The sequence below is a fragment of the Anomaloglossus baeobatrachus genome, chromosome 5 (assembly GCF_048569485.1).
Source record: "Anomaloglossus baeobatrachus isolate aAnoBae1 chromosome 5, aAnoBae1.hap1, whole genome shotgun sequence".
Classification (NCBI taxonomy): Eukaryota; Metazoa; Chordata; class Amphibia; order Anura; family Aromobatidae; genus Anomaloglossus; species Anomaloglossus baeobatrachus.
Window position 1 is genome coordinate 247,628,507 of NC_134357.1, and position 144,179 is coordinate 247,772,685.

The 144,179-nt window shown below is 47.6% G+C and overlaps 2 protein-coding genes and 1 long non-coding RNA gene across 5 annotated transcripts; 2 read left to right on the forward strand and 1 right to left on the reverse strand.

Annotated features, from left to right (window-relative positions):
• Nucleotides 1–18,289: 18,289 nt before the first annotated feature.
• Nucleotides 18,290–77,440, reverse strand: LOC142311151 (uncharacterized). Of its 2 annotated transcripts, none has more exons than XM_075349319.1 (7): nt 77,390–77,440; nt 70,551–70,692; nt 64,138–64,278; nt 63,930–64,050; nt 63,647–63,846; nt 55,596–55,695; nt 18,290–21,456 (listed from the first exon to the last, which is right to left on the reverse strand). In XM_075349319.1, the coding sequence occupies exons 2-7, from the start codon at nt 70,626–70,628 to the stop codon at nt 20,570–20,572; spliced, it is 1,527 nt and encodes a 508-aa protein (XP_075205434.1). In that variant the 5' UTR covers nt 70,629–70,692; nt 77,390–77,440; the 3' UTR covers nt 18,290–20,569. The 2 variants fall into 2 exon arrangements, with proteins under 2 accessions (XP_075205434.1, XP_075205433.1); XM_075349318.1 differs by lacking the exon at nt 77,390–77,440 and adding an exon at nt 76,993–77,109.
• A 165-nt stretch (nt 77,441–77,605) lies between these two features.
• Nucleotides 77,606–108,756, forward strand: LOC142311154 (uncharacterized). Of its 2 annotated transcripts, none has more exons than XM_075349327.1 (8): nt 77,606–77,670; nt 88,355–88,451; nt 88,545–88,605; nt 92,494–92,591; nt 98,876–98,984; nt 102,138–102,226; nt 103,052–103,516; nt 108,075–108,756. In XM_075349327.1, the coding sequence occupies exons 2-8, from the start codon at nt 88,395–88,397 to the stop codon at nt 108,411–108,413; spliced, it is 1,218 nt and encodes a 405-aa protein (XP_075205442.1). In that variant the 5' UTR covers nt 77,606–77,670; nt 88,355–88,394; the 3' UTR covers nt 108,414–108,756. The 2 variants fall into 2 exon arrangements, with proteins under 2 accessions (XP_075205442.1, XP_075205443.1); XM_075349328.1 differs by having other exon boundaries at nt 103,103–103,516.
• Nucleotides 108,757–116,347: 7,591 nt separating this feature from the next.
• Nucleotides 116,348–125,063, forward strand: LOC142311157 (uncharacterized). The gene is made up of 2 exons (XR_012754246.1): nt 116,348–123,896; nt 123,954–125,063. It is a non-coding gene; the product is annotated as an uncharacterized LOC142311157 (long non-coding RNA).
• Nucleotides 125,064–144,179: the final 19,116 nt, after the last annotated feature.

Below are 144,179 nucleotides of genomic sequence, written 5' to 3' on the forward strand. Positions count from 1 at the left end.
AAATCGCCATAATAATACAATGCAGCGAGGCGGCCTGATGTGAGCACGCAGGAGCAGCTACAGAAATGACCAACGTGGGCACCGAAGGGTGTTATTGAGAGGGTTAACCCCTCGCCACCGGGCAAATTTACATTTTCTGTTTTTTTCTCCCCTTCTTCCAAGAGCCATAATTTTTCCATCAATATAGCCATAAGAGGGTTTGTTTAATGCAGGAGGAGTTGTACTTTTGAATGATACCATTCATTATACCATTATACACCACTCATGATACCATGGTTAATGCAGGAGGAGTTGCACTTTTGAATGACACCATTCATTATACCATTATACACCACTCATGATACCATGGTTAATGCAGGAGGAGTTGCACTTTTGAATGACACCATTCATTATACACCATTCATGATACCATGGTTAATGCAGGAGGAGTTGTACTTTTGAATGATACCATTCATTATACCATTATACACCACTCATGATACCATGGTTAATGCAGGAGGAGTTGCACTTTTGAATGACACCATTCATTATACACCATTCATGATACCATGGTTAATGCAGGAGGAGTTGCACTTTTGAATGACACCATTCATTATACATCATTCATGATACCATGGTTAATGCAGGAGGAGTTGTACTTTTGAATGATACCATTCATTATACCATTATACACCACTCATGATACCATGGTTAATGCAGGAGGAGTTGCACTTTTGAATGACACCATTCATTATACACCATTCATGATACCATGGTTAATGCAGGAGGAGTTGCACTTTTGAATGACACCATTCATTATACCATTATACACTATTCATGATACCATGGTTAATGCAGGAGGAGTTGCACTTTTGAATGATACCATTCATTATACACCATTCATGATACCATGGTTAATGCAGGAGGAGTTGTACTTTTGAATAATACCATTCATTATACCATTATACACTATTCATGATACCATGGTTAATGCAGGAGCAGTTGCACTTTTGAATGATACCATTCATTATACCATTATACACTATTCATGATACCATGGTTAATGCAGGAGGAGTTGCACTTTTGAATGACACCACTCATTATACCATTATACACCATTCATGATACCATGGTTAATGCAGGAGGAGTTGCACTTTTGAATGACACCATTCATTATACACCATTCATGATATCATGGTTAATGCAGGAGGAGTTGTACTTTTGAATGATACCATTCATTATACCATTATACACTATTCATGATACCATGGTTAATGCAGGAGCAGTTGCACTTTTGAATGATACCATTCATTATACCATTATACACTATTCATGATACCATGGTTAATGCAGGAGGAGTTGCACTTTTGAATGACACCACTCATTATACCATTATACACCATTCATGATACCATGGTTAATGCAGGAGGAGTTGCACTTTTGAATGACACCATTCATTATACACCATTCATGATACCATAGTTAATGCAGGAGGAGTTGTACTTTTGAATGATACCATTCATTATACCATTATACACCACTCATGATACCATGGTTAATGCAGGAGCAGTTGCACTTTTGAATGACACCATTCATTATACATCATTCATGATACCATGGTTAATGCAGGAGGAGTTGTACTTTTGAATGATACCATTCATTATACCATTATACACTATTCATGATACCATGGTTAATGCAGGAGCAGTTGCACTTTTGAATGACACCATTCATTATACACCATTCATGATACCATGTTTAATGCAGGAGGAGTTGTACTTTTGAATGATACCATTCATTATACCATTATACACTATTCATGATACCATGGTTAATGCAGGAGGAGTTGCACTTTTGAATGATACCATTCATTATACACCATTCATGATACCATGGTTAATGCAGGAGGAGTTGCACTTTTGAATGACACCATTCATTATACACCATTCATGATACCATGGTTAATGCAGGAGGAGTTGCACTTTTGAATGACACCATTCATTATACCATTATACACTATTCATGATACCATGGTTAATGCAGGAGGAGTTGCACTTTTGAATGATACCATTCATTATACACCATTCATGATACCATGGTTAATGCAGGAGGAGTTGCACTTTTGAATGACACCATTCATTATACCATTATACACTATTCATGATACCATGGTTAATGCAGGAGGAGTTGCACTTTTGAATGACACCATTCATTATACCATTATACACTATTCATGATACCATGGTTAATGCAGGAGGAGTTGCACTTTTGAATGACACCATTCATTATACACCATTCATGATACCATGGTTAATGCAGGAGGAGTTGCACTTTTGAATGACACCATTCATTATACCATTATACACTATTCATGATACCATGGTTAATGCAGGAGGAGTTGCACTTTTGAATGATACCATTCATTATACACCATTCATGATACCATGGTTAATGCAGGAGGAGTTGAACTTTTGAATAATACCATTCATTATACCATTATACACTATTCATGATACCATGGTTAATGCAGGAGCAGTTGCACTTTTGAATGATACCATTCATTATACCATTATACACTATTCATGATACCATGGTTAATGCAGGAGGAGTTGCACTTTTGAATGACACCACTCATTATACCATTATACACCATTCATGATACCATGGTTAATGCAGGAGGAGTTGCACTTTTGAATGACACCATTCATTATACACCATTCATGATACCATGGTTAATGCAGGAGGAGTTGCACTTTTGAATGACACCATTCATTATACACCATTCATGATATCATGGTTAATGCAGGAGGAGTTGTACTTTTGAATGATACCATTCATTATACCATTATACACTATTCATGATACCATGGTTAATGCAGGAGCAGTTGCACTTTTGAATGATACCATTCATTATACCATTATACACTATTCATGATACCATGGTTAATGCAGGAGGAGTTGCACTTTTGAATGACACCATTCATTATACACCATTCATGATACCATAGTTAATGCAGGAGGAGTTGTACTTTTGAATGATACCATTCATTATACCATTATACACTATTCATGATACCATGGTTAATGCAGGAGGAGTTGTACTTTTGAATGATACCATTCATTATACCATTATACACTATTCATGATACCATGGTTAATGCAGGAGGAGTTGCACTTTTGAATGACACCACTCATTATACCATTATACACCATTCATGATACCATGGTTAATGCAGGAGGAGTTGCACTTTTGAATGACACCATTCATTATACACCATTCATGATATCATGGTTAATGCAGGAGGAGTTGTACTTTTGAATGATACCATTCATTATACCATTATACACTATTCATGATACCATGGTTAATGCAGGAGCAGTTGCACTTTTGAATGATACCATTCATTATACCATTATACACTATTCATGATACCATGGTTAATGCAGGAGGAGTTGCACTTTTGAATGACACCACTCATTATACCATTATACACCATTCATGATACCATGGTTAATGCAGGAGGAGTTGCACTTTTGAATTACACCATTCATTATACACCATTCATGATACCATGGTTAATGCAGGAGGAGTTGTACTTTTGAATGACACCATTCATTATACACCATTCATGATACCATGGTTAATGCAGGAGCAGTTGCACTTTTGAATGATACCATTCATTATACCATTATACACTATTCATGATACCATGGTTAATGCAGGAGGAGTTGCACTTTTGAATGACACCAGTCATTATACATCATTCATGATATCATGGTTAATGCAGGAGGAGTTGTACTTTTGAATGATACCATTCATTATACCATTATACACTATTCATGATACCATGGTTAATGCAGGAGCAGTTGCACTTTTGAATGATACCATTCATTATACCATTATACACTATTCATGATACCATGGTTAATGCAGGAGGAGTTGCACTTTTGAATGACACCATTCATTATACACCATTCATGATACCATAGTTAATGCAGGAGGAGTTGTACTTTTGAATGATACCATTCATTATACCATTATACACTATTCATGATACCATGGTTAATGCAGGAGGAGTTGTACTTTTGAATGATACCATTCATTATACCATTATACACTATTCATGATACCATGGTTAATGCAGGAGGAGTTGCACTTTTGAATGACACCACTCATTATACCATTATACACCATTCATGATACCATGGTTAATGCAGGAGGAGTTGCACTTTTGAATGACACCATTCATTATACACCATTCATGATATCATGGTTAATGCAGGAGGAGTTGTACTTTTGAATGATACCATTCATTATACCATTATACACTATTCATGATACCATGGTTAATGCAGGAGCAGTTGCACTTTTGAATGATACCATTCATTATACCATTATACACTATTCATGATACCATGGTTAATGCAGGAGGAGTTGCACTTTTGAATGACACCACTCATTATACCATTATACACCATTCATGATACCATGGTTAATGCAGGAGGAGTTGCACTTTTGAATTACACCATTCATTATACACCATTCATGATACCATGGTTAATGCAGGAGGAGTTGTACTTTTGAATGACACCATTCATTATACACCATTCATGATACCATGGTTAATGCAGGAGCAGTTGCACTTTTGAATGATACCATTCATTATACCATTATACACTATTCATGATACCATGGTTAATGCAGGAGGAGTTGCACTTTTGAATGACACCATTCATTATACATCATTCATGATACCATGGTTAATGCAGGAGGAGTTGTACTTTTGAATGATACCATTCATTATACCATTATACACTATTCATGATACCATGGTTAATGCAGGAGCAGTTGCACTTTTGAATGATACCATTCATTATACCATTATACACTATTCATGATACCATGGTTAATGCAGGAGGAGTTGCACTTTTGAATGACACCATTCATTATACCATTATACACTATTCATGATACCATGTTTAATGCAGGAGGAGTTGTACTTTTGAATGATACCATTCATTATACACCATTCGTGATACCATAGTTAATGCAGGAGGAGTTGTACTTTTGAATGATACCATTCATTATACCATTATACACTATTCATGATACCATGGTTAATGCAGGAGGAGTTGTACTTTTGAATGATACCATTCATTATACCATTATACACTATTCATGATACCATGGTTAATGCAGGAGGAGTTGCACTTTTGAATGACACCACTCATTATACCATTATACACCATTCATGATACCATGGTTAATGCAGGAGGAGTTGCACTTTTGAATGACACCATTCATTATACACCATTCATGATACCATGTTTAATGCAGGAGGAGTTGTACTTTTGAATGATACCATTCATTATACCATTATACACTATTCATGATACCATGGTTAATGCAGGAGGAGTTGCACTTTTGAATGACACCACTCATTATACCATTATACACCATTCATGATACCATGGTTAATGCAGGAGGAGTTGCACTTTTGAATGACACCATTCATTATACACCATTCATGATACCATGTTTAATGCAGGAGGAGTTGTACTTTTGAATGATACCATTCATTATACCATTATACACTATTCATGATACCATGGTTAATGCAGGAGGAGTTGCACTTTTGAATGACACCATTCATTATACACCATTCATGATACCATGGTTAATGCAGGAGCAGTTGCATTTTTGAATGACACCATTCATTATACCATTATACACCATTCATGATACCATGGTTAATGCGGGAGGAGTTGCACTTTTGAATGACACCATTCATTCTTCCCCATATAGTACTGGAATATAGGGAAAAATTCCCAGTGCGGTGAAATTGCAAAAAAAAGGTGCAATGCAGAATTGTTTTTTGGGTTTTTTATTCACCATGTTATCTAGATGGTAAAACTGACATAACATTCTGATAATAATAATTAAATAATTGTATTCATTTATATAGCGCTATTAATTCCACAGCGCTTTACATACAATGGTAACGCTGTCCCCATTGGGGCTCACACTCTAGAGTCCCTATCTGTATGTCTTTTGAGTGTGGGAGGAAACCGGAGTACCCGGAGGAAACCCACACCGTGCCGCCCAGATCTGATTCCCCAGATCAGTGCGAGTTCTCAGATACCAAACATGTAGTTTTACTTTTATCTAAGTGGTGAGAAAAAAAATCAGACATTTGTAAAATAAATAAATAGCGCTTTTGTTGCCATTTTCCGAGCCCCGTAGCGTTCTCCTTGGGCTGAGTGACGGCTTATTTTTTGTATCTTGAGCTGGGGATTGTAATTATACCATTTTTGCATAGGTGTAATGTTTTGATCATCTGTTATTACATTTCAATGTTATGTTGTGGCGGCAAAAAAACATAATTCTGGAGTTTTGGTTTTTTTTACTTGTTACGTCGTGTACCAATCAGATTAATTTTTTTAATATTTTGATAGATAGGGCATTTATGAAAGCAAGGATACCATATATGTCTATTTTTATGTTTTTACTGTTTATTTTCAGTTGGGTAAAAGAGAGGTGATTTAAACTTTTAGGGGGTATTCATATTTTTTAAAACTTTTTTTACATTTTTTATTGATTTTACTAGTCCCCCTAGGAAACTTTATGCCTGCAATGTCCAATCACTTCTGATCAGAGCAATGATTCAGCATAGCTATGATCAGGAGAAATGCTGACCTCCTGTGCGTGCCGACGCACCATTCACAGGAAGCATGGTAACACTTTAGCGTCCTGTGATTACATCGCGGGGCCGCCCATGGTGGCAGGCAACAGCATAAACCCCGCCAGAGATAGAGATCATGACAGAGTTTGACAGCACGATCTAATTGGTTAACAGGCACAGGTGGATCAGAGATCCACCCACACCTGTTTGCTGTTCTGATCACTAGACATGCAGCTGACATGTGAGAAGAATAATGCAGGCTGGCCGCGTGAGCCCACATTAAAGGGACAGACATGGCCAAGGACATACAGTTAGGTCCAGAAATATTTGGACAGTGACACAATTTTCGCGAGTTGGGCTCTGCATGCCACCACATTGGATTTGAAATGAAACCTCTACAACAGAATTCAAGTGCAGATTGTAACGTTTAATTTGAAGGTTTGAACAAAAATATTTGATAGAAATTGTAGGAATTGTACACATTTCTTTACAAACACTCCACATTTTAGGAGGTCAAAAGTAATTGGACAAATAAACCAAACCCAAACAAAATATTTTTATTTTCAATATTTTGTTGCGAATCCTTTGGAGGCAATCACTGCCTTAAGTCTGGAACCCATGGACATCACCAAACGCTGGGTTTCCTCCTTCTTAATGCTTTGCCAGGCCTTTACAGCCACAGCCTTCAGGTCTTGCTTGTTTGTGGGTCTTTCCGTCTTAAGTCTGGATTTGAGCAAGTGAAATGCATGCTCAATTGGGTTAAGATCTGGTGATTGACTTGGCCATTGCAGAATGTTCCACTTTTTTGCACTCATGAACTCCTGGGTAACTTTGGCTGTATGCTTGGGGTCATTGTCCATCTGTACTATGATGCGCCGTCCGATCAACTTTGCGGCATTTGGCTGAATCTGGGCTGAAAGTATATCCCGGTACACTTCAGAATTCATCCGGCTACTCTTGTCTGCTGTTATGTCATCAATAAACACAAGTGACCCAGTGCCATTGAAAGCCATGCATGCCCATGCCATCACGTTGCCTCCACCATGTTTTACAGAGGATGTGGTGTGCCCTGGATCATGTGCCGTTCCCTTTCTTCTCCAAACTTTTTTCTTCCCATCATTCTGGTACAGGTTGATCTTTGTCTCATCTGTCCATAGAATACTTTTCCAGAACTGAGCTGGCTTCATGAGGTGTTTTTCAGCAAATTTAACTCTGGCCTGTCTATTTTTGGAATTGATGAATGGTTTGCATCTAGATGTGAACCCTTTGTATTTACTTTCATGGAGTCTTCTCTTTACTGTTGACTTAGAGACAGATACACCTACTTCACTGAGAGTGTTCTGGACTTCAGTTGATGTTGTGAACGGGTTCTTCTTCACCAAAGAAAGTATGCGGCGATCATCCACCACTGTTGTCATCCGTGGACGCCCAGGCCTTTTTGAGTTCCCAAGCTCACCAGTCAATTCCTTTTTTCTCAGAATGTACCCGACTGTTGATTCTGCTACTCCAAGCATGTCTGCTATCTCTCTGATGGATGTTTTCTTTTTTTTCAGCCTCAGGATGTTCTGCTTCACCTCAATTGAGAGTTCCTTAGACCGCATGTTGTCTGGTCACAGCAACAGCTTCCAAATGCAAAACCACACACCTGTAATCAACCCCAGACCTTTTAACTACTTCATTGATAACAGGTTAACGAGGGAGACGCCTTCAGAGTTAATTGCAGCCCTTAGAGTCCCTTGTCCAATTACTTTTGGTCCCTTTAAAAAGAGGAGGCTATGCATTACAGAGCTATGATTCCTAAACCCTTTCTCTGATTTAGATGTGAAAACTCTCATATTGCAGCTGGGAGTGTGCACTTTCAGCCCATATTATATATATAATTGTATTTCTGAACATGTTTTTGTAAACAGCTAAAATAACAAAACTTGTGTCACTGTCCAAATATTTCTGGACCTAACTGTATGTATACATCTTTGGACGTGAAGGGGTTAAATGATTTTGGGTCACTGATCTCACAGGACCATTACAATGACAGTGATGCCCCACATCAAATTTAGGTCACTCCAGCCTGGTCCAAATTGGCTTTGAGCATCAGAACTGGCATCAAAGTGGTCAAACAGCTATTTTTATTCCAGATTTGAATATGTAACTGGTATCTTTAGGGGTTAAATTACTTTGATTACTGATCTCACATAACCATCACAAAAATAGTGATGCCACTCATCAACGTCACATCACTCCAGCCTGGCACAATTGAGCTTTGGGCATCAGAACTGACATCAAAGTGGGTAAATAGCTTATTTTTATCACACTATTGGGTGTGAATCCACTGCACCATGGACCGGGCTTACCATTGAGTGGAGTGAATAAGTTTACCTAATGGGTCTTCACCAGAGCCTCTGATGGTGAGAATGGGCTGGGCTGCCGGTAGACATTAGGTATCACTCCAGGGAAGTCCCTGGTATTGAAGCAGCTGACCCAAAGGTCAGCTATGCAGGTATGGAGATCAGGCAAGACGGAGTGAATAGGGGAGACTGCATGGACGGAGTATGTACAGGAGACAAGCTGTATGTGCAGGTATTGGAAACAAGCAGATCGGGTTGGGGTATAAGGACACACGGAGGCCCTGGGGGCTGGCTACATGACACATGGAGGCCCTGGGGGGACTGGCTGCATGATACATGGAGGCCCTGGGGGGGCTGGCTGCATGATACATGGAGGCCCTGGGGGGGGGCTGGCTGCATGATACATGGAGGCCCTGGGGGGGCTCGCTGCATGACACATGGAGGCCCTGGGGGGGATGGCTGCATGATACAGGGAGGCCCTAGGGGGGCTGGCTGCATGACACATGGAGGCCCTGGGGGGGTGGCTGCATGACACACGGAGGCCCTAGGGCGGCTGGCTGCATGACACATGGAGGCCTTGGGGGGTGGCTGCATGACACACGGAGGCCCTAGGGGGGCTGGCTGCATGACACATGGAGGCCCGGGGGGGGGGGGGCTGTTTGCATGACAAATGGAGGCCCTGGGTGGGTTGGCTGCATGATACATGGAGGCCCTGGGGGGGCTGGCTGCATGATACATGGAGGCACTGGTGGGGGCTGGCTGCATGATACATGGAGGCACTGTGGGGGCTGGCTGCATGACACATGGAGGCCCGGGGGGGGGGGGCTGTTTGCATGACAAATGGAGGCCCTGGGTGGGTTGGCTGCATGATACATGGAGGCCCTGGGGGGGCTGGCTGCATGATACATGGAGGCACTGGTGGGGGCTGGCTGCATGATACATGGAGGCACTGTGGGGGCTGGCTGCATGATACATGGAAGCCTATGGGGCTGCATGATACATGGAGGCCTTGGAGGGGGCTGGCTACATGACACATGGAGGCCTTGGGGGGGGCTGGCTGCATGACACACGGAGGCCTTTTGGGGTGCTGGCTGCATGAAACATGGAGGCCTTGGGGGGGCTAGCTGCATGACACGTGGAGGCCTTGGGGGGGGCTGGCTGCATGACACACGGGGGGCTGGCTGCATGACACACGGAGGCCCTGGGGGGGCTGGCTGCATGACAAATGGAGGCCCTGGGGGGGCTGGCTGTATGACACATGGAGGCCTTGGGGGGGGGCTGGCTGCATGACACATGGAGGCCCTGGGGGGGCTGGCTCCATGATACATGGAGGCCCTGAGGGGGCTGGCTCCTTGACACATGGAGGCCCTGGGGGGGCTGGCTGCATGATGCATGGAGGCCCTGGGGGGGCTGGCTGCATGATACATGGAGGCACTGGGGGTGCTGGCTGCATGATACATGGAGGCACTGGGGGGGCTGGCTGCATAATACATGGAGGCCTATGGGGCTGCATGATACATGGAGGTCTATGGGACTGCATTATACATGGAGGTCTATGGGGCTGCATAATAAACATGAAGGACACCTTATACATGCACTGTAGGGGTGCAATATACATGGAGAAGTATGGGGCTGGATAATACAAAATGAAGATTTATGGGGCTGCATTATAATACATATAGGACTATGGGGGCTACATTATAATATATGAAGGACGATGGAGATGGAGCCTACCTTATACATGGACTATGAGGGTGCGCGATAAAACATGGAGGACTATGTGGTGCAGTATAATATATGTAGGACTATGTGGTGCAGTATAATATATGGAGAACTATGAGGTGAATTATAATACATGGAGAACTATGGTAAACTCATTATAATTGGAGGGCTATGAGGGCTACTTTATACATGGAAGACTATGTGGGTGCATTATAATATGTGGAGGACTATGTGGCGCAGTATAATATATGGAGGACAGTGGTGCATTATAATATATGGTGAACTATGTGGTGAATTATAATATATGAAGGACTATGGGAAATGCATTATAATACATGGAGAACTATGGGAAATGCATTATAATACATGGAGGACTATGGAGGTGCATTCGAATATATGAAGGGTTATGTGGGACCCATTATACTACTGGAAGGCTATGTGGGGGCCATTATTCTATTTGGAGAACTATATACGAGGGGGGACAAAGATACAAGCATGGGATGGGAACGTTTTGTGCTGAGGGGAAAAAAGGCTCTTTCCCTCAGCACCCAGCTTTCCCATGCTCTGCTGTAGATCTCTCAGCACCCAGCTTTCCCATGCTCGGATATGGGAAAGCTGGGTGCTGAGGGAAAGATGTATAGCATGGCATGGGGTAGCTGGGTGCCGAGGACAAGATGGATATCAGAACATGGGAAAGCTGGGTGCTGATAGAGGGATTTCAGATCATGGGAAACCTGGGTGCTGTGGGTAAGAGCCAAGTGTCAGCGTCATTATCCTGCGCCCAGAGAGTCAGTGTCATTATCCCGTACCCTAAGTGTCGGTGTACATGGAGGGGGGGCCCAGGTCCGAGCTTTGCACCAGGGCCCATCAAACTCTAGTTACGCCCCTGCACAGAGGTACAGCATGTGCCTGCTGACTACTCCCCACCAGATCAGCTAAGTCCTTCTCCTATGCATACCTTTACCGGGTTCAGACGCCATGTTTCATGCTTACCTTCTTTGCTACTCATTTATGGTTTTGTCCAGCCAGCTGTACAGAAAAAGGCCTAGAAACTCCCACCTAATATTAGATGGCCATGTCACCTGGCTTCATAGAAAGAATCCATATTGATATTATTGCCTAACCCCCTTTTGCTCATCATCGAAAAAAAAAGAATGGATGGATATTAGTGCAAAATTTACAAAGAAGCTATCCATTTAATTTCTTAAAGAAAAAGATAGCAAAGGCATTGACTGTTCCTAGAGATTCAGATGGGAGCATAGTTAACTGGATACTCTACATGCACTTGGAAGAAATAAGAAGTTATCACCAGATGTCACCTGATTTCCGAGGAGCCGATGGTTACTATCCCTCGAGTGACTGATAGAGATATGCAGCACTATTTGGTGGCAGGAGGCATTGAGGTTTCAGTTTGTACAGTAAGGCAACTTCTTACAAACGCTAAAAGCCTCCATGTCCAAACTGTAAGATGTATACCTCTACTAACCGAAAAACACAATAAAAAGTAATCTGCCGAAAAACAACATAAATAATCCATAAAGCATGGGGGGTTCTGTTCTTTGGAGAGATGAAAGAAAACATGAACTTTTCTGAGTCATAGATCAACAGTAGTATGGGAGGAGAAAGTGAAGCCACACTGAGAAGTAATCCTTGCCTATAGTGAAGTTTGGCGGTGCTTGGTGATGGGGCTGCTTCTTCCTCTGTCACATCTCCACCAGAGTCCGCTCCTGCGACTTCTGCTTCAGTCACCAAGCGCTGCCATATTACCACCGTGGGCAATGCTGGTGATAGGAGTCAGTACCAGTAGCTCTGGTGGGTGCAGGCTCTGCCCATCCACTAAGCTGGGATTCACTAGGACCTGCAGTACCACTGGCTGACTATGGTAGCAGGTGCCTTCCAGCTGAAGTACCACCTTTCAGCCTCAGTTAGTGGGAAGACACCACACCCTTCTAATTCCCTCTCCTGTTTGCTGGTCCCTGCCAGTGTAGTATTGTATTCCTGCTTGTGTCTAGTTCTCCCTGCTCTGTATATTGATTCCTGTGTTTTGACCCCTGCCTGCTCTCTGACTAGTCTCCTGTCTGCCGTTTTTGTACCTCGCTGTCATCTCTGGTTTTGACCTTAGCCTGATTTCCTGACTACGCTCTTGTCTGCTGATTTTGTCCCTTTTCTGTATCTCCTGGTTTGACCCTGCCTGGCGACTACTCTGCTTGGGATTGCAGCCTTCCACAACTAGCAATCTCCAGGGTCCTGTAGTAATTCCAACCCCTTGTATAGGGGTTAAAGGATTTCGGGGTTCTCGGGATCCTGCTTAGCGGGTGGCTAGCCTCTAGCCTGTCCATGACAGCCATCCTGAGAATGTGGTTCCAGGCAGACATTAGTTTGGCAGAGGAAACTTGCAGTATGAGGGCAATATAGATTCAATCGTGTATCAGGAAATCCAAGGAGAAAACATCATGACTTCTGTGAGGAAGCTGAAGCTTGGCTGTTATTGCTCCCTCCAATTGAACAATGATCTCAAGGATACTTCAACATGTATCCAAAATTGTGTTCTGCAAGAATCTGGAATAACAGTCACAATTGCCAGACTCAAACTCAAAGAAATTATTTTGTAGGAATTGAAAAAGACCGTTGCAGCGTGCAAATAAAAAAATATTTGTCAACCATTGCCCACAAGGAATGGGCTAAACTTAAGAGTCGATGAAAAGTGCTTCAGACAACTTGGTCCATTGGCCACTATAGCAATCGCTGGCTGCTGGAGCCATTAGAACTGCCTATCCTGATGACATCTACGGCTCTTATGATGAGCTGGTTTGGTGCAACTTCATTGTAGCAGCAGGGCACACAACATGTGACTTCTCCCAGTGCTGGTTAATTAAAAAAGAGCTGTAAATCTCATCAACTTACCAGGCAGTTCTCATGGCTCCTGTCCAGCAGCAAGAGATTACGCTTTTGGTCGATGGAATGGTTTGTGCAAATCGTTTCGCACCAACTCTTGCTACAGATTCCTCAGGAACGCTACCACAAGCTGATTTTCAGCAGGTTATATCAGCCAAAGGGGCTATACTAAATAAGGGGATGAATAATTCGGAGACTGCAGTAGTCAGTAAAAATGTCATTTTGTGCTGAAATTGGAAAAAAAAAAACACTTGTAATATTAGTTGTGTTTCTGCCATTTAGATTGCCATAAACCCATGAAACAAGAATATGTAAATGTTCTATATAAGAGAGAAAAAAAAACCCTTTAGGCTATGTTCACACACTGCGTTTTTTACCTGCGTTTTTGGTCCGTTTTTGCTGCAGAAATTTCTTGAGAAATTCTTGTAACCTTTCTGCAGACATTCCCCAGCAAAACCTATGGGAAAAAAATTAGCTGTGCACACACTGCGTTTTTTTCTTAAGAAAATTCTTTCAGTAGATCTTCTTAAGAAAAAGAATGAGCATGTCACTTCTTTTCTGCAGCTAGCTGCGTTAGTTACCATAGATAATGGCACAATAACGCAGGGAGCAACCAGCGGTAAAAACGCACCAAAAACGCACCGAAAACGCACCAAAAACGCGGCAAAAACGCAGGTGCGTTTTTGGTGCGTTTATTAACGCGGGTGCACTAATCCTTCACTCTTAAGAAATTTCTTAAGAGTTTGCATTTGGGGTGGTGGGAATAATTTTGATTATTACTGTTGTGAGGATACAATACATTTTGTTCTAATAGAAACCATCTTGTCTTTATAGCTGAATGATGTCATGGGGCTCAGCTACCGCTGATGGGCGGGGAGCTATCACATTTCTACACACCCCTGTGGCTCTTATTGGCACATAAGTTCTGAGAAGTTGTTTCTTTGTTTGAGATACTATATAAACTGGTCACATGATATAATAAAGCAGAAACTTTCAGTACACCACAGAGTATGTGCTGCAATGATTTCCCAAGCGCTTGTAAAACAAATCTTATTAATTTGGAGTTCTAATGGCATAGGAGTGTATTTTGCTCACACTGTAAATACATGTATGTGTATTTAATTTCTTGAGAAAGGCTTTCAATGAGTCCAATTAGACAATTGTAAGACAATGAACAATACCTGCTGAAATTAATAAGATTGCTGTTGTCATCTGATACAACCACATTTTTGCTTGGGTGACAGTGCTGCCCTACATTTTCTTCTGTGATTGAAACTTCATGTCTCCACTTACAATCCATAGAACCATTTTTTACATACTATACAAGTCATTTTGAAATAGGTCTTCTTGTAAGATTGCCTTACATAATTTGCATGCATTTGATACAGTTGTGATTCAAATAATAAAAGACAAGAAAAAAAGAAGTAAAAAATGTTTATTATGTGTTATGGAAAATATAAAAAATACACGTAGGTTAAAACATGTATGGGGGAAAAAAAAGGATATTTGAGAAATAACCCTCTCTGTTATGCATACATAGGCTGCCTAATACAATTTTCACAACCGAATATTTATAAACTGGTATGGTTGAAAACAACAAGAAAGATTAACCATTAAGTGTTAAAAAGTGCATAAACAATACTAATAAAACATAATTGTGTAGTAAAAAATTCACAGCAACATAAGGTTTATAAATATAATAAATAAAGATTTTGCCATCTTAGGTGTTTTCCCTCATTAACCAGCTTACTCCAAAATACTGTTGCTTGCAAGAGTACACAACCTCCAAAAAGCCCTCGTACTCACTAGACTAATGTCGCTGAAGCCACCGATATAAACCGATTCGGCCAATGGGCTAATATGTATGGTAGCACGGCCCAGCTGATGGGTTGGGGAGATATCAATTGTGCATATCCAATTTCAGGCTGCTGATCGCATTGTTCTCCGAGAAATGAGCCACAGCCCGGACTAGGCAGTTATCAGCTTTCTCAGAGAACACAGAACTCAGTAGAGCAAGCAATCCTGTGTATGGGAGAGTCAGCGGAGATGGCTGTAGGAAGAACAATTGGCCAAAGTATCGTTTGACTGACCGCCATCTAAATCAGTGTGGATGGCTTAGGGAGAACCTCTCATGTAAAAAAATGCTATTAACTTGGAGATCTGCAGGTTAATAACGTTCTGACTGCGTGCGTCCGCCACACATAGCTCTGGTGCCAGGAGGAAATTCACTTAAATCCTCCTGCCAGCCTCAGGCTTTCAGTCATAGGGGCATGGCTTCAGTCACCACTTTGTGCAGTGATCAGTGGCTGTAACCATGCCATCAGCACTGACTGACAGTCAGCTCAGCATTGCATCAGTACAGACCTGGCTGTCAGTCAGTGCTGAGGGCACTGTTACAGCCTCCGCTCACTATGTACAGAGCAGAGAATGAAGCCACTCCCTTATGACGGACAGCCGGTTCAACATTGCATCTGTACAAAGCAGGCTGTCAGTCAGTGGTGAGGGCGTGGTTACAGCCGCCTTTCACTATGTACAGAACAATGAATGAAGCTGTGCCCGTATGACTGACAGCCAGCTGTGTATTGCATCAGTACAGACCCAGCTGTCAGTGCTGAGGATGTAGTTATAGCCTCTGCTCACTAAGTACCGAGCAGCGACTGAAGCAGTGTCCCTATGATTGACAGCTGACTCAGCATTGCTTCAGTACAAACCCAGCTGTCACAGTCAGTGCTGAGAGCGTGGTTACAGCCACAGCTCACAATCTACAGAGCAATGAATGAAGCCGCGCCCATGACAGCTGGCTCAGCAATGCATTAGTACACAGCAGGCTGTCAGTCAGTGCTCAGGACGTGGTTACAGCCGCCACTCACTATGCACAGAGATGTGACTGAAGCCACATCCCTATGACTGAAAGCCTGAGGCTGCCAGGAGGGATAAAGTCCATTTCCTCTTGACAACAGGGCTCCAAGTGTGGTGGCCGCATGATCTGCATAACCTGAAGAGTAACAGTGTTATTTTACATGACAGGTTTCCTATAAAACCTCGACAGATATGTTTGGATTGCAAATTAAATCTATTGTTAGGAGAATTTTTGCTATAAACCAGTTCTACTAAAAGTGGCGAAATTGCCGTTTTCCATTTAAAAAAAAACAAAAAAAAACAAAACAAAAAAAAAACTGGGCTGTTTTATTCTTTTATAATCAATTTTGGCAACAAATAACCAAATTGACAACTGCTTATTAGATTTTCTCATCGATAGGAGCGTGTGCAATCAGTCCAGAGTGTCTTGACCCTACAGTGACACATATGTAAAAGGATTGGTAACACCCAGTTGTCAGTTCCAGTCAATTTTCTACATTTTCAAAACAATTTCTGAAAAAAAAACTAAGTGAAAAATTCGCTATTATAGGTATTCTTATGCATGTTGTAGAAACTCCAAGTTTGCACAGATGAGGTATTGCCCTAAAACTTAGGTTGCATTTGTCTGGTGGATCATTAAAAATATACTGCAGTGGAAGGAAAACTGTGAAAATGAAGACTAAAAAGAACACTAATGTAAAAATAATTAGGGAAAGGCATCTAAAGCTTTGAAAGAAGAAAAGCATTACCCATGGAAGCCCCTGCTGCTCATAATATATATATATATATATATATACACATACACACATATATATATACATATACATATATATATACATATATATATATACATATATATATACATATATATATACATATATATATACATATATATATACATATATATATACATACATGTGTGTGTGTATGTATATATATATATATATACATACACACACACACACACCTACATACATACATATATACACACACAGTGCTGGCCAAAAGTATTGGCACCCCTGCAATTCTGTCAGATAATACTCAGTTTCTTCCTGAGAATGATTGCAATCACAATTTCTTTGGTATTATTATCTTCATGTATACGTCGCTGTGATGGCGAACGTCCCTCCCCCTTGAGGGAGGGATTGTTCGGCAGTCACAGCGATGCCGCCGACCAGTTAAGTGCGTGTGACGCTGCCGTAGCGATAATGTTCTATACGGCAGCGAACACACGATATTGCACACACGACGGGGGCGGGTGCTTACACGCTCGATATTGCTAGCAATTGCTAGCGATGTCGTAGCGTGTAAAGGCCGCTTTAGCCTTGAGATTGCTCATGCTTCCTCACAATTTGCATTCTCAAGTCCTCTGACAGTTCTTTGGTCTTCTTTCTTTTCTCCATGCTCAATGTGGTACACGCAAGGACACAGGACAGAGGTTGAGTCAACTTTAATGCATGTCAACTGGCTGCAAGTGTGATTTAGTTATTGCCAACACCTGTTAGGTGCCACAGGTAAGTTACAGGTGCTGTTAATTACATAAATTAGAAAAGCATCATATGATTTTTCAAACAGTGCCAATACTTTTGTCCACTCCCTTTTTTATGTTTGGTGTGGAATTATATCCAATTTGGCTTTATGACAATTTTATTTTTTTTTCATTGAAGACAAATTAGAGGAAGATAATAATACCAAAGCATTTGTGATTGCAATCATTTTCAGGAACAAACTGAGTATTATCTGCCAGAATTGCAGGGGTGCCAATACTTTTGGCCAACACTGTATGTATGTATGTATATATACTGTATATATCTATCTCTCTATACATATATATATATATATATATATATATATATATATATATATATATATATATATATATATATATTTATTTGTATAAACATATACAAAGCCTGATTCCTCCATATGCTGTAGTCCTCATTCGGACGTCCATTGTATCTTTACAATGTGTTATAGCCTAGTTTCACACTTGCGTTGGACGGCTTCCGTAGCATTGCGTTGTGTGACGGATGTAACGGATGCTACGAATCGTACAAAACAACGGAAAGCTTTTTTTTTTTCTTCTTTACAGTTTTACCGGCAGCAAACTATTGTGAACGATCAGGTGAACGATCAGCTGAGAGCTCTCACATGGCGGCGGTCGGGCGATCAGCTGAGAGCTCTCACATGCCGGTGGCCAGGCGCTCAGCTGAGCGCTCTCACATGCCGGTGGCCAGGCGCTCAGCTGAGAGTTCTCACATGCCGGCGGCCAGGCGCTCAGCTGAACGTTCGGCCACCGAAAAACAAAATAAAGTTTCTGTGATTTAAAGAAAAGAAAAAACACAAAAACGCATGCGCAGTGAAAAATAAAGGTTTCCGTCGCTCAAAAAAACGTTACATGTAGCGTTCCTTCCGCCCGACGCAGCGTCAAAATAACGACGCTGCGTCGTCCAGCAGATGCAACGCTGACACTTGCGTTACAGTGCGTTGTCCATACAAGTCTATGGAGAATAGCGCAGTGCGTTAACGGACTGCGCTATTCTCCATAGTGACGGACTGCGCTGAACGCAAGTGTGAAAGTACTCTTATCCATGATTTTTTTCATGGACAGAACACATACCAATTACTGTCTGGGGAGCTGTTTTTGTATTTACTGTGGATCAAGCATTCACAAAACACAAATGGAGATATGTTTGTTTTTGACCTGAGTCGTGGCTCAAACTTGTGCATTGAAACTAATGGTACTGTGAAAGAACAGACAGCAGACACAAGGAGGACATCTGGGGGCTGGCCACGTTTTTTTGTTTAATGTGTAAAGTTTGGATTTTTTTTTTATATGAGAAAAAAGTAGATTTTGGGTACTCACCGTAAAAGCTCTTTCTTCTGTGTCCCCCAATGAAGCGATAAAGAAACAGATATCACGCAAATGTTAAAAATGGGGACAATGACCAACAGTGGATGATAATCAGGGCACCAGTGAAAAATCAGTCCATTTTTTTCTTGTATGCAAAAGAAAAAAGGTGCAAATGAGGCCTTAGATAGTTTGTGGAAGGCCAAAAGCTATGCCTACTATAGCCCCACAAATGCACACTCAGCCAAGGGTAAACCACTGCCCGACACCTCTAGCGGGGCTTATCTCAGGTGAGCTTGAAAGCCCAAAATGCATCCGCCAACAGCAGAGAGTTGGGCAGCCTCATATTAATATGGCTGGCTATTTCACCCAAAGCGTATGAAGTGCATGCCAAGAAGTCAATGACAGTAGAGTCTGACTTGGTAGATGAATACATAAAAGTGTATAGATCCAAATCTAGAACCTGTGATGCAGTACTTCTCAAATTGTGTAGAAGGCCATCAAGTAACAGGGTAGCTTAGCTCTGTAGCAACCAAACACAGGCAGCTGCTGCCAAGGTAAAAAGGATGATAGGATGCATTAAAGAGGCATAACAGCACAACATGAGAACACAGACGTATAAATACGGCAAGAGAAAAGACCACTTCTTCACCAAAAGAGAAGGATTCTTTTCAGTAAGAGCACTGAGAGTATGGATACCCGCTACTAATGGAATCTGTCATAGTGAACGCTCTAAAATACTAACAAGGGGTGATAATATTGCAGATAATGTTTACTAGATTGCAAGAGATGGGATTCATTTGGATTGCCTCATCGAGTCAGCACAGAACTTTCATTGCTAGACATAAGGATATTTGGCATCACTGATGATGCTGCCTTCTACAGGATGAACATTGCAGGATATTAGGTAGAATTACTTCGCTGTTGGTGAAGCACAAACGGAAGGAAAGTTTAGACCGAAGCTTATACATCGTACACCGGCCTCATCGCTGGTTTAGCAACAAAACTGAAACTTCACAATGTGAACAGAAATTGTTGTCATATTTAAATGTGTTGTCTGGGATAAATTTCTAACCGTCCCAGATCCATTGCTGCTAACATCTTTGTTCACATGAAGTGAACAGCGCACATGACCGCTGCAGCCAATCACTAGGCTCAACAGCTCTCACTGGTAGGGTTGCCAAGTCCAGTTATTAGATTCCAATTGTTTAAAAAAAAGATTTTCTCTTTGTAGATCATGGTCCCTTCTCTGACCTGTGCACTTTGTGATGTTGGACGAGATAAGCCTTACAAAGGAACTGTTTCCCACATGTCAAACATGAATATGGTTTATCTCCTATGTGGATTTTCCCATGACGAACCAGGTCTGATTTTTGGGTAAACTTCTTTCCACATTCTGAACAGGAAAACGGTTTCTCTCCTGTGTGGATTCTTTGGTGTATCACAAGATGCGAGTTGCTAATAAAACACTTCCCACATTCAGGGCATACAAATGGTTTGTCTCCCGTATGAACCACTTGGTGTTTCACCAGATGAGACTTCTGCGTGAAGCGTTTGTCGCATAGAGAACAACCGAAAGGCTTTTCTCCCGTGTGGACCCGTATATGAGCAACTAGCCTGGCATTATTGCTGAAGCACTTTCCACACTCTGGACAGTTGAACCTTTTTTCCCCGGTGTGGATGATCTGGTGGATAGCAAGATGCGATTTTTGGGTGAAGCATTTCCCACAAAATGAGCACATAAATGGTTTATCACCAGTGTGAGTTTTCTGGTGCTTGAAGAGGTTAGAACTTTGATTAAAACACTTTCCGCACTCAGAGCAGGAAAACGGCTTCTCCCCTGTGTGGCTCCTTTGGTGTTTAACCAAATAGGAGTTGCAAGAAAAGCTCTTTCCGCATTCTGAGCATACGCATGGCTTCTCCCCTGTGTGGATTCTCCGATGAATGGTGAAGTGTGATTGGCGAGAAAAATATTTTCCACAGTCTGGACAAATATAATGTTTCAGGTTCTGCATATCTGGATCTGACTGACCGCTGGAGAGTTCTGAATGGTCAGCCTGACTTATACTCTCAGAAATTTCTTGGAAACTCAGATCTGGATTATTGTATATTACTTCACTGTCTAAAAGAAAAAGAAAAATCACATTTATCAGAAAGGGATCAACATATCTAAAGCCAAACATTACAGTATTTATTGGAATTTTAGAGTAGGATATTTTCCACTATTCTATAAATGTCCTGTATGGAATAGTCAGTGAATTGGAGCTATACGTATATAGACTTTGATCTTGGGAGCTGTCAGTGAGGGCTACTGCAGATGAGTCCGAGTGCTATCCGACAAAAAAAAATCAGATTGCACTCAGACCAATATTATTCAATCTTTTCTCGGAACAGCATGCATGACTTGCCTCTGAGAATCGGATGGCACTCGGCCTTTCAAGTTTATGGGTCCATTAAAAACAATATTAAATAAACAAATTAAATAAATCAGACAGCACTCGGATGACCTCACGGACTGACAGAATGGAGAAGGTGGAGAACCTTTTTTTCTCTCCCAACTCTGAGAAAAACGGATCCCACAAGGATCAGAATCTGCAAATTTTTCTCAGATAGAAAAAAATACTCTTATGTGAACTTAGCCTCACGTTACGTTCCTACAATGATCTCTTGGTGACTTTTATGTTGTAGAATTTCTCCACCTACTATATAAATGTAGCTACCGTATTTTTCGGGTTATAAGATGCACTTTTCATCCAAATTTTTGAGGGGGTGCGTCTTAAAATCCAAATATAGCTTACTGGGAGGTGGAGAATTGGCGGGGGGGGCTGCCTGGGCGGGCGGCCAGGTGGCTGTCAGTGTGTGGAGGTGGCTGACTGTGTGCTGGTGGCCTGCTGGCTATGCGGGCTGCGGTGGCTGTGCAGCGGGTGTCCCAGATGCTCTGTCTGCGATCCAGGCTTCAAATGTTGGCGCCCGGAGTCAGCGTGTGCGCAGATGGAGCTCTTGGATGAGAGCTCCATCTGCGCATGCGCCACTCCGGGCGCCATTTCTTTGAAGCCCGGACCGCCGACAGAGCATTTGTGACACTCACCGTACTGGCCTGCTCCACCACACAACCACGGCAGCTTCCGCTGCCAGCACTGACCCAACACCAGCACTAACCTGCCACCGCCAGCACTGACCCTCCGCTGCTGCGAACACAGCATACCACCGCTGCTGCCCCCCTACGGTAAGACAACACCAGAGTATAAGACGGACCCCATTTTTTTTTCTCTCTAAATTTGGGGTGTGTCTTATAATCCAGTGTGTCTTATAAAACGAAAAATATGGTACTTGTTTTATTTTTTGTACATGCGTTTTTGAAACTGCAGTTTTTTAATCTCTTCTTAGAAGGTCATATTTTAAACCCCCCCCCTTCTTTGGTTTGATATTTCCTGGTATTTGGCTTTAACAAAACTTTATTGATACACTTAGGTGTGGATTACCTGTGTTTTTGATTTGTTTCCATAGTGGAAATGCACTAAAAAGTTTTGTCCCTTTGAATTTTCTGCATCTAATGAAGTATATGAGACAAATCTGCACAAAAGCTTAGTGTACCCACAAGAGAAATTGACATATTGTGGATGTGACACACGCACCACAGGACAGTTTATGCTGAGTAAAAACAATGCACAGAGGGCAGGAGATTTCTATACATCCCATCCATTTTTTAGGAACCTTAAGACGTTGTGTTGTTGCCAGAGTGAAAACATACAGCAAAAACTAATGATGGACACACTGCCTCACAGTAACATGCCATTAGTGGCCTGGAAATCCTGAATTACTACATGCTACTTCATAAGTTGTAGATGGCTATGGATGGATAATACAAAGCCATGTTTAATCTGCTAAAGCAATATTATTCTGTGCTTAGCAAGATATTGTTCTGAAAAGCATTCATGGGTTATTGTTCTGAGATTAACAGTAATATTAGTAAATACCTCCAATTAGAAATGTAGTATTGTTCTCGTGATATAGAAGTGTCTGTTACCTCATGTGCAGGGCATTGCAGCTTAGCTACACAGGGTTATGACCACTAGCAACTAACTGTCACTATATGAGTGGAAGTAACCATGGATACCTAAGCTGCAATGCCCTGCACATGAGGTAAGAGACATGGATATATCAGGAGAACTATCCTACATTTCTAATTGGAGGTATTTGCTATTATTATTACACATACTACACTTGAAACCAGACGTTTCCCTCCACACTCTATAAAGACACATCTGCATGTTTTTCTCACTATCTGACATGAAGTCAGAATAATCCTTTCCAGTTTTAGGTCAATTAGGAACCAAAATTATTTATATTTTGGGGGCGGGGCGATGTAGCCGACCAGAGAGGACGCATGGGAAGCGAGCTCCTATAATCCTGATCTTATCCTGGCCATTTACACCCGGTTACCTGACCCATTTACTCACTGACCTGCTGCTGTGACAGGAGACACCATCTGGAGGCTGGTGATTCCCACTGGAGCTATTCCCTGACTCCTGCACGGCGTTGCTGGATCTCCTGAGGCTGGAGAGTGTGGAGCAGCAGCCATCTTCCCTACAGCATGCATTTTCACAGGGACCAGCAGAGCATGACTCCGGAGAGCAGTGAGGAGTGACAGATTTATGGCCAGAGGTGAAGACCCGGAGCGGTGAGCACAGGGAAGTTAATTCTCCCTTAGCTGTGTAACTGGCAGTCAGTGTGCAGCACATTAAGGGGCCGGCGGCAGTGTGGGAGACTTTAACCCATAGAGTGCTGGAGGGTCTGGAGTGTGTGCCTTGAAACACAGGCCCTGCAGATTCTCCGACACATGAAAACAAATAAGTGGCACATATTGAAGTCCCCATGCTGCGCAGGCCTGCATCATCCTGATAAATACACCCTGAGTGCTGTGCTGCCCTGGGACTCCCTTCATTCTTATTATCCATCATATAAGTGGCGGTTTTCCGGCTCTCTGGACGTGGTGAGGAAGTGGAGACAGACATATTACTAAATATACATTATAAAGGCACAGATTCAGACGCACGGGGGCACGATAAGAGAGGGGTGCAGAATCAGCAAATCCCCAGTGTATCAATATGAGTCCCCCTAAACAAAGTGGAGCTATTGACAAACTTAAGGAGTTTGCAAGGGGTGGTCAAGCTGATGCCCCTAAAGCCAAGAGAAATGCCACCCCAAAAGGTCAGGCACTATTGGATGACGGGTCAGAGGATCAAGATGATTTAACCCTGAGGCAGGTGTATGAACAGCTTGTGCAAGCAATTTCTACAAGCAACAGCTCCCTCACAGGGAAGATTGAGCAGGTACATTCAGAAGTGGGCCTCCTGCGTCAGGACATGCAATCCCTGAGGGCCCTAACAGCGGAAGTCGAGACACGAGTGTCTGAACTGGAGGATCAAACTGTAACACTCAAAACAAAAATGACCACAATGGCCGGATCGGCAAATGCATGGCGCCAGAAAGCAGACGATCTGGAGAACCGCATGTGTCGAAACAATATACGGATCATAGGACTGCCAGAGCACTCGGAAGGTCAGCATCCAGAAATATTCCTGGAGGAGTGGCTGAAATGTAATCTCAAAGATGAGTTCTCCTCGACATTTGCGGTGGAGAGGGCGCACAGAGTTCCAACGAGGCCTCCTATTCGAGGCATGCCACCACGTCCCTTTTTAGCAAGGATGCTCAACTACAGAGATAGAGACACAGAACTCCGTCTGGCCCGACAGAAGAGCCCACTCAAGTTCAATAATGCTGCGCTCTCGATCTTTCCGGACTTTTCGGTGGACCTCCAGAAACAGAGGGCCCACTTCATGGAGGTGAAGAAGAAATTAAGGGAGCGGAACATAATCTACTCTATGCTGTACTCTGCCCGGCTCCGCATAGTGCATGAAGGGTCGCCTCTGTTTTTTACTACACCTGCTGAGGCTGAGGACTGGCTACAGGTACACCCGAAACCTAAGGGGCAGAAGCAATGAGATTACTTTCCTAGGTGACATTTTCTGTGCCCCCTGGCGACCCTCTTCTTCCATGGTTGCTTGAAGCCCCCTTTGGAGACAGATGGGACTTCCCCGTGCCTCGAGTGATGGAGGAATTGGCCAGGAATTGGTTCTTGTGAAATGGGAGCCCTATCTTGTGCACCCTTATACCACCTATACCAGGACACTGTATTCAGTGGTGGTATCCCCATTGATGTTTGAAATGTTTTACAGGACTTATCGGAAAGGTCCTGAAGTTCGATATTGGTTCTTTATGTTTACAGCTGCAATTGCATTAACTTTATTTCTTTGCAGGGACAGGATTATTACTGTTGGAGGGTTAACCACACTTAATTGCAGGGCAGAAAGCGTCTTATACCTGGGATCCTGGTTCTATAAAAAGATCTATGTGATATGGGGTCAGAGCTAATATTTATGACCTGGAATGTCAGAGGCCTTAAATCGCCCAAAAAACGTATTAAGGTATTCTCCCAAATTAAGCAAGTCAAGGCCCAACTGGTGGTACTGGTAGAGGCTCACCTCACACGGGACACAGCCAGACTAGTAAACAAACAATGGGTACAATGGTCGGCACATTCGTTCCACACCAGCTACTCCAGGGGTGTCTCTCTATTGGTCCATAGACATATCCGTTGGCAAGTGAAGGTGGTGAGGCGTGACCCGGAGGGGCGATTTGTGTTTATATATGCGTCTATAAACTCTAGAGAGCAACACAACACTTCAAATACAATATTGGGTATACGGAGGATGGATGGCTCATTAGCTACATCCCCTGAAGATATTTTAGAGTGCTTTTGTGAATACTATAAAACCCTATACACTTCTAGAAATCCTCATGGAGTTCAAAGTTGCATGATATATTTGTCGGATTTGGAGTTTCCCACTTTGAGTGGATCACAACGGGAGTCTCTGGAGGCGGACATCACACTGGATGAAGTGATTACTGCTATCTCGGATATGGCTAGGGGGAAATCTCCGGGTCCAGATGGCCTTCCCATAGAATTCTATAGTAAATATTGTGACGTATTGGCCCCGATTCTTTTAGAGGTTTTCTCACATTTTTCAGCCAGCGACTCTCTACCTGCCTCCTTATACGAAGCACATATAGTCGTGCTGAGGAAGGAGGGTAAAGACCCACTAGACTGCGGTTCATACCGTCCTACATCCCTAGTTCATCTGGATTACAAGATCTTTACCAAAATACTGGCGTCCAGGCTTAATTCAGTCATGTTGAGTATTGTTCACCCAGATCAAACCGGATTTATGCCTGGGAAAAACACCTCTATAAATATAAGACGGGTCCAGTCCATAGTGCAATATAGCACACTGGTCCAGGAGAACGAGTGGGCCTTGGTCTCGCTGGACGTGGCAAAGGCATATGACTCGGTAGAATGGCCATTTTTATTTGCCTGCCTCCAGAGATTCGCCTTTGGGCCTAAATTCAGTAATTGGATTCATATGTTGTATGGGTCCCCAACAGCCAGGATACTAGTCAATGGTGCTATGTCTACACCCTTCTCATTGAATTGGGGCACAAGACAGGGATGCCCCCTGTCTCCAGCATTGTTTGCACTAGTTATTGAAGCTTTGGCAATTAGAATCCGCTCTCATCCACAGATCACTGGAATCACTATAGCAGACCGCACAGATCAAATAGGATTGTATGCGGATGACATGGTTGTCTTCTTAGATCGAGTGCAAGAGACTCTACCGGTGGTTATAGACACTATAGATAAATTTGGGGAGTTTTCAGGACTACGCATCAACTGGGATAAGTCGGCTTTGATGCCATTAATGCATGGGTCTGGATTTCAATGGAGGGTAGGTCACCTTTGCAAGTGGTAACTAGCTTTAAATACCTGGGAATACACATACAGAAAGACCATACACTAGACCTGCAGACGAGTATAACACCACTTCTGGAGCACGTTAAACTTAAATATAACTCGTGGAGCAAGCTACCCCCTGTCAGTGGTTGGCAGAATAAATTTAATCAAAATGATATTACTTCCAAAGCTTAGTTATACACTACAACATAGTGCAGTATCAGTACCCAAATCCTTCTTCTCAATGTTGAACTCGCTTACTACATCTTTCATATGGGGGAAATCCACACCCAAACTTCGGTTATCCATTTTTCAGAGATCCAAAAGACTGGGAGGGATGGCTTTACCGGAGTTCTTCCTCTACTACCTCGCGGGACAGCTTAGGGCACTAGAGACTTGGATGCCTGGATGTCAGCTGCCAAACTCTGAGAGTCACTTGGCACATGCGGCTGGGACTGATTGTTTAGTGGGTTTTCTGGAATCAGAAGGACTGAGAACACCACGGCAATTACCCCTCCTCAGGTTGGCAAGATCAGTCTGGCGACAAGCCAAGAGGGTGGTACACTTCGAAGGGGTGGTGGCGCAACTCCCATTATGGGGGAATAGCCACTTCCATACTCTGAGAGATCACCCCTCGGCACAATTCTGGGCCACTCACAGCGTCAGTGCATTAGGTGATCTTTTTGTCCCGGGAACCACAACCTTCAAGTCCTTTGAGCAAGTCCAGATTGAATATAATGTTCCAAGATCACAGTTTTTTAGATACCTACAGATTCGCACAGCGATTCAATCCCACATACAGAAAATTGGAGTGAGGAAATTGATATCATCAATCCTATGATAGGTATTCTAAAATCACAAGGACCTCGAGGACTCATCTCAGCTATATATACTTACCTGTTGTCAGTGGGGGTGGAATCGGACCCCTTGCCAGCCCAGGATAGATGGAAATCTCTAATTCCCTCTCTACAGGGAGAGGAATGGGAAGAGATATTGGAATCTCCGACTGCGGTATCCCCTTCGGTTAATAATAAGTTGATTCAATGCTACATTGTCCACCTAGCATACCTTACTCCAACTCGATTATTTAGTATGGGCCGTTCTCGTACATCGGAGTGCCCGAGGTGTCATCTCTCAGGGGCAAATTTCATACATCTGATTTGGAGCTGTCCCAATATATCTTCGTACTGGCGGGGAGTGACATCTCTGCTGACATCGATTGTGTCGATTCCTGTTTTGTGTGACCCTTTGATATGCCTGTTTGGGGTGGTGGAGGAAGAATCCTGGGATCATTACATGACAATATTCCTCAGAGAGGCATTGTTTCTGGCTAGGAAATTAATAGCTCTGAGGTGGATGGGAGATTCAAATCCAACTGTCCGGTCCTGGGTTAAACTAGTCAATGCAACCATAGTCTATGAGCGGGTGGTATATTATAATAGGGGGTGCCCAGGAAAATTTAACAAAATCTGGGGTTTGTGGAATTCTTCTCCAGACACACTTGAGGAGGTTTGAGGGAGATTATGCGGATAATGGTGGTTCCCGCTAGATGTTGGGATATGAAACACTGTCCAATGGTATATTGAGATATAATAATGCAATGTGGCTGTTGTTGTTCTTTCTTTCTTCCTTTTTCTCTTCCTCTTTCTATCTTGTTTTCAAAAGAAGGGAATTTTGTTTACTTACCGTAAATTCCTTTTCTTCTAGCTCCAATTGGGAGACCCAGACAATTGGGTGTATAGCTACTGCCTCCGGAGGCCACACAAAGTACTACACTTAAAAGTGTAAGGCCCCTCCCCTTCTGGCTATACACCCCCCCGTGGGATCACGGGCTCCTCAGTTTTAGTGCAAAAGCAAGAAGGAGGAAAGCCAATAACTGTTTTAAATACAAATTCAACCCGAGAAACAACCTCGGAGAACTGAACTGTTCAACATGAACAACATGTGCACCCGAAAAAAACAAATTTCCTAAGAAAAACAGGGCGGGTGCTGGGTCTCCCAATTGGAGCTAGAAGAAAAGGAATTTACGGTAAGTAAACAAAATTCCCTTCTTCTTTGTCGCTCCTAATTGGGAGACCCAGACAATTGGGACGTCCAAAAGCAGTCCCTGGGTGGGTAAAAGAATACCTCGTGATAGGGCCGTCAAACAGCCCTTTCCTACAGGTGAGCCACCGCCGCCTGAAGGACTTGTCTACCTAGGCCGGCATCCGCCGAAGCGTAGGTATGCACCTGATAATGCTTGGTAAAAGTGTGCAGACTCGACCAGGTAGCCGCCTGGCACACCTGCTGAGCCGTAGCCTGGTGCCGTAATGCCCAGGACGCACCCACGGCTCTGGTAGAATGGGCTTTCAGTCCTGATGGAATCGGAAGCCCAGCAGAACGGTAGGTGTGAAGAATTGGTTCCTTGATCCAACGCGCAAGGGTGGATTTGGAAGCTTGCGACCCTTTACGCTGACCAGCGACAAGGACAAAGAGTGCATCCGAGCGGCGCAGAGGCGCCGTGCGGGAAATGTAGATCCTGAGTGCTCTCACCAGATCCAATAAACGGTAAAGTGATATCTTGATTGAGATGAAAGGAAGATACCACCTTGGGAAGAAATTCTGGAATTGGACGCAGAACTACCTTGTCCTGGTGAAACACCAGGAATGGAGATCTGCATGATAACGCCGCCAGCTCGGACACTCTCCGAAGAGACGTGACCGCCACTAGAAAGGCCACTTTCTGTGAAAGACGAGAAAGGGAAACCTCCTTCATAGGCTCGAAAGGCGGCTTTTGGAGAGCAATTAGAACCTTGTTCAGGTCCCAGGGCTCCAATGGCCGCTTGTAAGGGGGGACGATATGACAAACCCCTTGCAGGAACATGCGTACCTGAGGAAGTCGCGCCAGGCGTTTCTGAAAAAATACGGATAGCGCGGAGACTTGACCCTTAAGGGAGCCAAGCGACAAACCTTTTTCCAACCCAGACTGCAGGAAGGAAAGAAAAGTAGGCAATGCAAAAGGCCAGGGAAAAACTCCCTGAGCCGAGCACCAAGATAGGAATATCCTCCACGTCCTGTGGTAGATCTTGGCGGAGGATGGTTTCCTAGCCTGTCTCATGGTGGCAACCACCTCATGAGATAAACCTGAGGCCGCTAGGATCCAGGACTCAATGGTGAATCCTTACCCTTGGAGTGTTTAATGATTTCATCCAAACGCTCACCAAACAATCGGTCACGAGAAAAAGGCAAACTGGTTAAGCACTTCTTGGAAGAAGAATCTGCCTTCCATTCTCTCAACCACAGGGCTCTGCGTAAAACCACAGAGTTGGCTGACGCCACCGCCGTACGGCTCGTAGAGTCTAGGACAGCATTAATCGCGTAAGACGCGAATGCAGACATTTGAGAGGTCAAGGGTGCCACCTGCGGAGCAGATGTACGTGTGACCGTGTCGACCTGTGTAAGCCCAGCTGAAATAGCTTGGAGTGCCCATACGGCTGCGAATGCTGGCGCCAACGACGCTCCAATAGCTTCATAGATGGATTTTAACCAGAGCTCCATCTGTCTGTCAGTGGCATCTTTAAGTGCCGCCCCATCTTCCACTGCAACTAGAGATCTGGCTGCAAGCCTGGAGATTGGAGGGTCCACCTTGGGACACTGTGTCCAGCCCTTGACCACGTCAGGGGGAAAAGGATAGCGTGTATCTTTAAGCCGTTTGGAAAAACGCTTATCTGGATAAGCGTGGTGTTTCTGGATTGCGTCTCTAAAGTCAGAGTGGTCCAGAAACGTGCTTAATTTACGCTTGGGATACCTGAAATGGAATTTCTCCTGCTGTGAAGCTGCCTCCTCCGCAAGAGGAGCTGGCGGAGAAATGTCTAACATCCTATTGATGGACGCTATAAGATCATTCACTATGGCGTCACCATCCGGGGTATCTAGATTGAGAGCGGCCCCAGCCTCAGACTCCTGATCAGTTACATCCGCCTCATCACACAGAGAGTCGTCCCGCTGGGACCCTGACCAGTGTGATGAAGTTGAGGGTCGCTCATAGCGAGCCCGCTTAGGTTGTCTGGGACTGTCGTCCGAGTCAGAGCCGTCACCCTGGGGTGCATATGACACCCCCGGAGCTAGGAAGTGGTCCAGCTGAGGGGGACCAGGGGGCAATGGATCAACAGTGCCCATGGTCTGAGTTACTGGTCTAGACTGCAATGTTTCAAGAATTTTAGACATAGTCATAGACAATCTGTCAGCTAAAGCTGCAAACTCCGTCCCTGTCACCTGGACAGCATTTACAGGTGGTTCTCCCTGGGTCACCTCTAGCAGCGGCCCCGGCTGAGCAATTGCCACAGGGGCCGAGCACTGCACACAATGGGGGTCAGTGGAACCTGCCGGTAGAGTAGCCCCACATGCGGTACAAGCAGCATATAAAGTCCGTGCCTTGGCACTTTTGCTTTTTGCGGACGACATGCTGTTATCTCCTTGAGAAATCTAAGGAGGGTATATAGCAGAAAACCACCAGCGACTGTACAGTGCAAAGTATTGCCAGCACAAAATACAAAGTACACTATGGCACAAGCGGGGGAGAGCCCTTGAGGGCTGCTTACCGCCCGCTGAAAAGCGGGTGTGAGATCGTAGAATCCCTTGTCTGGGTCTCCCAGCCTCCCCTCCGCAGTTCAGCGTGCAGGCAGGAATGGCTGCCGGCGTCCTGTGAAGAGGGGCGGACCGTGGGCGTCCCAAACAAAAGAGCGGGAAACTGCGTCCCCCTGTGCCTAGTGTGAGGGCTGGAGTATGTAAAACAGACTCCAGCTCTTAACGCTGCTGGACTGTACAGCGTCCCGCCCTCCTCCTGACTGGCAGGTCCGGGAACGATACGAACTAGGCCGCAAAAGCCGGGGACTGTAGTAATCTAGCGCGGCCGTCATATATGCACGGCCAGCGCGGAAGTCCCCGGCGCACCACAAATCCCAGCCGCGACCAGTAAACACTGACCCCAGCGGCCGGATCGGCCGATCGTACAAAGTCACCTCACTCAGCAGAGCTGTAGTGAGTAACGGCACCAGCGCAGCAGCGCTGTTTACCCCGGCGCACTAACACACCCAGCAATGCTGCAGTGTGCGTGCGATAAGCACGGGGACACGGAGTACCTTGATGGAGCAGGGTCCTGTCCCTGAGAAAACTCCGCTCCGTATCCAGCAGATCCTCCAGGGGCTGTGGATGGAGCACGGCCTCAGTGCCCGGAGACCGGTAAAGTCCCACTTCACCCAGAGCCCTAATGGGGATGGGGAAGGAATCAGCATGTGGGCTCCAGCCTCCGTACCCGCAATGGGTACCTCAACCTTAACAAACACCGCCGACAGAAAGTGGGGTGAGAAGGGAGCATGCTGGGGGCCCTAGTATGGGCCCTCTTTTCTTCCATCCGACATAGTCAGCAGCTGCTGCTGACTAAACAGTGGAGCTATGCGTGGATGTCTGGCCTCCTTCGCACAAAGCATAAAACTGAGGAGCCCGTGATCCCACGGGGGGGTGTATAGCCAGAAGGGGAGGGGCCTTACACTTTTAAGTGTAGTACTTTGTGTGGCCTCCGGAGGCAGTAGCTATACACCCAATTGTCTGGGTCTCCCAATTAGGAGCGACAAAGAAATATGGTCATGCTGATAGTTACAGCTGTTCTTATGCTCAATATAAAATTAGATATATATGCAAATGATAAGAAGTATGGATAATAACATTGTTCTATGTTAAGTGCTAAAGATATTATGGACTTTATATGACTGTTCATTGTTATATTTAAATATTACTATCTATATACTGAGCTATCTTTATATGGCAAATGTCAGTTGTACCATGTTTGAAATTGTTAATAAAACGAACTTAAAAAAAAAATTATATTTGCCAAAAAGGGAATTTTGTTTACTTACCGTAAATTCCTTTTCTTCTAGCTCCTATTGGGAGACCCAGACAATTGGGTGTATAGCTTCTGCCTCTGGAGGCCACACAAAGTATTACACTTTTAAAAAAGTGTAACCCCTCCCCTCTGCCTATACACCCTCCCGTGGACCACGGGCTCCTCAGTTTTGGTGCAAAAGCAGGAAGGAGAGAACTTATAAATTGGTCTAGGGTAAATTCAATCCGAAGGATGTTCGGAGAACTGAAGACCATGAACCAAAAGAACAAATCAACATCAACAACATGTGTACACACAAGAACAACCAGCCCGAAGGGCACAGGGGTGGGCGCTGGGTCTCCCAATAGGAGCTAGAAGAAAAGGAATTTACGGTAAGTAAACAAAATTCCCTTTTTCTTTGTCGCTCCATTGGGAGACCCAGACAATTGGGACGTCCAAGAGCAGTCCCTGGGTGGGTAAAACAGTACCTCATTAAAAAGAGCCGAAACCGGCCCCCTCTTACAGGTGGGCAACCGCCGCCTGGAGGACTCGCCTACCTAGACTGGCGTCTGCCGAAGCATAGGTATGCACTTGATAGTGCTTCGTGAAAGTGTGCAGACTAGACCACGTAGCTGCCTGACACACCTGCTGAGCCGTCGCCCGGTGCCGCAATGCCCAGGACGCACCTACGGCTCTGGTAGAATGGGCTTTCAACCTTGAAGGGAGCGGAAGCCCAGAAGTACGGTAGGCCTCTAGAATCGGTTCCTTGATACACCGAGCCAAGGTTGACTTGGAGGCCTGAGAGCCCTTACGCTGGCCAGCGACAAGGACAAAGAGCGCGTCTGAACGGCGCAGGGGCGCCGTGCGAGCCACGTAGAACCGGAGTGCTCTCACTAGATCCAAAGAGTGCAAATCCTTCTCACACTGGTGAATTGGATTAGGGCAAAAGGAAGGCAAGGAGATATCCCGATTTAGATGAAAAGGGGATACCACCTTAGGGAGAAATTCCGGACGCAGAACCACCTTATCCTGGTGGAAAACCAGGAAGGGAGCTTTGCATGACAGCGCTGCAAGCTAAGACACTCTCCGAAGTGATGTGACTGCCACCAGGAAGGCCACCTTCTGAGAAAGACGGGAGAGAGAGACATCCCGCAGCGGCTCAAAAGGCGGCTTTTGAAGAGCCGTCAGGACCCTGTTAAGATCCCAAGGTTCCAACGGACGTTTGTAAGGTGGGACCATGTGGCAAACCCCCTGCAGGAACGTGCGGACCTGCGGAAGCCTAGCTAGACGCTTTTGAAAAAACACGGAGAGCGCCGATACTTGGCCCTTGAGAGAGCCGAGGGACAACCCCTTGTCCATTCCAGATTGTAGGAATGAAAGGAATGTTGGTAAGGCAAACGGCCATGGAGGAAAACCGTTATCAGAGCACCAGGATAAGAAGATTTGCCAAGACCTGTAATAGATCTTGGCGGACGTTGGCTTCCTGGCTTGTCTCATGGTGGCAATGACATCCTGAGATAACCCTGAAGACGCTAGGAGCCAGGACTCAATGGCCACACAGTCAGGTTGAGGGCCACAGAATTCAGATGGAAAAACGGCCCTTGTGCCAGCAAGTCTGGGCGGTCTGGAAGTGCCCACGGTTGACCAACCGTGAGGTGCCACAGATCCGGGTACCACGACCGCCTCGGCCAGTCTGGAGCGACGAGAATGGCGCGACGGCAGTCGGACCGGATCTTGCGTAGTACCCTGGGCAGCATTGCCAGAGGGGGAAACACATATTGCAGTCGAAACTGCAACCAATCCTGGACCAAAGCGTCCGCTGCCAGAGCTTTGTGATCCTGAGACCGCGCCATGAAGGCCGGGACCTTGTTGTTGTGTCGTGACGCCACGAGATCGACGTCCGGCGTTCCCCAGCGGCGACAGATCTCTCGAAACACGTCTGGGTGAAGAGACCATTCCCCCGCGTCCATGCCCTGACGACTGAGAAAATCTGCTTCCCGGTTTTTTACGCCCGGGATGTGAACTGCGGAGAAGGTAGAGCCTGTGACTTCCACCCACTGCAGAATCCGCCGGACTTCCTGGAAGGCTTGACGACTGCGAGTGCCGCCTTGGTGGTTGATGTAGGCGACGGCAGTGGCGTTGTCCGACTGTATTCGGATCTGCCTGTCCTCCAGCCACCGATGGAAAGCCAATAGGGCTAGATATACTGCCCTTATCTCCAGGATATTGATCTGAAGGGACGATTCTATTGGAGTCCAGGTTCCTTGACCCCTGTGGTGGAGAAAAACCGCTCCCCAACCTGACAGGCTCGCGTCCGTGGTGACCACGGCCCAGGTTGGGGGTAGGAAGGATTTTCCCCGAGACAGAGATGTGGGTAGGAGCCACCACTGAAGTGATGTTTTGGTTGCAAGAGAGAGAGAGAGAGAGATGTTCTTGTCGAGGGAAGCCGAACTCTTGTCCCATTTGCGAAGAATTTCCCATTGGAGTGGCCGTAGATGGAATTGCGCGAACGGCACTGCCTCCATAGCTGCCACCATCTTCCCCAGGAAGTGCATAAGGCGCCTTAAGGGGTGTGACTGACTCCGAAGAAGTGATTGCACCCCTGCCTGCAGAGAAAGCTGTTTGTCCCGCGGTAGCTTGACTAACGCTTGCTGGGTATGAAACTCCATCCCTAGGTAAGTCAGAGTGGATCCCGCAGGCAACATAGCCCCACAAGAGGTACAGGCTGCGAAAAAAAACCTGTGCCTTAGGGGCTTTGCTCCTTGTGGACGACATGCTGTAAGCAATAAGTGTCCCTTAGGAGAGCGACCACTGAGGGTATATGGGAAAAGGTTATACAGCCGTTCCGAATATATATATATTATATATTATATATCACGGCACCCTAGGGGAACCAGCACCGGGTGACCGGTGTGGCTTACCAACCGCTGGTGTCCTCCAGATTCCCTGTCGTGGGTCCCCCGGAGCTGTAGAGCTGTGCAGCTGCAGCATACACCGGCAGAATGCCAAACATGGCCGCCGGAGCTCTCAAGGGGGGAGTGGAGCCATGGGCGGCGCCGGCAAAAGACGGGAATCTGGAGGCCCCATAGTGGTCAATGAGAGTGGAGGGGAGACATGCAAAGATGCTCCAGCCCTCTGTCGGTAATCCCGCCCTTACCCCTGACAAGCAGGCCCGGGGGCGGGATTTTTCGCGACTAGGCCGCGATGAAGTCGGGGACTAAATTTAAGGCCGTGCCCGACAAGCAGGCACGGTCGGCGCGGAAGTCCGATGAAAAGACAACGGACGGCGCTACTGGGGAGAAAGGCGACCTCTCTCCCCGTACCGTCCCCACATGGGGACACAGAGTACCTTCAAGGTGCAGGGCCCGGTGCCTGGGGATGAAAACGCTCCGGTCCAGCAGGTTCCACCAGGGGCTGCGGATGGAGCACGGTCTCAGCAGGTGAATGACCGTTGAGGCTCCCACTTCTCCCAGAGCCGCATAGGGGATGGTGAAGGAGACGGCATGTGGCTCCAGCCTTTGTACCCGCAATGGGTACCTCAACCTTAACAACACCGCCGACATAGTGGGGTGAAAAGGGAGCATGCCGGGGACCCCATAGGGGACCTCTTTTCTTCCATCCGTCATACTATGTATGAGAAATCTTTTTTGTTGTTTTTTTTGTTTTTTTTTTCTATGAGTGGATGTGTGCCTCCTTCCACACAAAGCATAAAACTGAGGAGCCCGTGGTCCACGGGAGGGTGTATAGGCAGAGGGGAGGGGTTACACTTTTTTAAAAGTGTAATACTTTCTGTGGCCTCCAGAGGCAGAAGCTATACACCCAATTGTCTGGGTCTCCCAATGGAGCGACAAAGAAATGCCAGAATAATGAGAAAGAGAGAATGTTTTAAGGCATTTTTATTACTTTCTGCAAAGTAAAAAAGTTTATATATCTCATTAGTATTTGGTAGCATTGCCCTTACACTGTATGACTTGGGTGAAACATTTTGGATCTCCTGCCACAATCTTCTCACAATAGTTGGTAGGAAATAGGGGCCTATTCCTCCTGACAGAACTGGTGTAGGTGAGCCATGTTTGTAGGTCACATTGCTAGCACCTGCCTTTTCAGCTTTGCCCATACATTTTTAATAGAATTGAGATCAGGGTTTTGTGATGGCCACTCCAAAACATTGACTTTGTTATCCTTAAGCCACTTTGTAACCAGTTTGGCAGTATGCTTCAGGTCATTGTCCATTTTGAAGACCCATTTCTGCCCAAGCTTCAAGTTCCTGGCTGATGTGTTGAGATGTTGCTTCAGTATTGCCACAATCTTCTTTCTTCATGATTCTATTTTGTGAAGTGCACCAGTCCCTCCTGCAGCAAAACAACTCCACAACATGATGTTGCCACCCCCGTTTCACAGTTGGGATGCTGTTCTTAGGCTTCAAAGCTTCTCCCTTTTCCCTCAAAATGTAACGATGGTCATTATGGCCAAACTGTTCAATTTTAGCTTAGTCAGATCACAAGACACGTCTCCAAAAATTAAGGTCTTTGTTCCTATGTGCATTTACAAACATTAATCTGGCTTTTTTATGTTTCTTTAGGAGTAATGGCTTCTTCCTGGCAGAGCGGCCTTTCAGCCCAAGTTGATACAGTACTCGTTTCACTGTGGATAATGACACAATCTTACCAGCTTCCGCCAGCATCTTCACAAGGTCTTTTGCTTTTGTGTTGATATTCACATGTCTCACCACAGCACATTCATTTCTGGTACACAGACCCAGTCTTCTTCCTGAACGGTATGGGTCATTCCATGGTAACTTATGTTACATTCACAAACCAAAGAAGGGAATTTTGTTTACTTACCGTAAATTCCTTTTCTTCTAGCTCCAATTGGGAGACCCAGACAGTGGGTGTATAGCTACTGCCTCCGGAGGCCACACAAAGTATTACACTTAAAAGTGTAAGGCCCCTCCCCTTCTGGCTATACACCCTCCCGTAGGAGTACGGATTCCTCAGTTTTAGTACCAAAGCAAGAAGGAGGAAAGCCAATAACAGTTTCAAAACCAAATTCAATCCGATAACTAGATCGGAGAACTTAAGAAACAACGTGAACAACATGTGCACCCGAAAAAACGAAACCCTAAAAACAGATAGGGCGGGTGCTGGGTCTCCCAATTGGAGCTAGAAGAAAAGGAATTTACGGTAAGTAAACAAAATTCCCTTCTTCTTTTTCGCTCCTAATTGGGAGACCCAGACAGTGGGACGTCCAAAAGCAGTCCCTGGGTGGGTAAAAAGATACCACATGAACGGGCTGTCATACAGCCTCTTCCTACAGGTGGGCCACCGCCGCCTGAAGGACCCGTCTACCTAGGCTGGCGTCTGCCGAAGCGTAGGTATGCACTTGATAGTGTTTGGTAAATGTGTGCAGACTCGACCAGGTAGCCGCCTGGCACACTTGCTGAGCCGTAGCCTGATGCCTCAACGCCCAGGACGCACCAACGGCTCTGGTAGAATGGGCCTTCAGTCCAGATGGAATCTGAAGCCCAGCAGAACGGTATGCGTGAAGAATTGGTTCCTTGATCCACCGCGCCAGGGTGGATTTGGAAGCTTGCGATCCCTTATGCTGACCAGCGACTAGGACAAAGAGCGCATCCGAACGGCGTAGAGGCGCCGTGCGAGAAATGTAAATCCTGAGTGCTCTCACCAGGTCCAACAGATGTAAACCCTTTTCAAATTGGTGAACTGGATGCGGACACAAAGATGGCAAAGCGATATCCTGATTGAGATGAAAGGAAGAAACCACCTTGGGAGAAAACTCTGGAATTGGACGCAGTACTACCTTGTCTTGGTGAAACACCAGGAAGGGAGATTTGCAAGATAACGCCGCCAGCTCGGACACTCTTCGAAGAGATGTGACCGCTACAAGAAAAACTACCTTTTGTGAAAGCCGAGAAAGGGGAACCTCTTTCAAGGGCTCGAAAGGCGGCTTTTGAAGAGCAAGGAGAACCTTGTTCAGATCCCAGGGTTCCAATGGCCGTCTGTAAGGAGGAACGATATGACAAACTCCTTGGAGAAACGTGCGTACTTTAGAAAGCTGTGCCAAGCGCTTCTGAAAGAATACGGATAACGCGGAGACTTGACCCTTAAGCGAGCTAAGGGACAAACCTTTTTCCAACCCAGACTGCAGGAAGGAAAGAAAAATTGGCAATGCAAATGGCCAGGGAGAAAACCCTTGAGCCAAGCACCACGCTAAGAATATCTTCCACGTCCTGTGATAGATCTTAGCTGAGGATGGTTTTCTAGCCTGTCTCATTGTGGCAACAACTCCCTGAGACAAACCTGAGGCCGCTAGGATCCAGGACTCAATGGCCACACAGTCAGGTTCAGGGCCGCAGAATTCAGATGGAAAAACGGCCCTTGAGACAGCAGATCTGGACGGTCTGGTAGTGCCCACGGTTGGCCTACCGTGAGATGCCACAGATCCGGGTACCACGACCTTCTTGGCCAATTTGGAGCGACGAGTATGGCTCGCTGGCAGTCGGACTTGATTTTCCGGAGAACTCTGGGTAACAATGCTAGAGGTGGGAACACATAGGGGAGTCGGAACTGCGACCAATCCTGAACCAAGGCGTCTGCCGCCAGCGCTCGGTGATCGTGAGACCGTGCCATGAAAACTGGGACCTTGTTGTTGTGCCGTGACGCCATCAGATCGACGTCCGGCGACCCCCAGCGGTAACAGATCTGTTGAAACACGTCCGGGTGAAGGGACCATTCTCCTGCGTCCATGCCCTGGCGACTGAGAAAGTCCGCTTCCCAGTTTTCCACGCCTGGGATGTGAACTGCAGATATGGTGGACGCTCTGCTTTCCACCCACGTCAAAATCCGCTGGACTTCTTGAAAAGCTTGGCGACTGCGTGTTCCCCCTTGGTGGTTGATGTACGCCACCGCCGTGGAATTGTCCGACTGAATCCGAATCTGCTTGCCTTCCAGCCATTGTTGGAAGGCTCGCAGGGCAAGATAGATTGCTCTGATTTCCAGAACATTGATCTGCAAGGTGGACTCTTCCTGAGTCCACGTCCCCTGAGCCCTGTGGTGGAGAAACACCGCTCCCCACCCTGATAGGCTCGCATCTGTCGTGACCACTGCCCAGGACGGGGGAAGGAACGACTTTCCCTGTGACAATGAGTTGGGGAGGAGCCACCAACGTAGAGAGTCCTTGGCAGTCTGAGAGAGGGAGACAGTCCTGTCGAGGGACGTCGATTTCCCATCCCATTGGCGCAGAATGTCCCATTGGAGAGGGCGCAGATGAAACTGCGCGAACGGGACTGCCTCCATTGCTGCTACCATCTTTCCTAGGAAATGCATGAGGCGCCTCAGTGAGTGCGACTGGCTCTGAAGGAGAGATTGCACTCCAGTCCGTAGCGAGCACTGCTTGTCCAGTGGAAGCCTCACTATCGCTGAGAGAGTATGAAACTCCATGCCAAGATAAGTCAGAGATTGGGTCGGGGTTAGATGAGACTTTGGAAAGTTGATAATCCACCCGAAAGTCTGGAGGGTGTCTAGCGCCACCTTCAGACTGTGTTGGCATGCTTCTTGAGAGGATGCCTTTATAAGCAGGTCGTCTAGATACGGGATGACCGAGTGACCCTGCGAGTGCAGAACAGCTACTACTGCTGCCATGACTTTGGTGAAGACCCGGGGGGCTGTTGCCAGACCGAAGGGTAACGCTACGAACTGTAGGTGCTCGTCGTGTATGACGAAACGTAGGAAACGCTGATGCTCTGGTGCAATCGGCACGTGGAGATACGCATCTTTGATGTCTATTGATGCTAGAAAATCTCCCTGAGACATTGAGGCTATGACGGAGCGTAGGGATTCCATCCGGAACCTCCTGACTTTTACGTGTCTGTTGAGCAACTTCAGATCCAGGACGGGACGATACGATCCGTCCTTTTTTGGGACCACAAACAGATTGGAGTAAAAACCGTGACCCTGTTCCTGAAGAGGGACGGAGGTCACCACTCCTTCCGCCTTTAGAGCGGCCACCACCTGCAACAGAGCATCGGCTCGGTCTGGTGGTGGAGAAGTTCGGAAGAAACGAGTTGGCGGACGAGAACTGAACTCTATCCTGTACCCGTGAGATAGAATATCTCTCACCCAACGGTCCTTGACGCTTGCTAGCCAAATGTCGCCAAAGTGGGACAGCCTCCCACCGACCGCGGGTGTGGGCATCGGAGACCGCAAGTCAGGAGGACGTCGTTTTGGCAACGGTTCCTCCGGCTGGTCTTTTTGGGCGTGACTGAGACCTCCAAGAATTTGAACGTCTCTGGTCCTTTTGAGTCTTTTTTGACGAGGCGAATTGGGACCTGCCCTGTCCTCGAAAGGACCGATAACCAGACTGACCCCTCCTCTGTTGGGGCTTGTTTTGTCTGTGTTGTGGCAAGGAAGAGTCCTTACCCTTGGAGTGTTTGATGATTTCATCCAAACGCTCTCCAAACAATCGGTCACGAGAAAAAGGCAAATTGGTTAAGCACTTCTTGGAATGAGAATCTGCTTTCCAATGTCTCAACCACAGAGCCCTACGCAAAACAACTGAGTTGGCTGACGCCACTGCCGTGCGGCTTGTAGCGTCCAGAACAGCATTAATCGCGTACGACGCGAATGCCGCCATTTGCGAGGTCAATGGTGCTACCTGCGGGGCAAATGCACGTGTGACTGAGTCGACTCGCGCAAGCCCGGCCGTGATAGCTTGGAGTGCCCATACGGCCGCAAAAGAAGGCGCTAATGACGCTCCAATCGCTTCATAGATGGATTTAAGCCAGAGCTCCATCTGCCTGTCAGTGGCATCTTTAAGTGCCGCTCCATCTTCAACAGCAACCAAGGATCTAGCTGCAAGCCTGGAAATTGGAGGATCCACTTTTGGACACTGGGTCCAACCCTTGACCACTTCAGAGGGAAAAGGGTAGCGTGTATCTTTAAGTCGTTTAGGAAAACGCCTTTCAGGATAAGCGTGGGGTTTCTGGATTGCGTCTCTGAAGTCAGCGTGGTCCAGAAAAGTGCTTAATGTACGCTTAGGGTATCTGAAATGGATTCTCTCGTGCTGCGAAGCTGACTCCTCTACAGGAGGAGCTGGTGGGGAAATATTCAACATCTTATTGATGTTAAATATAAGATCATTAACTATGGCGTCACCATCTGGTGTATCTAGATTGAGAGCGGTCCCAGGATCAGAATCCTGATCAGTTACGTCCGCCTCATCACCCATAGATTCATCCCGCTGGGATCCAGACCATTGAGATGAATGTGAAGGCCCGTCATAACGAGCCCGCTTAGGCTGCCCGGGGCCATCGTCCGAGTCAGAGTCTTCACCCTGAGGTGTAGATGCCCGTCCCGGAGCTAGGAGCTGAGGGGGACCAGGGGGCAATACATGCACAGTGTCCGTGGTCTGAAGTACAGGCCTAGCTCGCAATGTGTCAAGAATTTGTGACATAGTGAGAGACATTCTGTCAGCAAAAGCTGCAAACTCAGTTCCTGTCACCTGGACAGCATTCACAGGTGGTACACCCTGGGACACGTCCAGCAGAGGTCCCGACTGTGCAAGCGCCGCAGGGGCCGAGCACTGCACACAATGGGGGTCCGTGGAGCCTGCCGGTAGAAAAGTCCCACATGCGGTGCAGGAAGCATACAATGTCTGTGCCTTGGCACCCTTGCGTTTTACGGGCGACATGCTGCTGGCTCTCTGCATGTGAGAGAGTCTATAGCCAAAGGGCGACCAGCGCTATGTAATACCAAGTATTTGTAGCAACAAAATACTAAGAATACTACGAGCACAAGAGGGGGTGAGCCCTGAGGGCTGCTTACCGCCCGCTGAACAGCGGGTAAGAGGCTGCAGAATGCCTTGTCTGGGTCTCCCCGGCTCCCCTCTGCAGCTCAGCGTGTCAGCAAGAATGGCTGCCGGCTAATGTGGAGAGGGGCGGTCCGTGGGAGTTCCCAAACAAAAGTGCGGGAAACAGTGTCCCCTCTGTGCTGACTGTGAGGGCTGGAGTATGTAAAAACGACTCCAGCCCTCAGCGCTGATGCACTGGCCAGCGTCCCGCCCCTCTCCTGACTGGCAGGTCTGGGGGCGGGAACGAACGAAAGCAGGCCGCAAAAGCCGGGGACTCGAGTTATCAGCGCGGCCGCCGTAAAAGCGCGGGCCGCGCTGAAGTCCCCGGCGCACTACAAGTGCCAGCCGCGCCGCTGTTCCAGCGGCCGGCGCGACCGAGTCCTAGACGTGGGCAGCGTCCCGCCCCTCTCCTGACTGGCAGGTCTGGGGGCGGGAATGAACGGAAGCAGGCCGCAAAAGCCGGGGACTGTAGTTATCAGCGCGGCCGCCGTAAAAGCGCAGGCCGCGCTGAAGTCCCCGGCGCACTACAAGTGCCAGCCGTGCCGCAGTCCCAGCGGCCGGCGCGGCCGATTCCCATAAGTGTGCCTGCTTCAGCTAAGCTGAATGAGGCCATGGCACAGGCGCCGCAGCGCTGATGTCCCCCGGCGCACTACAACACCCAGCATGCTGCGGTGTGAGCGCCAAATGCACGGGGACACAGAGTACCTTAAGGAAGCAGGGCCATGTCCCTGATGTACTCCGCTCCATCCAGCATCTTCTCCAGGGGCTGTAGATGGAGCACGGTCTCAGTGCCTGGAGACCGGTAAATCCCACTTCACCCAGAGCCCTGTAAAAAGGGATGGGGAAGGAATCAGCATGTGGGCTCCTGCCGCCGTACCCGCAATGGGTACCTCAACCTTACAAACACCTCCGACATAAGTGGGGTGAGAAGGGAGCATGCTGGGAGTCTGTATAGACCCTCTTTTCTTCCATCCGACATAGTCAGCAGCTGCTGCTGACTAAAAACAATGGAGCTATGCGTGCGTGTCTGACCTCCTTGCGCACAAAGCTAAAACTGAGGAATCCGTACTCCTACGGGAGGGTGTATAGCCAGAAGGGGAGGGGCCTTACACTTTTAAGTGTAGTTCTTTGTGCGGCCTCCAGAGGCAGTAGCTATACACCCACTGTCTGGGTCTCCCAATTAGGAGCGAAAAAGAAAACTGAGTTAATAATGGCTACAGACTGTTCTTTGAAGGCAGGCACAAAAATAAGTGAATGTATATTGTACATTGAACTATTCTCAATAGATTTCAACACAGTTTGATTTTTCAACAATAGAAATTAAATACAAAATACAATGTTATTACTTGGTAACTTAGTAACTTACGTTACACAAAAAGTAACGTAAGTTACTAAGTAATAACATTGCCTTTTGTATTTAAAGGGAATGTATCTCGTTTTTTTATTTTTGTATTAAAAATAGTAATTATGAAATCAAGTATTTTTAATACAAAATGAAAATCGCAGCTTATTTAGTTTTTATGCCATTCTAATTTTACTGGAGGCACTGGGGGCTGCCATGCTGGATTTGATGTGTGTTTAACGACAGTTACTCACTGCTTTATGGCAGCCCCTGTGCATAGAGAACAGTAGTCGGGATCCGACCCCTTCAGTAACATTAAAGTGGGCGTCTGCTGTGACCTGGACGCGCCCCCTGGGCTGTCCAGATCACAGCAGAGGGAGGAGATCAGCGCCATCATTGTGGAGCTCACAGCTATGCAGTTTGCTCCACTTTACACCTGTCACCCGCCGGGATGTGTGAGTACGGGCTGCCTCCCCTCCCCAGTTACCGTCTCCGATTACACCCCCTCCCTCCACTCTACCCAGCCCCCGCTACTGCTACCGCCGCCCCTCCCCCCCTGCCGTTACCGTCTCTAATGACACCCCCTCCCTCCACTCTACCTGCCGCTGGTGTGTGTGCGCCACTGCATGTTAGTACCGCCGCTGCTACTGTCTCCAAAAACACCCCCCATTCAACCCTCCCCCCCTTCCGCCTGCCACCTGTAGGTCTGTGTGTGTACCGGTGATACGGTCTGCACGGCTGTGTATCTAATCCTCTCCTGTGTGATACTGTCTGCACGGCTGTGTATCTAATCCTCTCCTGTGTGATACTGTCTGCACGGCTGTGTATCTAATCCTCTCCTGTGTGATACTGTCTGCACGGCTGTGTATCTAATCCTCTCCTGTGTGATGCTGTCTGCGCGGCTGTGTATCTAATCCTATCCTGTGTGATACTGTCTGCACAGCTGTGTATCTAATCCTCTCCTGTGTGATACTGTCTGCACGGCTGTGTATCTAATCCTCTCCTGTGTGATACTGTCTGCACGGCGGTGTATCTAATCCTCTCCTGTGTGATACTGTCTGCACGGCTTTGTATCTAATCCTCTCCTGTGTGATACTGTCTGCACAGCTGTGTATCTAATCCTCTCCTGTGTGATACTGTCTACTGAGCCATGTATCTAATCCTCTCCTATGTGATACTGTCTGCTGAGCCGTGTATCTAATCCTATCCTGTGTGATACTGTCTGATGAGATGTGTATCTAATCCTGTCCTGGGTGATACTCCTGCTGTCCTTGGTGACACTTCAGACATTTCTGGTCACCAACAAAATGGCTCTGCACTGTGTCCCTACATGTCATTCTCTGTTATCTGTTGTAAACACTCAGATTGGGAGGGGGGGGCGTGCCATCAAACACAGGAGAGCAGACACCGCCCACTTTACTGCAGCTGTAATGTGAGCTTTTTATACAGTGGGATTTCTGTAGGATTTCAGAAGCTGCTCCCCCTAGTGTTTAACAGTGGAAACAGTGGAAAATATCAACCTTTTTATTTTTTTTTTATATTTTGTTCAATTAAAAAAAATAATATTTAACCCCTTCACGACCATGGACGGATATATCAGTCATGGAGCGTGTCCCGTTAAGCACCGCCCCCTGCCGCGGGCAGGCGGTGGTCAGCACACATATCAGCTGTTTTCAACAGCTGACATGTGTGCCTGCTAGCCGTGGGTGGAATCGCTTCCACCCGCGGCCATTAACCCCTTAAATCTTGCTGCCAAAGTCTGGCAGCAAAATCTAAGGCTATGTGCACACATTGCGTAAATACATGCAGTTACGCTGCGCTTTGTAGCACAGCGTAACTGCATGCGTCCTGCGTCCCCTGCACAGTCTATGGAGATTGTGCAGGGGCCGTGCGCACGTGGCGTCTTAGAGCGCAGCGCTTCGGCTGCTGCCCGAAGCGCTGCGTTCTAAGAAGTGACATGTCACTTCTTCCGTGCGCTTTGCCGGCAGCTCCTGCTCTGTCTATGGCAGGAGCTGCAGGCAGAGCGCATGGAATCGGCTTTTTTTTTTTTCTCTACGGACATTTTCTGCAGCGATTTGAAGCGCACGTCTGCTCTTCAGATCGCTGCAGAAATTTCTGCAGGGCTAGTACGCAACGTGCGCACATAGCCTAAATGCGCGCGGCCATGTTTTTTACTTACCGCCGCCCCCACCGGAAGTCACGTGCGTGATCACGTGACTATCGGTGGTTACCATTGTAGCACAGGGTCATGTGATGACGCCTGCAGCTATGATGTTTCACTTTCGTTTTCCCTCGGCACGGAACAGAGGGAAAAAGAAAGTGACTGTATCTGCTGTTTACAGCTGTATAGCTGTGATCAGCAGATAGATAATAGCGATCGGATTGCTGATCGCTATAGCCCCCTAGGGGGACTAGTAAAATAAAAAAAAAAGTAAAAAAAAGTTTTAAAAAATTAAAAAAACAAAAAAAAAACCCTAAAAGTTCAAATCACCCCCCTTTCTCCTCATTGAAAATTAACCCCTTCAGCCCCGGGGCACTTTCCGTTTTTGCGTTTTTGTTTTTTGCTCCCCTTTTTCCGAGAGCCGTAACTTTTTTATTTTTCCGTCAATCTTGCCATATGAGCGCTTGTTTTTTGCGGGACAAGTTGTACTTTTAAATGAAACCATAAGTTTTACCATATGGTGTACTGGAAAACAGCAAAAAAATTCCAAATGCGGAAAAATTGCAAAAAAAGTGTGATGGCACAATAGTTTTTGGGATGTTTTATTCACGGTGTTCACTATATGGTAAAACTGATTTGTGGGTATGATTCCTGAGGTCGGTGCGAGTTTGTAGACACCAGACATGTATAGGTTTACTTGTATCTAAGGGATTAAAAAAAATTCATAACTTTGTCCAATAAAAGTGGCGCACGTTTTGCGCCATTTTCCGAAACACGTAGCGTACTTATTTTTTGGGATCTATGGCTCAGTGACGGCTTATTTTTTGCGTCTCGAGCTGACGTTTCTAATGTTACCATTTTTGCGCAGATGCTACGTTTTGATCGCCTGTTATTGCATTTTGCGTAAAACTTGCGGCAACCAAAAAATGTAATTTTGGCGTTTGGAATTTTTTTGCCACTACACCGTTTACCAATCAGATTAATTGATTTTATATTTTGATAGATCGGGCATTTCTGAACGCGGCGGTAAATATGTGTATATTTATTTATTTTTTAACCCTTTAATTTTCAATGGGGGGGAAAGGGGGGTGATTTGAACTTAGGTTTTGTTTTGTTTTTATTTTTTAAAACTTTTTTTTTTACTTTTTTTTTATTATTTTACTAGTCCCCCTAGGGGGCTATAGCGATCAGCAATCCGATCGCTATTATCTATCTGCTGATCACAGCTATACAGCTGTAAACAGCAGATACAGTCACTTTCTTTTTCCCTCTGCTCTCGGCCGAGGGAAAACGAAAGTGAAACATCATAGCTGCAGGCGTCATCACATGACCCTGTGCTACGATGGTAACCACCGATAGTCACGTGATCACGCACGTGACTTCCGGTGGGGGCGGCGGTAAGTAAAAAAAGAGAATTTTGTTTACTTACCGTAAATTCTTTTTCTTGTAGTTCCGACATGGGAGACCCAAACCATGGGTGTATAGCTAGCGCCTCCGGAGGACACACAAAGTACTACACTCAAACGTGTAGCTCCTCCCTCCGGGCTATATACACTCCCTGGATGACAATCTACCCAGTTCAGTGCAAAAGCTGAAGGAGGACATCCACCCATAAGTAGAGATAGAGTAAAACTCGGCAAAACCAGAACTCTGTCTACTAACAACAGCCGGTGAAACACACGGAACAAAAAACTGCCAACAGGCAACAGGGAGGGTGCTGGGTCTCCCATGTCGGAACTACAAGAAAAAGAATTTACGGTAAGTAAACAAAATTCTCTTTTTCTTTATCGTTCCTTCCATGGGAGACCCAAACCATGGGACGTTCCAAAGCAGTCCATGGGTGGGAAATAAACCAAACTGAGAAGTAGGCAAAACCTAACTTCACAAATGGGCGACAGCCGCCTGAAGGATGCGTCTGCCCAAGCTCGCATCTGCCGAAGCATGAGCATGCACTTGGTAGTGCTTCGAAAAAGTGTGCAGACTGGACCAAGTGGCAGCCTGACACACCTGCTGAGCCGTAGCCTGGTGCCTGAAAGCCCAGGAGGCACTGACAGCTCTGGTCGAGTGCGCCTTAATCCCCGGCGGGGGAGGCACCTGAGAACACTGGTAGGCATCGGCGATAGCCGACCTAACCCAACGAGCCAGGGTCTGTTTAGAAGCAGAGAGACCCTTGCGCTGACCCGTGGTTAGCACAAAAAGTGAGGTGCACCGCCGAAAAACGGCGGTGCGTGACACATAGATTCGGAGCGCCCGCACCAAATCCAAGGTGTGCAACGCCTTCTCAAAGCGATGCACAGGGGCCGGACAAAGAGAGGGCAATGAAATGTCCTGGTTAAGGTGGAAGGAAGACACCACCTTAGGAAGAAAGTCCGGAGTCGGACGAAGAACCACCTTGTCTTGGTGAAACACCAAAAAGGGGGATTCCGAAGAAAGCGCAGCCAAATCAGAAACTCTCCTGAGAGAAGTTATGGCTACTAGAAAGACAACTTTCTGTGAAAGTCTAGACAAAGGAACCTCCCTGAGAGGCTCAAAAGGGGGTTTCTGTAAGGCCGTGAGGACCAGATTAAGGTCCCAGGGATCCAAGGGCCGCCGGTAAGGAGGGATGATGTGAGATGCGCCCTGCATGAAGGTGCGCACCTGAGCCAGTCGGGCGATACGCCGCTGGAACAATACCGACAAAGCCGACACCTGTCCCTTGAGGGAATTGAGGGACAGACCTAACTGTAGACCTGACTGTAGAAAAGACAGGATGGTCGGCAAGGAGAACGGCCAAGGAGCATGGCCGGAAGAGCGACACCAGGACAGGAAAATTCTCCAAGTCCTGTGGTAAATCTTGGCCGAGGAAGACTTCCGAGCCTGAGTCATGGTGGAGATGACCTCAGAGGGAATGCCTGAAGCCGTCAGGATCCAGGACTCAAGAGCCACGCCGTCAATCTGAGAGCCGCAGAATTCTGGCGGAAGAACGGACCTTGAGAGAGAAGGTCTGGGCGGTCCGGGAGATGCCACGGCACCTCTACGGACAGGCGGAGCAGATCTGGGTACCAAGCTCGCCTGGGCCAGTCTGGAGCAATGAGTATGACTCGACGGCCCTCCGTTCCGATCTTGCGCAGAACCCTGGGCAGGAGCGCTAGAGGGGGAAACACATAGGCCAGACGGAACTGACACCAATCTTGAACCAGTGCGTCTGCTGCGAAGGCTTGAGGATCGTGGGAGCGAGCCACGTAAACCGGAACCTTGTTGTTGTGCCGGGATGCCATTAGATCCACTTCCGGAGTGCCCCACTTGCGGCAGATCGATCTGAACACTGACGGATGCAGGGCCCACTCGCCGCCGTCCACGGTTTGACGGCTGAGATAATCGGCCTCCCAGTTTTCCACGCCTGGGATGTGGACTGCAGATATGGTGGACTTGAAGTCCTCCGTCCACTGGAGGATTCGTTGAACCTCCAACATCGCCAGACGGCTGTGAGTCCCGCCCTGGTGATTGATGTAGGCAACCGCTGTCGCGTTGTCCGACTGAACCCGAATGTGCTTGCCCGCCAACAGGTGGTGAAAGTCTAGGAGAGCTAGAAACACAGCTCTGATCTCCAGCACATTGATCGGGAGGGCTGATTCGGACGGAGTCCAAGTGCCCTGTGCTCGGTGATGGAGAAATACCGCTCCCCAACCGGAGAGGCTGGCATCCGTGGTGAGGATCACCCAGGACGGAGTCAGGAAGGAGCGTCCCTGTGACAGGGAGAGGGGCTGAAGCCACCACTGAAGGGAGTTCCTGGCCTGTGATGACAGAGCCACCAGCCTGTCCAAGGAAGAGATCCGCTTGTCCCAACAGCGGAGAATGTCCAGCTGCAAGGGACGCAGATGGAACTGGGCAAAGGGAACCGCTTCCATTGACGCCACCATCTGACCCAGCACCTGCATGAGGTGTCTGATGGAATGACGGCGGTGCCTCAGCAGAGAGCGCACCGCCAGACGAAGGGACTGCTGTTTGACTAAGGGCAACTTGACAAGTGCCGGCAGAGTCTCGAATTGCATCCCTAGGTACATAAGTACCTGGGTCGGGATCAGAGTGGACTTGGGCAGGTTGACAAGCCACCCGAACTGAACTAGCGTGGCGACAGTGAGAGAGACACTCCGCTGGCAGTCTACACTGGATGAGGCCTTGACTAGAAGGTCGTCCAGGTAAGGAATCACTGCCAATCCCTGGAGGTGCAGGACCACAACCACTGCTGCCATGACCTTGGTGAACACTCGAGGGGCCGTGGCTAAGCCAAAGGGAAGAGCCACGAACTGGAAATGTTCCTCTCCGATTGCAAAGCGTAGCCAACGCTGGTGTGAGACCGCAATAGGCACATGCAGATAGGCATCTCTGATGTCGATGGATGCCAGAAAATCTCCTTGGGTCATTGAGGCAATGACCGATCTCAGAGATTCCATGCGAAAGTGCCGCACCTGAACATGCTTGTTGAGAAGCTTGAGATCCAGGATGGGCCGGGAGGAACCGTCCTTCTTGGGGACTAGAAAGAGGTTTGAGTAGAAACCGCTGAACCGTTCCCGGGCGGGAACCGGAACAATTACCCCGTTGGCCTGCAGGGATGCCACGGCCTGAGAGAAGGCGGCGGCCTTGGAGCAAGGGGGTGTGGACAGAAAAAATCTGTTTGGCGGGCATGAAAGAAAATTCTATCCTGTAGCCGTGGGAGATAATATCCCGCACCCACTGATCGGTGACGTGTTGGAACCACACGTCTCCAAAGTGGGAGAGCCTGCCACCGACCAAGGACGTTGCTGGCGCAGCCAGATAGTCGAGAGGAGGCTGCCTTAGTGGCAGCGGCTCCTCCGGTCTTTTGAGGACGCGGCTTTGCGCGCCAGTTCGATTTACGATCCTTGGCTGCGGTAGTGGACGCGGTCGAGGGCTTCGAGGATGACCAGTTAGAGGAACGAAAGGAACGAAACCTCGATTGGATCCTGCCCTGGACAGGTTTCCTGGCCTTAGTTTGAGGCAAGGAAGTACTCTTCCCGCCAGTAGCCTCCTTGATTATGTCATCCAGCTGTTCCCCAAACAGCCGGGACCCAGCAAAAGGGAGACTCGCAAGGTACTTTTTTGAGGAAGCGTCTGCTTTCCACTCTCGAAGCCACAAGATCCTGCGGATCGCGAGGGAGTTAGCGGAGGCCACCGCCGTGTGGTGAGAAGCCTCCAGGATGGCAGACATGGCGTAGGATGCAAAAGCCGAAGCTTGAGAAGTTAAGGTCTCCAGCTCAGGCATAGAGTCCATGAGGGAATGCATCTCCTCCAGAGAGGCAGAGACTGCCTTGAGAGCCCACACTGCCGCAAAAGACGGGGAGAACGAGGCTCCAGCCGCCTCATATACAGACTTGGCCAAAAGGTCAACCTGGCGGTCAGTGGGATCCTTAAGAGAAGTGCCATCAGCCACAGCCACGACTGTGCGGGCTGAGATTCTGGACACCGGAGGGTCTACCTTTGGGGACTGAGGCCATTCCTTAACCACCTCTGGTGGAAAAGGAAAACGGTCATCTGAACTACGCTTCGGAAAACGTTTGTCAGGACAGGCCCTGGGTTTGGTAACAGTGGTCTGAAAGCTGGAGTGGTTAAAAAACATACTTTTAGCTTTCTTAGGTGAGGTAAACTGGTGTATCTCTACCAGAGAGGCTTGTTCCTCAGACTCTGGTGGGTTGAGGTTCAGTACGGAGTTAATGGACGCAATCAAGTGACTAACATCCGCATCACCCTCAGACAAGTCAATGGGATACATAGAGGTAGCGTCTGAGCCCACAGTAAACGAGTCCTCCTCAGAGCCGTGAGGAAGAGGAAGGGGAAGGGTCCCTGCGTCTCCGTTTAGGGGGACGGGGTCCTGGGACATGCTCTGGGAGCTCTGCAGAGCTAGAAGCAGCCGAAGCACTCTGAGAAGGGGGCTGATGCATGGTCAGCAGTGTCCGGGACAGCTGCCCCATGGAGTCGGCAAAAGACTTGGAAATAGCTTGTGAAAAGGATGCTACCCAAGCCGGGGGTTCAGCCACCGGGGCCAAAGCAGCCGGAGGGACCCCTGCGGAGGCTCCAGGCTGAGACACAACCATGTTAGCACAGGCATCACAATGTGGGTATGTGCTTGGCTCTGGCAGAATTAGCTTACAAGCAGTGCATATAGCGTACATGTTTGCAGCCTTGCTCCTAGTGACAGACATGCTGCTGATGGTGGAGGCTCTGCAGCCAGAATACACTCCTGTAGAATGCCTGAGAGTGTAATAAAAGTCCACAACCAGAGGTTGTGGCTTACCAGCCCGTGCTCTCTGTGTGCCCTCCGGATTCCACCGCTCCCCTGTGAAGTGTCAGCCTTCCTGACAGTATGCAGCTGCAGCATCCAGCGCCTTCCAGTGTAAGAACGCTGAGAAAATGGCGCTGGGAGAAGGAGGGGGGGCGTGTATAAGCCCAAGAGCGGGAAAAACGGAGGGCAGAGAGATACAGGACGATATACAGGGGAGGGAACATCTCCCCAGAGAGGAGTGCCCTCCCCTCTGCTGGTCGGGCGGTGGGCGGCGCTGTATGCAAAACATGCAGAGAAGCCAAAACCGAAACTAGGCCCAAACAGAAGCCGGGGCCTAGATTTAACAATGCGGCCGACAAGCAGGCACCTTCGGCGCGGTTCTCAGGGGAAATCCCCAGAATCGGCCGGAATTTACAGTAACGCTAAAACACATACTGTCCCCCTAATAAAAGTACCCGGGACCCCTGAAAAACGTCTCTATACTTAGCTTTGAGACGCAGGGCCATGTCCCTGGAGAGGGGGGTAAATGCTCCTTCCAGCAGGGACCAGACAGGGCTGCGGATGGAGACCGGTCTTCTAAAAGCAGAGAGGACCGTGGAGGCTCCCACTTCAACCCAGAGCCTCTTAGAGGATGTGAAGGAGCGCGGCATGTGAAGGCTCCAGCCTTATAAAGTCAACCTTAACAGCACCGCCGACAGAGTGGGGTGTGAAGGGACATGCCGGGAGTCCTGACTGGACCCGCTTTTCTTCCAAATCTTTAAAATAAAATAAAAATGAGAAAAAAATATCAGAGAATGCAAGTGTGTGTATCCTCCTGAAACACAAAGTATTGAACTGGGTAGATTGTCATCCAGGGAGTGTATATAGCCCGGAGGGAGGAGCTACACGTTTGAGTGTAGTACTTTGTGTGTCCTCCGGAGGCGCTAGCTATACACCCATGGTTTGGGTCTCCCATGGAAGGAACGATAAAGAAAACATGGCCGCGCGCATTTAGATCTTGCTGCCAGACTTTGACAGCAAGATTTAAGGGGTTAATGGCCGCGGGTGGAAGAGATTCCACCCGAGGCTAGCAGGCACACATGTCAGCTGTTGAAAACAGCTGATATGTGTGCCGACCGCCGCCGCCTACCCGCGGCAGGGGGCGGGGCTTAACGGGACACTCTCCATGACGGATATATCCGTCCATGGTCGTGAAGGGGTTAAATGGTTAAAAAATAAATAAATATACATATAGTTTGTATCGCCACGTTCAGAATTGCCCGATCTATCAAATATAAAATCAATTAATCTGATTTGTAAATGGCGTAGTGGCAAAAAAATTCCAAACGCCAAAATTACGTTTTTTGGTCGCCGCAAGTTTTACGCAAAATGCAATAACAGGCGATCAAAACGTAGCAACTGCGCAAAAATGGTACCATTAGAAACGTCAGCTCGAGACGCAAAAAATAAGCCGTCACTGAGCCATAGATCCCAAAACATAAGAACGCTACGTGTTTCGGAAAATGGCGCAAAACGTGCGCCACGTTTATTGGACAAACTTGTGAATTTTTTTTAACCCCTTAGATACAAGTAAACCTATACATGTTTGGTGTCTACAAACTCGCACCGACCTCCAGCATCATACCCACACATCATTTTTACCATATAGTGAACACCATGAATAAAACATCCCAAAAACTATTGTGCTATCACACTTTTTTTGCAATTTTTCCGCATTTGGAATTTTTTTTGCTGTTTTCCAGTACACCATATGGTAAAACTTATGGTTTCATTTAAAAGTACAACTTGTCCTGCAAAAAACAAGCCCTCATATGGCAAGATTGACGGAAAAATAAAAACGTTACGGCTCTCAGAAGAAGGGGAGCAAAAAACAAAAACGCAAAAACGGAAAGTGCCCCGGGGCTGAAGGGGTTAAACAAAACATTAAAACATTATTACTTTACATTTTTTCAGTTATTGATTTTTTTTTTTTTTCTGACGATACATTCCCTTTAATTTCTAATGTTGAAAAATCAAACTGTGTTGAAATCTATTGAGAATAGTTCAATGTACAATATACATTCACTCATTTTTGTGCCTGCCTTCAAAGAACAGTCTGTAGCCATTATTAACTCAGTTTTTGGTTTGTGAATGTAACGGAAGTTACCATGGAATGACACGTATGATAGCTGGACATTTCCATCTTGTTTGTACTTGCGTATAATTGTTTGTACAGATGAACGAGGCACTTTCAGGTATCTGGAAACTGAAGGATGAACCAGACTTGTGCAAGTCCACAATTCTCTTCCTGAGATCTTGGCTGATTTGTTTGGATTTTCCCATGATTCTGCACAATGAAGCAGTGTATTTCAGGTGTGAATTAAAATACATTCACAGAAGTGTCTCTAATTAACTCAGATGTTGCCAATAAACCTATCAGAAGCTTCCAAACATATGACATCATCATATGGGCTGTCCTATATTGTTGAAAGGTATAGGACTCTTCGCATATGTAAACTTTTGCCTTTGCGGAAAGTAATAAAAATGCCTTAAACATTTTCTCTCTCTCTAATTATTCTGGCATTTGGAAAATATAAATAAAGTTGGTTCCTAATTGACCTAAAACGGGAAAGGTTTATTCTGATTTCATGTCAGATAGTGAGAAAAACCTGCAGATGTGTCTTTTTAGATAGTGTATGTAGTGTTGGGATAGCATCTCGGAAATGGGAATAACCCTTTATCTTCCCAACAATTAATTGTCCGAGGACTTCATACCCAGACTTTCAGCCAAATCCACTGATATCGGCGTGTTCGGCCAACATTAGTCTAATATGTATGAAGGCAGACAACACTTTCAATATCAGATTCAATTGTTCCGCAGTTTAACAATTGTGGCAGCAATGTTGCAGGCAATTGTACTCACCAGAGTGAAGACAAGCATCAGTATCTTCCTCTTTAATTTTAATATCTTCCTGTTCAGTTTTCGGTGCAATATCAACAACTATAATATTCAAGTTTTCCTCCTGAGTTAAAAGTAAAGAAGGGAATTTTGTTACTTACCGTAAATTCCTTTTCTTCTAGCTCTTATTGGGAGACCCAGACGATTGGGGTATAGCTACTGCCCTCCGGAGGCCACACAAAGCACTACACTAAAAAGTGCAAGGCCCCTCCCCTTCTGGCTATACCCCCCCGTGGTATCACGGGTTCTCCAGTTTTAGTGCCAAAGCAAGAAGGAGGAAGCCAATAACTGGTTTAAACAAATTAACTCCGAATAACGTCGGAGAACTGAAAAACCGTTCAACATGAACAACATGTGTACCCGCAAACAACAAAAAAATCCCGAAGGACAACAGGGCGGGTGCTGGGTCTCCCAATAAGAGCTAGAAGAAAAGGAATTTACGGTAAGTAACAAAATTCCCTTCTTCTTCAGCGCTCTATTGGGAGACCCAGACGATTGGGACGTCCAAAAGCTGTCCCTGGGTGGGTAAAGAGATACCTCATGTTAGAGCTGCAAAACAGCCCTCCCCTACGGGGATGTCACTGCCGCCTGCAGGACTCTTCTACCTAAGCTGGCATCCGCCGAAGCATAGGTATGCACCTGATAATGTTTGGTGAAAGTGTGCAGACTCGACCAGGTAGCTGCCTGGCACACCTGTTGAGCCGAAGCCTGGTGTCGCAAAGCCCAGGACGCACCCACAGCTCTGGTTGAGTGGGCTTTCAGCCCTGAAGGAACCGGAAGCCCAGCAGAACGGTAGGCTTCCAGAATTGGTTCTTTGATCCATCGAGCCAGGGTGGCTTTAGAAGCCTGCGACCCCTTGCGCTGGCCAGCGACAAGGACAAAAAGTGCATCTGAACGGCGGATAGGCGCCGTGCGAGAAATATAGATTCTGAGTGCTCTCACCAGATCTAGCAAACGTAAGTCTTTCTCATACCGGTGAACCGGCTGAGGACAAAAGGAAGGCAAGGATATATCCTGATTAAGATGAAACGAGGATACGACCTTAGGGAGAAACTCCGGAATGGGGCGCAGCACTACCTTGTCCTGGTGGAACACCAGGAAGGGAGCCTTGGATGACAGAGCTGCCAGCTCAGACACTCGCCTAAGCGATGTGATCGCAACAAGAAACGCCACTTTCTGTGACAGGCGAGAAAAGGAAACGTCCTTTAGAGGCTCGAAGGGCGGCTTTTGCAGAGCAACTAGTACTCTGTTCAGATCCCATGGATCTAACGGCCGCTTGTACGGGGGCACAATATGACAGACCCCCTGTAGGAACGTGCGCACCTTAGGAAGACGTGCTAGACGCTTCTGAAAAAACACAGATAGTGCCGAGACTTGCCCTTTAAGGGAGCTGAGCGACAAGCCCTTTTCCAACCCCGATTGCAGGAAGGAAAGAAAGGTGGGCAATGCAAATGGCCAAGGGGATACTCTCTGTGCAGAGCACCAGGATAAGAAAATCTTCCACGTTCTGTGGTAGATCTTAGCAGACGTTGACTTCCTAGCTTGTCTCATTGTGGCTACGACTCCTTGAGATAATCCTGCGGACGCTAGGATCCAGGACTCAATGGCCACACAGTCAGGTTCAGGGCCGCAGAATTCTGATGGAAAAACGGCCCTTGGGACAGTAAGTCTGGTCGGTCTGGCAGTGACCACGGTCGACCGACCGTGAGATGCCACAGATCCGGATACCACGATCTCCTCGGCCAGTCTGGGGCGACGAGTATGACGCGGCTGCAATCGGATCTGATCTTGCGTAACACTCTGGGCAAGAGTGCCAGAGGTGGGAAGACGTATGGGAGCCGGAACTGCGACCAATCTTGAACTAATGCGTCTGCCGCCAGAGCTCTTTGATCGCGCGACCTCGCCATGAATGCCGGGACCTTGTTGTTGTGCCGGGACGCCATTAGGTCGACGTCCGGCACTCCCCATCGGCGACAGATTTCCTGAAACACGTCCGGGTGAAGGGACCACTCCCCTGCGTCCATGCCCTGGCGACTGAGGAAGTCTGCTTCCCAATTTTCTACGCCTGGGATGTGAACCGCGGATATGGTGGATGCTGTGTCCTCCACCCACATTAGAATGCGCTGGACTTCTTGGAATGCTTGCCGACTGCGCGTCCCTCCTTGGTGGTTGATGTATGCCACCGCTGTGGAGTTGTCCGACTGGATTCGGATCTGCTTTCCTTCCAGCCACTGTTGGAAGGCCAGTAGGGCAAGATACACTGCCCTGATTTCCAGAACATTGATCTGAAGGGTGGACTCCTGCGGAGTCCACGTCCCCTGGGCCCTGTGGTGGAGAAACACTGCTCCCCACCCTGACAGACTCGCATCTGTCGTGACCACTGCCCAGGATGGGGGCAGGAAGGATCTTCCCTGAGACAATGAGGTGGGAAGGAGCCACCATTGTAGAGAGTCCTTGGCCGTCTGGGAAAGAGAGACTTTCCTGTCCAGGGACGTTGACTTCCCGTCCCATTGGCGGAGAATGTCCCATTGAAGTGGGCGCAGATGAAACTGCGCAAAGGGAACTGCTTCCATGGCTGCCACCATCTTCCCGAGGAAGTGCATGAGGCGCCGTAAGGGGTGCGACTGGCCTTGAAGGAGGGATTGCACCCCTGTCTGTAGGGACCGCTGCTTGTTCAGCGGAAGCTTCACTCTCGCTGCTCGAGTATGAAACTCCATGCCAAGATACGTTAGCGACTGTGACGGTGACAGATTCGACTTTGGAAAGTTGATGATCCATCCGAACGTCTGTAGAGTCTCCAGCGTAGCATGTAGACTGAGTTGGCATGCCTCTTGAGAGGGTGCCTTGACAAGTAGATCGTCTAGGTAAGGGATCACCGAGTGTCCCTGAGAGTGCAAGACTGCTACCACCGCCGCCATGACCTTGGTGAAGACCCGGGGGGCTGTCGCCAGACCGAATGGCAGAGCTACGAACTGAAGATGGTCGTTTCCTATCACAAAACGTAGAAAACGTTGATGTTCTGTAGCAATTGGCACGTGGAGATAAGCATCTTTGATGTCTATTGAGGCAAGGAAGTCTCCTTGAGACATTGAGGCAACGACAGAGCGGAGGGTTTCCATCCGGAACCGTCTGGCGTGCACATGTTTGTTGAGCAGCTTTAGATCCAGAACAGGACGGAACGAGCCGTCCTTTTTTGGAACCACAAAGAGATTGGAGTAAAACCCTCGCCCTTGTTCCTGAGGCGGTACAGGAACCACTACTCCTTCCGCTCTTAGGGAGTCCACCGCCTGCAGCAGGGCATCTGCTCGGTCTGGATGTGGGGAGGTTCTGAAGAACCGAGCTGGAGGACGAGAACTGAACTCGATTCTGTACCCGCGAGACAAAATGTTTGTCACCCACCGGTCTTTGACCTGTGACATCCAAATGTCGGAAAAGCGGGAGAGCCTGCCCCCGACCGGAGATGCGGAGGGGGGGGCTGGAAGTCATGAGGTAGCCGCTTTGGAAGCGGTTCCTCCATTTGCTTTCTTGGGGCGTGCGTGAGCCCGCCAGGAATCTGAGACTCTTTGCGTCCTCTGAGTCCCTTTGGACGAGGAGAATTGTGTCTTGCCCGAACCTCGAAAGGACTGAAACCTCTGCTGCCATTTTTTCTGCTGAGGTTTGCTTGATCTGGGCTGGGGTAAGGAAGAGTCTTTACCCTTGGACTGTTTAATGATGTCAGCCAATGGCTCGCCAAACAGTCTATCTCTAGATAAAGGCAAGCTGGTTAAACATTTTTTGGAACCAGCATCTGCTTTCCAGTCCTTTAACCACAAGGCTCTGCGCAAAACTACCGAATTGGCGGACGCCATTGAGGTGCGGCTGGTAGATTCTAGGACCGCATTGATAGCGTAAGACGCAAACGCAGACATCTGCGAGGTAAGGGACGCCACTTGCGGCACCGCTGGATGTATGATAGCATCCACTTTTGCTAAACCAGCTGAAATAGCTTGGAGTGCCCATACGGCTGCGAATGCTGGAGCAAACGACGCGCCGATAGCTTCATAGACAGATTTTAACCAAAGGTCCATCTGTCTGTCATTGGCATCCTTAAGTGAAGCGCCATCCTCCACTGCAACTATGGATCTAGCTGCAAGTTTGGAAATCGGGGGGTCTACTTTTGGACACTGGGTCCAGCGCTTGACCACATCAGGGGGGAAAGGAAAACGTGTATCCTTAGAACGTTTAGAGAAACGCCTTTCTGGATGAGCGTCGTGTTTCTGGATTGACTCTCTGAAGTCAGAGTGATCCAAGAAAGCACTCAATTTACGCTTGGGATAGAGGAAACGAAACTTCTCCTGCTCTGCAGCTGCCTCCTCTGCAGAAGGAGCTGGGGGAGAAATATCCAACAGTCTATTGATGGCTGAGATAAGCTCGTTTACCATGGCGTCCCCATCCGGGGTATCCAGATTGAGAGGGGTTCCAGGATAAGACTCCTGATCACTCTCTTCAGACGCATCACAGGGCGACTGATTGCGCTGAGACCCTGAGCAGTGTGATGACGTTGAGGGTCTTTCCCAGCGAGCTCGCTTAGGGTGGCTGGGGCTATCATCTGAGTCATAATACTCAGCCTGGGAAGCCGGGGACCCCCTTGCAGTCTGGATTAATTCCAACTGAGGGGGATTAGAGGACAGAGACCTCGCCGTGTCCATAGACTGAGCCCCAGTCATGGATTGCAAAGTTTCAAGGATTTTTGCCATAGTCACAGACATTCCATCAGCAAAAACTGCAAAGTCTGTCCCTGACACCGGGGCAGGACTTACAAGCGACTCAGCCTGGGTCACTACCCCTCCGGACTCCGGCTGGCGAAGCAGCACCGGATCTGAGCATTGCACACAATGGGGGTCTTTGGAACCTGCTGGTAGAGCAGCCCCACATGCAGCACACGCAGTGTACACAGCCCTAGCCTTGGCAGCCTTGCGTTTTGTGGATGACATGTTGCTGCCTCCTCAGAGCGATCTGGGGTATCCAGCCAGGAAGCGACCTCACAGTGCAAGAAATAAATAAATATATATATATCTGGTGACACAGTACACCAATACACACTGAGGCACTAGAGGGGCCAGCTGAAATGCCGCTTACCGCCCGCTTAAGAGCGGGTGTGTGGTCGCCAAAAGCCCCCTAGTCCAGGTCTCCCAGAGCCTTGCGTCCTTCCTCTAGCCAGACTGCATGTAATGGCTGCCGGCGTCCTGGGAGAGGAGGGGGGGCGGGCCCTGGGCGTTCCTGGCTAAGAGCGGGAAGCCTGCTTCCCTCTGTGCCTAGTGAGAGGGCTGGAGCATGTAAATCAGGCTCCAGCCCTCGTCGCTGCTGCGAAACAGCGTCTCTCCCCTACCCTGATTGACAGGGTGGGGGCGGGAACGAAGCGGAGCTAGGCCGCAAAAGCCGGGGACTGGATTTATAAACGCCGCCGCCGTAAAAGCGCGGTCGGCGTGTCCCCGGCGCACTACAAGTCACAGCAGCGCCGCCGGTCCAGTGGGGGTCGGCGCTGCGTTCCCACAACACAAAAGTCCCCCAGTAAACTGCAGGAACACCAACTCAATCGTTACGGTCCCCGGCGCACTACAACACCCAGCCAGCTCGGAGTGTGTCTGTGCCTGCCGGGGACACAGAGTACCTGTATGATGCAGGGCCATGTCCCTGATTGTACTCCTGCTCCATATCCATCAGGTTCAACTGGGTCTGTGGATGGAGCCCGGCGTCAGAGCTTAGAGGCCGGCAGGATCCCACTTCCACAGAGCCCTACAAGGGGATGTGGAAGGAAAACAGCATGTGGGGCTCCAGCCCCTGTACCAGCAATAGGTACCTCAACCTTACAACACCATCCACGGGTGAGAAGGGAGCATGCTGGGGGCCCTATATGGGCCCTCTTTTCTTCCATCCGAAATAGTCAGCAGCTACTGCTGACTAAAATCTGTGGAGCTATGCGTGGATGTCTGACCTCCTTCGCACAAAGCTTGAAAACTGGAGAACCCGTGATACCACGGGGGGGTATAGCCAGAAGGGGAGGGGCCTTGCACTTTTTAGTGTAGTGCTTTGTGTGGCCTCCGGAGGGCAGTAGCTATACCCCAATCGTCTGGGTCTCCCAATAGAGCGCTGAAGAAAAAAATAATAATAATAAAAAAAAAATTATTATTCCATTTATACCTATTATGTTTTTCATTTTCAGAAAAAAGACTGGCAAGCATAGGCCATTGCACTCTATAAGCACAATACCTCAGCCTGGAGCCTTTAGGGGTCCAGTCTCCAATATTTAGAAGTGCGATTCCTAATTATACACTTTGCAGCCTATTAGATGGTGGATACATCTTCAGCATCTATCTACTAAATCAAATTCTAAAATTAATTGTAACCAATTAAATTAATTATACAAAGTAATATATTTAGAATCCCAAATTCCTTGAGTTTATGTATTTTAATCCAATTTGGGCAGTTGTGATGAGATTCCTAAAGCCCCTCATACACTATAGATAGGTGTTGGGGTAACATCAGACAGCAATCTCACCAGACTCTCCCATGCAAAGGAGCGCACCTCTGTTCTCTAGAGAAAAGCTGGTGCCAGACATGGTGGGTGGGCTGGCCGGGGTTTTTCTGTTAGGGAACAAATAGAACGGAAGACCAACACAAAGAATCCCGGTATCTTATTCCCCCCGACATCATCTGTCAGTGGGGAGACCCTGTACCTATTAGACTGTCGTCTGAACCGGATATTTCCTATAGCTCATGTTTTCCTCTTTACTCCCTGTGATATTTCGATTGAGGAGAGTCTCAAATGGGAAGTCACAGGAGGATGGTCCTTAAGTCACTTCTCTGCAACCTCTATTACCCTCCCTGAATTAAAACAAAAGCAGGGGACATTGCTGTGGTCACCCTGATGACATCCTGTTTCATGGAGTCTGATGGGAAGTGATCAGTGTCCACCAACACATTTCACCTGTGCTAGCATCTTCAGCGGCAGCTACCACTCTTCTTTATTCCTGCCACCCACATTGCCAATGGCCACTGCCACAGTCTCTGCTTCTGTCTTCGTCATCTCTTTCGCTAAAATGAGACATCATCCCTGGGTGGTAATAGAAGCAAAGTGAGTGACATCAGTGCCACCCCAAAGCTTCTGTCACTGCCTTCAGAAAATTTGTCATCAGAGGGCGGCACTGGAGTCACTCACCCTGCTTTTATCTCTAACCCCTGATGACAATTCCTCTGAGGTCCGTATTAGAAGCTGGTGGCAGTGCTGCTGTCACTCACCCTGCTTCTATCACTAACCCCTGATGACATTTCCTCTGAGGTCCGTATTAGAAGCTGGTGTCAGTGCTGCTGTCACTCACCCTGCTTCTATCACTAACCCCTGATGACAATTCCTCTGAGGTCGGTGTTAGAAACTGGATAGCAGTTCTGCTGTCACTCACCCTGCTTCTATCACTAACCCCTGATGACAATTCCTCTGAGGTCGGTGTTAGAAACTGGATAGCAGTTCTGCTGTCACTCACCCTGCTTCTATCACTAACCCCTGATGACAATTCCTCTGAGGTCCATATTAGAAGCTGGTGTCAGTGCTGCAGTCACTCACCCTGCTTCTATCACTAACCCCTAATGACAATTTCTCTGAGCTCGGTGTTAGAAGCTGGGTGAGTGATCCCAGCACTGACACCAGCTTCTAACACCTCCCAATCATGACTTCTCATGTTAGAGAAAGAGATGGCGGAGATAAAAGCAAGGATTGTGGTGGCGGCCATTGAAACAATAAAGGTGGGGACAGATGTTTGGCGGCTGCCACTGCTGAAATTGTATTCACAGGTCTACCTTTGTAAAAAGGCATTTAAACGACCATCTGTAAAATGTTACTGGTCGCGGTCTCTTAGGGCCACCAATTGTTCTGTGTAAATGGATATAAAACTCTGCCCACACAAAAATTGTTTCTTAACCCATCCAGAGAACAATCTGAGAGGTCCCGTACCACTCATGCACTATTTTTAATATATTACCGAATAGCCATGGGACATATTGGCTTTCACACAATCCTGTAGATAGATAGGACTCCGACATTTCTCGGGTATATGCTTCTTACTAGACCTTGGACATCTCTCTAGTAGACGTTTCTTACTAGACCTTGGACATCTCTCTGGCATATTCTTCTTACTGGACCTGGGACATCTGTCTGCGTTTCTCTTCTTCCTGGACCTCTCTGTAAAAGCATCCACATATTAACTGAATATATTATTTATATAGGATTTATCAGTGGATTTTTTCATACAGTTGAGTTTTTACCTGGTAGTGCGAGAGTCTCGGGAGTCTCTATCATGTCGTTGTACAGATCCTTGTGTCCTTCTATGTACTCCCACTCCTCCTTGGAAAAATAGACTGTGACGTCCTGACATCTTATAGGAACCTGTCAAACAATAGTAGACATCATCCAGACACATCATCATCCATGAGCATGGCTATATCTTGTCGTAGTATTCCCAGCAGCACTCACCTCTCCAGTCAGCAGATCAATGATCCTGTTGGTGAGGTCTAGGATCTTCTGCTCATTGTGTCTCAGTGAGAGGTAAGGATATCCCATCATGAGGCTCTGGATCTTAAGTTGTTTGTTGGTCTTCTTCATGGGTCCATAATCCTAAGAACAGATGAAAAAGAAGGATTTTTGTGTACTCACCGTAAAATCTCTTTCTCTGAGTCTTCATTGGGGGACACAGGACCATGGGTGTATGCTGCTGTGACTAGGAGGCTGACACTAAGTGAACACAAAAAAGGTTAGCTCCTCCCTGGCAGTGTACACCCCGAGCCGGAGGCGGGACTATGCCAGTTTTGTGTAAAAGCAGTAGTAGGAGAGCCTTGAACAAACATGACTAAACAATGTAATACAAGAGAAAAATGTGTGGTGAAAACAACACAGTGCCTTATGGTCACGTAAATATATAGTAGCCGGATGGAAACAAAGGTGACCCGCAAACAACATCGGGAAACATCCGGTAAATGAAGACCTCACAATCCAAACAGGGTGGGTGCTGTGTCCCCCAATGAAGACTCAGAGAAAGAGATTTTACGGTGAGTACACAAAAATCCTTCTTTCTCTATCGCCTTCATTGGGGGACACAGGACCATGGGACGTCCAAAAGCAGTCCCTGGGTGGGAACATAAGCCGTTCCACAGAACCAAAACAAACAACAAATTCTGTAGGAAAGCTCTGTACAAATGTTTATTACCTTTTTAGAGGTGTGCGACAGCCGTCTGCAACACCTTTCTCCCAAGGCAGGCATCTGCTGATGCCTGGGTGTGGACCTTGTAAAACCTGGTGAAGGTATGAAGACTGGACCACGTTGCGGCTTTGCAGACTTGCTCGGCTGAATCCTGGTGTCTGATTGCCCAAGACACCCCAACTGCACGGGTGGAATGGGCTCTTACTCCCCTCGGAGGGGACTTGTCCCTGATTCGGTAGGATTCCGCAATGGCTGATCTGATCCATTTGGCAATGGTAGCCTTGGACGCCGGCATGCCTTTCTTGGAACCAGCAGGCAGGACGAACAGGTTGTCTGATTTGCGGAAAGGCGCAGTTCTCGAGACGCAAGTCCTGAGCGCTCGTACTAAGTCCAGAGTGTGTAGTGACCTTTCCAAGGAGTGAGTGGGTGCCGGACAAAAAAATTGAAGCACGATCTCCTCATTCAGGTGAAAAGGAGACATCACCTTCGGCAGGAACTCCGGAGACAGGCGCAGGAAAACCTTGTTCTGGTGAAAAACAATAAAAGGTGAGCGGCACGAAAGAGCTGCCAGTTCGGACGTTCTCCTGATTGAAGTGACCGCCACCAAAAAGACCACTTTCCAGGATAAGTGTGAGAATGAAGATTCTCTGAGTGGTTCAAATGGAGCCAGTTGGAGGGATCCTAAAACCAGATTAAGATCCCATGGTTCTAGCGGAGCCCGATAGGGTGGATTCAGATGAGCGACTCCTTGGATGAACGTCTTGACCTGTGGACGTGATGCTAGGTTTCTTTGGAAAAGAACAGACAAAGCCGAAACCTGCCCTTTGATGGTTGCCAGCGAGAGACCCGCTTGCAACCCTGCCTGAAGGAACGCTAGAAGCGTCGGTAGTGACAGAACTAGCGGGGACAGATTGCCGTTGACCTCGCACCACTGAAAAAAAAAGTCTTCCAGGTGCGGTAGTAGATCTTTGACGATGAGGGCTTTCGAGCCCTAATCATAGTCTGAATCACTTCTGGAGCAAATCCTGACTGGGCTAAAAGCCAGGATTCAAGAGCCATGCCGTCCAATTGAGAACCCCTGAATTTTGATGGAAGAGCGGACCCTGAGACAGCAGGTCCGGCCGATCTGGAAGCCGGCATGGGGTGTCTGCGACGAGCTGTGCGAGATCTGCGAACCATGCTCGCCTGGGCCATTCTGGAGCGATGAGAATCACCGGAATGCCCTCTGCCTTGATTTTCTTGAGGACTCTTGGGATCATTGGCAGCGGCGGAAAGATGAACGGTAGTCTGAACTGATTCCACGGAAGAATGAGGGCGTCGACTCCTAGCGCCTGCTGGTCGTGGTAGCGGGATATGAACTGTGGAACTTGATTGTTGAACCGCGAGGCCATCAGGTCCACATCCGGAGTCCCCCACCTGTGGCAAATCTGGTCGAAAACCTCTCTGTTTAGAGACCATTCGCCCGACGCCAGACCCTGTCTGCTGAGATAGTCGGCCGCCCAGTTTTCCGCGCCGGGGATATGTACCGCGGAGATCCTGACGTTGCGAGACTCTGTCCACTGTATGATCCTCTTCACCTCTTTCATCGCCATGACGCTCCTTGTATCGCCCTGATGATTGATGTATGCCACCGCCGTGGCGTTGTCTGATTGTATCCTGATTGGAGACCCCTGGAGAAGGTGCTGAAAGGCTTGCAGAGCTCGTAGGACCGCTCTGATCTCCAACACATTGATCGGGAGCCGGCTTTCCTGGTAGGACCACTGACCGTGAGAAGTGTGTTGATGGAAGACCGCTCCCCAGCCCAGAAGGCTGGCATCGGTGGTGACTGTCTTCCAGTGCACCGGTGCGAACGACGTTCCCTTGACGAGATTCTGGCTGTTGGTCCACCAGCGCAGCGAGTGGCGGACTTTCGGGGACAAACGTATCTTGCGATCCAAGGTGAATAGAGACTTGTCCCAATTGTGCAGCAGGAATAGCTGCAGAGGGCGAAGGTGGAAGCGGGCAAACGGAACCGCCTCTATTGCCGCCACCATCCGACCTAGGGCCCTCATACCAAATCGTATGGACACCGCCCTGGAGTGGTGGAGGGTCTGGACGTCTTTCCGGAGGGAGACAATCTTTTCCTGTGGAAGGAACACACGACCTTGGATGGTATTGAACTCCATGCCTAGGAAGGTAATCCGGCGAGCCGGGGTCAACGAGGACTTCTTCCGATTGATGAGCCAACCGAGACGGGATAGAGTGTCGATGGTGACCTGGACACTTAGACGACAGTCGTTGAAAGAGGACCCCTTGATCAGTAAGTCGTCCAGGTATGGAATCACCAGAACACCTCTGGAGTGCAGGATCGACATGGCGGCAGCCATGACTTTCGTGAACACTCGAGGCGCGGAAGCAAGACCAAACGGTAGGGCAGTGAACTGATAATGATCGTGTGCTACGGCAAAGCGTAGGAATCTTTGGTGCTGGTGTGCAATCGGGATATGTAGATATGCGTCCTGTATGTCCAGAGAGGCGAGGAATTCGCCGATCTCCATGGAGGCAATCACCGATCGGAGGGACTCCATGCGAAATCTTCGGGTTCTGACGTACCTGTTGAGGATATTGAGGTCGAGAACAGGGCGCACAGTGCCATCCTTCTTGGGGACAACTAAGAGGTTGGAGTAAACTCCTCTGTACCGCTCCGAATCTGGAACCGGAATCACGACCCCTGAGCGGTGCAGAGATTCGATGGCGCGAAAAAAGGGGCGCGCTCACGCGTCCGACTCGGGAGGATGGGAAAGGAAGAAGCGGCTTGGAGGAATTGACGTAAATTCTATCTTGTAACCCGAGACTAGGATTTCTCTGACCCAAGCGTCTGTGATCAAAGGGAGCCAGACGTGTTGGAACAGAGAAAGGCGCCCCCCCACCTGGTCTGCGCTGATGCGCGAAGGCCAGGAGTCATTTGGAGGAGTATCGCTGAGATCTAGATGCTGGTTTGGAAGGCTGGCGTGGTCTGGGACGCCAGGAGGGATTTGTTTTGAAAGACGGGTTCTTCCTGCTTCTCTGCGGGGATCTGTTCCTCCTAGGCTGTGCCGGGGAACTGAAGCTGCGAAAGGGGCGAAAACCTGAGGTCGGCTGGCGGCGTGGGAAACGCCTTGGTCTCAGCTGTGGAAGGGAGGTGCTCTTTCCTCCCGTAGCCTCGGCGATAATCTGATCGAGCCTGTCTCCAAACAGTCGGCCTCCTGCAAACGGGAGGGCGGTAAGTGATTTCTTTGAAGCTGCGTCTGCATTCCAGGCTCTGAGCCAGACTGCTCGGCGGATTGCCACCGTGTTGCTGGCCGCTTGTGCTGTGCAATAGGCTGTAGACAGAGATGCATTAATGATGTACTCACCCGCCAGGGCAATCTGTGCAGCCATGTTGACGAGCTCAGGATCGCCAGACTGAGAGCGAAGCCCTCTGCGGAGGGTGTCGGCCCAGGTCACCATGGCCTTAGCTACCCAGACGGCGGCGAAAGCCGGAGACAGGGCCGCGCCTGCCGCCTCAAAAGCCGAACGGGCGAATCTCTCGATGTTACGGTCCGTGGCATCACGGAGCGATGTTCCCTGCGGCAGAGATAGAACTGTATGCGAGGCCATACGGGAGACCGGAGGGTCGACCACCGGTGAGCCCGCCCATTCCTTCCTGAGATCCTCGGGGAAGGGATAGTGTAAATCAATCGACTTACCGTTGTTGAACGTCTTGTCCGGTTGCTGTCTGTGCTTGCGTAAGATCTCAGCGAACTCCGGATCATCGCAGAAATACCTGTGAACAAGCTTAAGTCGTTTGAAAGATACCTGTGAGCTCTGGGTGGTGGCAGAGTCAGGCTGTAGATTCAGCGTCGTATTCACCGCGTCGACCAGGCTGTCCACCATACGCCTGACATCGGCTGCCTGATCCGAATCCAGCAGGGAGGCTGCATCCGACTCTTCCCCTTAATCATCAGACGGTCCCGGAGATGAGTGGCACTCGGGCCTTGGAGGGGATAGGGACTTCTGGGAGGAATTGGAAGACAAGACCGTGCGGGTTCGCTTCCGCGCTCCAGTAGCCAGGTCGGGGTCAGCACGACTGTCGTCCTGCGGCGGCTGGACCTGTGTGGCGTGGCTGAGCGTAGGGAGTGACTGCAAAGCCTGCGCGATGGTCTGAGACGCCCTCGACAGGGAATCCACCGACTGGGAGAGAGAAGTCAGCCACTCCGGGGGAGGGAGTGCATTGGGGCCCGGGGCGTCCTGTACTGCTGCAGTAGCGACGTGGACGGGGGAGCTGGCGGCGTCTGGGGCAATATGCGTGGGCTGCGGATCGGGAGCGCAAGCTGCGCAGAGCGAGGTAGCCTGGCCTTGGGAGAATTTTTCGTTGTAGGAAGAGCAAGCAAAATGCATTATAAAGGGGGCTGTTTAGATCGGGACGACTTAGAGTTAGGCATGGCTGCTATTAGGGACACTAGGGAGGAGACAGGAGAAAATTGGAAGAAAAAAACAAAAAAGTACAAAGTGTCGCTGGTCCTAATGAGGAGCAGCACTCACCCTGGCCTGTGTCCTTCCCGGGTCAGCAGGGGCCTCAGAGTAGCCGGGGTAGCCACAGAGAAAAGATGCTGTTGCCCACCGGCTAGCCTGTGCTGAGGTGAGCCGTTGGTAAGAGAAAAACGCGGGCTTTTTTTTTTTTTTTTTACTGCTGGAGGGGGCGTGCTGGCCGATGAGGTGGCTGTCTCTGGGCAGAATATGCAAAGGGCGGGCCAGAGGGGGCGCGCGCAAACGGGGAGCGGAGCGCTCCGGCCCGAGTTAGGCCCGAAGCCGGGGACTAAATTAATGAGCGGCGGCCGCCGGGAGCGCAGCACTGGGCGCGGAACAGCTCTCACCTGCGTCCACGCGCGTCGCTCTGATCCATATGTCCCCTCCATGATTGCTGCGGCCCGTGGTAAGCGAGGACTTCTTCTGTTGAGGCATCCGAGGGGCCGTGATGGAGACTGCGCAGCGCTCCTGCGCTGCAGTGCCAGAACCTCAGCCTGGGCCCAGGGTATCAGGTGAACGCTGGGGGAGGCCAGGTGACAGAGGACCCCTTGATGTGAGCGCTCCTGCGCTGTGACAGTCTGACATCTTCAGGGATTCCTCTTCACCTCCACCAGAAACACCCCCTGGGACGGTACCATGGGGGTCGACGGGGAGTGTGTGCCCTTAAAACAATAATATCGGTCCCCAATCAGCCCCTGGGGTGGTACCATGGGGCCGGAGGGGGATAGGGCCTGGCGTCTCGAGCCCTCAGGCAACCCTGGGGCGAGAGTTCTCTCAGAAGCAGGGTCTTAATCCCTGCAGAAGAGACAAAAAAATGTAGAATGATGAGAATGCTGAGCGGCGCCGTATAGCCCGAAAAAAACGGAAAAAAACGCAATAGCCTAGGCTGAGGTTGGCCCACAGAGATATGGGCCCACTTCAGCCTCCTACGACACTAAGCAAAAAACTGGCATAGATCCGCCTCCGGCTCGGGGTGTACACTGCTAGGGAGGAGCTAACTCTTTTTATGTTCACTTAGTGTCAGCCTCCTAGTCACAGCAGCATACACCCATGGTCCTATGTCCCCCAATGAAGGCGATAGAGAAATTGCAAAAGTCCATGCTGCTAATCCATTATAAATAATGCACTAATGTTATGTGCCAAAGTTTCCAGAAGTCCTTACCTCTCCCGTCAGCAGGTAGATAATCTCCAAGGTGAGGCGCAATATCTTCTCGGTAAGGTGACTCTCGGTCGTGTTCATTTTGGTAGTGTGGTATGAGGTAGTTTTACTTATACATGAGCTCTGACGACCACTTTCCTCACACCTACAAAATAAATATCCCTACGTTACCTAGAATATTATTTCAGATCAGAAATCTCATACAGTTAGGGTATGTTCACACAGTTCTTTTCTATGAATTTTGGATACTACTTTAAAATCATCAAAAACAGCTTTAAATACTTTTTGAATCTACTTCCTTTTGATGTCAATGGGGAAAAAATGCAGTCTCAATGTATGAAAACCATGTCACAGCTATATCATCTGGCCTTATGCACAGTCACAAATCCGTATGTCATGATCCGGGATTCATAGACCGGCCACTGGGTTTGGGTTTTGTTTTGATTTGGGTCATGTTTTGAGACAGTCTATGCAAACACATGTTTGGGTGGGGACACCCGCAGCCAGTCTGTGCAAACACATGTTTGGGTGGGGACACCCGCAGCCAGTCTATGCAAACACATGTTAGGGTGGGGACACCCGCAGCCAGTCTATGCAAACACATCATAGTATCATAGTTTTTTAAGGTTGAAGGGAGACTCTAAGTCCATCTAGTTCAACCCGTAGCCTAACATATTGATCCAGAGGAAGGCAAAAAAAACAAAAAAAAACAACAATGTGGCAAACAAGCTCCAATGGGGAAAAAAAATCCTTCTTGACTCCACATACGGCAATCAGACTAGTTCCCTGGATCAACACCCTGTCATAAAATCTAATATACATAACTGGTAATATTACATTTTTCAAGAAAGGCATCCAGGCTCTGCTTAAATGTTAGTAGTGAATCACTCATTACAACATCATGCGGCAGAGAGTTCCATAGTCTCACTGCTCGTACAGTAAAGAATCCTCGTCTGTGATTATGATTAAACCTTCTTTCCTCAAGACGTAGCGGATGCCCCCGTGTTCCAGTCGCAGGCCTAGGTGTAAAGAGATCTTTGGAAAGGTCTCTGTACTGTCCCCTCATATGTTTATACATTGTGATTAGATCCCCCCTAAGCCTTTGTTTTTCCAAACTAAATAACCCCAAGTTTAATAACCAATATACCAATGTCTTGGTATTGCAGCCCACCCATTCCTCTAATAATCTTGGTCGCTCTTCTCTGCACCCTCTCCAGTTCAGCTATGTCCTTCTTATATATCGGTGACCAGAATTGTACACAGTATTCTAAGTGCGGTCGCACTAGTGACTTGTACAGGGGTAAAACTAGATTTTTTTCATGAACACTTATACCTCTTTTAATACATCCCATTATTTTGTTAGCCCTGGCAGCTGTTGCCTGACACTGTCCACTAAAGTGAAGTTTACCATCCACCCATGTCTTTTTCTGTGTCTGTTTTACCCAGTGTTCTACAATTAAGTACATAATCATAAATGTTATTTCCTCTACCCAAGTGCATGACCTTACATTTATCTACATTAAACTTCAATTGCCACTTCGCAGCCCAATCCTCCAATTTACATAAATCTCCCTGTAATATAAAATTATCCTCCTCTGTATTGATTACCCTGCAGAGTTTAGTATCATCTGCAAATATTGCAATTCTACTCCGCATGCCCCCAACAAGGTCATTAATAAATATGTTGAAAAGAAGTGGGCCCAATACTGACCCCTGTGGTAGCCCACTATGAACTGAGACCCAGTCTAAGTACGTACCATTAATAACCACCCTTTGTTTCCAATCACTGAGCCAGTTTTTAACCCAGTTACACATACAGTTAGGTCCAGAAATATTTGGACAGTGACACAAGTTTTGTTATTTTAGCTGTTTTCAAAAACATGTTCAGAAATACAATTATATATATAATATGGGCTGAAAGTGCACACTCCCAGCTGCAATATGAGAGTTTTCACATCCAAATCGGAGAAAGGGTTTAGGAATCATAGCTCTGTAATGCATAGCCTCCTCTTTTTCAAGGGACCAAAAGTAATTGGACAAGGGACTCTAAGGGCTGCAATTAACTCTGAAGGCGTCTCCCTCGTTAACCTGTAACCAATGAAGTAGTTAAAAGGTCTGGGGTTGATTACAGGTGTGTGGTTTTGCATTTGGAAGCTGGTGCTGTGACCAGACAACATGCGGTCTAAGGAACTCTCAATTGAGGTGAAGCAGAACATCCTGAGGCTGAAAAAAAAGAAAAAATCCATCAGAGAGATAGCAAACATGCTTGGAGTAGCAAAATCAACAGTCGGGTACATTCTGAGAAAAAAGGAATTGACTGGTGAGCTTGGGAACTCAAAAAGACCTGGGCGTCCACGGATGACAACAGTGGTGGATGATCGCCGCATACTTTCTTTGGTGAAGAAGAACCCGTTCACAACATCAACTGAAGTCCAGAACACTCTCAGTGAAGTAGGTGTATCTGTCTCTAAGTCAACAGTAAAGAGAAGACTCCATGAAAGTAAATACAAAGGGTTCACATCTAGATGCAAACCATTCATCAATTCCAAAAATAGACAGGCCAGAGTTAAATTTGCTGAAAAACACCTCATGAAGCCAGCTCAGTTCTGGAAAAGTATTCTATGGACAGATGAGACCAAGATCAACCTGTACCAGAATGATGGGAAGAAAAAAGTTTGGCGAAGAAAGGGAACGGCACATGATCCAAGGCACACCACATCCTCTGTAAAACATGGTGGAGGCAACGTGATGGCATGGGCATGCATGGCTTTCAATGGCACTGGGTCACTTGTGTTTATTGATGACATAAGAGCAGACAAGAGTAGCCGGATGAATTCTGAAGTGTACCGGGATATACTTTCAGCCCAGATTCAGCCAAATGCCGCAAAGTTGATCGGACGGCGCTTCATAGTACAGATGGACAATGACCCCAAGCATACAGCCAAAGCTACCCAGGAGTTCATGAGTGCAAAAAAGTGGAACATTCTGCAATGGCCAAGTCAATCACCAGATCTTAACCCAATTGAGCATGCATTTCACTTGCTCAAATCCAGACTTAAGACGAAAAGACCCACAAACAAGCAAGACCTGAAGGCTGCGGCTGTAAAGGCCTGGCAAAGCATTAAGAAGGAGGAAACCCAGCGTTTGGTGATGTCCATGGGTTCCAGACTTAAGGCAGTGATTGCCTCCAAAGGATTCGCAACAAAATATTGAAAATAAAAATATTTTTTTTGAGTTTGGTTTATTTGTCCAATTACTTTTGACCTCCTAAAATGTGGAGTGTTTGTAAAGAAATGTGTACAATTCCTACAATTTCTATCAGATATTTTTGTTCAAACCTTCAAATTAAACGTTACAATCTGCACTTGAATTCTGTTGTAGAGGTTTCATTTCAAATCCAATGTGGTGGCATGCAGAGCCCAACTCGCGAAAATTGTGTCACTGTCCAAATATTTCTGGACCTAACTGTATTTTCCCCTATCCCCATTATTCTCATTTCATGTACCAACCTTTTGTGTGGCACCGTATCAAAAGCTTTTAAAAAGTCCATATACACAACATCCACTGCATTTCCCTGGTCCAGGCTTGAACTTACCTCTTCATAGAAGCCGATCAACTTAGTTTGACAGGATCGATCCCTCATAAACGCATGTTGATACTCTGTCATAAGGTTATTTTTCTTGAGATACTCCAGTATAGCATCTCTCAAGAAACCCTCAAGGATTTTACCAACCGTACAGGTTAAACTTACCGGCCTATAATTTCCCGACTCAGTTTTTGTCCCCTTTTTGAATATTGGCACCACATGTTTTGGTGGGGACACCCGCAGCCAGTCTGTGAGAGGTCATGTTTGGGTTGGGGACACCCGCAGCCAGTCTGTGAGAGGTCATGTTTTGGTGGGGACACCCTCAGCCAGTCTGTGAGAGGTCATGTTTGGGTTGGGGACACTCGCAGCCAGTCTGTGAGAGGTCATGTTTGGGTTGGGGACACCCTCAGCCAGTCTGTGAGAGGTCATGTTTGGGTTGGGGACACCCTCAGCCAGTCTGTGAGAGGTCATGTTTGGGTTGAGGACACCCTCAGCCAGTCTGTGAGAGGTCATGTTTGGGTTGAGGACACCCTCAGCCAGTCTGTGAGAGGTCATGTTTGGGTTGAGGACACCCTCAGCCAGTCTGTGAGAGGTCATGTTTGGGTTGGGGACACCCGCAGCCAGTCTGTGAGAGGTCATGTTTTGGTTGGGGACACCCGCAGCCAGTCTGTGAGAGGTCATGTTTGGGTTGAGGACACCCTCAGCCAGTCTGTGAGAGGTCATGTTTGGGTTGGGGACACCCTCAGCCAGTCTGTGAGAGGTCATGTTTGGGTTGGGGACACCCGCAGCCAGTCTGTGAGAGGTCATGTTTGGGTTGGGGACACCCGCAGCCAGTCTGTGAGAGGCCATGTTTGGGTGGGGACACCCGCAGCCAGTCTGTGAGAGGCGGCACGTAGTTAGACCATAATACATATGGATGGGTAAATGCAGCATTAGCGTGTTTCAAAATCGTACTGCCATTGGACCTGGCGAGGCTGCAAAGTTTCAGCCACGTAACGATCCACACAAGTATAAGAAAATCATCGCTTTTTTTTTTTAGGATGGATTTATTGCCCACAAAAAATTACAACAGAAACTTATCCAATTTCATTAGTGTTGAAGACCAAACTCAACATTACAAGACAAGACAAAAGAAGGGTGTGTCAGCTCACCAACTAGGGAGATAGGGAAATCCTTAAGGTACCATCACACTTAGCGACGCTCCAGCGATCCCAGCAGCGATCTGACCTGGCAGGGATCTCTGGAGCGTCGCTACATGGTCGCTGGTGAGCTGTCAATCAGGCAGATCTCCACAGCGATCAGCCACCAGCGACCCGTGTAACGACGCTGTGCTTGGTAACCATAGTACACATCGGGTTACTAAGCAAAGCGCTTTGCTTATAGTTACCCGATGTGTACCTTGGCTACGTGTGCAGGGAGCCGGCTTCTAGAAGCTGCGGACGCTGGTAACCAAGGTAAATATTGGGTAACCAAGAAAAGCGCTTTGCTTGGTTACCCGATGTGTACCGTGGTTACCAGCGTCCGCAGAAGCTGGCTCCCTGCTCCCTGCACATTCAGATCGTATCTCTCTCGCTGTCAAACACAGTGATGTGTGCTTCACAGCGGGAGAGCAACGAGCAAAAAATGGTCCAGGACATTCAGCAACGACCGGCGACCTCCCTGCAGGGGCCAGGTCGTTGCTGGATGTCACACACAGCGACATCGCTAGCAACATCGCTGTTGCGTCACAAAACCTGTGACTCAGCAGCGATGTCGCTTAGTGAGACGTAGCCTTTAGTCCAGAAGAGGTGCACGGATCAGCTCCAAACAATGGAGACTTAATAGAAAAAAAGATCCAGCAGATGCTCAGTCCCAGATTCCATAAAACATGACTTTTATTTATGTATTAAAGTCAAACAATGATTAAGGCATCTTGCCAAAACGCGAAGGTTCGTTACTGTCACTGTATTCTTTATGGAGATTTAACACGTCTATAAAAGTCAAGCTATATGGAATCTAGGACTGAGGATCTGCTGGATCTTTTTTCTACTAAAAAATACAAGTCAATGGTGGATCTCATCCATGCGCTCTCTGTATCTTAGGTCACGTACAAGGATTCACCAGTGTCAGAGAACAGTGGTCATGTGGCCGCGAGTATGTGATATGTATACCCCGGCCAGAATACGACTACAAGGTTTCTGACCTTGCTGAATGTAAGTGTACTGAGTGAGGCAGTGTCCATATAGTCAGATTGTAGCCAGTATACCTATCTCTTACTCGCAGCCACATGATCACCGCTCCCGGCTGACACTGGCGAATCCTCGCAGCGCACAATGTCTGCAGTCACATAGAGTGACACCCAGAATGCCTGTAGACTGGCCAATTTAGACAGGACAGCCTCTTTAAGCTACGCAAACCCTTTAGATGGCTGTCGGATGAATGGTCGGCCACTCTCCCATAGTCAGGAGCGCTCATACTGCTGAGCATTCCTGTGTTGTCTCTACGAGAGCCGATACCAGACATCAATGGCGGTGGCTTACCTCCAGGAGAACAAGAGGATCGACAGCCTGAAAGAGATGTCAGATCCTTATCCCCCCTTACCCGACAGAACTGCAGTACCCCAATACACATCAGCAGGTTCAGACGACATTAGTGTAATGGGTATGCGAGCCTTTAGAGTCTACACAGTGGGAGTGTGCACTCATCCATTCCTTCTCACTGACTCTGAGCCACCATAACTTGTATATTATTTGAATTGGAGGAGCTGAATGTATATGCCCTGAATGCAGTCCATAGACAAGCATGGGCAGTGTGCACCCCAATTGTAAATATAGCCTAATAATGCAACATGGCATAACTTTACACTACACAACTCCTCACCTTCCCTCTCAGCTTCACACCTCCAGCCCTCTGTGTGGCCCCCAAGGTCGGCTCCGTGATGGCGTCAATAGTACAAGACTATGCGGAGGCGAGACTCTTGGGTAATGTAGTCCTGGGATTCCCAGCTCAATGAATGACCGCTAGTAGTATCCAGCTGAAAATATCCTCCATCAAAGTGTCCGCACTGCATGGCGGCGGCCATTTTGTCGGAGACCTGAAGTGGTAGATCGTGTACGGGAGGATTGAATCTGCAGGGGTAAAGGTAAAGTTGGAAGGGACGAGGAGTGTGGAGGGCACTGTATGGGCACAATGCGTTTATTATTAGACACTGTATATGATTATGTGCTGTTTTTGCAATACATTCGACTGTAACACAAATACTGACAGAGAACACAACCTGTAACGTTGAGCACTGCTGGACGAAATAACGGGCCTCGGTCCCCTGGAAGCCGAAATACTGGGTCAGAAATGTTGGAAGTACAGCAGCAAAGGAAGCTCAAAGACCGGAAGTTCGCAAAACAAAACTGAAATCGTGACGTCATCACGTAGAAACTTACTGGAACGCAGAAGTCAGGATAGTAGTGGAACGCAAAACCCGGAAGTGAAAGCGGCGGCTCGTCACAATGCCGATATTTCCAGTTCCGCTGAGTTAGTCAACAAGAGCAACGAAGCCGCTCTGTAAGTACCGCTATTATCTGTGAATTCAGTGCAGGGCACATTACATGGCCGCCATTTATGTAATCCCTAGTCTATCCTCAGTGGAGGCATGCCATGAAACGCTCACGTGATGCAGAGAAATAAGAGGTTAATAAAGGTTGTACAGGATTTATATTTAAATACTGAAAAAGCACAGAATGTCTTAAAATGAAAAATGCCTTGTATTCCCTTGTTTACTGCTCCTCTGCTCTGGGGGTCTCCCAGGCCAAGCAGTGATGCCAGCATGTATGGCACACAAGCAGCGATGGGCTGCAGCGGTCACATGTGCAGGACAAGGACGATCAGGGGTGGGTAATGTCAGCCCAGGACACAGGAGCGGTAACCGGACACTGGCTGCAGTGGTCACGTGCAGCTGGCCTATTATCGTCGCAAGGCAAGGACTCTCAGGGCTGGGTAATGTCAGCCGGGGCCACAGAAGTAGCAATCGGACACTGGCTGCAGCGGTCACGTGTGCAGATATGGCCCATTATCACTGCAGGATAAGAACCCTCAGGGCTGGGCAATGTCAGCCGGGGCCACAGAATTAGCAATCGGACACTGGCTGCAGCGGTCACATGTGCAGATATGGCCCATTATCACTGCAGGACAAGGACCCTCAGGGCTGGGTAATGTCAGCCGGGGCCACAGAAGTAGCAATCGGACACTGGCTGCAGCGGTCACGTGTGCAGATATGGCCCATTATCACTGCAGGATAAGAACCCTCAGGGCTGGGCAATGTCAGCCGGGGCCACAGAATTAGCAATCGGACACTGGCTGCAGCGGTCACATGTGCAGATATGGCCCATTATCACTGCAGGACAAGGACCCTCAGGGCTGGGTAATGTCAGCCGGGGCCACAGGAGCAGCAATCGGACACTGGCTGCAGCGGTCACATGTGCAAGTGGCTCATTATGTGTCAGGGCACGGACCCTCAGAGCTGGGTAACGTCAGCCCGGTCCATAGAAGTAGCAATCGTACACTGGCTGCAGCGGTCACATGTGCAGGTAAGGCCCATTATCCCTGCAGGACAAGGACCCTCGGGGCTGGGCAATGTCAGTCGAAGCCTCAGGAGCAGCAACCGGACACTGGCTGCAGCGGTCACGTGTGCAGGTAATGCCCAATTTTATCGTAGAACAAGGACCTTCAGGGCTGAGCAATGTCAGCCTGGGCTGTAGGAGCAGCAATCGAACGCTGACTGTAGCCATAGGTGTAAGGCTGGAGGTAAAATCCACCGAGTTCAACCCATAGCCTAACATGGTGACCCAGAGGAAGGCAAAAACCCCATGGGGAAGACTGTACGCTCCATATTAGGGGAAAATGTCCTTCCACATACGGCAATCAGACTAGTTCCCTGGATCAATGTCCCATCACAGAATCTAGTGCACATAGCCAGTAATATATTTTTCAAGAAAGGCATCCAAGCCTCTCTTAAATTTTAGTAATGAATCAACCATTACAACATTATGTGGCAGAGAGTTCCATAGTCTTAATGCTCTTACAGTAAAGAATATGCATCTGTGATTATGATTAAACCTCCTTTCCTCTAACTGTAGTGGATGCCCCCTTGTCCCTGTTGTAGTCCTAGGTGTAAAAAGATCATTAGAGAGAGCTCTGTACTGTCCCCTCATATATTTGTACATTGCAATAAGATCACCCCTAAGCCTTAGTTTTCCAAACTGAATACCCTCAAGTTTAATATCCTGTCTTGGTATTGCATTCCCCTCATTCCTTTAATAACCTTGGTTGCTCTTCTCTGCACCTGATCTTGTTCAGCTATTTCCTACTTATATACCTGTATGGGGATTAAACCATGTTCTTGTCATGAGCATCTATGCCTCTATTAATGCATCCCATTATTGTATTACCCTTGGCAGCAGTTGCCTGACACTAGTCAGTAAAGTTGAGTTTGCCATCCACCCAAGTCTTTTTCAGTGACAGCTTTACAGAGTGTTTAATAATTGAGTACATAGTAATACATTTTATTTGCTCTGCCCAAGTGCATGACCTTACATTTATCCAACTTCAGTTGCTATTTCTCAGCCTAAGCCTCCAGCCTACAAAAATCCTTGTGTAATATAAATTATCCTCTTCTCTTTTAATTACCTTGCATAATTTGGTATCCTCTGCAAATACTGAAATTTTACCCTCAATGCCCCCTACAAGTTCATTAATAATATGTTAAAAAGAAGAGGGCCCAATACTGATCCTTGTGGTACCCCACTGTTAACTGTGACTCCAAGTGTGTTCCATTAATAACCTCCCTTTTGTTTCCTATTACTGAGCCAGTTCTTAACCCAGTTACACATATTTTCCCCCTTTCCCATTAATCTTATTTTATGTATTAACCTTTTGTGTGGCACTGTATTACACGCCTTTGAAAAATCCATATAGACAACACCCACTGGATTTCCCTGGTCCAGTCTAGAATTTGATAGAGGAAAAATACTTGGAGCTGGTAAATCACAGTACAGTGTAAGCGTGGCACGCAAAGGAAATTGCTAATACTATGGAAGAACTATACTTACATTACCAGTGTAATGCAGACATACTGGTGTCAAAGTACCAGACATTGCACCCATGTAGACTGGCAGCAGGTGGAAACCAGAAGCACAGGACACCTTACGTACGTGCCTTGTCAGGAGTTAAGCCATGTTACTGAGGTACGGTTCTCCTCACAGACCAGGGCACCTACGTCACCGGAGTTCCCTGCAGCAAGATACCGCAGTAAAGAATGCGAGATTAGAAAATGTCTGTAGGGAACCCCAGTGACGTAAAAAAAAACACATAAAAAAGTAATGTGTGCATTACACATGCATTTCTTTGTCGCTCCTAATTGGGAGACCCAGACAATTGGGTGTATAGCTATGCCTCCGGAGGCCACACAAAGTATTACACTAAAAGTGTAAAGCCCCTCCCCTTCAGCCTATACACCCCCCGTACTGCTACGGGCTCATCAGTTTTTATGCTTTGTGCGAAGGAGGTCAGACATCCACGCATAGCTCCACAGCTTAGTCAGCAGCAGCTGCTGACTATGTCGGATGGAAGAAAAGAGGGCCCGTGACAGGGCCCCCAGCATGCTCCCTTCTCACCCCACTCTTGGCGGTGTTGTTAAGGTTGAGGTATCCATTGCGGGTACGCAGGCTGGAGCCCACATGCTGCTTTCCTTCCCCATCCCTCAATTAGGGCTTTGGGTGAAGTTGGATCCCATCGGTCTCCAGGCACAGGAGACCGTGCTCCATCCACAGCTCCTGAGGACCCTGCTGGATAGGAGCCGAGTATCGTTCAGGGACATGGCCCTGCTACTTGGAGGTACTCTGTGTCCCCGTGGGGACCGCGCACAGCAACACTCCAGCATTGCTGGGTGTGCTAGTGCACCGGGGACAGCAGCGCTGGCTGCATTTGTGCCACTATACACTTCAGCGTCGCTGAGTGTGTTTGTGTCTTTCTTCCCGCCCCCAGCCCTGCCAGTCAGGGGAAGGGCGGGACGCTGTACAGGTCGGCAGCACTGAGGGCTGGAGCATGCTTTGCATACTCCACCACCCTCACTCTGCACAGTGGGGCACCAGTTCCCGCACTTTTCTGGGTCACGCCCACGGCTCCCTCCTCTCCCCATGACGCTGGCAGCCATTCCTCTCAGCTCTGCTAACGCTGCAGAGGAGAGACAAGCTCAAAGAGACCCAGGCAGGAATTCTGGTGCCCACACAAACGCTTTGCGCAGGCAGTAAGCAGCACCTGTGGTGCTGGCCCCACTAGTGCAGAAGTGTATTTATAGTTTATATGATTATAGTCTATACTTTACACTGTAGGGTGCACTGTTGATTTGTGGCTATATACCCTCCTGTATTGCTCAGAGGAGACAACAGCATGTCGTCCACAAATAGCAAGGGTGCCAAAGCACATACTTACTATGCTGCCTGTGCATCATGTACGGCTATACTGCCGGCAGGTTCCACTGACCCTCATTGTGTGCAATGCTCGGCCCCTGTGGCACTTTCTCAGCCGGAGCCTCTGCTAGGGGTGGCCCAGGGAGAACCACCTGTTAACACTGTCCAGGTGACAGGGACGGAGTTTGCAGTTTTTACTGAAAGACTTTCTGAGACTATGGCTAAGATATTAGAAGCCTTGCAGTCCAGGCTGGCATCTCAAGCCAGGGGCACTGTGGAATCATTGTCCCCTGGTTCCCCTCAGTTGGAACAGCAATGTCTTCCCGGGGTGTCTCATGGATCCCAGGGTGAGGTCTCTGACACGGACCGCAGCCCCAGACCGACTAAGCGAGCTCGCTATGAAATTCCCTCGACATCATCACAATGTTCAGGGTCTCAGCGAGAGGACTCTCTGTATGATGAAGCGGAGGTAGCTGATCAGGATTCTGATCCTGAAGCCGCTCTCAACCTTGATACTCCTGATGGGGACGCCATAGTGAATGATCTTATTGCGTCCATCAATGAAATGTTGAATATTTCTCCCTCAGCTCCTCCTGTGGAGGAGTCAGCTTCTCAGCAGGAGAAATTCCGTTTTAGGTTTCCCAAGTGTACAAAGAGTATGTTTCTGGACCACTCTGACTTCAGAGAGGCAGTCCAGAAACACCGAGCTTATCCAGATAAGGGTTTTTCCAAGCGCCTTAAGGATACACGTTACCCTTTTCCCCCTGACGTGGTCAAGGGCTGGACTCAGTGTCCCAAGGTGGATCCTCCAATCTCCAGACTGGCGGCTAGATCCATACTTGCAGTGGAAGATGGAGCTTCACTCAAGGATGCCACTGACAGACAGATGGAGCTCTGGTTGAAATCCATCTATGAAGCTATCGGCGCGTCTTTTGCTCCAGCATTCGCAGCCGTATGGGCACTCCAAGCTATCTCAGCTGGTCAGGCGCAAATTGACGCACTCACACGTACGTCTGCGCCGCAGGTGGCGTCCATAACCTCTCAAACGTCGGCATTTGCGTCCTACGCTATTAATGCTGTCCTGGACTCTGCGACCCGTACGGCGGTTGCAGCCGTCAATTCGGTGGCAATACGCAGGGCCTTGTGGCTGCGGGAATGGATGGCAGATTCGGCTTCCAAAAAGTGCTTAACTGGATTGCCATTTTCTGGCGACCGTTTGTTTGGTGAGAGATTGGATGAAATCATCAAACAATCCAAGGGAAAGGAAACATCCTTACCCCAGGCCAAACCAAAAACACCCCAACAGAGGAGGGGACAGTCGAGGTTTCGGTCTTTTCGGGGTACGGGCAGGTCCCAATTCTCCTCGTCCAAAAGGCCTCAGAAGGATCAGAGGAACTCCGACGCATGGCGGTCTAAATCACGCCCTAAAAAGACCGCCGGAGGTGCCGCTACCAAGGCGGCTTCCTCATGACTTACGGCCTCCTCACACCGCATCCTCGGTCGGTGGCAGGCTCTCCCGCTTTTGCGACACCTGGCTGCCACAAGTAAAAGACCGTTGGGTGAGAGACATTTTGTCTCACGGTTACAGGATAGAGTTCAGCTCTCGTCCTCCGACTCGATTCTTCAGAACATCTCCGCCTCCCGAGCGAGCCGAGGCTCTTCTGCAGGCGGTGGGCATTCTGAAGGCAGAAGGAGTGGTGGTCCCGGTTCCTCTTCAGCAACAGGGTCACGGTTTCTACTCCAACCTGTTTGTGGTTCCAAAGAAGGACGGGTCCTTCCGTCCTGTTTTGGACCTAAAACTGCTCAACAAACACGTAAGGACCAGGCGGTTCCGGATGGAATCCCTCCGCTCCGTCATCGCCTCAATGTCCCAAGGAGATTTCCTAGCATCGATCGATATCAAGGATGCTTATCTCCACGTACCAATTGCTCCAGAGCATCAGCGCTTCTTGCGCTTCGCCATAGGAGACGAACACCTTCAGTTCGCGGCACTGCCGTTCGGCCTGGCGACAGCCCCAAGGGTTTTCACCAAGGTCATGGCTACAGTAGTTGCGGTCCTCCACTCTCAGGGTCACTCAGTGATACCTTACTTAGACGATCTGCTGGTCAAGGCACCCTCTCAAGAGGCATGCCAACACAGCCTCAACGTTACTCTGGAGATTCTCCAGAGTTTCGGGTGGATCATCAATTTTCCAAAGTCAAATCTGACACCGGTCCAATCACTGACATATCTTGGCATGGAGTTTCATACTCTTCCAGCGATAGTGAAGCTTCCGCTGGACAAACAGCGTTCACTACAGACAGGGGTACAATCTCTCCTTCAAGGTCGGTCACACCCCTTGAGGCGCCTCATGCACTTCCTGGGGAAGATGGTGGCAGCAATGGAAGCAGTCCCTTTCGCGCAGTTTTACCTGCGTCCTCTTCAATGGGACATCCTACGCAAGTGGGACAGGAGGCCGACGTCCCTAGACAGGAACGTCTCCCTCTCTCAAGCAACCAAAGCTTCCCTTCGGTGGTGGCTTCTTCCCACCTCATTATCGAAAGGAAAATCCTTCCTACTCCCATCCTGGGCGGTGGTCACGACGGACGCGAGCCTGTCAGGGTGGGGAGCAGTTTTTCTCCACCACAGGGCTCAGGGTACGTGGACTCAGCAAGAGTCCTCACTTCAGATCAATGTTCTGGAGATCAGGGCAGTGTATCTTGCCCTAAAAGCGTTCCAGCAGTGGCTGGAAGGCAAGCAGATCCGAATTCAGTCGGACAACTCCACAGCGGTGGCTTACATCAACCACCAAGGTGGGACACGCAGTCGGCAAGCCTTCCAGGAAGTCCGGAGGATTCTGCTGTGGGTGGAAGCCACAGCATCCACCATATCCGCAGTTCACATCCCGGGCGTAGAAAACTGGGAAGCAGACTTTCTCAGTCGCCAGGGCATGGACGCAGGGGAATGGTCCCTTCACCCGGACGTGTTTCAGGAGATCTGTTGCCGCTGGGGGATGCCGGACGTCGACCTAATGGCGTCACGGCACAACAACAAGGTCCCAACATTCATGGCTCGATCTCAAGATCACAGAGCTCTGGCGGCAGACGCCTTAGTTCAGGATTGGTCGCAGTTTCAGCTTCCTTATGTGTTTCCTCCTCTGGCTCTGTTGCCCAGAGTGTTACGCAAGATAAGGGCCGACTGCCGCCGCGCCATCCTCGTCGCTCCAGACTGGCCGAGGAGGTCGTGGTACCCGGATCTGTGGCATCTCACGGTCGGCCAACCGTGGGCACTGCCAGACCGACCAGATTTGCTATCTCAAGGGCCGTTTTTCCATCTGAATTCTGCGGCCCTCAACCCGACTGTGTGGCCATTGAGTCCTGGATCCTAGCGTCTTCAGGATTATCTCAAGAGGTCATTGCCACTATGAGACAGGCTAGGAAACCAACGTCCGCCAAGATTTCCTCCCTAAGGTGGTATCCCCTTTTCATCTCAATCAGGACATCTCCTTACCCTCGTTTTGTCCTCATCCAGTTCACCAATGTGAAAAGGATTTGCACTTGTTAGATCTGGTGAGAGCACTCAGACTCTACATTTCTCGTACGGCGCCCCTGCGCCGCTCCGATGCACTCTTTGTCCTTGTCGCTGGCCAGCGTAAAGGGACACAAGCTTCCAAATCAACCCTGGCTCGGTGGATCAAGGAACCAATTCTCGAAGCTTGCCGTTCCTCGGGGCTTCCGGTTCCCTCAGGACTGAAGGCCCATTCTACCAGGGCCGTGGGAGCGTCCTGGGCCTTGCGACACCAGGCTACGGCTCAGCAGGTGTGTCAGGCAGCTACCTGGTCGAGCCTGCACACTTTCACGAAACACTATCAGGTGCATACCTATGCTTCGGCAGATGCCAGCCTAGGTAGGCGAGTCCTTCAGGCGGCAGTTGCCCACCTGTAGGACGGAGCCGTTACGGCTCTATTATGAGGTATTATTTACCCACCCAGGGACTGCTTTTGGACGTCCCAATTGTCTGGGTCTCCCAATTAGGAGCGACAAAGAAGAAGGGAATTTTGTTTACTTACCGTAAATTCCTTTTCTTCTAGCTCCAATTGGGAGACCCAGCACCCGCCCCTGTTTTTGTATACACATGTTGTTCATGTTAAATGGTTTCAGTTCTCCGATATTCCTTCGGATTGAATTTACTTTAAACCAGTTTATAATTTTTTCCTCCTTCTGGCTTTTGCACCAAAACTGATGAGCCCGTAGCAGTACGGGGGGTGTATAGGCTGAAGGGGAGGGGCTTTACACTTTTAGTGTAATACTTTGTGTGGCCTCCGGAGGCATAGCTATACACCCAATTGTCTGGGTCTCCCAATTGGAGCTAGAAGAAAAGGAATTTACGGTAAGTAAACAAAATTCCCTTCTTTCCTCTGACTCCATTGAAGTCAATTGATGAAAAAAGCAGCAAAAAAACGCAGAAACTATTGACACGTTGCTTGCTTTTTTCAGCAACAAAAATTGCAAGGAAAAAATAGGCAACATGGTGTGCTGGAATGCTTTTTCATTGCTTTTATTGATTAAAAGAAGCAAGGATAAAAGCATGAAAAAAGACTTAGGCTATGTGCCCACGCTGCGGATTTTGCGCGGATTTTGCCGCGGATTTGCCACGGATTTACCGCGGATTTTCCGAAAATCTGCAGCAGCGGCACTTCCAAGCCATTTCAATGGTATTTTGGAAATGCTGTGTCCATGCTGCGAATTTTTCCGCGGCGGATTTGCCGCGGATTTTGATCCGGAAAAATCTGCAGCATGTCAATTATTGTTGTGGATTTTGGCTATAGAATTGGGAAAAAAAAAAAATCCGCGGTAAATCCGCGGCAAAAATAAGGTGCGGATTTGCCGCGAAAGTCGCGGATTTTCATGCAGAAAAATCCACAGGTACATTCTACCGTGGGCACATAGCCTTATAGTAGTTTAGTATGTAGTGGTTAAATTTAAAAGTAACCTTCTATAACCTAGAATATTGACGTGTGTTGTTTACTAAAATCAGCAATGTATATTTTCATAACATGTCTGGTTATATTCATATTACTTTTCTTTTAAATGTTTTTATTAATTTAACACAAAGCATGAAAAAAGCATCGTGGGAACAAGGCCTCAGGGACAGCCAAACATTAAGTAGGGATATGCTCACATGCCCACTGGGCTTCTTTAGCCGCTCCGTATACTGACCTGTGGCATGGCTTTCCCAGCCGCAGCATGTCAAGTGATGCTTATAGAGACGCGAGTGTTCTCAGCGGGAGAACTCATCGAAAATACACTGTGTCCGTAATCCTGATCGTGGTCACGGACAGGGCATTCTCCTTCACAGGACACAAGCGTCTCCAGAAGGCTGGCACTCCTGATTGTGTGCACATACTCTTAATGCAGCGTTACACGCTATGATTTATCTGACGATATGTCGGCGGCGTCACAGTTACCTTGACGCACATCCGGCATCGTTAGCGACGTCGTTGCGTGTGACACCTAGGGGCGACTCCAAATGATTGCAAATAGGTTGACAATCGTTGATCGTTGACACGTCGTTCACTTTTCAAATACAGTGGAACCTTGGTTAACGAGAACAATCTGTTCTGGGAGTGCGCTTGTTACCAAGTTACTCGTTCAGCAAAGCAAGATTTCCCATAGGAAATAATGGAAGCTCAGACAATTCCTTCCACAACGTGTTTAAATGTCCCATCCCGGTCCCCTATTCTGCCATTCCACACACGCACAAACATGCGCGCGCACACACAGACAGACAGACACACACACACACACATATTATGCTCACCTTATCTTCCGTTCCCTCGCCGGCCTGCTGGGACTTGCTGTTCTCTAGCACGGGCTGTGTATCGGGTAACCATGACGACGAGAGAGGAACTTCCGCACCCAGAGCCCTGACATCAAAGGCAGGAGCTTCTGATTGGTCAGTGCGTTGCCTTTGAGTAGCGTCTGACAGCAGAAGATATGTTCAAGCTGTTTGTTTATAAAAAAAAGACATTGTGTGAACATACCCTAAGGCTATGTGCCCACGCTGCGGATTTTGCCGCGGATTTACCGCGGATTTACCGAAAATCTGCAGCAGAGGCACTTCCAAGCCATTTCAATGGCATTTTGGAAATGCTGTGTCCATGCTGCGGATTTTTCCGCGGCAGATTTGCCGCGGATTTTGATCCGGAAAAATCTGCAGCATGTCAATTATTGTTGCGGATTTTGGGTATAGAATGGGGAAAAAAAAAAAATCCGCATCAAAATTCGCGGTAAATCCACGGCAAAAAAAGGTGCGGATTTGCCGCGAAGGTCGCGGATTTTCATGCAGAAAAATCCGCAGCAACATTCTACCGTGGACACATAGCCTAACAGCGCTTCCTTCTCCTGTCCTAGTAATCATATGATCGATGTGTGCCAGGAGGGAGCAGTAGACCCCAATCAGCTCTGTAGTTAAAGGCTGAATTTGTCTGGAAACTGGAGCTAACATGCCATTTTTTGGTAACTTCCCCTGTAACTAGTAACAGTCCACAAAAAAAAAATGATATAAAATAATGAAAGTGCAAGAAAAATTGAATTAAATTAAAAATCCTCTGCCAATCTGATCTGCTGTATTTAGCTCTAGCCCTGACAAGAAAAACAAAACAAAAATGGCTCAATTAATTCCAGAAAAATACTTGTCACACTTGAAGGTTTTCATTACGTACATTTTTGTCCTATTGTGTGTAGTGTTAATTTATCATGTCTATAAAATCTGAAGGCGATCCATTTTCTTGCATTCTCAGCACCAGCGTTTGCCACATGCCTCCACTGTACTGAACAGCAATGGACAATAAGAAATGTGAGAAGGAGAATTCGAATCTTACCTTTCCGAAAACACAGGTAAAATACACAGTTTGGTATAGTTGTTATTTTGCATATATATCTTGATATAAGGTTCTTATACTTTCCAACATTGTTGCATTAAATATATAGGGGGAATTTCTTAGGCTTGTGAAGATCAAGGAGGAAGAAGAACCGACAGATATTAGCGCGGGTGAGTATCTACAGAAGACATCCATATAATCTCCAGATGCTGGGCATCATTGTAAGGGCTCATTCAGATGTGTAATATCCAAAGATGGAACTCATACCCATTATAGAGTATAAGGGCTGGCTTCACAGACAGAGATGTCAAAATTTGGGTTGAGTCACGGATCAAACTTGCCAATGCAATTCATCAATGGGTCAGTAAAAAATCAGACAGCACTCTGATACCATTTGTGTGCCATCCGTGTGCTGTCCAAGTCTCATGTTTGATAGTAAAAGATTGAGAAAACTTCCTTTATGCAAAAACAAATAAAATACAGGTGAAGAACCAATCCAATTGTTCTTTTCCATATGAGAAAAATCATTGACATCTGAATGAGCCTGTTGGATCATGACCAGTGATGAGCGAGTACCGTAATATTCGTAATCGCTATATTTGTAATGCATTCTTTTGTAATATTCACGTATTCGCTCCGAATAGCCATCAAGACAATGGGAAATGCGAGTAATATCTGGTTTACCCAATCTCCCTCCCCTCTCTCCCGCCCTCTCCTCTCCCGCCCTCCCCCTCTCTCCTCTCCCGCCCTCTCCCTCTCTCCCTCTCCCGCCCTCCCCTCTCTCCTCTCCCGCCCTCCCCTCTCTCCTCTCCCGCCCTCCCCTCTCTCCTCTCCCGCCCTCCCCTCTCTCCTCTCCCGCCCTCCCCTCCCCTGTCCCGCCCTCCCCTCCCCTCTCTCTCCCGCCCTCCCCTCCCCTCTCTCCTCTCCCGCCCTCCCCTCCCCTCTCTCCTCTCCCGCCCTCCCCTCTCTCCTCTCCCGCCCTCCCCTCTCTCCTCTCCCCGCCCTCCCCTCTCTCCTCTCCCGCCCTCCCCTCTCTCCTCTCCCGCCCTCCCCTCTCTCCTCTCCCGCCCTCCCCCTCCTCTCCCGCCCTCCCCTCTCTCCTCTCCCGCCCTCCCCTCCCCTCTCTCCTCTCCCGCCCTCCCCTCCCCTCTCTCCTCTCCCGCCCTCCCCTCCCCTCTCTCCTCTCCCGCCCTCCCCTCTCTCCTCTCCCGCCCTCCCCTCCCCTCTCTCCTCTCCCTCCCCTCCCCTCTCTCCTCTCCCTCCCCCTCCCCTCTCCCTCCCCTCCCCTCTCTCCTCTCCCGCCCTCCCCTCCCCTCTCTCCTCTCCCGCCCTCCCCTCCCCTCTCTCCTCTCCCGCCCTCCCCTCTCGCCCTCTCTCCTCTCCCGCCCTCCCCTCTCTCCTCTCCCGCCCTCCCCTCTCTCCTCTCCCGCCCTCCCCTCTCTCCTCTCCCGCCCTCCCCTCTCTCCTCTCCCGCCCTCCCCTCTCTCCTCTCCCGCCCTCCCCTCTCTCCTCTCCCGCCCTCCCCTCTCTCCTCTCCCGCCCTCCCCTCTCTCCTCTCCCGCCCTCCCCTCTCTCCTCTCCCGCCCTCCCCTCTCTCCTCTCCCGCCCTCCCCTCTCTCCTCTCCCGCCCTCCCCCTCTCTCCTCTCCCGCCCTCCCCTCTCTCCAATCCCGCCCTCCCCTCTCTCCATCCCCGCCCTCCCCTCTCTCCTCTCCCGCCCTCCCCTCTCTCCTCTCCCGCCCTCCCCTCTCTCCTCTCCCGCCCTCCCCTCTCTCCTCTCCCGCCCTCCCCTCTCTCCTCTCCCGCCCTCCCCTCTCTCCTCTCCCGCCCTCCCCTCTCTCCTCTCCCGCCCTCCCCTCTCTCCTCTCCCGCCCTCCCCTCTCTCCTCTCCCGCCCTCCCCTCTCTCCTCTCCCGCCCTCCCCTCTCTCCTCTCCCGCCCTCCCCTCTCTCCTCTCCCGCCCTCCCCTCTCTCCTCTCCCGCCCTCCCCTCTCTCCTCTCCCGCCCTCCCTCTCTCCTCTCCCGCCCTCCCCTCTCTCCTCTCCCGCCCTCCCCTCTCTCCTCTCCCGCCCTCCCCTCTCTCCTCTCCCGCCCTCCCCTCTCTCCTCTCCCGCCCTCCCCTCTCTCCTCTCCCGCCCTCCCCTCTCTCCTCTCCCGCCCTCCCCTCTCTCCTCTCCCGCCCTCCCCTCTCTCCTCTCCCGCCCTCCCCTCTCTCCTCTCCCGCCCTCCCCTCTCTCCTCTCCCGCCCTCCCCTCTCTCCTCTCCCGCCCTCCCCTCTCTCCTCTCCCGCCCTCCCCTCTCTCCTCTCCCGCCCTCCCCTCTCTCCTCTCCCGCCCTCCCCTCTCTCCTCTCCCGCCCTCCCCTCTCTCCTCTCCCGCCCCTCCCTCTCTCCTCTCCCGCCCTCCCCTCTCTCCTCTCCCGCCCTCCCCTCTCTCCTCTCCCGCCCTCCCCTCTCTCCTCTCCCGCCCTCCCCTCTCTCCTCTCCCGCCCTCCCCCTCTCTCCTCTCCCGCCCTCCCCTCTCTCCTCTCCCGCCCTCCCCCTCTCTCCCGCCCTCCCCTCTCTCCCGCCCTCCCCTCTCTCCCGCCCTCCCCTCTCTCCCGCCCTCCCCTCTCTCCCGCCCTCCCCTCTCTCCCGCCCTCCCCTCTCTCCTCTCCCGCCCTCCCCTCTCTCCTCTCCCGCCCTCCCCTCTCTCCTCTCCCGCCCTCCCCTCTCTCCTCTCCCGCCCTCCCCTCTCTCCTCTCCCGCCCTCCCCTCTCTCCTCTCCCGCCCTCCCCTCTCTCCTCTCCCGCCCCTCCCCTCTCTCCTCTCCCGCCCTCCCCTCTCCCGCCCTCCCCTCTCTCCTCTCCCGCCCTCCCCTCTCTCCTCTCCCGCCCTCCCCTCTCTCCTCCCCACCCCTCCCCTCTCTCCTCCCCACCCCTCCCCTCGCCTCTCTCCCCTCCCCTCGCCTCTCTCCCCTCCCCTCGCCTCTCTCCCCTCCCCTCGCCTCTCTCCCCTCCCCTCGCCTCTCTCCCCTCCCCTCGCCTCTCTCCCCTCCCCTCGCCTCTCTCCCCTCCCCTCGCCTCTCTCCCCTCCCCTCGCCTCTCTCCCCTCCCCTCGCCTCTCTCCCCTCCCCTCGCCTCTCTCCCCTCCCCTCGCCTCTCTCCCCTCCCCTCGCCTCTCTCCCCTCCCCTCGCCTCTCTCCCCTCCCCTCGCCTCTCTCCCCTCCCCTCGCCTCTCTCCCCTCCCCTCGCCTCTCTCCCCTCCCCTCGCCTCTCTCCCCTCCCCTCGCCTCTCTCCCCTCCCCTCGCCTCTCTCCCCTCCCCTCGCCTCTCTCCCCTCCCCTCGCCTCTCTCCCCTCCCCTCGCCTCTCTCCCCTCCCCTCGCCTCTCTCCCCTCGCCTCGCCTCTCTCCCCTCGCCTCGCCTCTCTCCCCTCGCCTCGCCTCTCTCCCCTCGCCTCGCCTCTCTCCCCTCGCCTCGCCTCTCTCCCCTCGCCTCGCCTCTCTCCCCTCGCCTCTCTCCCCTCGCCTCTCTCCCCTCGCCTCTTCCCCTCGCCTCTCTCCCCTCGCCTCTCTCCCCTCGCCTCTCTCCCCTCGCCTCTCTCCCCTCGCCTCTCTCCCCTCGCCTCTCTCCCCTCGCCTCTCTCCCCTCGCCTCTCTCCCCTCGCCTCTCTCCCCTCGCCTCTCTCCCCTCGCCTCTCTCCCCTCGCCTCTCTCCCCTCGCCTCTCTCCCTCTCTCCCCTCGCCTCTCTCCCCTCGCCTCTCTCCCCTCGCCTCTCTCCCCTCGCCTCTCTCGCCTCGCTCCCCTCCCCTCGCCTCTCTCGCCTCGCTCCCCTCCCCTCGCCTCTCTCGCCTCGCTCCCCTCCCCTCGCCTCGCTCCCCTCCCCTCGCCTCGCTCCCCTCCCCTCGCCTCGCTCCCCTCCCCTCGCCTCGCTCCCCTCCCCTCGCCTCGCTCCCCTCCCCTCGCCTCGCTCCCCTCCCCTCGCCTCGCTCCCCTCCCCTCGCCTCGCTCCCCCCGCCCTCCTGTCTCTCCCTCCCCTCTGCTTAAACATCATGTTCAGTTTTTCTCTCTGTTTCCTACAGATTGCTTCAGTAACAAAAATTCATCGGAAAAATGTCCAACTCCTCGACTTCCACAGAACCGCCCAGATGAAGTTTTACCACCTGACAAGCCTATTAAGGTATCAATGGCAATAAGAGCAAAACTCCCAAAAATGAGACAAAGCATAAGTTGGTATATGTGCAATAGTAAGAATACCTTCACAGGGTGGCCATTTCACAGATAAAACCCAATAGATAAACACGAAATGCGCATATAAGATATAGAGAGTAAATAATTGTAGACCATGTAGATAATATAGGCTACTTTGGTTAATATTGTTTGATCAAGAAGCGTAAAAGCCATCCTACTGTGACAAGCTGTGCCCCATCGGGACGGTCCTACTGTAGTATGAAAACCTTACCTTGCATCAGTGACATCAATGTGAATACGGGCAGAGAATGATGGGACCCAACTGCAGCCACCTGTCCACGAGAAGCTATATAGATGAAGTGCCCAGCTCCAAAAGACCCACACATCTTTTTCAACTTAAAAAAAATAAATTGACAAATACCGTACATTGAATTTCTATCCTGAATAGATAATTTATGACCAATGAACAACGCACTACTGTCTTATGAGTCTCAGGCTAAATTCTTCAGGATCTGGGCCCCGTAAATAACTCAAGAACATCCCCATATACCAAACGCCAGTCTTTTTTATTTGCTAACCACTTACTAACCAATGGCGTACTATGTACTTCATGAATCCACTCCCTGCATTTGATGCGGCTCCCACGCCAAGCCCACATATTTCCCTGCACATGTCTTCTGATTTAGTCAGTGGACATGTGCCTTTAACAGCCGTGGTTGGAGCGTCGGTCCGCCCCTGCCTGTCAACCTGTTAAATGCCACTGTCAATCTCAGACAATGGCATTTAACATATGGTTGCAGGGGGGGGTGTGCTCTTCTAAACTTTTATTGACGCCCCCACTATGCGATTGCAGAATGACAACTGATGACCCCTGTGTCTGTCAACACGGTACTCATGTGAAAACCAGCCCATGGCTGCCAATCCAAAGAAGACTGTGATTTCTTCTACAGTTGAATCCAGAAGTTTACATACACTATCTAAAAAGGCACATCTGCATGTTTTTCTCACTATCTGATGTGAAATCATTAAAAAAATTCCTGTTTTAGGTCAATTAGGAACCAAAATTATTTACATTTGCCAAATGCCAGAATAATGAGCGAGAGAGAATTTAAGACGTTTTAATTACTTTCTGCAAAGTCAAAAGTTTACATACGCTAAGAGTACTATACCTTTTAACAATATAGGACAACCCATATGATGATATCATGTCTTTGGAAGCTTATGATAGGTTTATTGGCAACATCTGAGTTAGAGACACCCCTAAGGATGTATTTTAATGCACACGTGAAACACACTGCTTCTTTGTGTAGCATCCTGGTAAAGTCAAAAGAAATCAGACAAGATCTCAGGAATAGAATTGTGGACTTGCTCCAAGTCTGGTTCATCCTTGGGTGCAATTTTCAAATACGTGAAGGTGTCTCGTTCATCTGTACAAATTATACGGAAGGACAAACAAGATGGGAATGTCCAGTCATCATACTGCTCAGGAAGTAGACAGGTTCTGTGTACCAATTCTGAATGTGTTTTGGTCAGATGTGCATATCAACCCAAGAACAAAAGCAAATGAACTTGTGAAGATACTGGTGGAAGCTGGTAAGATTGTGTCATTATCTACAGTGAAACGAGTACTGTATCAACATGGGCTGAAAAGCTACTCTGCCAGGAAAAAGCCATTACTCCAAAAGAAACAGAAAAAAGCCAGATTAATGTTTGTAAATGTACACAGGAACAAAGACCTTAATTTGTGGAGACGTTCTGTGATCTGACAAAACTAAAATTGAACTCTTTGGCCATAATGACCATCGTTAAGTTTGGAGGAAAAAGGGAGAAGCTTTGATGCCTAAGAACAGCATCCCAACTGTGAAACATGGGGCTGGAAGCATCATGTTGCAGGAGGGACTGGTGCACTTCACAAAATAGATGGCATCATGAGGAAAGAAGATTGTGGCAATACTGAAGCAACCTCTGAAGACATCAGCTAGGAACTTAAAGCTTGGGCGGAAATGGGTCTTCCAAATAGACAATGACCCGAAGCATACTGCTAAACTGGTTATAAAGAAAGTGGCTTTAGGATAACAAAGTCAATGTTTTGGAGTGGCAATCACAAAACCCTGATCTCAATCCTATTGAGAATTTATGGGGACAGCTGAAAAGGCAGGTGCAAGCAAGGCGACCTACAAAGATGGCTCAGTTACACCAGTTCTGTCAGGAGGAATGAGCCCAAATTCCACCAACTATTGTGAGAAGCTTGTGGAAGGAGATCCAAAACGTTTCGCCCAAGTCATACAGTTTAAGGGCAAAGGTACCAAATGTGAAGACATGGACTGTCAGTGCCTAGCATGGGTTAAGTTTCTTAAAATCCAGCCAGACATGATGATATCTTGTTTATAAACGGGGGATAAGCCGCTCATTGTTTCTACAAGACTTAAGGCCCCTTTACACACTGACACTTTCTAGCAATCCCACCAGCGATTCTGACCTGGCCAGGATCGCTGAAAAGTCACTGGTGACCGTCAAACAGGTAGATCTTGCCAACGAAGCAGCAGCGATACGGACCTGCAGAACAACCTCGCTGGTCGTTGGGGACGTGTCGCACAGCAAAGGATGCTATAGCATGCTGGCTTCTAAGTCGCTAACGATGTCATTGTAACGGTATCAAACACACCGATGCATGCTGCGCAGCGGGAAACAAAGGACCAAAAAATGGTGCTGAAAGATTTGTAGCGATCAGCAACCTTACAGTGGGGGCCAGGTCGCTGATGCGTGTCACGCACTGCAATGTCGCTGCGGAGGTCGCTATTATGTCACAAAACCGGTGACGTTACAGCGATATTGCTAGCGATAGTGTGTAAAGGGGCCTTTACGAGTCTAGTGTTAAAGTTCTTGTTGACTCATGTAATTGCCTTGGCCAGTGAAGGCCAGACACCCAGACAACTCAATTATGCGAACCTCCCATTGTATTACAATGTGTTTTGCTAGATGCGATGTAAATCTGTCTCTCCCTCGTCTTTGCCAGAGACCATTATTATAGGGCTATTTTGTATACAGCTTGAAATCTAGCCAATAAGAGCCCAGTCTTATCCACCAATCGTGAAGACCCCAATGGTCTGAATGGAGAGCTCAGGGGTATAAGAAGGATGACTGTCCATTGCCAGTGTAGACTCTTGCTACATGTTGCCAATCTAGGACCTGCGGATCCGATTGGCAAGCCATAACCGAACCTGGATTATAAAACTAGATGGACTTCAGCATCGAATGCAAGGATTCGGCTGTGATATCAAGGACTACCTAAGGAAGGAATCCAGCTTGGGACAATCCAGTCACCTGACTACAGGCTTTGCGGTCCTCAGCCATCTTCCTAAATCCGGCGTTATTCCATACTTGGTGGGTGCCCGCTGAAAGCAGGGTGCTGCTGGATTGGAGTAAGTAGCCCTGGAAGCTCTGAGGCACAGACCTTCTAATCCCTGGTGAGACAGCGGAAGGGTGAGACTCTGTTGCCTGTCACATTCTGTGGTTTTGCTGGTTATGTGTTATGTGCCGTTAATATTTTGGGGATCCAATAAAGTCTTAGAATTGTGATTCCCTCACCCTGTGTTGTCTGAGGAGTGTTCTGCCCACGGTTAAGGAGGCCGGCGTTCAGTTGGGATGAGCCCTGAGCCACACTGTCTTTCTAAAGGCGTCCGGGCCAGCGGACGAGAGCACCCACTGACCCCTGTGTCTCCACACCAAATATTAATGAAATGTATGTAAACGTTTGACTTTGTAGAAAGCAATAAAAATACAAGAATATAATTACTATAATACTGCCTCCTATGTGGAAGAATATACCTACTATAATACTGCCTAATATGTTTAAGAATATATCTACTATAATACTGCCCCTATGTACGAGAATATAACTACTGCATCCTATGTACGAGAATATAACTACCGTACTATAATACTGCCCCCTATGTACAAGAGTATAACTACTATAATACTGCCCCTATATACAAGAATATATCTACTATAATACTGCCCCCTATGTACGAGAATATAACTACTATAATACTGCCCCTATATACAAGAATATATCTACTATAATACTGCCTCCTATGTACAAGAATATAACTACTATAATACTGCCCCTATGTGCGAGAATATAACTGCTATAATACTGCATCCTATGTACAAGAATATAACTACTATAATACTGCATCCTATGTACAAGAATATAACTGCTATAATACTGCATCCTATGTACGAGAATATAACTACTATAATACTGCTTCCTATGTACAAGAATATAACTACTATAATACTGCATCCTATGTACGAGAATATAATTACTATAATACTGCTCCTATGTACAAGAATATAACTACTATAATACTGCCCCTATGTACAAGAATATAACTACTATAATACTGCCCCTATGTACAAGAATATAACTACTATAATACTGCCCCTATATACAAGAATATATCTACTATAATACTGCCCCTATGTACAAGAATATAACTACTATAATACTCCCCCTATGTACGAGAATATAACTACTGTAATACTGCATGCTATGTATGAGAATATAACTACCATACTATAATACTGCCCCTATGTACAAGAGTATAACTACTATAATACTGCCCCTATATACAAGAATATATCTACAATAATACTGCCCCCTATGTACGAGAATTTAACTACTATAATACTGCATCCTATGTACGAGAATATAACTACCGTACTATAATACTGCCCCCATGTACAAGAGTAACTACTATAATACTGCCCCTATATACAAGAATATATCTCCTATAATACTGCCCCCTATGTACGAGAATATAACTACTATAATACTGCATCCTATGTACGAGAATATAACTACTATAATACTGCCCCCTATGTACAAGAGTATAACTACTATAATACTGCCCCTATGTACGAGAATATAACTACTATAATACTGCATCCTTTGTACGAGAATATAACTACTATAATACTGCCCCTATGTACAATAATATATCTACTATAATACTGCATCCTTTGTACAAGAATATAACTACTATAATACTGCTCCTATGTACGAGAATATAACTGCTATAATACTGCATCCTATGTAAAAGAATATAACAACTATTATACTGCTCCCTTGTACAAGAATATAACTACTATAATACTGCCCCCTATGTAGAAGAATAATTCTACTATAATACTGCCTCCTATGTGCAAGAATATAACAACTATAATACTGCTCCTATGTACAAGAATATAACTATAATACTGCTCCTATGTACAAGAATATAACTACTATAATACTGCTCCTATGTACAAGAATGAAACTGCTGTATTACTGCCTTCTGTAGCCAATAATGTAGCTATTACAGTATTTCTTCTATGTAAAAGAATGTAACTGCTATAATACTGCCTCCTATACATACCAGTAGAACTTGCTTTGTGCAATAATTTCCCGCTCACTATGTAAAAGAATATGCATGCTATACTATAGCTCCTATGTGCAAGAATGTAATTCTACTATACTGCCACCTATATATAACACTTTCATGGGTGTGCCTTGCTCTGGGACATCTCTCGTAGGTGTGGGACCAGAAGGTCCCAACGCCTTATTGTGTGCAGGTCTGCAGCCTATGTTTAAATGTATTTGCTTTATTTTGGTGCTATAGGGGTTAAGGACTCTTTCCTGTCTTGCCATCCTTTTAGAGGGTTAATCTCAGGTGGAGCTCTTTGTGGCTACTCCCTTCGCTATAAATAGTCAGGTGTCTTGACATCTAATGTCAGTTATAGATTCTCATATCTAAGCTGTACACTTTAGAAGGAGCCAGTCTCTAGAAGAAACTGTGGTGTTAGCTGGTTTGCAGTTGCTTGGAGTGTATTCCTATTTGTATCTATTTCCCCCTGTCTGTCTTCCTACCCTTGTGTTGAATTACTGCAATGGTGAGACTAGTGCTCTCACTGGCCTTCTAACTAGCCAGGGTGAGTTCAGGGCAAGCGAGGGACTCTGCACATGATCGGCGACTGGGTGAAAGAATCCGGAAAGGAATGTTGGGGAGTGCAGGGATCAGCATAAGGTGAGTGTTGGAGGTGACCTGCTCCCCTCTTTCTAGTGTCGGGGTCCACCAATGTATCGTGTTCCCGGTGTACCCTGTTTGTTGCGGCGCTCGCTCGGGGTTCCCTTATTCCTGGCAAATTCCTGTTAGTCACAGCATGACTTTATAACTACTATAATACTGCTTCATCTGTATAATAAAATTTGGCTATGTTTTGTCTTTTTAGGAAGAAAACCTGAATATTGTGGTAGTTGATATTGGTGCAGAGATTCAAAAAGGAAATGTGCGAAGTGTGAAGGTGAAGGAGGAAGAAATTCCTGCAGACGTCAGCCCAGGTGTGTAATAATATGAAGATCGACACCACTCCCATCTGATGAGTAAGGCTAGTTTCACACTTGCGTTCAGCGCATTCCGTCACTATGGAGAATAGCGCAGTCCGTTAACGGACTGCGCTATTCTCCATAGAGTTGTATGGACGACGCACTGTAACGCAAGTGTCTGCGTTGCATCCGCTGGACGACGCAGCGTCGTTATTTTGACGCTGCATCGGGCGGATGGAACGCTGCATGTAGCGTTTTTCTGCGCTTGGCGGAGTGTCAAAAGAAAACGCAAGGAATCCGTTAGGCGTCCGTTGTTTTTATAATGGACGCCTATGGTGGCGGATTCCGTTAGATTGCGTCATTTGACAGATTCTGTTAACGCAGCTGTCTTTACACAACTGCGCATGCTCAGATGTGTAAAGTCAAGGAAAAAAAACTACAACGGATTGCGTTATTTTGTACGATCTATATAACATAAAAATCCAGAAATTATAGGCAACAACTCGGAAATAATGCATTTAAACTCAGAGCACAAGAGTCTTTAAATTTACCAAAATATAGAGATACCCCAGAGACACCGTGATGCAAATGTATAGAACATTTTATTTTATAGCGCACAGGGTATTACAATACATACAAAATAACAATCAGAAAAAGCCGGAATGAGTAGGTGAAGGAAGAGGGGAGACCCCACGTGACCCAGGAAAATATGTGAAGAATTATATCGGACCTGCTAGACCAGATAAATATATGTCTTATTGTAGTAGCCTCATGTCCATACAAAAGGCCCCACGTAGGGGCCAAAATGCCATTGTGCCGCTAGTTAGTGGCCCCATAACCTAAACCTATGGCCTTATACCAGATCATGACTCCAAAGGCCCATATGTAAAGCTGGTACAATGGCCAAAATACCCTCTGAGGCGAAGCTATAACCTCAAATACAATTAGGAGGTGCCCAAGCAGTGTCACATTGGTCAGTCATTAATGAGGCATGTAGGCTTACCACAAACAAGTAAAGCGTCCGGGAATCCTGGAGAACACGTGGGGACCGACGTCCCAACACGTGTTTCGTCAAGTGCTTCGTCGGGGGACGATAGTTAAAAAGTGCCAAGAGTGGAGCTTAAAAAGGGGGCCCTGATTAATGACACACCTCCCTTTCCCCATGTGCACCGGAGTGAGTGGCCGCTGCAGACAGCGCCGTGGCTCAGTATCGGCGGCCGGAAGTCGACGGAGCGAGAACTTCCGGTGACGTCACCATACGATACTTCCGGTTCCCCGCCGCAACGAGCGTTGCCACGGACGCGAATCAACAAACGGAAACCACTGCAGTGCTGGGTAAGATGGACCTGCCCCTGATGGAAAACGCTAATCCAACCTCCATAATCCCATCAACAACAGTATAGTATATAATGTGCAAACATATGCTAGGCATTATTGTATATATAGAATGTCCCCTAATGACACCATCAGGGGAATACATGTTATAAAACACATACATATAATGCATTGTTTATATACAGACACCATGAATGGTGCATAAAAGAGAAGGAAGAGGAGGAGGATAGGTAGAATAAATAGGCAGACGTCTGCAAAGGAATAAGGGGTAAAGACATAGACATAGATATATAATCAGCAATTTCAGCATGAAAACAATTACAGATATTCCATGTCCATGTACATCGCAGTTCAATAGCCTCCCAATTTCTGGTTCTGTAAATGTATACGAGTCTCCATTTCTTCCAGACCGGAGTTGATAACAGAACCCGAATGAGGGGGGCACTGAGACGGGAGGGAAGGGAGAGGGGAGGGGGGGGGGGGGGAGGGGGTTTTTTGAGGGGGGGGGGGGCCAAGAAGGAAGGTTCATGACAAAACCAGGTCCCTTAAAATTGAACAAAAGAAAAGACACACTGTTAAAAGAGTCATAAGACCACCGATAAATACAGCATGAAAAGATAAAATACGAAATCCTAAAAACACACACAGGGGGCTACGCAGCTGTTCTCACCTCTGTTGCATGGCCAGGGTGGACTCAACCACCCTGAAAGCAAACTTTCGAGTTTAATTGAATCCGACTGGGAGGAGCTCAACCTCCCTCTTTCTTCTCCTCAGTCGGACTCACTCAAGATACCATTATTATGGGGATAAAGGCGATGGTCACAGAAAAGGGGCAAAGGAAAGCCGTTCATTCAGCCCATCTGGTGCCTGAGTACCCAGAACAAAAATCCAACGGCACTCCATCTGTGCCAGCCGTTTTTTGAGGTCCCCGCCCCGAATTCCCAGATGTACCCTGTCGATACCGCGGACCTGGAGGGATGTAGGGTCACAATTGTGAACTTCCCTAAAATGTCTGGGTATCGTTTTTAGGGATTCGGGGTTGGTGGCCTCTTTGGCCGCCAGAACATCACGCACATGCTCCCTCGTGCGAATTCGGAGCTCACGTGAGGTCAGACCGACTGGGGTATCTCTATATTTTGGTAAATTTAAAGACTCTTGTGCTCTGAGTTTAAATGCATTTTGTACGATCTGTAGCATGCGTTGTGCCACTATATGCAACGCATCCGTTGCATGCGTCACACAACGCAATGCTACAGATCCCGTCCAACGCAGGTGTGAAACTAGCCTAAGCTGTACCTGTGCAGACTGCTGTGGGGATAGGACAGTGCATTGTACAGTGGTAATCCGGGTAATGAATGTGTGTGGCTCACCAGCAGGGAGGCAATCCACACAACTACTTGTTGTATGGGAAACTTATGTGCCAGGTCACCATGACATATTAACAGATCAGTACATTGTGCCAAGATGTACCAGGGTATACATATACCACTCATTCACCAGGAACTGATCAGTGCATGGGAAGAAACAGCGTAAAGGCCACTGAGTGGCGGTCATAGTACTGGGGCACAAGTATTACCAATGCTTATACGCCACAATGTATATAATCGGCATTCACCAGTTTGAAGCACATGTAGCATTGGATCAACAGGAGCTAAACGCTACAAAAATGTATAACACATATTATCCCTTGGCCACTGGAGCGATCTCTAACCAAAGGTGAGAACGGTGTATAGACCATGGATTCACAAAAGACTGGCAATTTTATTTACCCTGCTTGGTGACAAAATATTAAACACTTCATGTATGACATTGTGTGTATTACATCTGTTTCAGTACATCTGAACACAAGGCGAAGTTCCCTTCGAAATTCTTACAAGAAATGGTGGTCTCCCGCTAAAAGCAGTCGTGCAAGTGCTCATAAGGTATATTATTGCAAATGCTGTCTCCAGCCAAGAGCAGAAGTAGAATGATCCTTAAAGAAGGTGTCCACTACTGGATAACCCCTATTGAATGCCCCCTGTGTAGTTAAAGGAATGAGAAAAACGCACACTAACCTCCCAGGGGCAAAGCCCTTCCCCTTCAAGTATTATTCCCCCCACCCCCTGGTGATTTTGTGTCCTTGTTTGCCATATGTGCTCTTAAGTCCACCAGCGGCCACTGATGAGCTGCCAACTTCACATTTCCATCAGATGGTGTGGGAGGTAAATATTTGGTGGTGTTTTACATTTTGCTAGGCACATTAGAGGTTGTCCAATAGTGGAGAACCCCTTTACTGCTGTTAGTTTCTTGTCAAAGTGTCTTCGATATAGACGGTCACTGGATGGAGGTATCCTTACTTTAAGGGTACGCTCACACGAGCGTATAACTCGCATGAGTATCGGACCGCATCACTCGGTGCGGCCGCACACTCTCCGGACAGGAGCATGTCAGCCGCATAGAAATACATGCAGCTGAGACGCTCCTGTCAGCAGAGAAGCTAGGCGCGCCGGGTGATGCGGTCCGATACTCATGCGAGTTATACGCTCGTGTGAGCGTACCCTAAGGGTCATGGCCTTAGACATGGCAATCGCTAGTAGAAGAGTTGAGGCTGTGATAACCTCACTTTTTTCCATGACCCAAAAGCATTTTAGATGTAGATGCCGCTCTGCAATAAAGTGGATATTGGCTGCAAGGCAAAGCCTTTTGGTGGAGGTGGAACTTTTAATTGTGGAATGTGATGTCAGAAGTGATAAATGTTTTTTTAATAGATGGATCTCTCAAAAAAGAAAATTTATTCCGAATATCTCATGAATCCACAGTTCCTGAAAGAATTCATAGACATGTATCGGTCCTTTCCATGCCTGTGGAATGTGAAGATCTCCGACTATTCCAATAAACAAAAAAGACTGAAAGCCTATGAGAGCATGGTCAGCCTCTGCCGGTCTGTGTGCCCAAGCGCCAACATCCAGTTTGTTAAACATAAAATTGCCAATTTGAGAACAGTCTTCAAGAAAGAATTCAACAAAGTTCAGGTGTCCAGAAAGACGGCTACCTCTGCTGATGACGTGTATGTGCCCCGGCTGTGGTATTTTGACCTGCTTAAGTTCACGATTGGTCAGGATTCACCAATGGAGGGATCGTCAAATTCAGGAGAGTCCCAGGAATGCCGCCAGGAAGAAGAGCCAGTTGAGGAGACCATGGAGATTCTGGAGGACTCAACTAACGTGTCTCAGGTATTTCATGTTAGGCTTTAAATCTACTTCACTTCCAGCTTTAGAAGCTCATCACCAGTGTATTGTTCTTTGCTATTAGAGATTATTTGCTGGAGGAAAGAATACAGCACTGTTCACTTACCCCGTTTTAGCCTAGACCGTATGTAGTGAATGCACCAATCACTGCATTGGAATCATTTAAAGGGAACCAACCGCTAGGATTTTGTTATATGAAGTAAAGGCAGTACCATACTTGCTCTAGGATGCTGTATACAGGCATACCCTTTGATAAAAGATTGCATGCTTAGTTGCTGAAATATCTGTAATCAAAGTTAGGCTAGTTTTACACTTGCGTTCAGCGGAGTCCGTCACTATGGAGAATAGCGCAGTCCGTTAACGCACTGCGCTATTCTCCATAGACTTGTATGGACAACGCACTGTAACGCAAGTGTCTGCGTTGCATCCGCTGGACAACGCAGCGTAGTTATTTTGACGCTGCGTCGGGCGGAAGGAACGCAGCATGTAACGTTTTTTTGAGCAGCGGAATCCTCTGGATTCCACTGCGCATGCTCTCTCTGGCTCCCTCCACCCGTAACCAGGGTACACATCGGGTAACCAAGGAACCCTGGTTACGTGTGCCGGGAGCCCGACGCTTCGCCACTCGGCTCCGCCCCCTCCCGCACTCCGTATGTATACACACACACACACACACACACACTCACCTATCCCCCAGCGATGCAGTCCCCGCGGCACTGACGTCCTCACCATGGCCCCGCTCGGCTCCACCTACTTCGCACACCGCCCCCGGCCCCCGCACACGTTGTCGGCAATCACCCGGCGGCCGGCTACGGGGAGTGATTAGCTGATCACCCGGCGGCCGGCTACGGGGAGTGATCAGCTGATCACCCGGCGGCCGGCTACGGGGAGTGATCAGCTGATCACCCGGCGGCCGGCTACGGGGAGTGATCAGCTGATCACCCGGCGGCCGGCTACGGGGAGTGATCAGCTGATCACCCGGCGGCCGGCTACGGGGAGTGATCAGCTGATCACCCGGCGGCCGGCTACGGGGAGTGATCAGCTGATCACCCGGCGGCCGGCTACGGGGAGTGATCAGCTGATCACCAGGCGGATTGCAATATTTTGTACGATCCGTAGCATTGCGTTGTGCCACTATATGCAACGCATCCGTTGCATGCGTCACACAACGCAATGCTACGGATCCCGTCCAACGCAGGTGTGAAACTAGCCTTACAGAAATGCAGTGCACCTTTGTTTGATGTGTGCATCTGTGCAGGCCTTTGTGGGCCGGATCATAGATGTAAAGTCTCCCTCCCACATCCTCAACACCAGCAATGGCAGTGTCATGCAATATTTAAAAAAGAAAAGGGGGCAAGCCAGAGAGGATGCTGGAGGAGGCCTTTACAGCGAGGACGCGACCCACAGAACCACAACGATGCAAATGTCAATCAAAGATGCAGTGCATTTCTGTAGCTTTCATTACAGATATACAGGGCCTTATATTATTTTTTGCTTTGAAAAAATGGGACTTATTTTCAGGGTAGGTATTATTTTTGGGGAAACACTCTGCTGTTCCCTATGTTCTGATAAGTTCCCCCCCCCCCCCCTCCAAAAAAAAGGCAGACATTACCCTGGAGAATTGCCAGACATGTAGAGTTGGCATGTGTATAGACTCCTCTCACACATAGGTCTGTGTCGCTCTCCGGTTTCCCTGCATGCCACAGCGCTCGCTCCCCCTGCTGGATGGAAGCAGTATCACTTGCATAGAGTTAGTGAGAACTGAGTGATAGTGCGACCCGATGTGTGTGTGTATGAGCAGAACAGCGAGAGACCTGACAGCGACACTGGTCTCTGTGGGAGAGCCCATGCAACGTCTGCACTTGCCAGCTGTAGTTGTTCGGCGTCTGGTGAGTGTGAGTGCAACCAGGGATTATGTTTGCAGTGGGGCTTATATTTTAAGCATACCCCTGCTAGGCATTTCAGGAGCAACACTGAATATGCTGCCATCTACCAGGATTATGAAGATGAAACAAAGATGGAAACTTTCAAGATGCTGATTAGAAAGCTTGATTATTGCACAGGTGTGCCTTAAGATGGCCACAATAAAAAGCCACTTGAAAATATGAGTTTTACAGTATTGGGGGTGTCCAAGGGGGATAGAAAAGCTGCTGGATGTTGTCACGAACTTGAACACTGTCGTATACGCTGATCCAGAGCATCCCAAACTTGCTGAATGGGGGACATGTGCGGTGAGTATGCTGGCCATACAAGACCTGGGATGTTTTCTGCTTCCAGGACTTGTGTACAGATTATTGCAACATGGAGCTGTGCATTATCATCATGCTGCAACATGAGGTGATGGTCATGTATAAGTGGCACAATCCTCATGGTATCTCTGTGCATTCAAAATGACATCAATAAATTTTACCTGTGGTCATTGTCCATAACATACTCCTGCCAATATCATACCCCACCGCCACCATGGGTCATTCAATTCACAAAGTTGACATCAGCAAACCGCTCCCCCACGTCCGTGAACAGAACACCTCTCCAACATGCCAGACGCCATTGAATGTGAGCACTTGTCCTCTTAAGTTGGTTGCAATGATGATCTGCACTCAGGCAGAGACCCTGATGGGGACAGTGAGCAGCAGATGAGCTTCCCTGAGACGGTTTCTGATAGTTTGGGCAGAAATTCTTTGGTTATGCACAGATTGTTCCAGCACCTGTCCGGGTGGCCGGTCTTAGACGATCTTGGAGGTGGAGATGCTGGATGTGATGGTCCTGGGCTGGTGTAATCACACGTGGTCTGCGGTTGTGAGGCTGATGGGTTGTAATACCAAATTCTCTGGAACACCTTTGGAGACTGTTTATGGTAGAGAAATGAACAATCAAATCACGGGGAACAGTTCTGGTGGACATTCCTGCAGTCAGGATGTCAACTGCACGCTCCCTCAAAACTTGCAACATCTGTGGCATTCTGCTGTGTGATAAAACTTCACTTTTTAGAGTGATCTTTATTGTGGCCAGCCAAAGGCACACCTGTGCAATAATTATGCTGTCTAATCAGCATTGTGATATGTCACACCTGTGAGGTGGATGGATTCTCTCCACAAAGAAGTGATCACTAAGGGTACGCTCACACGAGCGTATAACTCGCATGAGTATCGGACCGCATCACCCGGCGCGCCTAGCTTCTCTGCTGACAGGAGCGGCTCAGCTGCATGTATTTCTATGCGGCTGACATGCTCCTGTCCGGAGAGTGTGCGGCCGCACCGAGTGATGCGGTCCGATACTCATGCGAGTTATACGCTCGTGTGAGCGTACCCTAACACAGATTTACACAAACTTGTGAACAATCTTTTAGATAAAAAGGCATTCTGTGTACATAAAAAAACTCTTCGATCTTAAGGGGGCTTTACACGCTACGATATTGCTAATGCGATCTCGTTGTGGTCACGGAATTGGTGACACACATCCGGCCGCATTAGCGATGCCGTTGCGTGTGACACCGATGAGCGATTTTGCATCGTTGCAAAAACGTGCAAAATCGCTCATCGGTGACATGAGGGTCCATTCTCAAAAATCGTTACTGAAGCAGTAACGAGGTTGTTCCTCGTTCCTGCGGCAGCACACATCGCTCCGTGTGACACCGCAGGAACGAGGAAGCTCTCCTTACCTGCCTCCCGGCCGCTATACGGAAGGAAGGAGGTGGGCGGGATGTTGCGTCCTGCTCAGCTCCGCGCCTCCGCTGCTATTGGGCGGCCGCTCAGTGACGTCGCTGTGACGCCGCACGGACCGCCCCCTTAGAAAGGAGGCGGTTCGCCGGTCACAGCGACGTTGCTGGGCAGGTAAGTATGTGTGATGGGTCTGGGCGATGTTGTGCGGCACGGGCAGCGATTTGCCCGTGTCGCGCAACAGATGGGGGCGGGTACGCACACTAGCGATATCGGGACCGATATCGCAGTGTGTAAAGCCCGCTTTAGAGTTCAGCTCATGAAAATGGGAACAAAAACAAGTGTTGTGCTTATATTTTTGTTCAGCGTATTAAACAAATTTCAGTAATAGTATTCAATACTTTTTTTCCTTTTTCATTTCACATTACTTCACATAATTTATGGACATCTATGGTTTGATTTATTTTCTTGAGTGGATTGGATCAGTTGTTACTGATTTCTGGTGGGAAAGTCATGTCAATAGAACCTTTAGAAAGATATTTACTTAGAAAATTAGAGACCCGTTCAATACTTATTTCACTCTCTGCTTCAAAATTCTTGTGTGGGAAGGCTCTACTTAACCTTGGTTGGGTAAGTGGTATGGCAATGCAATGATCTGTCCACATGTTGGTACTAGGCTGTGAGGACAGTAGGGCCAATTCCGAGGCTGCAGAGTACAGTGCCCGGCACAGGGTCCCCAGCAGTGCTGTACTCTGAAAGTAGTGAGCCAATCTTGTCCTTTAGCCATTACGATCACTTTGTTGGAGGGACTCCCATGATACCTGGATAGAGATTTCTTTATCAAACTGAGGGATGGTTTTGACGCTCCAACATATGACTTTCAGGTCACCAGTAACAGCCAATCGGAAGACGTGGACTACGACCCGCAGGAGGATATGCCATTTATAAGGAAGAGAAAGAAAGCGAAACTGTACAATGATGATGACCTGAGCAATGAGCTGCTTTCTCAAGCTGCAGCCATTCTCTCTAAAAACAATGACGAGTATGACGCCTTTGGTGTAACAGTCGCTTCAAAATTACGGAGGATGGAGGAAAAACAAAGACTTGTGGCCGAGGTCCTCATCATGGATGTTTTATACAAGGGCATGCTGAACCAATTAAGTGAAGAATCATACATTGCCGATTACCCTATTCACTACTACTCATCCAACGCAATGAGCTGACCTCCTTCCTCCAGGTTCTCTAAAACCTATCCTCACCAAATGGCCAGGAAAAGCTGTGACTGCACCCATCTCAAATATTTGGGGCTCCTCATCCTGTTTAAAGGGTAACTCCACTCGCAAGTTCAATATTTGTTTTCTATATGCCTTATGTACATATTATGTGAAGGCGGTATACACAATATACTGCTGATATTGTTTGTTTGAAATGTTACTCCGTAGTGAAAACTTCCATTGCCCCCCCATCCCGTATCCCTCCGCCTGCAGTCTCCAGTATAAAAATTGTCCAATGGCTAAATACATATATCTATTATTATAATTTGACATTTGGAGCGGATTTGAGTTGAGTGAGTACCTATTTGTGCTCACTATACTCCTAACGAGTGCTGTCTAATACTCGCGTATTCACTCCGAATAGCGTGTGCAATGCAAGTCAATGGGGAAAACTCGCAAAGTAACGAGTAACCCGAAGTCTGCACTATTTGCTACTCGCACGAATAATACAGCATTCGGGTTACTCGTCACATTGCGAGTATTCCCCAATGACTTGCATTGCACACGCTATTCGGAGTGAATACGCGAGTATTAGACAGCACTCGTTAGGAGAATAGCGAGTATGAATAGTTAGGTGCTCGCTCAACTCTAGAGCTGATAGAATTTGCATTTAGTTATTTTTTAGATCCACTTTTCTTGAGATGCTTCTGGGCTCCTCTGTTTCCATAACTTCCATTGCTTTTTGGGGCGTTGCAGTAACACACAGCTCATCTGCTTTAGGCTATTTCTAATGTTGCATCTTCAATCGCCTGAGCCTCCATGGAGTTTTTCCAGTCATGAAGGGCTGAGATGGGAGTAAATCTTTATGGTGCAACCATCGTTTTATCTCATTAAGGCTGACAACCATTACTTTCCTAGGAGAATGTTCTCCACACCCTTTGTTGATTCAGTAATATGATGTTACCTATATGTAGTAATGTCAAAAAATGTAAACCTAAAAATATCTGATGTAAAGATGAAGTAATGGAACAAAAAGACACTATATTGACCTATGCATCAAACATAAAATCCATAGCTACTTCCTCACATTACTAACTCCACGCCAGCTCGCTGCGCACAGGCTAGCCGTTCACTCAGCAAGTTAGTGGTGCTCAGTAACAAGATGCCACAGTCACCTGTGAAGTCACAGCACACTGTACAGTTTAAGCTTCATAGGGCCTGATTCATCAAAGCTTTTACACCCAAATTCTGGCATAAGAAGCTTGGAAAGTTGCAAAATTTTGTCGCAACTCAAGGCTGTGCTTAAATTTTGCAACTTTTTGTGTGGTTACACCATTGTCACCCAGCTCTGACAAAGTGAGTGGAGCGGGGAGCGGGGGTGGCGACCGTTGGTTGATAAATTCGTGACAAGCGGTGGCATTCGCCACTCCTCATATCTTACTCCAGCAGGGATTTTAGGTGATACATGCCTACAGTCCATACAGAAATGTAGACATTCAAGTAGCACTCACCATCCTTAAAATTTCCTTTCTTTGTCGCTCCATTGGGAGACCCAGACAATTGGGTGTATAGCTATTGCCTCTGGAGGCCACACAAAGTATTACACTTAAAAGTGTAAGGCCCCTCCCCTTCTGGCTATACACCCCCAGTGGGATCACTGGCTCACCAGTTTTGTGCTTTGTGCGAAGGAGGCAACACATCCACGCATAGCTCCACTTTTTAGTCAGCAGCAGCTGCTGACTATGTCGGATGGAAGAAAAGAGGACACATATAGTGTCCCCAGCATGCTCCCTTCTCACCCCACTGTATGTCGGAGGTGTTTGTAAGGTTGAGGTACCCATTGCGGGTACGGCGGCAGGAGCCCACATGCTGATTCCTTCCCCATCCCTTTTTACAGGGCTCTGGGTGAAGTGGGATTTACCGGTCTCCAGGCACTGAGACCGTGCTCCATCTACAGCCCCTGGAGAAGATGCTGGATGGAGCGGAGTACATCAGGGACATGGCCCTGCTTCCTCAAGGTACTCTGTGTCCCCGTGCATTTGGCGCTCACACCGCAGCATGCTGGGTGTTGTAGTGCGCCGGGGGACATCAGCGCTGCGGCGCCTGTGCCATGGCCTCATTCAGCTTTGCTGAAGCAGGCTCACTTATGGGAATTGGTCGCGCCGGCCGCTGGGACTGCGGCGCGGCTGGCACTTGTAGTGCGCCGGGGACTTCAGCGCGGCCTGCGCTTTTACGGCGGCCGCGCTGATAACTAGAGTCCCCGGCTTTTGCGGCCTGCTTCCGTTCGTTCCCGCCCCCAGACCTGCCAGTCAGGAGAGGGGCGGGACGCTGGCCACTTCCAGGAATCGGTCGCGCCGGCCGCTGGCAGCGGCGCGGCTGGCACTTGTGGTGCGCCGGGGACTTCAGCGCGGCCCGCGCTTTTACGGCGGCCGCGCTGATAACTAGAGTCCCCGGCTTTTGCGGCCTGCTTCCGTTCGTTCCCGCCCCCAGACCTGCCAGTCAGGAGAGGGGCGGGACGCTGGCCACTTCTATGAATCGGTCGCGCCGGCCGCTGGAACTGCGGCGCGGCTGGCACTTGTGGTGCGCCGGGGACTTCAGCGCGGCCCGCGCTTTTACGGCGGCCGCGCTGTTAACTCGAGTCCCCGGCTTCTGGGCCTAGTCTCCCTTCGTTACCGCCCACAGCCCTGACAGTCAGGGTAGGGGCGTGACGCTGCATAGAGCAGAGCTGAGAGCTGGAGTATGTTTTGCATACTCCACCCCTCTCACTGTGTGCACTGTGAATCCGGATTCCCGCACTTTCTCAGGCACGCCCACGGCTTCCTTCTCTACAAGGACACCGGCAGCCATTAGTGTCAGTTTCTGTACGATACAGAGACAAGTGTGGAAGACCCTGGCATTCTGATAGTCACACAATCGCTGTAACAGGCGTTAAGCAGCACCTGTGGTGCTAACCCCACTAGTGCAGAAGTGCACTTATAGATATGCTTGTACTATATACATTGCACTGTTTGGTCGCACGTTGTATATACCCTCCTGGATTATGCGGAGGAGTTATCAGCATATTCTCTGTGTAAAACAAAGGTGCAGAACCACATGTTTTTCTATACAGCTGGTACAGCATGTACGGCTATACGGCCGGCAGGTACATAGACTCCCATTGTATGCACTAATGGCCAGGGGATGAGGACGGTGTCTGCAGTATTTACTGACAGTTTTTCTGAGACTATGGCTATGATACTAGAAGCCTAGCAGTCCGGACATGTCTCTCACAATATGGGCACTGTTGAATCATTGATCCATGGCCCCCCTCAGTGTGAATAACTAACAGCACCGGGAATATCACACGCATCCCAGAGTCACGGCTCTGCACGGACGTCAGTCCCAGACAGCCTAAGTGGGCTCGCTATGAGCGGCCTCGGTTTCATCAGGGTCCTAACAGAAGGACTCGCTGTGTAATGAGGCGGAAGTAGCGGCTCAGGATTCTGATCCTGAGACCGCTCTCAATCTGGATACACCTGATTGTGACGCCATAGTAAATAATCTTATAGCGTCCATCTATAGAATGTGGGTTATTTCTCACAGCTCCTCCAGTGGAGGAGTCAGCTTCACGTATTTTTCTGGACCACTCTGCCTTCAGAGAGGCAGTCCAGGAACACCACGCTTATCCAGATATGCGCTTCTCCAAACGGCTTAGGATACACGTTATCCCTGTCCCCTGACTTGGTCAAGGACTGGACCCAATGTCCCGAGCGGCATCCTCCAATCTCCAGGCTTGTAGCTAGATCCATAGTTGCAGTGGGAGATGGAACTGCAAACTCAAAGATGCCACTGACAGACAGATGGATCTCTGGTCGAAAGCCATCTATGAGGCTGTCGGCGCACCGTTGGCTCCGGCATTCTCTCCCTTGGGGCACTCCAAGCTATTTCAGCTTGTCTTACACAGATTGACACGGTTACACGTACATCTGTGCCGCAGGTGGCATCCTTAACCTCTCAAATGTCTGCATTTGTTTCTTACGCGATTCAGGTTGTCCTGGACTCTGCGAACCGTGCGGCGGTAGCCTCCGCTACTCCGTGTTTTTAAGCAGAGCCTGGTCTGCTCGTTAAGTGAATGGAAGGCAGATTCTGCTTCCAAAAAAGGTTGCCTAACCAGTTGCCTTTTTCTGCTGACCGACTGTTTGGTGAGCGTTGGATGTAACCATCAAACAGTCCAGGGGTAAGGATTCATCCTTTCCTCAGCCCGGACACAACAAACCCCAACAGAGCAAGAGGCAGTCGGGGTTTTCGGCCTTTTCGAGGATTGGGCAGGTCCCATTTTTCCTCGTCCAATGTGGACTCAAAAGGATCAGAGGAGCTAAGATTCTTAGCGGGCTCAGTCTCGCCCAAAAAAGCGACAGTCTGAAAACCCGCTTCCAAGGCGGCTTCCTCATGACTTGCGGCCTCGGTCGGTAGCAGGCTCTCCCGCCTTGGCGATATTTAGCTGCCATAGGTCAATGACCATTGAGTGTGAGACATTCTGTCTCACGGGTACAGGATAGAGCTCACTTCTCGTCCTCCAACTCGATTCTTCAGAATTTCTCCACCTCCCGGCCGGGCCGCTGCTCTTCTGCAAACAGGGTGCACTCTATAGGCAGAAAGAGTGATGACCCCCGTTCCTCTTCAGGAACAAGGTCACGGTTTTTACCCCAAATTCTTTGCGGTACCTATAACAACGGGCCGTTCCGTCCCGTTCTGGATCTAAAAATGCTCAGCAAGCTCGTGGACACCAGGCGGTTCCGGATGGAATCCCTCCGCCATGTCATCGCCTCAAGGTCCCAAGGATATTTCCTAGCATCATTAGGCATCAAGGATGCTTATCCACACGTGCCGATTGATCCAGAGCACTAGCGTTTCTACGCTTCGTTATAGGAGACGAACACCCTCTGTTCGTAGCTCTACCTTCCGGCTAGCGACAGTCCAACTGGTCTTCGCCAAGGTCAGGGCAGCAGTAGTCACAGTCCTGCACTCTCAGGGTCACTATGTGGTCCCGTATTTAGACGATCTACTTGTCAAGGCACTCTCTTAGGAAACATGCCAACACTGCCCGAACGTTGCGCTGGAGACTCTCTAGAGTTTTGGGTGGATCATCAACTTTTTAAAGTCAGATCCGACCCCGACCCTATCGATAACATATCTAGGCATAGAGTTTCTTACTCTCTCAGCGATAGTGAAGCTGCCGCTAGACAAACAGCATTCACTACGGGCTGCAAGCTCTTCTTTAAGAACCAGTCGCACACATTGAGACGCCTCATGCACTTCCTACGTAAGATGGTAGCAATGGAGGCAGTTCCTTTCGCGCAGTTTTACTGCGTCCACTACAATGGGACATTCTCCGCCAATGGGACGAGGAGTCGACGTCCCTCAACAGAGTCGTCGTTCTTTCTCAGGCGGCCAAGGAATCTCTACGGTGGTGGCTTCTTCTCACCTCTTGGTCAAAAAGAAGGTCCTTCCTATCCCCGTCCTGGGCGATAGTTACGACAGACGCGAGTCTATCAGGGTGGGGAGCAGTTTTTCTCCACTACAGCGCTCAGGGTACGTGGACTCAGCAAGAGTCCACTCTTCAGATCAATGTTCTTGAACACAGAGCAGTGTATCTTGCCCTACAATCCTTCCAACAGCGGCTGGAAAGCAAGCATATCCGACTTCAGTCGGACAGCTCCACAGCGGTGGCATACATCAACCACCAAGGAAGAACGCGCAACCGGCAAGCCTTCCAGGAAGTCCGGCAGGTTCTGATGTGGGTGGAAGACACGGCATCCACCATATCCACAATTCACATCCCAAGTGTGGAAACTAGGAAGCTGACTTCCTAAGTCGCTGAGGTGTGGCCGAAAGAGTATGGTCTCCTCACCCGGACGGGTTTCAGGAGATCTGGCGCCGCTGACAGAGGCCGGACGTCGATCTAATGGCGTCACGGCACAACAACAATGTGCCAGCTTCATGGCACGGTTTCACAATCATCGAGCTCTGGCGGCAAACGCCTTAGTTCAGCATTGGTCGCAGTTCCAGCTACCTTAGGTGCCACCTCTGGCATTGTTGCCCAGAGTACTGCGCTAGATCAAGACCGACTGCGGCCGCGCCATCCTCGTCGCTACAAATTGGCCGAGGATGTTGTGGTACTCGGTTCTGTGGTGCCTCACGGTAGGCTAACCGGGGGCACTACCAGACCAATCAGACTGGCTGTCTCAAGGGCCATTCTTCCATTTGAATTCTACGGCCCTCAACCGGATGGTGTGGCATTGAGTCCTGGAACCTAGTGTCGTCAGGATTACCTCAGGACGTGGTTGCCACCATGAGACAGGCTAGCATACCAACGTCCGCCAAGATTGACCACAGGACGTGGAAGATGTTCTTATCTCGGTGCTCGGCGCAGGGTGTTTCTCCCTGGCCGGTTGCATCGTCTATGTTTCCTTCCTTCCTGCAATCTAGGTAGGAAAATGGGTTGTCGCTCAGTTCCCTTTAGGGACAAGTCTCAGCGCTATCTGTATTTTTTCAGAAACGACGACTTCCTCAGGTACGCACGTTCCTACGGGGAGTTTGTCTTCTCAGCACTCCGTACAAGCGGCCGTTAGAGCCCTGAGATCTGAACAAGGTTCTAATTGCTCTCCAGATGCCGCCTTTCGAGCCTTTGAAGGATGTCTCCCTTCCCGTTTTTCACGGGAAGTGGCCTTCTAGTAACGGTCTCGTCTCTTAGGAGAGTTTCCGAGCTAGCAACGCTCTCATACAAACTCTCTTCCTGGTCCTTCACCAGGACAGGGTAGTTCTGCGTCCGGTTCCGAAATTTCTCCCTAAGGTGGTATCCCATTTTCATATCAATCAGGATATCACCTCACCTTCTTTGTGTCCTCGTCCAGTCCATCAATTTCAGAAAGATTTGCATCTGTTGGTTCTGGTGAGAGCACTCAGGTTCTGCTTCCCGCATGGCGCTCCTGCGCCACCCGGATGCACTCTTTGTCCTTGTCGCTGGTCGGCGTAAACAGTCGCAAGCTTCCAGATCCACCCTTGCTCGGGGGCTCGAGGAACCAATTCTTGAAACCTACAGTTCTACTGGGCTTCTGGTTCTCTCAAGGCCGAAGGCCCATTCTACCAGAGCCGTGGGTGCATCCTGGGCATTACGGCACCAGGCTACGGCTCAGCAGGTGTGTCAGGCACCCACCTGGTCGAGTCTACTTACTTTTACCAAGCATTATCAGATGCATACCTACGCTTCGGCAGACGCCAGCCTAGGTAGATAAGTCATTCAGGCGGCGGTTGGCCACCTGTAGGAGAGGGCCGTTTGACGGCCCTATCATGAGGTATTCTTTTACCCACCCAGGGATTGCTTTTGGACATCCCAATTGTCTGGGTCTCCCAATGGAGCGACAAAGAAGAAGGGAATTTTGTTTACTTACCGTAAATTCCTTTTCTTCTAGCTCCAATTGGGAGACCCAGCACCCGCCCTGTTTTCTCGGGGTTTTTCTGTTTTTTCGGGTACACATGTTGTTCATGTGGTATGGTTCAGTTCTCCGATGTTTCCTCGGATTGAATTGGTCTTTAAACCAGTTATTGGCTTTCCTCCTTCTTGCTTTGGCACTAAAACTGGTGAGCCAGTGATCCCACTGGGGGTGTATAGCCAGAAGGGGAGGGGCCTTACACTTTTAAGTGTAATACTTTGTGTGGCCTCCAGAGGCAATAGCTATACACCCAATTGTCTGGGTCTCCCAATTGGAGCTAGAAGAAAAGGAATTTACGGTAAGTAAACAAAATTCCCTTCTTTGTTCAGTCCTGTAAAACCTACTGGGAGAGAGCGGGATGTGTATAGGATGACGGTCGTTTTGCGTCTACATGCGTCAATGGGTTCCGATACCTATAGTGACCTGTTGAGGCGCATGTAGACACCAAACGGCTGTCATCCTATACACTTACCGCTCTCTCCCAGCATGCTTTACAGGACAGATTAAAAGAATCCAAGGAATGGTGAGTGCTCCTTGATTTTGCACATTTCTGCATAGTGAAGATGACTTTCCAAGTATAGCAGCACGATATCCTCGCGTCAGGTGCAGAAGGCGTCTGTGTCTCTGTACATGCCTTCAGTCTATACGAAGTCTTCAGCTGAAGTCACTGTGAACTGTAAAAGGATGATTATTACAGTCATATAATAATCTGTATTAGTTTCTATAGCTTAAAAGAAAATCATGGATGCAATAAAAAAAATTTACAACAGGGAAAAATTACCCTTTTTTTACGGTTTAGGAATTTCTGGATGATTGTCAGCCCTGATTGAGGCCATAGACATTTTATTTCATAAGCAGGAGTGTGGACCATTTCGCCTTCGACAATTTTCTGCATTGCTGCGCCTCATCTGATGCACACACGATGGGCAGGTATCGTGCGCCTTACCTAGCATAGGACATCGGCACAATACCTGTCAATCATGCTTCCATTCTGGCAGACACCTGTCAATGTGACGTCATCCGCGCCGCTCGCCTCCCAATGCAAAAACTGTGACATAATCCCAAAATGTGAATGCACCCGAACAGTGTTCTTAGCAGTGCACCTCATTTGGTGCATTTTAACTCTTTGAGGACCAATGGAGTGTATATTTGTCCTATAGTTTTAAACTGATACCAAGTCGATTGAATAGACTTAACGCCCTCAAAAGGATAAACAGCCGCCCTATCGTCTTTTACAGCTGCCAATTGGTCTTGAACCACCATTTACCAGTGACTTTACAAGGACCAATAACCCCTTAGTGACCAGGCCACCAAAAGTTTCAAATCTGACATGTCACTTTATGTGGCAATAACACTAGAATTCTTCAGTATATCCCATTGATTTTGATATATATATATTTTTTTGTGACACATTATACTTTATATAAAGTAAATCTCTAGGTTGATATGTTTTGCGTTTTCTAAAAATATCAGAAATTTGACAAAAACATTGCAATTTCCAAACTTTAATTATCCTTTTAATTCAGATAGTCACTCCTCACAAAACGTTTATATATAACCTTTATCTTTACAGCAACAGCATTTATAAAAAAAATGTTTTATGTTGTTACATAGGTTGAAAAAAGACCTAGGTCCACCTAGTTCAACCTTCCTCCACCTATTCTACATGTGTTAGATTTACAAAATGTAGCAGCAATTTTTTTTCTATCTATCTATTATGAACTATACATTGGAAACCCAAAGTGATACTTTTTAAATAAGACCCCCTTTAACAAATTAAAAATGCTGTGCTTCAACTGTTTTTCAGGAGCTGATGCACAGCGGCATGATGGGAGGGAAAATGTCATTTTTACCACCTAAATCTTGCTAACTTCTGAATAGGTCACTATATCGGGCAGACTTTAAGGCTGTTTTTTTGGCTGTAACCTGCCATGACAAAGATCAGGCCCATACAATTGTGATCACATGGTGACGTTAAGGTTAAAGACTGAGCCCCCACATCTAGATCAGTGTTTCCCAATCGCTAGTCCTCACAGCCCCCAAAAGGTGATGTTTTCTGGATTTTCTCAGTATTGCCCATGTGTGTGTTGATAATGATTCTATCACTTAAGGAAATCCTGAATACGTGATCTTTTGGGGGGTCCTGAGGACTGAAGTTTGGAAAACGCTGATCTAGATGCCATAGTCACTATCACAGCAGCATCTAAGGGGGTTAAACGGCCATGGTCAGCTCCAAAACCGGTCAGGACTTATGCAGCAGGGTGGCAGCTATTGTGTACAGCTGGAGCTGCTGCATTTGTACCCATCGAGAGAAGCTATTCAACTTATATGTCTGGTCAGTAAAAAGACATATTGGTGGTCACTATGGGGATAAAGATGCTTCAGCTCATTTACTATTTCCAAAGCCTTTGGCTAGAAGTACCATTGACATACAACACATTTCAAAGCAGTTAGAAGTGATTGCTAATTTAAGTTCTCAAGTAATGGGAGCGGGAAAAGGGTAACAAGTAAATGGAGAATTAAAAATCCCATTTGTCCCACCCAAAAATAAATACATTTCGGACTGCTGTGCTCAGCAGCTCAGGCAACATGGCCGCTCCAGAAAGCGTGTAAGGAAAATGGCATAAAAATTGCTCACATTTTTTTACATCTTCAATTTTTAACATAACGTAGTCTATCAATAAATTAGGCTTTCCTGGTTTTCAAGGTGAACATGTGTAATGAGAATAATAGGTCTGTACTTGACAGCATAGCCATTAAACTATTGTGTATGCGGCTGTTCTGTAAGGTGTGGGGATGTCATGGGTGCCGGATGCACATATGAGCTGGAAGTGCTTCAGCCAAATGGAAACGTATTGAGTGGAGTACCCCCTAAAACATGTGTGCACAACCCATCCCCCATTACTGTTCTCCTAATAGATCATCCATGGCAATGGAGATTTTCATGCGGTTTTTCCTTCTAATTGTCCTTCATTTCAGTCAGCGTTCTGACCCACAATGTAAACTATGTTCCCCTGGTTCTGTAATGTTGGTTACATGTTCTAGTTGTACTCTACCAGACTGGAGATCTTGTTTTCCTACAGGGGCAAGGTATGGGGTGTCTCTAGGACAAACCATTACCGACTAATCACAGAGTCCATCTCTTCTGGTTTTCCCCCAAAAAACTTCCAAGACTTCAGCCTGCCCAGTTCGGGGTCTTGTGGGATGTCCTACAGCACCTTTCCCACAATGCCGGTTTAGTTAAGGCTTAAAGAAATTTGCACGCAAGTATTGTTTTAAATCTATAGAAGAAATGACTAGTATTACTTATTATGTCATGTGTAGAAACAGCCAGGTTCCTTGTTATGATAGCATGCAATGAGTGTTATTGCATAGGGCGGTCTACAGCACTTTTTTGTAGACAGCAAATTGGTATTGTGATGACTGTGGTAAGGCTTGGGGTGTGAATATCTCTGGTAAAGAGGTCGATAAGTGAATTTTAAGGCCCCCCATACTCATTTGACTGTCAGCCAAACCCACCGATATCAACAGGTTTGTTGGAAAGTCTGTGTATGGGGTCACACTGGTCAACTGATGGTTGGGACAGATGTTGATCGCACATGTCCGATTTTTGGACTGCCAATTGCATTGTTTTGCTGGAGATAAGCCACTGGCCGAAGTGTTAGTTGGTGGCTTTATCATCACAAACAGGAGCATTCGGCCGAGCAAGCACTCCTCTGTATTGGAGTGTCGGGAAAGTAGGCTGTTGGCTGAACAATCGGCTAAAGCATTGTTCGGCTGACAGCCATCTATTCTTTATGGCCAGCTTTAGAGAACCCCCACATGCACGCATTGCTATGGTGCCTCTGAAGTTTCTTAACCCTGAATTGTCCTATTTGGCTAGAGTTGTCCCTTAATGTGTCATTGGAGTTATCCTTTAATGTAATCTGTTTGTAGGTTATTGTATTACTCACTTAGAATTATCTAATTTTACTTTGCACCATGTTCAGTAATCTATGGTCAGATGGAAGCATTTCTACCATAGCCTCGGAAAACTTTATCAGCCTAATGGGAATGGGCAGCATAATGCAGAATATAAGAGAATGGTAGCCACTGTGAGTTTTTGTAGGCCAGCATTAAGACGTTTTTCAGACCAAATTTTAGAGTAGAAAATAGCCAATGTCTAGGTGTGTAACATGAATGCTCGGCACGGCCCATCTCCAGTGGAATCAGAAGGATTCACCACTGGGAATGTAACTGCCTGAGCTTTTCCTCCTCCGACGTCATCACACGGGGAGAGTTAGGAGGACCCTACAAATGATGGATGACTACAATGTATATGGAGGTGTGGAGGACGGTATCTTCAGTGGTTTGATCTATCGGATGAGGGTTCCTCAGCCTATTTGAAAATGTAATTTATATAGAACACTAAAATCCCTGTACTGTTGCTTCTATTTACTGATCATTCGTAGTCCAGAGAAAGCCTTAATTGTCCATTTAGACAATCTAAATTTTTCCATGTTACAGTAGGATGGAGGACAGACAATTAGTCAAGCGAATGTTACTTACAGTAGTTAATGTAAAAAAATGGTACCACATTTCTTGTACTATTTATTGTTTTTTTGCAGAAATATTCTTCAATTCCTATAGCTTAAAGCACCACTCCAGTGGTTGTTTTTTTTCCCCCAGCGCTGGAGTAATGCTTTAAATGTAAACCTCCTGTCATAAACTCACCTTCTGGTGTCTTAACCTTTTGCCGACGCCGCTTGTGACCATAACTTCTGAATGTGCTGAAATCAGAAGTTACGTTATAAATGCTCAATGCAACTCTATGAGAGCCAAAACGATACTTTCATAGAGTTGTACTGATTTGTGACCTCCAGCGTGCTACATGAAACACTGAAGCTGGTGGCAGGTCACAAATCACAGGAGACCAGCAGGAATGATGCCGGAAAAAGATGAAGACGGAGGCAGGAGAGTATAAGGGATCAGGTGACTTATATTTAAAGCACCAACTGTGAAATAAAAAAATAAAAAAAATCTCGAGAGATGCTTTAAACAAATTAAATGTAAGTGACTTCCAAACCCTTGCTTTTCCCTAGTCTATTTGATTACTGTCAGCTGTATTTAGATCAGAACGTACTCATTTGGAGTACAGATGATGGCAGTGAAAGGGTCAGCACCTGTGTCTCAAAGCTCTGGGGAGGTTTCTGTTGAGCAGAACACTCGGGTGAATACCATATGTTGACCCATTCACTGCCATTATCTGTACTCCAAGTGAGTACGTTCTGATATAAATGCAGCTGAAGGCAGATATATGTACTGGGGAAAAAGCAGGGGATTGGAAGACACTTACATGCTATTTCTTCTTACAGGAATGAAGACCAATCCCTATAAAAGTGAAATGCAAGCTTTTATAAACTTCAAGAAGTTTAGTTCTGATAATGTAAGAATGCTTTACACTCAGCAAATTGCTGCAAAGAGGATACATTTAGCATGTCTAAGACAACTATCACAAGTACTTCATCCAAAATGCATAAACGTTCCAATATTAATATGCAAATGGTCTCTTCAGTGAGGAAGGCGACGGACTCTAGTGCCACCTATTTGAGGTAGCAATCTAAGAGTCAAAAGTGACCCTCCAACGAGTCTTGTCGTAGGACTTGGGATTTATGCCAGATCAGAACATCAATTTGCAGACACTGTGTTTCAGGGTGATTGCCCCTCATCAGTGCAAAGTATGAGATCTGATCTGGCTGTATAAGAAACTATAATGGCGTCTAAGGGGGAAGGAGACTAACTCTAGTGCCAACTACAATATTAATAGCCAGATATCTGTATAAAATATTGGATCTTTTATACATTGTGCATGGATAATAAATGTATCCTCATTGTACTAATTTATCAGTAATGGCAGTATACATAATAAAGGATGTACAGTAGCATGTTGACTTCTGTTCAGCATGACGAGCATGGTAGCTGCCTCTTGGAGTTAGCTGTATAGCACATGGACTAGAGAGACAATCCTTAAAGGGGTTGTCAACTTTCGGGTAAAAAATAAAATCTCCAAGATTTTATAAACTGTTCTGTTCTCTTAAAGTACCGTCACAGCGACGCTCCAGCCTTCCGACCTGGCAGGGATCGCTGGAGTGTCGCTACATGGTCGCTGGTGAGCTGTCAATCAGGCAGATCTCCACAGCGATCAGCCACCAACGACCTCTGTAACGACGCTGTGCTTGGTAACCATAGTACACATCGGGTTACTAAGCAAAGTGCTTCGCTTATAGTTACCCGATGTGTACCTTGGCTACGTGTGCAGAGGCCGGCTTCTAGAAGCTGCGGACGCTGGTAACCAAGGTAAATATCGGGTAACCAAGCAAAGCCTTTGCTTGGTTACCCGATGTGTACCTTGGTTACCAGCGTCCACAGAAGCCTGCTCCCTGCGCATTCAGTTGTTGCTCTCTCGCTGTCACACACCGCGATGTGCGCTTCACAGCGGGAGAGCAACGAGCAAAAAATGGTCCAGGACATTCAGCAAAGACCGGCGACCTCACAGCAGGGGCAGGCCGTTGCTGGATGTCACACACAGCGACTTCTCTAGCAAGATTGCTGTTACGTCACACAAAACGTGACTCAGCAGCGATGTCGCTAGTGATGTTGCTTAGTGAGATGTGGCCTTTACAGGAACCTTGAATCCCCCATATTGGTTATCACAGCTCTTTATTGTAATGCCTCTGATGCCGATTGCATAAGTAAACAATGGACACAGCGGTCAGCTTGGCCATAGTACTCAAGATGGGATGGCTGTGGTCATTTTAGACTGCGTCCCCTGCAGATACGAGCTGCCAGATCTCCTGCATCTGCACGGATGTGGACGCAGTCAGGGAAGCGCTCACATGTCCTCGCCTATAATCACTCCCATAGTCATGGATGTCATTGTTTACTACACATGCTGTCAATGGCGGTGCGGGCCTGGAAATGAAGAGCTGGGGTTTACAGTTACTAGCTGAAGAACACAACTGGACATACAATTTTAGAAATCTCTTTAAGGGAATGTGTTCTCAGAAAATGATGTATTGTTTAAATATTTTTGCCAATTTATTTTTCCCCATATCATGATCTTTGTTAAAAATGAAATATAGTAATTTTGCCATTGTCACACAGGCCACTGGGGCTTTTTAAGACTCCTACTTCCTGTCCTTTCAGGAGTTTATTGATCATCAGAGGCAGGGGTATACTGATTTGTATAGGCAGCGCGGTAGCTCAGTGGTTAGCACTGTTGCTTTGCACGGCTGGGGTCCTGCAAGGATGTTCTCGCTGAGTTTGGGTGGATTTCCTCCAGGTTCTCCGGTTTCCTCCCTGTGCCCCAATGGGGACAGTGATGATGTTTGTGAAGTACTGTAAAATTAAATGTGCTATATAAGCGAGTAATCTAAATTTGTAACATACACGGCTTTCCTTGCCCCCCCCCTCCCTTTCATAATGACCTTTCCACACACATTAGATGCTTCAATCCAAAAAAGGGGGCAGAGTCTGATCATTGCGGCTAATGTGCATGTGAATTCCCTAACACAGGAAGTTTTTTTTTTTTTTAGTCTAAAAGAAGCTCCAAATTGAAAATTGAGAGACTTCTAATATTTATTTTTAATCAAGGTTGTGATATGAGGGAAAAAAAACATTGCACAAAAATGAATTTTAAACAGTTGATTTCAAACAAAACATTATTTTTTCATGCTATACTCCCCTTTATGGCCGCTTTACACGCTGCGATATCGGTACAGATATTGCTAGCGTGCGTACCTGCCCCCATCGGTTGTGCGACGGGGGCCAATCGCTGCCCGTGTAGCACAACATCGCCCGGACCCGTCACACGGACTTACCTTTCCTGCGACATCGCTGTGACCGGCGAACCGCCTCCTTTCTAACGGGGCAGTTCGTGCAGCGTCACTGAACCGCCGCCCAATAGAAGCGGAGGGGCGGAGATGAGCAGGACGTAAAATCCCGCCCACCTCCTTCCTTCCGCATTGTGGCCAGGACGCAGGTAAGGTGAGGTTCCTCGTTCCTGCGGTGTCACATGGAGCGATGTGTGCTGCCGCAGGAACGAGGAACAACTTAGTTACTGCTGCAGTAACGATATTTGAGAATGGACCCCCATGTCGGCGATGAGCGATTTTTCACGTTTTTGCGACGATGAAAAATCGCTCATAGGTGTCATACGCAACGGCTATCGCTAATGCGGCCGGATGTGCGTCACAAATTCCGGGACTTCAACGAGATCGCTTGAGCGATGTCGTAGCGTGTAAAGCCCGCTTTAGGATAGGATTCCACTTGTGAGAGACTCGCGCGTATCTCGCATCGCATCTGGACGGCCTGCCTCTCTCCCGACAGGAGCGGGTCAGCTGCATGTATTTCTATGCAGCTGAGAGAGGGAGGCCGTCCCGGGAGATGCGATGCGAGATACGCGCGAGTCTCTCACAAGTGGAATCCTACCCTTAAAAGTGTTATCCACTATTGAAACAACCCTTTTTCAATTACTATATTCAGCCATGCAAAATAAAAACAGCCTGTACTCCCCTCTGCTGCCAGCGCCGTCAACCAATCCATGGCCACCAAACTGACGTTGGGAGGACGTCCTAGAGCACCAGCAGCAGTTTAATGGATGTCAGTGTCGTCCGAGGGAAGTCATAGTGAGGTAACCCATCAGCGTCTGGTGATTTACTGCAGGGCTCACGTAACATAGTATCACGCGATCCCGGGAGACTCCGCGCTGGCTCCGGAGGGAAGTGCAGGCTACTTTTATTTTACATTGAGGAATATACTGATTGAGAAGTGGTTGTCCGTCTAGTGGTAACAAGTAGGAGCACCGAAGTTCTTATTAGAAAAGGTTTTAGTGAATATTGGTCTTGAGTCATCAGGAGAGACTTAAGTACTATGCAAAAAGTAAAAACCAACAGTGTTTGTGTTTCTTGCCTTAGCGCAATATGAGTATTCCATCTCTCCACCAGATAACTGAGCCCTTGTACATTTCATAGTGTTAATTTGACGCTGTAAACTAGAAGACATTGTCCCTATTAACCATTGTTATTTTCAGAAGAAAATAGTTATTTCCAGCTATATTTTACAAGAAACATTTTAAAAAAAGAAAGTGTTATATGTTGCCATGAAGGTTGTTGTAAAATATTGAAATAAAAAAGTTGATTTAACACAATATTTTTGTAGAAGTATTTTATCACTAGTCTTTGTTTTTTATTAAAACCTCTTCTTATTGAAACTGTACTTTTACAATAAAACACAGGATCAAAGCCCCGAATCTCCCACGCTTTCTTGTTCCGGATTGCGTATGTGGAAGTGTTTCTGAGTGCCTGACTTTGTGGTTATAAACCCTCATGAACTGTATTGTGTATCTAACCTATTTTTCCTTTAGCAAAATAAAAATCTGTTCTATTCTTCAACATCTTTAAGAATATCCATAAGTAAGTGCAACTCAGATTTTTACTGCTTACTAATTTCTACTAATAACCAATTATCATATATTTCATTATTGAAAACCGCATGTTAAACACCTGCATAAATAGTTAACTTTATTCCCAATATTTAAAGTTATCAACTTTCTAAAGAAAAATGAAAGCTTGAGCATTGGTGGGGCGTCAGACTACTGGGACCCCTCCACCAATCACAAGTACAACGCTCCCCATCTCCAGCATGTCCGTACAGAATGTATTCTATTCCAACAGGGTATATCAGAGCCTTGGGCTTAGGATTAGTGGGGGTATCATGGATTTGCACGTTGTCACCTAGCCTTTGGATGGGTGATGACGTATATTGAGAATAAGGGTTTGTGCACATGGACCAACTGGCACACTAAATTACTGCTGGTCTAAGAACCTTTTTGGGTCCGCAATCACTTAAAGGGAATCTATCACAAGGTTTTTGCCATCTAATCTGACAACACCATAATGTAGAGAGAGGGATTCTGATTTCAACGATGTATCACTTACTGGGCTGCTTAGTGTAATTTTGATAAAATCACTGTTTAATCAGCAGGAGATTATCATTAGAGGACTATTTGGTCTGCTGACAAGTAGTCCAGCATATTCATTAGTTCTATATAACCCGCCCCCACCACTGATTGACAGCTTTCTGTGCCCTCTGTATATAGGCAAAAAAGTGCCAATCAGGGGTGACAGTTGGGTTATGGAGATCCATATTCAAATACGTGATAGATCTGCAGCAGAGAAAACAGCGATTTTATCAAAATGACAACAAGCAGCCCAGTAAGTGACACATTGCTGGAATCAGGGTCTCTGGCGCTACATTATGCTGCTCTTTGATGTGGTAGCAAAAAACCTGGTGACAGATTCCCTCTAATAGTCGGTTTACAAAAGCAGACCAAAGTAAATGATGTGCTCTGAGCAATATGTAATAGATTGCTCAGTGTGCATGGGCTGCTTTTGTTTTTGGAAGTGAGAGATCCGTTTCATCTGATGAATGCGCGTTCATTGGGTGATCAGCGGTCTGTTTAAAGGGACTCTGTCAGCACAGAATGACTGTTCCAACCAAACACAGGCGCACACTGCTTCATTGTGGGGCGAATCACTTAGATAAACCTTGCCACCTCTTTGTTTTCCCTACATTTCCTCCCTTCTTTGGCTCTATGAAGCCAAAGCCGTCAAAGAAGTGGGCATGGTGGCGATAGAGGAAAAATAGGCAAGTGAGGTGGTGTATATAAAGGGTATAGCTGAGACTTTAAAAAAAAAAAAAAAAAGTGCCCAAGCAGTAACTGGCAGGTAGTTGCTACTTACCAGCCTGTTGTGCCTGGCGCTGTCCTTCATTGGCACAGAGCAATCACAGACCACTCGTGCTGGCGATTCAGCTGCTTCTGCTGATGTTGTGTCAACAGAGCTTTAGCTTCTTATCCGCCCTGCTCTGTAGACCCAGCAAGACAGCCGACGTCATGCTAATTGACAGCCGACTTTCCCCAGTTAGGCAGCGAGGAGCCAGCTGTCAATCAACATGATGTCGGCTATCCCGCCACATCAACAGAGCGGAAAAGAAGCCTCTTGTCTGATGACAAAGCCACTATATCTCCGGCAAGAGTGGACCGTGACCGTTCTGTGCTGGTGAGGAACGGTGCAGGCACAACAGGCAGGTAGGTAACAACTGCAGGTTAATAGTGTTCTAAAACTGCCTGCCTGCCTGCTACATTAAAAGCCCAGCTACCGGGAGGAAGTGACTTTCAGTCATAAAGGCCTGGATGGAGAAGTTGGTGAGTGGCTGAAAGCACGCCCCAGCACTGACAGCCGGCTCTGTAGTGATGCCGGAGCGTGGTTACAGCTATTACTCACCATGTACTGAGCAGTGATTGAACCTGTTCCAGCTACACCTCTATGACTGAAAGCCACAGGCTGCTGGGAAGAATAGTTAATTTGCTCCCCGTTGCTGGGCTTTGTGTGGCAGCCGGGCAGTTTCATAATGCTATTAACCTGTAGATTAACCCCATATCTTCCAGTTAATAGCATTTTTTTTTTTTTTTTACATGGTGGGTTCCTTTTAAATCGTAGTTAGCATCCACAAGTATGACATTACTGTAGCTGAAATATCCCACACAATTTCCACGCAGCAAAGTACAAGCCGGGGGCACTTAAATGGCATATTTGCATTTTTCACTCTGCAACATCAACTGTGCGCTTATTTCTAGAGAACACTTATGGGGTCAAAATAATCACAACACCTGAAAGTGAATACCCAGAGGGGTGTAATTTTCACATGGGGTTTTGATGTAACAGCACTCCTGGTGTTCTGCAAATGGCACCATCACACTACCCCAGGAAATTCTGCAATCCAACGCACTCCTAGCTCTGCCATGTGCTCAAACAGTAGTTTCTGACCATGCAGTTTTTCTTACTTTGAGAAAGGCACTGGTCCAGCACCAAAACGCTTTAGAGTAAATAAAAAAAACCCTTGTTTTGACTCTCCGGACTTCCGTGAGTGCAACCCACACATCATGCTATCCTCCGCTTTGCCAAACTACATATGGGGTATTGACATAGTCAAGAGAATGTTACACATTGCGGGGCTCTTTTTCTACCATTACCACTTGTGCAAAAAAAACATTTGGAATAAAAGCAACATTTTATTGGAAAAAAAAACATTTTTTTTTTATTTTTACAGCCCAGTATCATAAAATTTTGTGACGCACCAGTGGATTGAAGCTGCTCAGTAAACCTTAATGAGGTTGTCCACTACTTTTACATTGATGGCCTATTCTTAGCATAGGTCATCAATGTCTGTCTGATGGGCTGGGATCTGACATCCTGCGCCCCCATGGATCAGCTGTTCTTGGTCCCGGCGGTGGTAGCTGGCAGCTAGAAATGCTGAGATCCGGCGCTGCTCCATCTTCTTATAGTGGCTGCGGCTGGGTACTGCACATCCGTCTCCCATTCTAATCAATAGGAGGCGAGGCAGCTGTTCTGTACCTGGCTGCGGCCACTATCGGGCAACGGAGCAGCATCGGAACTGAGCATTTCCTGTTGCCGGGACCGAGAACAGCTGATCGGCAATGGTACGGTGTGTCAGACCTTGGCCGATCAGATATTGATGACCTATCCTAAGGATACGCCATCAATGTAAAAGTAGTGGACAACACCTTTTTAAGTCTTTTAAAGGGAATAGGTTTTGAAATGCATTCACTTGTGGTAGGTTTCTGCTGTTATGATATCTCAGAGGCTCTGTAAATATGACATGATGCCCACAATCTATTCCAGTCAAAATTGCACCCCAAAATACAAATAGCTGCTCTTTGGTGATGGGCGATCACCCCGATGTTTGGGATCGGGAGACTCGCCTGATTGTTTTGTAAAGATCGAAATTTGGATCGAGATAACGCGAAATTGCGTCCAATCACCGAATTCGGGCTTTACAGTTATGGGATGGGGCAGGGGGGGCTGTAAAAAAAAGAATATAGTTAATAATAAACATTTGTCATTATACTCACAGGTCCCGCGACGCATCCTGCAGACTCTGTCTCCCGGTCGCGTCTGCTTCCGATCATTGCTGTGCCTCCCGGTAACGAGCACTGCCTAAAGGACCTTCCATGACGTCATAGCCATGTGACCAGTCTGGTGTGAATGTTGTACAGACATTGGCTTACAGACTGGTCACATGACTATGACGTCATCGAAGGTCCTGTTAACTGAACATTGACTGTCACTGTGCGAGTGTCGCATCGGCATCACCCGGTACGGCCGCACACTCTCCTGACAGGAGCAGTCGGCTGCATGTATTTCCATGCAGCTGAAGCGCTCCTGTCCGGAGAGTGTCAGTCCATACCGGCTTATACTGATGCAAGACGCAAGTGGAATCATCCCCTCACTGTCAGCCTGCTTCTCGCTCTGTACAGAGCGATGTAGCATAGCTGACATGGCTCTCCCTGCTTCTCTCTGTGTAGAGCCGCTTGTCTTTACAGAGTGATGCGACAGAGTTGACATTACTCTCCCTGTGGACTACGTCGAACTAAGGAGTTTTTTTATAACAAAGATGGAGTCTCTAAATGTTTTTTTTTTTGTTTTATTTCTAATAGAAAAAAAAATTGTTGTTTTTTTTCTTTTTACTGTTTACTAGAAATTCATGGTAGCCATGTCTAATTTGGTGTGACACCATGGATTTTGGGCTTAGTACCATCTGAGAATACAAGGTAAAGCCAGGCAGATGGGGGTGGCAGCCCGCAGCCATCCGCTTTATCTGCAGCTCTACAGAGAGAGAAGCAAAGAGAGCATTGTCAGCACTACTACATCAAGAAGCAGGCTGACAGCGAGGGGATGATTCCACTTGCATCTCTCATTACCTCACCCAGCATGGCCTGCCGCACTACGGACATGAGCGCCTCATCTGCATGGAAATACATGCAGCAGACCCGCTCCTGTTGGGAGATTGTGCGTCGTGATGCGATGCGATACTCGCACAGTGACAAAGTTCAGTTAGCAGGACCTTCGATGATGTCCTAGTCATGTGACCAGTCTGTAAGCCAATGTCTGTGCAACATACACACCAGACCAGTTACATGGCTATGATGTCATGGAAGGTCCTTTTAAGCAGTGGTGCTTACCGGGGGCACAGCAATGATCGAACGTGGAAGCAGAAGCAACCTGGAGACAGTCTGCAGGATGCGTTGCGGGACCTGTAAGTATAATCATAATGTTTTTAATAATGCGCTTTTTGTTTTACAGCCACTGGACCCGATCTGTAACAAGAGCTGCCTAAGAAACTATGTAATCACTATGTGATCGGTACGATCCCCGAACTTTACAGTTCGGGATCGCCCATCACTACTGCTCTTGCTTTCTGAGCACTGCAGTGTTCCCAAACAATGGGCTCCAACAACATATAGGGAAGTAGCACATCTGTAAAGAAACTGTGTAACAAATTGGTTGATTTTTTTTTTTTTTTTTTTTTTTTTTTTTTATGTGACCCCTTGTGAAAATGAAAAATGTAAGGCTAAGACAAGATTTTAGTGGAAAAAAATAACACAAATTGAAATGAAAAATTAAATCCTGTGAAGCAAGATAAGGGTTAACAAACTCTGGATTTAAAACGGCAAATGGGGTCTTGGAACTTACACAGTTGAGGCATCCAGGACCCTTGCAACTGATCCCTGAAATACATTGAAAATATGGGTCATTGTGCTTCACCCCAACCACCAGGGGAGAGGTTTTCGAAGTATGTGATGAACAAGTTGTAACATCTTTTTGTCATTTTTCAAGAACGACCTTTTTTTAGAGCCATCTTGCCAGATGGAGAGTGATGCCCAATGTCTTTCTTCAGAATTCTCCTTAGGTATTTGGTCGGGTTCAACTCAGGAGACATACTAGGCTATAGAATCACTTTCACCCTGCTCCTCTTAAGAGATGCAACAGTGGCCTTAGGTGTGTGTTTTAGATCATTGTCATGTTGGAAAAGTGCACGTCTACCAAGGATACAGAGTGATGGCAGCATCTTCTCTGTCAATATAGAACTGTACATCTGTCAATTCATGATTCCATCAATGAAATATACAGTAGGTTCCCAACAGTAAATCAATGAGGGGAGGAAGGGGGCAGGGAAAAATGGAATCCAGCACCAAAAAGTATTTTATATAAAAATCAAAAATGTATTGAGACATAAAAGTTAAAAATATGAAAACCGCAAAAGGGGGCAAAGGGGTATCATAATATCCTTACGCGTTTTGGACAGGAGGTTAAAAACATGTTAAAAACAAGACGTGTGAAGGGGGCCTAAATCAGAGCCTGGCTGCATGATTGCAACCAGGTATATTGTTCTCTATGGAAAATATACTTTAAGGCCCTGTGCACACGTGCCGTTTTTTGCCGCGGATTTCCTGCGTTTTTGCTGCATGTTTCGGTGCAGAAAATGTTCATAATATCTCTGCAGTGAATCACCAGCAAAACCTATGGAAAAAAAAATGCTGTGCGCACTATGCAGATTTTGACAGCTGCATATTTTGCTGCGGGATTTCACTCTATTGACTGCAATGTAATCGTGAAATCCCGCAGCGAATAACGCAGGCAGCAAATTCTGTGCGGTTCATTGCGTTTTCCTGCGTTATTCCCTCCAGTATTTCACGGTTTACCTGCGGTAATGTACATCGCTGCCTGCGGTTTGCAGGGAAGTGATGTCATTATGGCAGGAAGAGGAAGCGGAGCAGAGTAAACACACACATCACAGACACAGACATAGAACACACACAGATCGCACTCACACACAGACATAGAACACACACATCACAAACACACATCACAGACATAGAACACACACATATCACTCACACACAAACATATAGAATACACATAGAAAGCAAACGGACATATAGAAAAAAAAACACGTGTGCTCCGCCGTATTTTTAGCGTCCAGCCGAGGTAAGCACACAGCGGCGGCCCGGTAGTCTCATGCTGGGGAGGGGCAGGGTTAATGTCCCCCGCCTCCCTCCCACCTCCCGCAGCCAAGAATATCAGCCGCAGCTGCCCCGGGACTGTCGCATCCATTAGGCGGCAGTACCGGAGTGTCCCCAGCTCTTCCTGCTGCTGTGATGCGGTGGCAGTCAGGGTAATATAAGGAGTTAATGGCGGCGGATCGCCGCCACTAAGTCCAGGCTTGATCATGGCAGCGTCTATGTGACAGCTGACATGATCAACCCGTAAGTAAAGTGAAAAAACGCACACACCGAAAAATCCTTTATTTTAAAGGGAACCTGTCATCAGAAATTTAGCTATAAAGCTAAAAGTTCCCCCCTCTGCAGCTCCTGGGCTGCATTCTAGGAAGCTTCCTATAGTTTTTGTGGCCGCTTTTATACCAAAATAAACACTTTGTAAACTGGTACCTTTTCTTATGCAAATTTCTTAAATCTTCCATGGGGGCGGGCTGCCTGGGGTCCGTTGCTGTTCCTCCTGCAGATTTACGCCGTCCCCGAACGCTGAATTTCAAAGCTCAGGACGCCGCCCCTGGGTGCCCGTGGTCCCGCGCATGCGCTGTTCAACTGTAGCGGTGCCGTGCACGTGTGACCGCTGGTGACGCTTTGCGCGGGCACGAGGTTATGGGCGGCGCTGTTAGTGTCATCAGTAAGTGCCGCCCATAACCTCGTGACCGCACTTTCCCCTATTACTCCAGCGTTATGCGCAAGGACGTTATGGACGTTATGCGTCCGCTCCTCCCATCTATTTCCTGCTGCTGAGCAGGATGGGAAGGAGGTGACGTCCGGGCATCAGGCCAGCGAGCGCTTGCGCATAACGCTGGAGTAATAGGGGAAAGTGCGGTCACGAGATTATGGGCGGCACTTACTGATGACACTAACAGCGCCGCCCATAACCTCGTGCCCGCGCAAAGCGTCACCAGCGGTCACACGTGCACACAGTGCACGGCACCGCTACAGTGGAACAGCGCATGCGCGGGACCACGGGCACCCAGGGGCGGCGTCCGGAGCTTTGAAATTCAGCGTTCGGGGGCGGCGTAAATCTGCAGGAGGAACAGCAACGGACCCCAGGCAGCCCGCCCCCATGGAAGATTTAAGAAATTTGTAAACTGGTACCTTTTCTTATGCAAAGTGTTTATTTTGGTATAAAAGCGGCCACAAAAACTATAGGAAGCTTCCTAGAATGCAGCCCAGGAGCTGCAGAGGGGGGAACTTTTAGCTTTATAGCTAAATTTCTGATGACCGGTTCCCTTTAAATAAAACACAAAAAAAGCTCCTGGTTCACCCGTTTATTAACTCCCCCAACACACAGCTCCGGCATAATCCACGTCCTGTTGACACCTGCATCCAGCCGCGACTGACACAGAACTCAATGCAGCCGAGCAAAGAGCCAGCAGAGGTAATTACCGGTCATTTCCCACGGCCGGTAATGTGGACACACATTACCGCTCGGGAGAAATGCAGTGATCTGTCCTCTAAATATCTATCTCTCTCTATCTGTCTATTTATCTATCTATCTCAGAAGGAATTTTTTTTTTTCTTTCTCTCAATGTGCTTTATTGCATTGAATGCAATAAAGCACATGTACCAACCCGCACGCTGCAAAACCGTGGCAAACTGCATGTGGTTTTCGGGTGCGGTTTGCCGTGTTTTTTTACCGCAGGTGCGGTAATCTTTCAATGCCTGCGGAATTTTCTTGAGAGAATTCCATTTTCCAGTGCGCACAAAGCCTAAAGATCAGGCCGGAGACCATAGTATATATAATATAATAATATAATATAGTCAGAGATCAAATTACTTTGGATCTGCTCCCAGACGGCTATTCCTAGCTCAAAAAGCACACACAGATAAGCCCAGTCAAGAAAATAAACAACACTTACGTCCATCAGGCTTTTCTCAACAATCGGTAAATAAATTGTTAAACTTCATATGAACTGCGGATTTCCCATGGAAGTGATTAGGATCAGAATGTTGTGATTTTGATTTTCTCAAGAATAAACTAGTGACCCGTAGTCAAACATACAAATAAGACAACTGCTTAATTCCTTCCTCGAGTGACAGGACCAGCAGCACCATTTAGGCATTCAAACTGGGCACCGGTCAGCCGACTAACATCAGATTGTCGTACTATACTAAAACTTCAAGACCCTGTAACTGGAGCCCTGGACGTAGACAAATCCAAAATTACTCAGATCCTCAAGGATTACTATGAAAATCTTTAGGCTATGTTCACATTTCCGTTTTTTGTTTTTTTTTGCATCAGTCACCTGCGTTGCTTAACTCTTGTGACTGATGCGTTGTACAACGTGTGACAAGAAATTGAATTTCTTGTCACAAGAAAGCGGATTCCCTTCAGAGAGAGAACGATCAGCTGATTACTCTGACAAGCCAGCCGCCGGGCGATCAGCTCATCTCTCTCAAAAGCCGATCAGCTGATCTCTCTCAAAAGCCGATCAGCTGATCTCTCTCAAAAGCCGATCAGCTGATCTCTCTCAAAAGCCGATCAGCTGATCGCTCTCAAAAGCCGCTCAGCTGAACAATGAAAGCTGGTCGCCGGGCGATCAGCTGATCGCTCTCAAAAGCCGATCAGCTGATCATTCTGAAAGGTGTTTATTTCAGGTTTTAAACCTGGGGGGGGGGGGGAACTGATTGATTTCGGACGTTCTGCTGGACATGCTGGGAATGCTCAGTAAAACGTGACGGATTCCTGCACTGGAATCCATTGCGTGACCCAGGATAATTGAATCCTACACCATAGACTTACATTATGCCTCCTGACGGATTCCAACGGAACCCTGCGGGGTACGTTTTTTTGCCCCAACAAAAAACGTTGCATGCTGCGTCCCTACCGCCCGATGGTCAGTCAGTAAACGACTGATGCGCCGCACGGCGGATGCAACGCAGGGTCATCAGTCACAATCCGCCGCTCATACAAGTCTATGGGAAACAACAGAGTCTGCCAAACGGATTGCGTTGTTTATCAGAGCGGTGGATTGTGACTGATCCTAAACAACGGAAATGTGAACAAAGCCTTACAGAGGTCTCCTCACAGACATCACAGCAATCCACTCAGTTTTTGATTCTCTTCCTTTTCCCAACAAATCTGAGACCCAGAAAGCCTATCTTGGACAAGACATAATGGAACAGGAATCCAATCTATTTGCTCCTCCCTATGCAATAAAACACTAGATCCCAACAGTCTTCCTGGGGAATACTACAAAATTTAAAGGGAATCTGTCAGTAGGATGAACCCTCCTAAGCCCTCTCTATGGGCATGTAGGTCATAGAAAGCTGAATAAAATGATACCTTGACATTTGCAATTCAATGTCTTATTTCAGAGAAATATATATTTGTAAATGAGCTTTTAAGATCTATAGGTTGGACATAGATTTCCTGGGGAATCTGCCTCCATAGCTTATTTTAAATGAAGCAGAGTGCTTCCAGTGTGAGACTTGTAACGACTGACAGTCTGCTCTCATGATCTATATATCTCACACTGGCAATTTCCCCTTTCATTTAAAAAACAAACAAACAAACTTTGGAGGCAGATTCTCCAATAGATCTTAACAGCTTAATTACATATTAACAAAATCATGGATTTATCTGGATTAAGACATTGGATCAGAGATATCAAGGTATAATTTTATTCAGCTTAGGAGGGTTGATCCTATTGTCAGATTACCCATAACTGTTTTTTTTTTCCTATAATGTGCAGGATGTAAAGTTCTAGAATACTGTATATAAGAGCCCAGTTCGCTCTGTATAACATAAAAAACAGCTTTTACTATACTCACTTGCGGGGCTCTCGAGTCTGATCGGTAGCGCTGGTCTCGATCCAGCACCTCCTCTCTTCCTTTCATCTCTGTTCCCTTCCCTGCTCCGTGTGGATGACACTTCTTACGTTATCCACACACAGGCCACCATTGTAGTCCTGCGCAGGCGCATTTTGATCTGCCCTGCTGAGGGCACAACAAAGTACTGTAATGCGCAGGTGCGGGGAAAGTCAAAGACCACCCGTGTATACGCACTACAATACTTTGATCTGCCCTCTACATTCTACAGGGCAGATCAACATGTGCGTGCACAGGAGTGCAATGGCGGCCTCTGTGTTGATGACATAAACGCGTCATCCAGACAAAGCAGGAAAGGAGAACAGCGATGGAAGGGTGAGAGGAGGCGCTAAACCAGAAAGCAGCGACGCCCAGCAGACCAGACCGCCCCGCAGGTGAGTATAATAAAAGCTGTTTTTTACGTTATACAGATCAGCTGGGGCTCTTATATACAGTATTCTAGAGTACAGTATATAAGGGCTTACTGGTGGTGGCCGCAGGTTAAAATGGACAATCCTGGTGATAGGTTCCCTTTAAATATGATGCTAAAATAGACATATGGTAAATGTTAACTTTTTTGTGTAATATGACTATCTGTTTAATGGCATAAAAATAAAAAACTGTAAATGTGTCCACTTTTTTTTTTATTAAAATCAGATATTTCCATAGATAAACAAATCACATAGACCTAAATTTCCAACTAACAAAGTATAATGTGTCATGAAAAAACATTCTCAGAATCACTGGTACATGTAGAAACATTCCAAAGGTATTACCACAAGTGACACATGTCAGATATGATAAGGTTGGCCTGGTCAGGAAGGCGAAAACTGGCTGCGGTGAGAAGGGGTTAATAATGATGAGTGCAGTCAGGCGATGTGATCCTAGGGTTCCTCACTTGTCAGTACGCAGGCAAATGATTTCCAGGGTTGGCTACATGGCCCCTCTTCTTGTTAATCCTGAGAGAATGGGTACTGGCCTTTGACCACATGATTTTTGTTGGTCGATGAGATGAACTGGACTGTAATGGTGAACACATCTTAAATTCATAGTAAATGGGAGAGAAAAACAAAAAAATGAGCTGCAGCATAAGTTGGTATATGTCCAATAGCAGCACGTTCACACACTGGCCATTTCACAGACAAAGCCCAAGAGAAAAACACAAAATGAGCATATACCCTACAATAAAGTAAATAATAGTAAATAACACATGTACATGACATATGTACTTGGTTAATACTGTTGGGACCGTCCTACTCTAGTATTAAACCCTAACCTTGTGTCAGTGACATCAACATGAATAAGAGCAGAGCAGCACAAAGCTCCAACTACAACGACTGTCCATGAGAAGCTACACTGCTGAAAAAATAAAGGAATCACTTATAACACAATGTAAGGCCTCTTACAGACCTCCATGTTTAATCAGGTACAAGTCACACGTACTGGTATAATCATACAGGTAACGTCCATGTGACTGGTATCGGTAAAAATGCATGATATCCCCCCACCCACCCCATTTTTCATATCCAGCACAGGAACAGCAGCTGCAGGCTGCAAACCTCAGCTCCCTGCTGTACCTTGGCTTATTAAAAATGGAGGGGATCCAACGCTTATTTTTTTAAAGATTTTGATAAAAAAAAACAACTACAGTGCTGGCCAAAAGTATTGGCACCCCTGCAATTCTGTCAGATAATACTCAGTTGCTTCTTGAAAATTATTGCAATCACAAATTCTCTGGTATTATTATTTTCATTTAATTTGTCTTCAATGAAAAAAAACCTCAAAAATTTGTCATAAAGCCAAATTGGATATAATTCCACACCAAACATTAAAAAAGGGGGTGGACAAAAGTATTGGCACTGTTTGAAAAATCATGTGATGCTTCTCTAATTTGTGTAATTAACAGCACCTGTAACTTACCTGTGGCACCTAACAGGTGTTGGCAATAACTAAATCACACTTGTAGCCAGGTGACATGGATTAAAGTTGACTCAACCTCTGTCCTGTGTCCTTGTGTGTACCACATTGAGCATGGAGAAAATGGAGAAAAGAAAGAAGACCAAAGAACTATCTGAGGACTTGAGAATCCAAATTGTGAGGAAGCATGAGCAATCTCAAGGCTACAAGTTCATCTCCAAAGACCTGAAAGATCCTGTGTCTACGGTGCGCAGTGTCATCAAGAAGTTTAAAGCCCATGGCACTGTGGCTAGCCTCCCTAGATGTGGAAGGAAAAGAAAAATTGACGAGAGATTTCAACGCAAGATTGTGTGGATGGTGGATAAATAACCTCGACTAACATCCAAACAAGTTCAAGCTGCCCTGCAGTCCGAGGGTACCACAGTGTTAACCCGTACTATCCGTCGGCGTCTGAATGAAAAGGGACTATATGGTAGGATACCCAGGAAGACCCCACTTCTTACTCCGAGACATAAAAAAGCCAGGCTGGAGTTTGCCAAAACTTACCTGAGAAAGCCTAAAATGTTTTGGAAGAATGTTCTCTGGTCAGATGAGACAAAAGTAGAGCTTTTTGGGGAAAAGCCATTAACATAGAGTTTACAGGGAAAAAAAAGAGGCATTCAAAGAAAAGAACACGGTCCCTACAGTCAAACATGGCGGCGGTTCCCTGATGTTTTGGGATTGCTTTGCTGCCTCTGGCACTGGACTGCTTGACCGTGTGCATGGCATTATGAAGTCTGAAGACTACCAACAAATTTTGCAGCATAATGTAGGGCCCAGTGTGAGAAATCTGGGTCTCCCTCAGAGGTCATGGGTCTTCCAGCAGGACAATGACCCAAAACACACTTCAAAAAGCACTAGAAAATGGTTTGATTGAAAGCACTGGAGACTACTAAAGTGGCCAGCAATGAGTCCAGGCCTGAATCCCATAGAACACCTGTGGAGAGATATCAAAATGGCAGTTTGGAGAAGGCACCCTTCAAATCTCAGGGACCTGGAGCAGTTTGCCAAAGAAGAATGGTCTAAAATTCCAGCAGAGCATTGTAAGAAACTCATTGATGGTTACCGGAAGCGGTTGTTCGCAGTTATTTTGGCTAAAGGTTGTGCAACCAAGTATTAGGCTAAGGGTGCCAATACTTTTGTCTGGCCCATTTTTGGAGTTTTGTGTGAAATGATCAATGATTTGATTTTTGTTTCATTCTCTTTTGTGTTTTTTCATTGCAAGCAAAATAAATGAAGATAATAATACCAAAGAAATTGTGATTGCAATCATTTTCTGGAAGAAACGGAGTATTACCTGACAGAATTGCAGGGGTGCCAATACTTTTGTCCAGCACTGTACATGGGGTCCCCCTCCATATTACTAAAACCAGCTAAGGGACAGCAAACTGGGAGCTGATATTATTAGGGTGGAAGGGCTATGGTTATTTGGCCCTTTCCAGCATAACTATAGCAGCCCACAGCTACCCCAGAAGTGGTGCATCATTAGATGCGCCAATTTTGGTGCTGGACCCGGCCTTTCCTGTTGCTTTGGTGCGGTGGCAAACGGGGTAATATTTGGGGGGTTGATGCCCTGGTACTAGTAATGGGTGTCATCTAGCAGATACTCCCATTACTAATCCAGTAGTTGAAAGGTGAATAAAAAATGTTTATTTGAACAAAAAGCACCCCTGAATCCAACCCTTGTTCACCAATTTGTTTGTTTTTTTTTTAAAAAATACAAAAGGTCCGCCGTAATCCATTGTGAGGTCTGACGACGATCCCCAAAAGAGAACCTGAAAAGACATAAAGAGAGAAAATTATTCAATAAAGACAAGAGACACCCTCTTTTCCAATTTATTTCACTATCAAAGCCTTAATATTGGTCCGCCGTAATCCAATTAGGGAACCCACTTTGATCCCATACTGCTAGATCATTCAATGGAGAACCGAATGTTCCCCATTGATTGTGAGAGCAGCCCCTGGAGGCACACACACTATTGTGTGTGCTTCCCTGCAGTGGCCTGGACCTCATAAGGTAAGCCCAGGTCACTGCAGGGGCGCCCTCAGCAGTGTGTGTGTGGGCGTGGCAGTGACATCATGTGTTCATTGGAGTATCCAATGAAGTCAGATGATCTCCTGACGACACTCTAGCAACACTCGCGCTTCCGTTGGTGTAGCGGCAGTAACGTCACTGGTTCATCGGAGTTCCAAATGAACTCTGATGAACCCTGTGAAGTCACTGTTGTGACATCCGCAGCGGCGTGGGTGTCGCCAGAAGGACATCCGAGTTCATTGGATAGTCCGATGACCTCCTGATGTCACTGCACACACTGCTGGATACTCACTTGTCCCTGGCAATGCTGTCCCCGATGCTGATCTCTCCGGCGATGCTGCTGCTTCCAGGTTCTCAGTGCAGTGAATATGCAGTGAGTGGGGGTCGGAAGCAAGTGACAGCAGCACCGAAGACTGCAGCGCTGGAGACAGGGGAGTATAGAAAATAATTTTATTTGAAAGACATGTTTTCTCCGGTACGGTTCACACTGATGTCACACAGATCACATCAGTGTGCGATCCGTCTGACACCCGTGCTGCCGAAGAAAAAACGGACATGTCTGCATGTGTACATGCAGGGCCACAAGGTCCGTGTGGAAACACTGACGTGTGAGTAACAACATTGAATAACATGGGCATGTGTGGCATCCGTGTTACAAACGGATGTCACACGTACCTGAAACACGGACGTCTGAAAGGGACCTAACTACAAGTGAATCACACTGTAAAATGATCCTGTCCAGTTATGAAGCAGCACTGATTGTGAATCAGTATCTCCTGCTGCTCTGCAAAGGGAACAGACAACAGATAGACATGATAGGCAATTAGCAAGACAACTCCTATAAGTTCTGTAGGTGGTGAGCTAGTGCTTTCTCTGTTTTCATCTTTTTGGCTGTTGTTTTGGTCACTTCTGCATTTTGTCATTGCTCTCACCCATAGACGTAGCATGAGGCGGTGTCTACAACCCACACAAGTGGCACAGGTAGTGCAGCTCATCCAGGATGGCACATCAATGTGAGCTGTGGTAAGAAGGTTAGCTGTGTCTGTCATCACAGTGTCCAGAGCATGGAGCAGATATCAGGAGACAGGCAAGTACATCAGTAGATGTGGAGGGGGCCGTAAGAGGGCAACAACCCAGAAGCAGGACCACTGCCTCCTTTGTGCAAAGAGGAACAGGAGGAGCAGTGCCAGAGCCCTGCAAACTTACCACCAGCTGTCCCTAATATCAATGTGTCTGCTCAAACTATCAGACACAGACTCCATGAGGGTGGTATGAGGACCTGATGTCCACAAGTTGTTGTTGAGCTTGGCAGTGGGTCAATAATGGTATGGGAAAACATTTCTTTGGAGGGCTGCACAGCCCCTCTAAGTGCTTTCAAGAGGTACCCTGACTACCATTAATTACCAGGATGAGATCCTCAGACCCGTTGTGAGACTATATGCAGGTGCAGTGGGCCCTGGGTTCCTTCTGATGCATGACAATGCTACTCCTCATATGTCTCAGGTGTGTCAGCAGGTCCTGCATGATGAAGGCATTGAAGCTATGGATTGGCCTTTGGCCTGTTCCCCATACCTGAATCCAATTGAGCGCACTTGGGACATCATGTCTCGTTCCATTCACCAACACCATGTTACACCAGACTGTCCAGGAGTTGACTGATGCTTTAATCCAGGTGTGAGAGGAGATCCCTCAGGAGAAGATCCGCCGCCTCATCAGGAGCATGCCCAGGCGTTGTAGGGAGGTCATACAGGCACGTGGAGGCCACACACAATACTGAGCCTCATATCCTTGTCTTGAGACATTTCCACTGAAGTTAGATCAGCCTGTAATTTGATTTTCCACTTTGATTTTGAGTATCATTCCAAATTCAGACCTTCACGGCACATTAATTTCGATTTACATTGATCATTTTTATGTTTTATTGTTCTCAACGCCTTCCGCTATATAATGAGTAAAGATTTGCAACTTTAATATTTCATTCACTTACATCTAGGATGTGGTATTTTAGTGCTCCCTCTATTTTTGAGCAGTGTATATGAACGAAGTGCCCAGCTTAGAGGGTAATATGAAACAGATTTTAGTACTAGGGTCGGAGCGTCCCGACTGGGTACACATTGTGGCAATGGGATGACTTGTATGCTTTTTGAACAGTGTTACCCAAGTACCCTATGTTATTTACATGTAGTTTTTCTTTTGGGTTTTGTCTGTGCCATGGCCATGGTGTGAATGTGCTCCTATTACCAACTTATGCTCTGGCTCATGTTTTTTTCTGTATTTTTTGTACTGTGTACAAATGGGAGTGTGGTCCCTCCCTTTGAGCTGGGCATCTATTTAGCTTCCCATGGGCAGGTGGCTGTAGTTGGAGCACTGTTCTTCTCTGTTCTTCTTCTCCTTATTCCCATTGATGTCACTGATGCAAGGTAAGGTTTTAATACTAGAGAAGGACCGCCCCGATGGACACACCTTGTCGCGGTGGGATGGCATTTATGCTTTTTGATCAAACAGTATTAACCAAGTACCATATGTTCTTTACATGTACTACTATTATTTACTTTTGTATAGGTTAATTTTGTGTTATTCTCTTAAGTTTTGTTTTACAAATGGGAGAGATGCTATTTTTAAATCTTTATTTGATCACCTGAATTAAAGTGGTATTGTAATGTTATGAAATTTGTACTATTAGCATGAAAATAAGCAGGTTTGCAATTGCCTTGCTTACCCTATTAAATGTCATTCTCTTGCTAGAATGACTTTTATCTTACATAGTGTACAGCTTGTTGCAAAAAAGATGGACTACCAGACCATGGCCAAGTATATGTAGTAGTTACATTCTAGGAGGACAGTCTAGGAGCCCACTTATTTCTACACAGTAGTTAGCTGCTCAGCTCCTGATACAGATCTGCTATCAGTCTTGCAAAACCACAATCCCCAGACACTAGCTACTGGCTCTTTCCATTGCACTTTTCCTATTTATTACTCACCTAAACCATGCCCTTGTTCAAAGACGCTGCTATCTCTATACGCAAATATAGCACTAACCTTGTAAACTTTAGAACAAGTGTGACGCCCCTGGACCATCAGGTCGTCACAGGGTACTGCACAAACTGCCCTTCCATGCAGTATTCCAAGTCCCTCATGGTTCTGGATCCTTATCTTATTGGTGTTGCCTCCAACGGCAAATCAAATCCTAGATACACACTGCACCACACCCACCAGGCACACCAGTGGACGGCTTGAGTGGAATAGAGTCGCCCACCTGGGAGGTCAGTGAGGGGAGGTGAGGAGTGTAGTCAGTGAGTTACTGAGTAGTTGGTCAGTGAGAGGAGGTTGGGAGTGGTGGCTACCAAAAGAAGCTGTCTAGGTTGTAGACGGTGGTCTGGACCTAGAGGAGTCGGACCCCCGGTCGCAGGGGATTGCGGCTAGGTGCCAAGGAGGACGGTCAGCAGCCTGGCACTGTCACCGGTTCGGGACCAAAGGCACGGCGAGGTACATGGACCCTAGGTCGGGGAGAAGCTTCAGGAAACCCGGCAATTAACCTGAGGTGAACGGAGCCTTTATGATGTTCCCACCCGCTCCAGAATGGGGGCACTGGTGCAACGAGAGGAATAGGGCCTTCCAAACAAGCTGTCCAAGAAAATCCCAAGCGTGAGCCCTGAGGGCAAGTTACCACACTTAGCCACAGTGGGGAGCGAGGCCCAGCATGTTTCAGACTACTGGGCCACTACGTTGAAGTTAAACGTAGTGCCAGGAGGCAGGTCACGGATCACCAGGCAACACTGTAGGGGACGGGACCCGGACGAGCTCCCCTCAAGCGGCAGTGATACCCTGAGATTTGGTTTACCCGGTTGTCAGCGTCTGCTTAAGGACTGAGTGATCCCTGCAACCTATGGCATAGCACCGAGTCCCGGGGCCTTCCCCTAGCCGTGGAGGGCAATGACACCTTGCTGCCACACTCCATCACCCCGAGTACTTCCATTGGCAGCGGTGGTATCCCTTCATTACCGTACACCACGGGTGGCGTCACAAACTATATCTCCCCTGTAAATAACTCCCCCCTTTACGTTTAGAAGTGGCCCCAAGCCCCCGGGTCCGGAGACCCTCGAGCCACAAGTCATCACACGGATCCGAGCGGTTTGATCCGCTGCAGGGGCGGCACACAAGCACTGAGAGACAATGTGTGCCACTAGCAGGATAAACTCAGCAGTAGGACAAAATAAAATGAACCAGAACTGTTGCTCCAGGAGCAATGCAGCTAGGAGACTGCAGAACTACTCAAAATCAAGACACAATTTGAGAATAACCCTTTAATGTGGTTGTCCACTACTAGACAAACCTTTCTCATGCCGCATGTTTGGCTGTAGTAAAATAAAAAAAGCTTATGCTCACCTCCTGTGCCAGCGCAGTTCCAACAGTAGTGGCGCTCATGTGAGGTTGGACACCTAGCGAGCCCTGCGCCCAATCACCACCGGCTTCTCTCGGCCGTATAAGTAATTAACAGTAAGTGGACAGCCAGTCAGATTTCCCAGTCCCTGTTGATTACT

Excerpts from the sequence above, each read along its gene's own strand:
- LOC142311151 (XM_075349319.1), bottom strand. The coding sequence starts at position 70,628 with ATGAACACGACCGAGAGTCACCTTACCGAGAAGATATTGCGCCTCACC. Across the intron at positions 64,051-64,137 it reads TTGATCTGCTGACTGGAGAG|GTTCCTATAAGATGTCAGGA; the intron begins GTGAGTGCTGCT and ends ATTGTTTGACAG. Across the intron at positions 63,847-63,929 it reads CGAGACTCTCGCACTACCAG|AGAGGTCCAGGAAGAAGAGA; the intron begins GTAAAAACTCAA and ends ATGCTTTTACAG.
- LOC142311154 (XM_075349327.1), top strand. The coding sequence starts at position 88,395 with ATGGACAATAAGAAATGTGAGAAGGAGAATTCGAATCTTACCTTTCCG. Across the intron at positions 92,592-98,875 it reads CACCTGACAAGCCTATTAAG|GAAGAAAACCTGAATATTGT; the intron begins GTATCAATGGCA and ends TTGTCTTTTTAG. Across the intron at positions 102,227-103,051 it reads GTCGTGCAAGTGCTCATAAG|ATGGATCTCTCAAAAAAGAA; the intron begins GTATATTATTGC and ends TTTTTTTAATAG.